The 144,179-nt window shown below is 40.5% G+C and overlaps 1 long non-coding RNA gene across 1 annotated transcript; it reads right to left on the bottom strand.

Moving 5' to 3' along the window:
- Positions 1-40,618: 40,618 nt before the first annotated feature.
- Positions 40,619-128,522, bottom strand: LOC145547130 (uncharacterized). Its single transcript, XR_014083553.1, has 2 exons — positions 128,391-128,522; positions 40,619-41,090 (listed from the first exon to the last, which is right to left on the bottom strand). It is a non-coding gene; the product is annotated as an uncharacterized LOC145547130 (long non-coding RNA).
- Between the last annotated feature and the right edge of the window lie 15,657 nt (positions 128,523-144,179).

Below are 144,179 nucleotides of genomic sequence, written 5' to 3'. Positions count from 1 at the left end.
TCATAGCTTTCCTTCCAAGGAACAAGTGTCTTAGGGACCACCTAATTCACCTCCTCATCAGGTCTATTTTGTTGATAAGAAAACTGAGTCTCAGTGAGGCCAAATGTCTTGTCCCCAGTTATGTAGCACTTAGTAGCAATTTAGAACTGAAATCCAGGGTTTCGACTCCCATTCCATTACCAAAATGTGTGTGCTTCATTTGATGAAGTGGAATTTAAAATGCTGGGAGTGAAAGGGAAAGAATTTCAAAAGGTTAACCAAAGAAAGGAAAAATTTTCCCAACTGGGCTCCAAGCCCTTTTATGCAGGCGAAGCCTTGGAAGTGAAACTTGGTTAAGTTTCCTTGTGTAGCTCTACAGACTTACCCTCCTCTTTGTACCTGGGAAGACAGTGCATTATTCATGCAAACAGAATTTGTTCGTTCTGAGACTCTACAGGGAAAGGGAAAAACAAGTTAATGGCAGAATTAAGAGAAGGAGTGATTGTGGCTGTGCTTTGGCAGAACAACCCTGAACAGCCACCTGCAGTGAGAGGTAGAAGGCCTCCTTGGAAAAGGAGCCCAGATGAAGACTTTAATGTGAGCAGTTCTGTTGATGTGTCTAGAATCCTGCGTACAGTGCTGTGCTGCCTTTGGTGTCCCTGCCTTTCAAGTTTGAAGGCATTTCAGTACTAGACACGGCAGTCAAAATGATGTGAAGTCTATCTGTCCTTATTGTGTGTTTTAAATGTGCAACATAAGTAAATGTTTTCATGCAGTAAGATGTTAGGATGGTACAATGAGGTAGGCTAGAGGGCTTTATAAAGTGGAAATATCTGAATGTGGAAACAAGGACTATTAACCACTTAGTAATTAATAGGTGGCTTCCCTGGTGGCTCAGTGGAAAAGAATACACCTGCAGGCAGCACAGGTTCAATCCCTGGGTCAGGAAAATCCCCTGGAGAAGGAAATGACAACCCATTTCAGTGTTCTTGCCTGAAAAATCCATGGACAAATGAGGCTGGCAGGATACAGTCTATGGGGTCCCAAGAGAGTTGGACACAACTTAGCAACTAAATCGCAACAAAATTAATAGGCACTTGCTTAAAGTCTAGGCACTTGCCAGAAATCATAGGTTATTAAATATGTGAAACAGAATTTCTCAACAGGTGCTTTACAGGTACCTGCAGCTGGCTCATCTGAAGCCCTTGATAAGTGCAAAGGCATAGGCAACCTTCTTGGGCTTCCATAGACAATCCTCTGGTGTTGTATTTGAACATTTGCCTTGTTAACCTGCTTCCTGGGGGCTTCTGATTCGGGAGACTAGAGGATGGAAACTCTTCTTTTCCTTTCCAAGCTACTTTCTCCATTTGATGCACAGCACTGAACGTGAGATTAAATTAGGTCGAAAGATGGTCTGAGGCAAGTTGTGACTGGCCTTGTTTTCCATGCTAGCTAACAGGCTTTACTTAGTAGGAACAGGTAGGTAAAGCAAAATACTAAACTTGACTTCCAGAAAAATAACCCTGAAAGATAGCAGCGAGAAGACTGATTTCCATAATCCGAAATTGGTTCTCAGTGACTATTTCTCATTTTTTCATATTACTGCAAAATCATGTGGTAGAAAAGAAATGTGGGCTTCCCAGATGGCTCAGTGGTGAAGAACCTGCCTGCCAACGCCGGAGGAGAAGCAGGTTCGATGCCTGGGTTGGGAAGATCTCCTAGAGAAGGCAATGGGAACCTACTACAGTATTCTTGCCTAGAAAACCCCAGGGACAGAGGAGCCTGGTGGGCTACAGTCCATGGGGTCTCAACGAGTTGGACATTGCTTAGGAATTAAACAGCAACAACAAGGAAGGAAATATATAAATTCCTCTCCACACTACCCGCCCCCCCCCTCACCCCACCCTAGGCATCTCTTTCTCTCTCCACAAAGAGAAAGTCTTGGAGTGGGCTTTTTTTCTTTCTCTTCATGTTTGCCCCTTTCCACGTGTAGAGAAGTAACTATTCTGATTCCTGTAATATACCCTTGTTTATAGTGCAGTGGTTCTGTATTAGGGTGTGCATTAGAATCACCTGGAGGGCCTGTGAAATGGAACTCCTAGGCCCCGCCCCTGGGGATTTCTGATTGGTGGGTCTGGGCCCAATAAGCTTGCGTTTCCAAGTTCTCAGGTGATGCCAATGCTGCTCCACCAAGTCTCAGGCTGGGAACCACTGCGTTAGGCCCACAGTCTCTTTCCCTGGAAGCCTCAGGAAACAGTAAGTATTTTCTTTTTCCCCTTTGAGTTTTAAAAACAATAACCCCATGCAACAGGAAAGAAGAGGGTCAGAGGTTGGGGCTACCACCCCTTTCATCTGTAGCTGGGGAAGGAGGCCTCCACTCAGGGCTGGGGGAGGAAAGACTCAGCTCCAAAACTTGGAAATGGGGGTCCCTCACCCTTTGGCCTGTGCTTGAGGGTGAGGGAGCAAGGCACCCCCAAGGGTTCTAGTCTTTGCTTCTGGGGCCCAAGAAAAGGTGCAGTGGAAGGCCCAGGCTGCCTGGGGGAGGCTGGCTGAAGAAGTATGGCTCTTCCGGGGCTTGTTCTGGAACAAAGGAAAGGAGGCTCAGACCATTCTGTTGGCCCAAATCATGGCCCCTGAGCCCTGCATTCAACTGCCAGGCCAGTGTCTTCCAGGTGGCAGACTCAAGTGGGTGAGCCGTTGTTTTCTTTTTCAGTGAGTTAAACTCATCTCTGCTGGTCGTCATTCCATTTTGAGGAGGCCCCTGCTCCACATTTTCGGTCTAGGATGCCGTGTGTACGTCAACATGGGCCTCTTAGCGGGTTTAGCTGCTTCACTTAGGTCTAGTTAGACTGAGAGGCTTCTGTTGGGGCCTAGGCCCATGTAGAAGCTCTAGTCTGTTTACTGTTTGATATTTCTAGTCACCAGATTTCAGACAGGAAGACAGCATGAGGGGCAAGTCATAGGAATGGAGCGGCAATCATTTCCTCATATTCTGTGCCATGCAGAAAGTTAGTTAACTTTCTGGAGAATCCGAGTCCTTGCTCACGTGAGTCGCTAGGCCAAGCGTTGGCCTAGAAAGCTAGAGCAAGTTGTGTATGGAATTGCTGTAACAGGCTGATATTATATTGCTGAACATATCATCAATGAACAAATAAAAAGGAAGATTTCCCCAACTTGGTGGACAGAGGCAGAAAGGCTATTAGATGAAAAAAAACCTTGAGAACATCCTGAATGTCTGAAGCAGACTGTTTTCAGGCATGAAGTTTGGTCAGTTATATTAGAGCAGAATTGGTTTTTTAAAAAGCATGTTTTCATCTACCAATCCCAAACTCCTATCTCACTCCCTCCCCACACCCTTGGCAACCACAAGTCATGTCTATGAATCTGCCTATGTTTTGTATTATAGACTCATTTGTGCCATATTTTAGATTCCACATGTAAGTGATACCATGTGGTATCTGTCTTTCTCATTCAAAAAAAAAAAAGCAAAAACAAAAATGCATGTTTTTATTGTCAGTTCAGAGACAGACGAGCAGTAGAAAAGTGGAAAAAAAAAAAAAACTGAAGGAGAATGTGCCCATTGAAATGGGGCAAGAGAGGAATTTTCTTAACCAGAGACTGAGAACTCAAAATCTGAGAACACGGATATGAGTGGGAGAAGGAGGTGCACCATATTTAATTGCTTTTAGAGGAAGAACTAAGAATGAAGGGGATGATTTAGTGATTACTAGACTGGAGACTGGATTTCTCCCCTAAGTTTTAGCCACATTAATCAGCACATTCTTAGAGTGAGCCAGGATGTTTCCCAGAGTAAGACTGTCTGCGGAACATTATTGAGAGACCTCCTCTTAGCAGCAGTTGAGGGAGGTGGGGAGAAGTGGCCGGTCAATCCTAAGGGCAAATGGGAACCACCCCACCACGTGGGACAGACACATGAAGAAGGTACATGAGATTCATGCAGATTGCTGAGGGAATATCAGCATAACATATTTACTGAGTTTTTAAGATACAGCGGCTAGTGAGAACAGGTGTGCTACACCCCACGAGAACACAGCTAGGGCATTCAGGGAGTAGAGAGGTGTAGGACAGATAACATCCTCAATTTCAGCTGTAAAGGTCAACATGATTGAAAGCAGATCCCTTGGGTGGCGGGTCACATTTATTTTTGGCCAACCTGGAACTGACTGCATTTTTATCTCTCAGGCTGGAGACAAAATGAAATCCTCTGAAGGTGTTGAGTTCTTAGCCCAAGAGCAAAGTGAAAGGAAGGCAAGCCTGGTTTTCCCGTGAGCAGGGCTAGCCCCGCATCTGGTTTAGAAGAAAGAGAAGCAACTTAAAAAGTAGGTTAGAACATTTTAAATTTCACCTGGCCTGCTGAGAAGGAGGAGGAGGAAAAAGAGAAGAACCGGAACACTCAGAGACCTAGCCTTTGTGATAGAAAAATGAGGAAAGAAATTTCACTGCTAGGGAAATAGAACAGGTGAGCCAAGACCTGGACAATGCAGAGGTTGAGAAAGAGGAAGATTTGCTGGGGAAGCATGTGGTCTAAGGCGTATTGATTCTTACTGGTTCCCAGAGGCACACATGCTTTTGGAAATACATGAATTTGCTGAAGGTAATTTTAAACAGAGACAAACATGGAAAACTGAGGACTATCCTTAAGAGAGAAGCCTCCTAAGCCTTGTAATGCAAGAACAAGAGGTAGAAGCAATAGCCAGTCATACACAGAAATAAATATACCTTAGTGTTTTGCTGGGGTTGGATAACATCACGGGGGAAGCAAGGTGGTGAGGTTGGTTTGGTGAGCTTCCTGTGAGAAACATGGTAAATGTGAGGAAACCTCCTAAAAGCCCGTGCCACTGGTCCATAGAAACTGTATACTGAATGCTGCAGGTGAGATCTGAACCTACCGTTCTGAACAGAGGTGGCATTTCAGAGAGCCGGATAACCTAGGAGAGTGTGTCTCTGTAAGTGCAATTGTCTAAATCTGAGAAGAGGCTGTATGATTGGTGGATTCTCCCCCTGCACACCCCCACCCATAAATCATAAGGTTACAGTTGGCCTCTCAATAGAAGATTGATAATATAAGGATTAGGACGTGGACATTTTACTGGAGTTGGGGAGGGGTGTTATTCTACCTAACACAGGGAGCAAGGATCTTCGAGTTCAGTTCTCTAAACTTTATGAGGCAGAGAGATTTTCAGCTTATTTCTTCTCTCGGAAAGTAATGGGGAATCCACATTCAAATTTGAGGCATTTTTTTTATGCTACTATTCATTGTTTATCCTCTTAGGCAGTATTTGGATGATACAATGCGGAAAGAGAAACGAGAAGAAATGATGGCCTAGGACGCAGCCTGTGATGCTAATTTAACTAATGTCCTGACTCTTCCCGAGGACCTCTGGGGACAAGAGCTGCACTGCCCAGGTTGTAGGAGGGGCTGTTGTCGGCCTGGGCTCACAGTCAGAATCCAGACCCTGCAATGCACTGATGATCGAACACAGCCCTCCTTGCCGCCAGGGTCTTGTCCTTTGGACCCAATGGGTTAAGAGGCAACAAAAGTTAGGGAGAAGAGGAAGAAACAGTTAACCTTTTCTTCCAGTGTCAAGAAAGACTCTTCTCTTCCCCAGGAGGGGGACTATTGCAGTGAGCCATTTCAGATTTTCTCTCCAGCAGTTTTCTTGAGTTTCTACTCATCTGGTTCCTGAGAGTCATGCTTCTCTCTGTCTCCGCTTGCCTCGAGGTTCCATAATTCCTTTTTGCTTCCTGTATCAATGTGATAAAACTCCACTGACCTTTTGTCCCAGTACAGCTTCTTAGCTTGTGACCGGATGGGAGAATCTGATAAAGCCTGCCCGGAGGTCCCATTAGCATGAAGAGGGATGGGGTGAGGGAATCATGTTGGTCCTCAGACCCAAGTAGTAGTCTCCAAACCAGCTCTTTTTAGAAACCTTACATTGGTGGTTCCTATACAATTTCTAAGATTCACAAAGTTGTTACATTGATCCTCACTGACTTTTAATTCTTTAAGACTGCATTCAAAGATTAAACCCAGTGGGATTTGGTGCTGTGCTAAATCACTTCAGTCGTGTCTGACTCTGCAACACCATGGACTATAGCCCACCAGGCTCCTCTGTCCAGGGATTATCCAGGCAAGAATACTAGAGTGGGTAACCATTTCCTTCTCCAGGGGATCTTCCCCACCCAGGGCTTGAAGCTGCGTCTCCTATGTCTCTTGCACTGGCAGGCAGGTGCTTTATCACTAGTGCCACCTGATTGGGGTGGGGGGAATCCTCAAACCTACAACATATCTAGGTTGGAAATAGAGATCCTTGAAAGCAGAAGCAAAAAGAGGTTAAAACACTGCTCTCGTTCTACCAGAGCTGTGATCTAAATTAATACCCACAGCTTTGTAAACACATATGCATGTTCATGGAGTCTTCACCCACAAGGCTGTGATCTTCATCATTATCATCTTCATTAGAAGCAGATGGCAGCAACGTGTTGCCTACACATTTAGATAATGTTTAAATAATTCCTGGAAAAACAGCCCAGCAGCCTAATCTATTCTTTAAGGAGCTTCAGTAGGAGCTGGAGGGAAGGGGTTTTTATTTAGTAGACAGTGGCTCCAAAAAATTAATTTATAGCCTAGGAAGATGAAGAAATATTGAAACTGGAAAAACATAAAACCCCAAAGATACTAAAATCTCATCAATATCATTGGGGTAAATTTTTGAGCTGTACCATTTTTGTTTGATTTTTTTCCCCATTACAAAAGTATTTTGTTTCTTATGGATTTGGAAAACATAGAAAAGCAAATACACATGCATTCAAATGTATACCATTTCTACCCAGGGATCATTGCTATTTAGGATTGTGGTGAATGCGCTTTTGTTATATACAGCCTAGTCCTTCCACTCTGGGGCTATACTTGAACTTCTCCTATGTAAACACTTTGGGACCATCCTTGAACACTCTTATATAAACACTATGTAAAGACTCTGGGATTCCCTGGTGGCTCAGACAGTAAAGAGTCTGCCTGAAATGTGGGAGACCCAGGTTGGGAAGATCCCCTGGAGAAGGAAATAGCAACCCATTCCAGTTCTTGCCTGGAAAATCCCATGGATGGAGGGGCCTGGCAGGCTACAGTTCATGGAGGGTAACAAAGGGTCGGACATGATGAGTGACTTCACTTTCAAATGCTCTGGGCCTCTCAGAACAGCTCCCAGAACTTTCCGTTTTGGTGTCTTTCCCTGGTTATGCTCCCTGCATCAGCCAAGTTTTGTGTTCTGCTTCTCCGGTGAAACAGCAAATCTCAGTTTTCTGGAACGCTTGTTATACTTGGTTTGCATCCCAGCCCCAGTACCTTGAAGGCAGGAACCCTTCTGTGCTCTGCAGGCAGATACTGAGGAGTGGGGAGGATCGACCCTGTTGGTCTGCTGAGAATTTGTTATTTTTTGAATGCAGCATATTTTTCTTTTCTTTTATTTTTTTATTTTTATTTTTTTAATAAATTTATTTATTTTAGTTGGGGGCTAATTACTTTACAATATTGTAATAGTTTTTGCCATACATTGACATGAATCAGCCATGGGTTTACATATGTTCCCCTTCCTGGACCCCCCACCCACCTCCCTCCCCATCCCATCCCTCTGGGTCATCCCATTGCCCTGGCCCTGAGCCCTTGTCTCATGCATCGAACATGGAATGGTGTTCTGTTACACATATCATAATATACATGTTTCAATGCTATTCTCCCAGAACGTCCCACCCTCACCTTCTCCCTCAGAGTCCATAAAATTGTTCTATGCATCTGCGTCTCTTATTCTGTCTCGCATATAGGGTTATCGTTACCATCTTTCAAATTCCATATATATGCATTAGTATACTGTATTGTTGTTTTTCTTTCTGGTTTACTTCACTCTGTATAATGGGCTCCAGTTTCATCCATCTCAGTAGAACCGATTCAAATGTATTTTTTTTAATGGCTGAGTAATATTTCATTGTGTATATGTACCACAGCTTCCTTATCCATTCGTCTGCTGATGGACATCTAGGTTGCTTCCATGTCCTGGCTATTGTAAACAGTGCTTGAATGCAGCATATTTTTCAACTAGTTTTTCCTCTGATAACACAAGATGCCTTGAAATCTATATCATTTATTTTTGCTTTTAGAGACAAAAGATCATTTGAAATAGCCTATGCTTATATCCTCTGTAGACAGATCTCAAAATCAGAATGATCTTCTCCGCATCATTATTTTTCTTCTTTACTATATGTTAAAAAATGAGCAGAAAGTTTTTTTGCATACTATTTTTAGGGCTCAAATACAAAAAAAAAAAAGTTAGCTGCTACAACAACTCAATTCTAAAATGGTATTACAATTCTAAAATGAAATACATCTTTCAAACTTTTGGCCATCTAATAGCCAGTTTTGTTTTTTTTCCAATTGGCTTCTTTACTAGTTGTTCAGTCTCTTCCTTTAGAATAGTTGTAAAAACTATTTGTTATAAGCTGTTGCTATTACTGGGATAAAGTATTTTCCTGGAAAAACAAAAATATTTTTGTGTAGTGATTATTTTCAGGGGCATTTATTTGATCGCTTCAGGAACTCTGTGGTGCAGATGAACCGGGGTGTGTTTCCTATTGTATGAGGAGGAAACCGATTCACAGAATGTTTCACAACTTGATTTTCCTTTCTTGTGGAGTATCTCGGACTTTTAATAACACACATAAGCCCTTGATTTACACCGGTGGGTGGTCACTGCGGTGACCTCAAGGCCACACAGCTCGTGAATGGCAGGCCTGAGACCAACCATCCTGTATTCAGGTCCATCACTCTTGGCGACTCACATCCCTTTCTATCCAACAGAACTACAGTTGTTTCTATTTAGGTGACTTAAGAAACATAAGAGACCCTTGACTGGAGAGCTTTTGCTGTACAGAAAATTCTCTCTCATGTTTGAAAAGCTTTACGCTGGTGTTGGTGCTTCACAACTGTGTCTAAAACCATCAATCCCTCAGCAGAGAGCATGCTGGGAGGATGGAGGGAAAAATGAGCACCATTATGTCTTCCCAGTTCTGGAGGGTCCTCTGGAATGCAGCTTCCTAGAGCTTGTTATTAATTCATCCAACACATATTTATTAAGCAATTGCTCTGGTTCAGAGACTGCTCTAGTTCAGGAGATAAAGCAGTGAATAAAAGAGACAAATAGCCCTTCTTCTGGAGCTCATATTTTTATAATTGTCTTGGGATTTTATTTTTGTTTATATTGCTGTTAAAGCCTACCTTTAGCACCGTGTATCTGAATGTGATCACTATGACTGATAATTTTCATGGCAGGAAAATCCTTACTGTTTACTGGCTGCTTACATGCCAGGCACCACGCTAAGTGAGTCACGCATTATCTCATGTAATCCTTATAACCTCTTGTGTCTCAGGCTGGCATTGTAATTTTCTCTCTATAGAATAAGTACATAGTAGGTCCAGGATTTTCACATAGGTCTGTCGACTCCTAAACCTTCACTCTCCACACTGGCTTCTCTTAAGAATTGTTGTCTTAGATTGCAGGTCCAAGCTACTAGTTCAGAGTGAAAATTGAAATTGCTTTTTGTTTTATCAGATAAATTCAAAATAAATTAGCCTTCAAATCAGATGGAAAGATACATTCATCCTTTAAGTCCTGTTGTGGAAGTGAATTACAAATGTAAACTTCAGGGCAGAGGATGTATGTTTCATCACTTTTCTAGCTTACCAGGTATGTTTCTTTTAAAAATACATTTATTTTTTGGCTGCTGAGTCTTTGTTGCTATGCACTGGCTTTCTCTAGTTGCAGAGAGCAGGGGCTACTCTCCAGTTGCAGCATGTGGGCTTATGGTTGCAGTGGCTTCTCTTGTTATGAAGCAAGGGCTCCATGGCGCACGGGCTTCAGTTGTTGCGGCACATGAGCTTAGTAGCTGTGCCGTACGGGGTTAGTTGCTCCGTTGGCATGTGGGATCGTCCCTGGACCAGGGATCGAAATGGTGTCCCCTGCATTGCAAGGCAGATTCCTAACCACTGGGCCACCAGGGAAGCCCTTATGTAAGTTTCTGCTACTGTTGAAAATGAAACAAGATAACCATGGTTAGCAATTGTCTTCCGTTCTTTGTGGTCTATCAAGAATACATAGTAGACCATATTGCATAAGTTAAAATTATTGCCCATAATTATTTTTGACTTTATCTTTGTTGGAAAATACACACTGTGAAAGTTAAAGTGAAGTCATTCAGTCGTGTCCGACTCTTTGCAACCCCGTGGACCGTAGTCCGGAGAAGGCAATGGCACCCCACTCCAGTACTCTTGCCTGGAAAATCCCATGGATGGAGGAGCCTGGTAGGCTGCAGTCCATGGGGTCGCTAAGAGTCGGATACGACTGAGCGACTTCACTTTCACTTTTCCCTTTCATGCACTGGAGAAGGAAATGGCAACCCACTCCAGTATTCTTGCCTGGAGAATCCCAGGGACAGCGGAGCCTGGTGGCTGCCGTCTATGGGGTCGCACAGAGTCGGACACGACTGAAGCGACTTAGCAGCAGTAGCAGTAGCAGGACCGTAGTCTATCAGGCTCCTCCGGCCATAGGATTTTTCAGGCAAGTGTACTGGGGTGGGTTGCCATTTCCTTCTCCACTTACTTACTTACACATAGTAACTTAAGCTTATATTAAAAACACTAATTTATGCTGAGGCAAGTGAATTAGTAGAGGCTGACATATCTGTGTATGACATTTTGCAGCTTTTCCTCAACCCAGGTTTTTGATCATCTGTATAACCCCTGACTCAAATTTTTCTTACGAAATGTTTGCCTGCTTTAATATCTGTTACTATTAACTGTTAACTGGGTCCTGTCGTCGTGATTTCAACCATGAATTCAGCATAGCTCTGTGTTCTAGGATTAGAGGCAGTTTAGATCGCCACAGATGTATAAACAAGCATAATGTAGTGAGGGGAAATTAATGAAGAGTATCAAGTGATATTAATAGTGCTATTTATCGTGAGAGCATCATATAGCAGGTACTCCTGGATAGTAGTTTACATGCATTATCTCATTCAATCTTCTCAGTGGCCCAATCTAAGACATAATTGATGCTGAGAAGTTAAAACTTGCACGGGGTTGTACTGCTTATAGGTATTCAGTCAGGATTGCTGCTGCTGCTGCTAAGTTGCTTCGGTTGTATCCGACTCTGTGTGACTCCATAGACAGCAGCCCACCAGGCTCCTCTGTCCCTGGGATTCTTCAGGCAAGAATACTGGAATGGGTTGCAATTTCCTTCTCCAACGCATGGATGCATGTTAAGTTGCTTCAGTCGTGTCTGACTCTGTGCTACCCTATGGACATCAGCCCACCAGGCTCCTCTGTCTCTGGGATTCTCCAGGCAAGAATACTGGAGTGGGTTGCCATTTCCTTTTCCATCAGTCAGGATTGGACTCCAGGTAATTTTAACTCTTCTCCACTATGTGATGGTGTCATGAGAATTCAGAAGTAGGAGAAATTAAGGCAGACTAGAGATACAGACAGGAAGGCTTCATGGAGGCAATTTCTCTACACTTAAGTAAAACTTGCAACTAACATCTGAATCCCACTTGCATCCCTTGAGCATTGCAGGTGTAACTGGACAGTTTTAATATCTACTTCCTTAATTATACTAAGATTAGATAAGCCATGTAGAGCATTACTATTGATAATTAGTTATCTAATCAAACAGTTGTAATGATCACACTTCTCTGTATCTCTTATGTCTTATCCATATTTAAATCTGTGCACATTTTATTATGGTCATCTTCATTTTTTTTTTTGGTCACAGCCACAGCATGCTGAGGTTTGATTTCAAAGTTGTCTTCTTGTATTTTGTCTCAGATTCTAAGATTGCACCAAAAGGAAATTATATAAGATTTCATGATATTCTTAATCAGAAAAAAAAATTGTCACAGTGTACAATTATTTAAAAAAAATCACTAGGTACCTTGACCTTTATCATGACAAGTTTTATTATGAAGTCAGTTGAAACAATGCTCTCCTCGGCTTTACAATGCACCTGTTCTGTGCCCAGAGCCATGACTGATCTTTACTGCTTTGTTGCATGAATTGGAAAAATTTCCCCTCTAGATTTTTTACATTGCTTGGCAGGGGAATGTGCCTTGCTAAGGAAAGGTAGGCATCCCTTCCTTGGGTGAACGCAGCCTAGAACCAGCACACAAGCTTGGCAGGTGAGAAGGGTAGACAGCAGCCCCTACTTCATGTGAAACACGCGAATGACATAATCATGCACGTTTGTGCCTGTCACACTAGAAGGGATACTTGGAAGAACGCTGAGTATGTTGCATTCAGTTCTCATAGATCTACAGTCATCTGTTAGCACGTAGTGAGGAAACTGACTCAGGCAAGCGGAGAACACACAGCTATCGCGTGTGGGAGCCAGGATTCAGACCAAGGTCTGATTAATTCTAAAGTCTGCCTCATTCTTGCTGATCAACTCACACCTTATCTCTGCTCTGCAAAAATTTTCAAATTTGTTGGTGTCACAAACAACATTCATGGAAAAAAAACAGCAAACAAAACCTTCTGTTCCTTGTGCACCTTAAATGCATCTCCATTTCTTTGCTTTTGTTCAATCTCTTCCTTCTACAGGGAGCCCCCATTTCTTACTTGTGTTTGAATCCTACTTATTCTTCTAGATAGTGATCTTATGCTACTCTCTCCGTAAAGCTTCTCTTGATTCACTTTAAGGGGGAAATAATCTTTCTCCTACAAATCACAAAAGCACATCCTTCTACCACTCTTCTGGATCTGATTTTGCTTGAACTTGCACTAGAGCTGTGTGTTTATGCGCTTTTCCCCCTCCCCATGGTCAATTACAAACTTTTGAATGTTACTTGTAAAGAACTATTCTTTTTATCGCCACTGCCCGGCACAGTGTAGGAGCCCAAGTTATTTGACTCAATGAATAAATGTTTGAATGAATGAGTTAATCAACACTAAACAATGTTTCCTTTGAATAAAATGGTACTCAAGCATCCTATACCCCTGGAAATGACAAAATTTAGATAAGATCCTTTAGAAAAATCTTTGAATATCTTGGAATCTTTAAAGGGCTAACATTGCAAATGTTATGGGTTGAATTATACTCCCTCCCCAAATTCATATGTTGAAGTCTTAACCCCCTTCAGACTGTGACTTTATTTGGAAATAGGATCACTTAACATGTAATTCATTGTTAGAAAGTGAGAGAGAAGCAATGCATCATCTATAGAGGAATAATTTAAACAACAGGGACTTCCTTATCTGAAATCATGGAAGCCAGAGAGAAGTAGCACAAAATATTTCAAAGACTGAAGGAAAAGAACTGTCCACTCTGGATTTTATAGGTGGCAAAAATATTCTGCAGGAATGAAGGAAAACAAAATATGATGAAGGAAAATGAAGAGAATTTGTTGCTAGAAGAACAACCATTAAAGCATGGCTAAAAGAACTTTTCTAAACAGGAAAGAAATAGTAAAAGAAGGAAGGTGGCTTAGAGAAGAAAGGAAAAATTATGAAGCACGTAAATCTGGAGATAAAAGGTTTCCTTTTGAGAATGAGTTTTTTAAAATTATGTTTGGTTGAAGCAAAAAATATATCTGATGTGCTTAGTGCATCTATTAATAGAAGAAATGATTAACTTATTTATATATTAAAAATGAGGTGAATAAAGGGACCCGTATGGAATTAAGTGAAGTCACTCAGTTGTGTCCGACTCTTTGAGACCCCATAGACTATAACCTACCACACTCCTCCGTCCATGGGATTTTCCACGCAAGAGTACTGGAATGGGTTGCCATTTCCTTCTCCAGAGGACCTTCCCGACCCAGGGATCGAACCTGGGTGTCCGGCATTATAGGCAGACGCTTTACCGTCTGAGCCACCAGGGAAGTCCGTACAGCATTAAGATTTCTACATTTTACTTGACATGGTAAAATGTCAATATTGGAGAGTCTATGTTATGTGCGTATATTGCAATACACAGAGTAACATTAAAATACTATTTGAAGTGATACATTAAAAAAACTTCATAGATAAATCAATGTGAAAATTTAAAAATATTAAAGTAACCCACAAGGAGGCAAGAAAAAGGGGACAGAAGGATGAAAACCAGAATCACCAAAGTAAAAACAAATAATAAGAGCAGATTTGTGCTCTGCCATATTGATAATTAATTGAAATGTAAGCAGTCTAAATACACCAATTAAAATATTGATGGAGTGGGTGAAAGACAGGACCTAACTATATGCCTCTATGAGAAACTCACTAAAATGAAACAAGATAGGTGGGTTGAAAGTAAAAGGGTGAGGAAAGATTCAGCATGAAGCATTATGTGCTATGTAAGGTGTGCTTACCTAGCACATGGGTCTAGAGGGTTCTTAAATGTCTTTCTGGTCAAGCCAGATGTCCAAGTGGAGTTTTCTAGGGTGGCTCGGCTCACTTGTTCACCCACCCCTGCATGTGACATCAGGCTAAAAAATTATTCTTGCTGAATTCATCAATCACCTTCAGGGAGCAAAGTTGACATGTGTGTTTCTGATTCCTTTTATTATTTGATCACTTAGTAGTAGTTGGCAGAGAAGACTACTTCTTTTGAAACTCAGTTCTTTTGTCCTGAATTGATACTCTTGTTTTCTTCTTTCCTTTGACTTCATTCTCAGTATATTTTTTAAAAAAATTCTAAAGTTATATCTTGGGGACATTTTTCTTTATATTCTACATACTCTTGGGAGTAATCTCATAAATTTCTTCAGCTTATTTTTGGGTTTAGGTTTTGTGTGTGTGGCTTCTATCTGGTAACACTCTCAGACTTTTTTGTCAATATCATCCTATCCTCTGAGCTCCTGATTTATGTATCCAACCAGACACTTGTTAGATATCTTGTTGATGTCTAGTAGACATCATAACCCAGCATATCTAAAATGTAATATTCATAGTAACTTTCAAATCTGCTCTGAGTCCGGTTTCCTGTTTCAGTGAATGGCACCAGCATCCACTCAGCTGCTCTAAATTTAGTTCTAAGTGTTGTTTTGTTTTTTTTTTTTAATTGAAGTATAGTTGATTTACAGACTTCCTAGGTGACTCAGTTGGTAAAGAATCCGTCGCTAATGCAAGTGATATAAGAGACATGGGTTCGATCCCTGGGTTGGGAAGATCCCATGGAGCAGGAAATGGCAAACCACTACAGTATTCTTGCCTGGAAAATCCCATGGACAGAGGAGCCTGGTGGAATCTCAAAGAGTTGGACACAACTGAGCATGCACACTTAATTACTTAATAATAGTTGATTTGCAATGTTGTGTTAATTTCTGCTGTATAGCAAAGTGACTTAGTTTTACACACGTGTATGTATCTGTATACACATTCTTTTTCATACTCTTTGCCATTATGGTTTATTATAGGATATTGAATATAGTTCTCTGTGCTATATGGTAGGACCTTGTTTATCCATTCTATATATAATAGTTTGCATCTACTAATCCCAAACTCCCAATCCATCCCTTCCCAACTCTGCTTCCCGTTGGCAACCACAGTCCACTTTCTGTCTGTGAATCTGTTTCTGTTTCATAGATAATTCATTTGTGTAGTATTTTAGATTTTATATATGTGATATTATATATTTGTCCTTCTCTTCTGATTTATTTCACTTAGTATGATAATCTCTAGGTCCATCCATGTTGCTCCAAATGGCACTATTTCATTCTTTTTTATGGCTGAGTAGTATTCCATTATATATATGTACCACATTTTCCTTATCCATTCATTTTCATCGATGGATATTTATGGAAGGTTGCTTCCATGTCTTAGCTATTGTGAATAGTGCTGCTTTGAACAAGGGGGTACATGTATCTTTTTGAATTAGAGTTTTGTCTCGATATATGACTAGGGATGGGATGGCTGGGTCATATCGCAATTCTGTTTTTAGTGTTTTGAGGAACCTCTATACTGTTTTCCACAGTGGCTGCACCAACTTAAATTCCCACCAACAGTTTAGGAGGGGTCACTTTTTTCCACATTGGGTGTCATTCTTGATTTTTCAGTGGATGCAGATTAAGGTCATATTTCTCTGTTACCTGTCTACTTTTTAACATCTTGACAGCCATCACCCCTCACCCCCAGATTTTGCAGGTGCAATCTTTTATTTGGATGACTGCCTCTAATTTTGCTGCTCCTCCCCATTCTCTGCAATGCTTCCTGCCTAACTCTAGTTTTCCTATAATTTACTCAGAATGGTCACGTTTCTCACATACTACTCTTACTAGCTTCCCAATTCCCACTAAAATTTAGTCCAGACTCTTTACTATGGGAATCACGAGTGCCTGCCATTTGGGAACCCAAGGCATCTAACCTGGAGATTTACTATTTAAAGAACATGCTTAGGTGGGGGGGGGTTCAAAATGGAGAACATATGTACACCCATGGCTGATTCATGTCAATGTATGTCAAAAACCACTACAATATTGTAAAGTAATTCACTTCAGTTCAATTGCTCAGTCGTGTCTGACTCTTTGCGACCCCATGAATCGCAGCACACCAGGCCTCCCTGTCCATCACCAACTCCCGGAGTTTACCCAAATCCATGTCCATTGAGTTGGTGATGCCATCCAACCATATCATCCTCTGTCGTCCCCTTCTCCTCCTGCCCCCAATCCTTCCCAGCATTAGAGTCTTTTCCAGTGAGTCAACTCTTCGCATGAGGTGGCCAAAGTATTGGAGTTTCAGCTTCAACATCAGTCCTTCCAATGAACACCCAGGACTGATCTCCTTTAGGATGGACTGGTTGGATCTTTAGCCTCCAATTAAAATAAATTAAAAAAAAGAAAACTTAGAAGAGGTGATAAGGCAGATGTTATTGTCTCCATTTTATGGATGAAGTTACTAAGCAGGAGGAAGTTTGACAGTAAAGCTAGGAAAAAAGAAAAAGAAAAAAAAACATGCTTAATCCCCCATTCCACAGAAAGCCCATCTTCTGCCTTCTATCTCAGACTTCTAGAGAAGTTTAGAGGTTTTTTTTGGTCATCTGGTTCCTTTTCCCCATTGAATTTCTTGTTGATTTATTTTATATGCCAAACACTTCTTATGTACTGGGCTTCATTTTGGAGGGCTGCCTCCTGATTTTTTTAATTCTTCCAAAATAACTTCAATGCAAGGCTATCACTAACTGAGGGCTTCCTTGGTGGCTGAGTGGTAAAGAATATGCCTGCCAATGCAGGAGACGTGGGTTTGATCCCTGGGTCGGGAAGATCCTCTGGAGAAGGAAATGATAACACACTCTAGTATTCTTGCCTGGAAACCCCCATGGCCTGGGGAGCCTGGTGGGCTACAATCCATAGGGTCACAAAAGGGTCAGACACAGCTTAGCGACTAAACAACAGTAATGACTAACTTAACTGAAGTGACAGTGTGTGACACTGAAGGTTTATAGTACAGTAGTTGGAATAACTTGAAACTGAATAGTAGTTATCACTGTCATAAGAGTTATTTGGCTTCACTCCCCATCCCCCGCCCCCATCCCCTTTCTCTGCTAGAACACTCCCCTCACCTCTCTCTCTTTCTGTGTTTTGATTGCCCTCCTGCTCCTGGGCAGGACATGCCCTCTCTCATGGAGACACTTCTGCTCTTGTTGCATCCCACCTCAGTTCACACCCCTCTTCCTCTCCTTTCTGAAGCAACAGATCCATCATGATGTTCTCCTAAACAAACAATTAATTGCTTCGGAGGTAAGTTGCTTTACTCCTCCAGAATAAAGAACAACAGCTGTAGCAGATACCTTGTTTACTAAAGAGCAGTCTTAATCCCAGCTGTATGCAATGCACACAGCTCTTTGCCACGTGGCCCTGATGCTTTGCCCATCCTCTGCTTTGGGCATTCCTAAGGACAGCATTTTCACTTTGCTGATCATGTCTGCCCTTGTGTATTTTCTTCTCTGCTTCTTGGAACTCCTTACCACCACTCTATTTCCTAGTTAAGACTTTTAAAAGTCAGATTTTAAGTTAATTCCTCCAACCAGGCTTCCCTGATGCTCTGGATTAGGTTGGGTGCTCCTGACGTGTCTTCAAATGGCTCTGGGTTTTTCTTCCCTTGGAAAGTACCTGTGCTTCATTGCAATGATCTGCCTGCTCCCTGAGGGCAGGGGCTGTTTCATGTTCACCACTGAAAACTGTATGTCAGGTATAGTCCCTGGTACATTATCAAAATGAAAAAAAAACAGGGATGGCCAGACGACTTGTTGCCCAGTCCTGCTATATTAATATTGTGTGATTGGAGGTAATTTTCTTCAAAAGTAAAACAAAAGACACTCTGATTTCTTACAGTTGCTAAGAAAAGTGGAACAGATTCAGTCTTTCCTATTAGATTCATCATTTTCCTAGAATATCTTCATTTAAAGCAGACATTCAGAAAAAGCCAGGTTACTAGAGGAGTAATTTGGCTAATCCATGTAGCATGAATTTTCTGTCACATTTGTCTACAATGGGCTTCATTTATTCACTGTTTTATTTTACCTCATTTGAGCTAATTGTTCATGAAATATTCTGTATTCTTCTATTAAGACAAACTTAGTTTTTCAGAGCATTAGCCTCTTGTGAGAAAGCTTTTTGAAACTTTAAGGATAAAAGAATCTCAATCTCATTTTTTTCCATCTCAAAACCTTTGATAATTTTAAAATTATTTAGCTCATGTTTTTTAAATATTACATCATAGTACCATGTGATTTTTTAACCAGTGATTTCAGAATTACCTATGGTTTTAAGCCAGTTTTGCAAAATGGAGATAATTAAAACTCTTTAGAACACAAAAGTGTTTCAGATAACTATGTCAAGGGACCCTCAGACCCCCTCAAGCTACAGGAGAAAGCAGACAATTTTATCCCCAGTTTACAGGGGACAACATGAAAGTATAGAACCTTAATACAAGGAAAACGTTTGTAATTTTCTTTGACTTTGTAAATAAGTAGAATTTCATAGTTTGATATTATATTGTATTTTCATATAAATGTCACATTAAAAAAAACTAAAACAAGTAAACTTTGAGATAATATAATTGTGTTAAACATAGTTTAAAAAGAGAAATGAAACTTCGGAGCAGAGTACTTGGCCGTACAAATGTACTGAAGACTTTTAGTTTTCTTTCCATGAAGTTAATCATTTGACTAAGGTGGTAAAAATATGAACTGACCTTCACATTTAACATCGATACTATTAACCTTCTCTAAATAGAACATTCAGTTAAGGAAAGCCATTTTTTAAGACTCAACTATAACGTGTGTGTAGATATATATGTGTGTGTGTGTGTAAAGGTTTGTAGCATTTCAAATATAAAGTTCCACAGAATTTTAGAGCAAAAAGGGATCTTTCAGATCTGCTAGTCTTATGAAATTTCAAAGAATTACAGTTTTCTGATGATGTCTGGAGATGTAGCCTAGGAGTTCCCAAGTACAGTTTCATGTCTTGATTCTGATATGTGAGGAAATTTTCATCAATCCTTAACCCAATAGGAAAAAAGTACCAAATTTTTAAAAACACTCAATTGCATTTGAAAAGTATTTTTTTCTACTATTTTGATTGTTTCATGGTTTTAGAATGAAAAACATACTTTCTTTACTTGGGGCAATAAAAATTGACAACCACTCTCCCCTTTCTCTGGGCTTGTGTGTGGAATTTTATTAGCTTGTGATATCAAGCAGTTTGACACTAAAGGATATTAGTCACTGCTGGTGCCTTCTAAAGTAGAGACAGGTAAGCTGAGGCCAGAGGTGTGAGATGATTCGCTTTAGATTGAAGTTTGGAACCCAGGTCCCTTGATTCACAGAGCAGGTCTGTTCCTACTCCCTGTGCTGCCTCAGAAAGCATGGGCTACACACACACAGTGGGATATTTTGTGTTGTTTTTGTTCAGTCGCTAAGTCGTGTTTGACTCTTTGAGACCTCATGGGCTGCAGCACACCAAGCTCCTCTGTCTTCTGCTATCTCCTGCAGTTTTCTCGGGTTCATGTTCATTGAGTCAGTGATGCCATCTACCTATCTCAACTGCTGCCATCCCCTTCTCTCTTTTGGAGTATGAAATGGAATATTACACAGCCATAAAAAAGAATGAAGCAATGCCATTTGCAGCAACCCAGATGGACCTAGAGATTATCATACTAAGTGAAGTCAAACAGAGAAAGACAAATATTGTATGATATCACTTACATGTGGAATCTTAAAAAAAATGATATAAATGAACTTATTTACAAAACTGAAAGAGACTCACAGACTTAGAAAAACAAACTTATGGTTACCAAAGGGGATAGGTATGTGTGTGTGGCTGCTGCTGCTGCTGCTAAGTTGCATCAGTTGTGTCCGACTCTGTGAGACCCCATAGACGGCAGCCCACCAGGCTCCTCTGTCCCTGGGATTCTCCAGGCAAGAGTACTGGAGTGGGTTGCCATTGCCTTCTCCTGTGTGTGTGGAGTGGGGGATAAATTTGGAGATTGAGATTAACATATACACACTATTATGTATGAAATAGATAACCAACAAGGACCTACTGTATAGTTGAGGGAACACTTTTCAATACTCTGTAATAACCTATATGGGAAAGAACCTGGAAAATAATAAATATATGCATGTTACTGTTTAGTCACTAAATAGTGTCTGACTTTGTGTGATCCAGTGGACTGTAGTCCACCAGGCTCCTCTGTCCATGGAATCTTCCAGGGAAGAATATTGGAGAGGGTTGTAATTCCCTTCTCCAGGGGATCTTCCTGACCCAGGATCAAACCTGCCTCTCCTGCAATGGCAGGTAGATTCTTTACCACTGAGCCACCAGGGAAGCCCGGATATATGCATATGTATAACTAAATCACTTTGGTGTACATCTGAAACCAACACAACTTTATAAATCAACTATACTCCAATATAAAATAAAAATTGAAAGACAAATACAAAGAAAGCATGGGATAGCTTCTTTCCCCTTTCTGTGCCAAATCCAACAGTGGGAAGCTGAGTAGTACATTAAGATCCTATTCACTAATTCATAAGGCATTAAAAATTAAACCTATCTCTTTTGTCAAGTACCTTTCTTTTATTAATTATCCAATCACAACAGATTCAGTAGACTAATAACCCTTGTTACCTGTATTTCCAGCTTATCGATAAGGGCCATTGGGGTACGGTAGTGTATGTGAAAGAAAGTTTATTTGAAAATTATTAGAGCATTTACAATGAAGGTAAATAAAGCCAGCCTGGTCTCAACAGGAGAATAGTGGGAAATTCATGAGGAGGGAAAATTACTTTCAACAGTAATTTTAAGTAGATTCTTTCTCCAGTATTGAGCCTATGGAAGATAACATCTTAAATACAAATTTCATTCTCTGATGGCAGAAAAACTCTTAAACAGCTGGAGTCCAGGGAAGAAAATAGCCTCGAGTAGGGTACAGTTCTAAAACATACAATAAAACCAAGTGCCTGATCTTTTTATTTAGTAATTTATCTTGAAAGGGAGGCAAGTAAATATTTAAAAAACAAACTCAATAATTTTCTTTTTATTTGTTCAGACAAATAAAAAGGTCAGTCTCTGAACTCCTGAGATGATGAGCTCCCAGGAGACATGACCATTGCAGTGAATTTTTTTTTCTTTTGTAATTTCTGCCAGTTTGCAAAGAGCATGTACATTTACATAATATAAAGCAATGTGTTATCAATACAGCAAGATGCAGGATACAGCAGCTGGAGCTGGCAAAATTAACTGGACCTAAGGGGGAATTAACTCTTTTAGACTACACTAAATGTTCCCAGGATCTCTAGAAAGTAGACATTTTGGAGGTTGATGACAGGAACAGATGTTTCCTGCGATGCCTACCATTTCTGCAGATGGTACATACAAGGTGCAAAAAAAAAATTGAACAGTAAGAAATTAGAAATAATCCCAGTGTTTCTATGAGGCACTAATATTTTATGAAACACATTCAGTCAGAATCTCAAACCATTCCTGTGATAAAGTACAGGTAACACAGGTGGGAGAAGTGAGGTTCAGAAGCTTCCAGGAGCTTTCTCTAGTGGAACCTGGTATCATGTGACTCCAGATTCGGCCTCCCTGCCACACTTCTCCACTCCATATTCAACAAATGTGTTCTTCTTAAAATTATTATTCAATTGTCTTGGGAAATGCTTGCATTCCAAGATTTGCACTCCAAGCACATTCATTTTATCTGGATGATGGCTATTGCTTTCTCCCAAAGCCTGTCATGACCATGTACTCAGAGTCTTGGGATGGGAATCTTGCAGATGAGGGTATGAAGTAAAGAGTTTGCCCAAACTCCAGGCCAGATCCAACCCTGTGATTTTGTAGCCATGTCTCTGGGCTTTCAGTTGAATTCTTTCCAACACAGCCTGTTCCTTCTCAAAGCTTCTTTCTTTTACTTTCTGACTCTTTGCAACTTGTTTCTGACTCTTTGCAACCCTTTGGACTGTAGCCCACCAGGTTTCTCTGTCCATGGGATTCTCCAGGCAAGATTATTGAAGTAGGTTTCCATGCCCTTCTCCAGGGGATCTTCCTGACCCAGGAATGGTCCTAAAACCCTTGTCTAACTCTCAGGGCTGACAAGTCACATGATGTAAAGAGATGAGCATGTGTAGAAAGGTACCAGGAACTAAACTAATACGAAGCAGTATTAGAGTACTTGACTGGTCAAGTGGACTCCCCCAAGCCGTGGATGGCTCCATTTCAGTCTTGCTGGGGTTTTCCTGGCACTGATGCTCTGACCTTCCTCTTCCCTGATCCATCTCCAGCAATATAGGGAAATTTCTTGAGTTCCATTTTGCAGTGATATTTCCTGTTAATTTTGGTGTTTGTAAACTTCTGGGGAGATCTCGTTTAGCTTAATGATGTTGTGACCTTAGTCGTTGACTTGTAGCTTACTTGTATTCATATTTCATTCATATTTTAAAACAAATGAAATTCAGCATATTCCGCCGCATCCCCCCCCCCGCCTTAAGACATTTACCCTTTTGTTCTGCCTTGCAGTTATCCTGGGCTCTGGAGTAATCATGACATGAGTGAGGATTTTGAGAGAGACAAAGATTCAACTACAGATGCTTGATTTAGGATAGATTCAGTTAAAATGCTTTGATTTCAGAGAGCTCAACCCGAATGTTATCAGAAAGAAGCAGAGTATGAGGCTTGGGATGTGGAACTAGAGGCTCTCATCCTGATTTCACCACTAAGTTGCTCTGTAAACCTTGAGCAAGTCACTCTCTGTGGGCCCGATGGATTAGATGGGGTTAAAGCTGCTATCCTCAAGTCACGGGTAACAAAAATGTTTCACTGGAAATTCTTGACAGGTGTCTGCTGCTTCCATATCTCTGGGAAACAGGCTATAAACATATACGTAAAAACACATTCTCCCTTAGGTTTCTGGAAAAGACTGTGAATCAGGTTCTTGAAGCATTTTGACAAGTCTCAGACAAAGTTCCCTAATCCTAACCCTGGAGGTTTGGAAAGGCTCATCAGTTATGTTCTCATTTATTTCTGACTATTGGCTAGTTATGGAGTGGCAGGCATCTTAATTGTACGTTAATTAGGAGTTGATTACATTAACTCCTTTTATAGCAGCAAGTGATTATTAGCTTTCAATGAAAAAGCTGTTTTAGTTTAAGTAGTGCCCACAGTTTTTCAGGTGAAAAAGAATACACTATGAGACCTTAGAGCAGAACTCTCAATGTCTCCAGATGTTCCATCCTTTGAATTTCAGGACAGAATGTGTCTTGGCGAGCAGGTCACTCATGCGACTTAGACCTCTTCTAAGAGGGGGTTATAAACACGTGAGGGCATTGGAGTAGACGCCTGGGGTCTGGAGTCAAGCTTCCTTGTCTTACAATGTCTTTGATCTTGGACAAACACCATGTTTGATTTGAGAATTGCCACTGGGTTGTTGCGAAACTCAGTTGAATGATATGAAAATGCTTAGAAACCACAAATACATGTGCAAGGATTCACTGCTACCTGTCCTGTCCATGCAAAGGTATCTCTCATTATCCTCCAGAGCAAAGACAATTTCCAAACCACTCAAGAGAGAACTGGTTTAGAGGTAACTCTATGATAGATGTGAGATGCACAGGGTGGGGTTCAGGTTTACACAGTGAAATGACAGAGGAGGTTCCAAAAAGAACTGACTCATGCTGACTCCTGGGGAGACCTGGAGGAAATTAGGCTTCCTTCTTGGCACATTTCAGGGAGAGGCAGGCCTAGACTCCCTCCTCCACTGTGATTCTAGGGTTAAGGGTCCTTACCCCCAAGGTGATTGAGAAATCTTCCTTCCATTTTCCTGTATTTTCCGCCTCCTGGTTGGAGGATAGAACACTTGTCATGCTCACAGCCCACATGCACAGAGGATTTGGAGATGGGCTAATGGCACAAGTCCAGGCTGGACAGCTAACTCTCCCTTAAACTCTGGGTCCATATCAATAGCTTCAAGTCCTTCTTAACTTGCCCTCAGTTCAGTTGCTCAGTCATGTCTGAGTCTTTAGGATCCCATGGACTACAGCACAACAGGCCTCCCTGTCCATCACCAACTCCTGGAGCTTGTTCAAACTCAAGTCCATCGAGTCAGTGATGCCATCAAACCATCTTGTCCTCTGTCACCCCCTTCTCCTCCTGCCTTCAGTCTTCCCCAGCATCAGGATCCTTTCCAATAAGTCAGTTCTTTGCATCAGGTGGCCAAAGTATTAGAGCTTCAGCATCTGTCCTTCCACTGAAAATTCAGGCCTGATTTTCTTTAGGATGGACTGGTTGGATCTCCTTGCAGTCCAAGGGACTCTCAAGAGTCTTCTCCAACACCACAGTTCAAATGCATCAATTCTTTGATGCTCAGCTTTCTTTATGGTCCAACTCTCACATCCATACATGACCACTGGAAAAACCATAGCTTTGACTAAATGGACCTTTGATGGCAAAGTAATGTCTCTGCTTTTTAATATGCTATCTAGGTTGGTCATAGCCTTTCTTGCCCTACGTGAAGGCAAAAGATAATTTCTCCTCCAAAGAACAGACGTCTTGAAACCAGACTGTTTAAGGAGCTCTTGTCCCTTGAATCACCATCTATTATCAGGTTGGTAAGGAACCGGCTTGGGTGCCTTTGTTTGTCTCTGACACTGTCTACTAGCTGCTCACCCTCTCTTCTCCCTGCACTTCAGTTCCTGCCATCTTTAGGAGCCAGAGGCATCCCCATCAGTGTTTTCACTTGTGTCTTCTCTTTGCTCTTTTTTTTTTCCTTCTTCATAACAGTAATAATGATTATTAGTACAGCAAGTCTCTTTCATATGGATAGATTCCATTCTGCGAACATGTTCATAAGTCCAATTTGTAAGTCCAACCAAGTTAGCCCAGGTACCTAACGAATACAAGAGACTAAATACTACTATATTGTAGTAGGTTAATAATACTTTTCATACAAATAATACATAAAAAACATAAAACACAATAAAATAAAGAGCATTTTTAGAGTACAGTACCTTGCAAAGTACAGTAGTAGGGCACAACAGCTGGCATACAGGGGCTGGCATCAAATGACCAGGCAAGAAGTGTTATTGACTGGGGGAGCGAGAGGAGGAGGAAGGTGGTGGAGCTGAAACATCATCAGCAATAGGAGACCTCGGGCAGGATGCAATTTCAGCCACACCTGATGCTGATGGCACAGGTTCTGGTTCCTTGCTGGATTCAATTCTATCTACCCTTTTGAGAAAATGACCCAGTGATGTCTGGGTGGTGGCTCTTTGGTTCTCATCATAGATGATGTGGTAGTGCTGGATTGCACCCTGAACAGCTTCTGCAACCATCACGTACCGTTCAACATTCGGGTCGTGTGCCTCACGAACTACGGGATCAAACCACACGCCAATTTAGCCAAAGAGCCCTGTCTGGATTTTCTCTAAGATCCCAAATATAGAGAAATGATGCCATTTCCTGACTCAATGATGTAGTTTTGGAAACCTTCCTAGTGACCTACTCCATTTGGAATGATTGACTTAACTATGTAGGAATTGCCTTCAGTGGTGATGGGGGGTTGTCTTAGGGAGACCTTGGAAGGCTTTGCACTTCTTATCCCCCAACTGTCCACTGTGGCATACAGAGCCCTCCCTTTCAAATGGTGAGATGGAGTTTAGGAAACCAAATGCAGCAGGAGCTGATTCGGTGACTGCTACTGTGGGCTGTGCTCTGTGTGTCAAGGTCCTAGCCCTCCGTTAACTAGCCATCACCATCCGGGCTCTCTGGAGCCTTGTAAAATGAGAATATGAAGCTCTGTGATCACTCCGAATCTTCTGAGATTTCACATGCTGTTTAAATTTGAGGTATAACTGATACAGTTCATCTTCCCAGGGCAACTTTCAGTAGAGAGTTGGGTGGGAGTGTGTATCTCAAGCAGGCCAGGAAGATGTGCCCAGTGGGTGAGAAAAGAGGAAAACAGAAAAACAGCCACAGCTGGCAGGGTGTGCTGGGACAGACACCATCTTTCTGGATGCTCAGTGCTAAGCTCCACCCATCTAAGAAGTCCAGTATCAGGTGTATATGCCCGTGACATGTTAAACTTCCCTCCGTTCCTACACCCTCTGGAGACCATCATTTCCCTGCCTGGCTGTGCTTCCAGAATTCATCAACAGATCAGTCTCCTAGTCTGTATCCTGCCCACATGAGTAAATTCTGTGCTAGGCTTTGGTTTTCTCACTTTCCCTCTCTGACAGTCCACCTGCTTGGTCCTGCTGTGAGTGGGTCAGCCTGCCGTCTGCCCAGGGCTCCAGGTAGGGAAACAGAAGGCATGGTTTGAAAGGAAACCCCCTCATTTACATGTGGTAGAAGCAGTTTCATGGTGGAAGCAATGTGTAGTTTTATTGTCTACAAATCACCAACTCAGATCTCAGTATGAGGTCATGTAAAGGGAAGATGAATTCAATAAAAATCATAACCTTGAAATGTACTGGGAACAGGTAATTTTAGGAGCAGTCATCCTCTGGATTAATTATGGAATTATTATTATTATACTACCAAAGAAATTACCTTTTAATGCTTTGAAGCTATTTTCTCTTCTTGAAACAGAGAATCAAATCCAGAAAGAATATTTATTCCAGGAAGACCACCTACATTTAAAGAAAAATCTTGCCTCTGTTTATGTAAACTTCCCAGTTGAATACCATCCTCTCAGCTTTTGCTAACATGCTTGTACATTATGCAGGAGCCATTTGGTTTGTAAAACCAGTTTACAAATAAAGAGGTTTCAGAGATCTGTTTAACAAGAAGGCAACATTAGTGATCAAAGAATTCAGCTGATTAGAAGGGGAGTAGAAAAACTCGGGAGATAAGAAGAGACAGAAATGAAGGGGAAGATGATGACATGGGTGTTAATGATCAAACCAAAAACCAGACAGCCCTGAGGCCTCAGGAAGACAGACTCCTTCCCTCTCAGTGCTGTTAAGAGCCTGGGGACTGAGAGGGCTGATGGCACAAGGGTTGTACTTTTCTGCTTACAAAGTTCTTTCACTTACATCAACTCCTTTGATCTTTTCAGCAATCTGCAAATAAAGCAGACCCATTTCACAGATGAGATGGATGAGAGAAGTGACTTGCCCAAAGAAACACAGTTTGTTTTTTTAACACAGTCATGATAGTCAGTCCATGTCAGTGAACTCCAGGTAATCTGCTATGCTTTTCATCAAGTTAACCTTCTCCGTCAGTGAAGACATTGTTCTGTTGTAATATAACTGGAGAAGTATCTTGTACACCTTTGGGCAGCCTGTAGTGGTGCCCATTCCTGATAACCAGACTTCCTCAGTGATCTCTTTCCAGAAATTACATTCTTAATTTCTTATGCTTTATTTTTATCTTTTTTCTTATGTTTTCTTTTCATTTTTTATTTTGATTTAATTTTTCATATAATTTTTGTTTTATATTGGAGTATAGTTGCTTTACAATGTTGTTAGTTTCAGGTGCACAGCAAAGTGATTCAGTTATACATATACATGGGCTTCCCTTGTGGCTCATCTGGTAAAGAATCTGCCTGCAATGTGGGAGACCTGGGTTCTCTCTCTGGGTTGGGAAGATCCCCTGGAGAAGGGAAAGGCTACCCACTCCAGTATTCTGGCCTGGAGAATTCCCTGGACTCTACGGGGTCACAAAGAGTCGGGCATGACTGAGCGACTTTCACTTTTTTCATACATATACATATATCCATTCTTTTTCAGATTCTTTTCCATGTAGGTTATTAGAGAATATTGAGTAGACTTCCCTGTGCTATACACTGGGTGTTTGTTGTTTATCTGTTTTATATATAGTAGTGTGTACATGTTCATCTCAAGCTCCTATGCTTTCTTGGAAAAGGCAGATAGCATTCAAAAGATTAATTTCCGAAGGGAAAGGAAAGAAGGTGGGAGAGTGAGAAGATAGAAGCTGTGATGGGCACATATTCTCTGGAATACCCTACAATACTGAGTACAGAACTGCACCCAAACACCTCACCTTGACACCAAAGACCCTTTTGCTTTCCTATCCTTATAATCCCAACCTCAGATGTGGCCTAATCAAGGCACACACCATCACTGGCTGCTTCCCAGCACACCCTGCATTCTCTCTTCACTTCTCCACAGGAATCTCACTCTCAACAAAAATCCACTTCTCTGTTCTGTGTCCTTCCTCCTCTTCTTTGTTTTGGAACTTTATCCTATACTAATTGTAAGAATGGCTAGCATTAAATACAGTGCTTACTGGTTTTTCCATTGCTACTATAATATGTTGGGTTGGCCAAAACTTTCCTTTAGGTTTTTCCATAAGATGGTATGAAAAACCCAAACAAATTTTTAGCCAACCAGATATTCCCATAAAGCGAATGGCTTAAAGCGATGCATATTCGTTATCTAACAGTTCTGTGGGTCAGAAGTCTGCAGTGGTTCTCACTGGACTAAGATTGAGGTTTGAATTAGGGCTGTGTTCCTTCTGGAGGCCTTAGCGAGGAGTCTGTTTCCTTGTCTCTTTCAGCTTTCAGAGGCCATGTGTCTTCCATGACTCACGGTCTTCTTCCTCCATATTCAAAACCAGCAGTGTTGGGCCTTTCCATGCCACCAAGTTTATGTTAGCTCTCTTCTGCTGGGCTTCTCCACATGTAGAGACCTCGAGGCTTCCACACTGGAAGCAGGGCTTTCACCAACTTGTTTACCATTGTAACCTCAGGGGCTGACAATAGTGAATGAAGGCTCTGTGTAAATGTCACTTCCCCAAGCTGCTTTTCCAAATGTCCGCTCCTAGAGTCCATCATGATACGTGATGCTAGGTTGTCGATTCCTGGGAGGGTTGTCTCAGAGCCTCACTTCCCAAGGTGTGCTCACTGCACCCAAAACAGCGTGCACCCAAAACTACAAAGCCTGGGGGCCTTGCAATCTCTAGTATCATTTGAATTACTTTGCCTAATCCCTTGGTAAGGGACAGATCCAGATACTTTAGAATGCTCTTTCCAGCTCTCTCCTCCTCCAAGTCTGATGGGCATTGATAAAAGAGTGAATATTCATAAACTTTTCTAAATCTTTCCCAAGCCCCATCATCCTATTGATCTTTCACCGGAAATGACTCCTGAATTCAGAACTGAGGAATTCCAAGCACAAAGGGCCAACACCCCACTGAAATGCCTGGTCAACTCCCCCTTAAGATCCACAGGCTTGGATGTGCTTTTGGCCAGCCTTCCCACTTGCGAGTCCTGGACTGAATGCAAAATTTCTTCCTGAAAACTCTGAAGACAAACCCCAAGGAAAACCAACTGCCCTCCCCAAACCCCTACTTCCTTTCAGCTATTTAAAAAATCAATTTCTGATGTCTTACAGAGTAATTAATATATGGAATTTGGAGTCAGAAAGACCTGGGTTCAAAGCCCAGGACAGCCATTTCCTAAGTTGATCTAGAGGAAAATATTTCTTCTGAGCAGGGTCACCGGGCATACCTCTAAGGGCTGTTCACTACACAACTTCATGGATGCTGTTCACGTAGACCACCATGAAAACAGCACCCTCTAGAGTGGCATGCTGCAACAGCGCCATCTGAGCTTTACTCTACTGGGGTGAAGGCTTCCCAGGTGGTGCTAGTGGTAAAGAACATGCCTGCCAATGAGAAGATGCAAGAGACTCGAGTTCTATCTCTGGGTCAGGAAGATCTCCTGGAAGAGGGCATGGCAACCCACTGAAGTCTTCTTGCTTGGAGAATCCCATGGACAGAGGAGCCTAAAGGGCTACAGTCCATAGGGTCGCAGAGTCAGGCGTGACTGAAGCAACTTAGCAAGCACACACAGATGCTACTAGGCTGAAGTTTGATCAGCTGCCATATATGTTGGTTATGGAGGTGGACTGACAATATTGTAGTTCAAGTCCTTGGCATCTACTAAGGCCATAATAAATATCAGTGCATTTTTATGGTTTGAAGCTGGTTTGGGAATGTTCTTATCTACACTGGGCTGAGAGCATTTTCCACCACCACTCACAAATGGGTCCTTTAAGCCTTTTCAGTGCACACAAACATATAATTTATCTCATGGTGGATTGAGGCTGATTATTGTTACGATGGAGTGTTGTGCTTTCATCTGAGCCGACTCATTAGACAGAGAATGAGACAGGTGCTGCTCCGTGGAGTGGCGACACCACATACACCCTCTCTGCCTTGTCACTCTGGCTTGGGAACAAGGGAAAGAATCTTCCAGGGCAAATACCACTGCCTGGGTGATCTTTCCACGTCTTGACTCTGAGTACATTGCCTTCCCATTGAGCTCATTTCCCATAGCAAAGAAAGAGTCTCACTCCATTTGTGATGTGTACCCACTGCTGGCTTTCAGGCGCTATGCCTGCCCCTTCCCTCTCACCCCTTTCAGGACACGCTGATAAGAAAGCCTGGCGCGTGCTCCACCTGCAGTTCCTGGGCTGTGTGCACAGTGGTTTCTGCCCCAGCTCCTAACCACTTGCCCCTTTCTTTACTCAAGCTATTCCCCAGCAGTCTGGGTGTCTTTCCTGTTCATCCTAGAAAGTTCTGTTATGTGAATATCAGTCTTATAATTTTGGTCAATATCAGAACTAATTTTTTCCTATTTTTTTATTGGAGGCCAATTGCTTTAAAATATTATGTTGGTTTCTGCCATACATCAATATGAATCATCCACACATCAACATGAATCAGCCACAGGGGTGTGTGTGTGTGTGTGTGTGTGTGTGTGTGTGTGTGTCCCTCCTGAACCCCCTTCCCAGTAGGGAGTTGATCACATCCTCCATTGGGTGACCACACAGCATTAATTTCACCTATTAATGTTTTGGTTTGGAGGCAACCAGGATAGAAGAAAAGAACAGTACACATGAGGCTGAAATATTTGAGTTTGAGTCTTCAGTTACCTGGCTATCAGCTGTGTGGTGGTAGTGAAATGACTTACACACTGTCACTTTTTTGATACGAGCAATGTGATGAGTCAGTGGATGAAGTCTTTAAAGTTCCAAATGCCACGTCCACATATGGTAGTTGCTAGGTTATGCTGATTCAATGGGATAATGACTTCAGAGTGACTAGAATATGGAATAATGACTTTAAAGTGCTTAACACAATGCTTGGCACATAGTAGGTATCCAACAAAAGTGAGCTTGCTTTCTATTCACCCTGAGGTTCCTCTATCATCAGTAAGGAATTCAGTGATAGACCTTTACTGCTTGCTCAGGTAATCTGTGTGTCCTGTCCAAACTTTGCACTGGATCACCCATCTGAAAGTAAACTCATGCCAGGAGAGGGCACCTGATTTCTTGATGCTAAGGGCTCATGAAAGGAGCAAGGATGCATCATTGTCTGGAGTTGCCATCACCTGATCTGGACAATAGGTCTTAAGACTATCATTGACCATTTCCTCAAAGGTCAGGTAAGAAGAGGAAACCAGATATTTGGATGTGAGTGAAAAAAGTGCCCATCTCATGGAAGAACAGAACTGCAGTGGCAGATTTGCTAAAATACAAATTGTGACTCAGACTTTTACAAAAGTGCACTTTGAAAGGAAGGAGTAAGCAGAACATCACACTTTGGGATGGATATAGTGGGGGGGGCTCAGCATCTTAAATGAAAAGGCAATGGTTGAGAAGGGAATCTTCTAATATTTATAGGGGATTATAATTATGAAACCCTGTATAATGCAAGGTCTTGTCATTTTGAAGATAACATTAAGAGTAGTGATAGTTAACATGATCTTCTTTTGCTATATGGCCACAAAGATATGAGTGATTATCTTTCCTTTCTCTTTTTAGCTCAATTTTCCCCTTATGCCCAGTTCTTTGCGGTTTACAAGGAGAGATGTGATAATCCCAAAGCTAGGTTTAATGTTCATTAATACACAGAAAACTCTTCTTTCAAATGAATGGTTCTGTTTTCTGGCCACCCCTCCTTTTATGGAAGAAGAAAATTCTAGATTGTCAGAGCAGAGATTCTCCTGAAGAATCCAACCCTCTCTTCCTAGAGATGAGGAGACCAAGGCCTAATGAGGTGAAATATCTTGCCTAAGGTCATACAACCAGTTAATGATTGTATCACCTGCCCTTCTTCCCCTGTGTGCTACCACATACTACCCAAGAGATCATTTCTCAGTATCAAGAGGAATGTTATTAATCCATCTGTGTATTTAATGTGAACTTGAGTTTTCCTAAACTTCTATCTGGGTCACTGATAACACACCTTTTCATTGATCCTGCTGTACTTTGTGGTCTTTCATCAAGTCTTAAAATTCAAGAAGAACCTAAGTGCTATGCCTGAGCATCTCATACAAGGCGGGAATTCCCTTTGTCACATTTCTGATGAGTAAACATCTAGTTTTCTTTAACAGTTCCAGTGACAAAGAGCCAGTGCTGACTCTAAGTCGTTCTGCTTTTTCTTAGTCACTTTTAATACAATATCCTTGACTCCAGCCAGCCTATCCTTTCATCATCATGTTTATTTTATTCAAAAACTTAAACCTTTTCCTCTTAGGCCAGAAACATTTTTCTCAAGAGAACATTTTCTTGCTTTCTCTCAAGTTTTCTTGACCCTGTTCTGTTGTGTTTGTTTGATCCATCAATGGTTCAAGTCTTAAAAATTGGAGCTTATTGCAGGGCTTGGTGAACTGTTTGCAAAAATGAACAATCCCACCTATTTTTCCTTCTTTCTGATGATTAGTGATTGTGTATTCTTTTCTTCAGTGTCACAACAACCTCATGGAAGAGGCAGCAGGGGGATGCTGCTGCAGATGGTACGTGAGAGAGGAAGAAATTACTTCATTCAGAGACATCCATTCAACCGGTAAGAGACTTCAGACTTGCACATTGATCAGTATCATTCAAGGTCAGTTTTATTTTCTATTGATACAATACTATGTGTGCCATCCTCATGAAAACATTGCTTTGCACCTGTGACTATGTTTGGGAATGGAAGGACATTTTGGGGGAATGTGGGATGGATCCTTGCATCCATAAAATCCATCCAAGACTATAACAACCCCCCTCCATGTCTTGTTGACATGACAAGCGCCACCAGGAAGTACAGGAAATTTTTATTCTATACAGTGTGTCTATTTTGAGTAGTTCACTCCCTCTCTTCTGGCTTCATATCTAGCCTAGATCTCTCAGAACAGAAACACAGTTTTGTTTTGTTTTGTTTTTCCAGATTGTGCACAGCTTCCCAAATTCATAACAGCCACTTGCATTTGATTTCCACACTGGAATCTTGCCTATGAAATGTGTCCAACTGTTCCTAGGTAGTTTCTCAGTTTTAGGTTAATTCCAATCATGTTGAGACAAAACAGACTTGTGAGACATAAGCTCAGCTTTTCGATTGTGAGAACTGACATTTTTTCCTTTAGTTCTAGAAAGAATGAGAAATGAGTTGGGAAGGGGTGGAGGAGAGACAGCAGCTCTTGGCAGTCGGCACAGTGCAGGGCAGTGAACGGGGAAGAAGGTACCTCTCTCTGCTCTCTGGCCCTCAGCATCAACGTTGATGAGACAGGCGTCCTGATATTGACCTGCTCGTCTTCCTGTATGTTGTGAAATAGCACGTGATTTCCCCCCTCATGGTGCTGGAAACACAGGAATCTCTTGGCAAACGGTGATTTCTTGTTTTATGACAAATGAGATCAAACATGAAACATGCTCTGTAAACTTCAAAGGTCTCATTACTATTGTATTGCTGAGAGTTTCACTCCTTAATTAAAGGCCACTCCCTTGATTTTTTTGGAACAACATTAAATCCCCAAAGCTGCCTTTGATCTCCTTGATGAGGTCACACCCAGGTTTTTAAATACAGTTATAATCTTCAACTAATCATAGTATACATGCTGATAGCTTGGTGCCTAGAACCGGGTGAGTGTAAACCAAAAGTCTTACCCACCTCTTCTGTCTCTCCATTCTTGGATTAATCAGATAAGCAGGGAGAAAGAGCTCTGACTTTCCTCTTTTGGAAAGCTTCCTGTGAAACAAGTCATTCTGGTCTAGGAAGCTCTGCTGTCCTACCTAATCCTTCCAGGGGGTGGGTAGGCAGAGAACAGGAGTCAGCACAGTGTTGAAAAGCATGAGTCTTAGAATAAGACAGGTGGCCTGATTCAAGTCCAAGATTAGCCATTCCACTGCTGTAGAGTAAGTGGTAGGTTATTTCATCACACTGAGTCCATTTCCCTCGCCTGTAAAAGGGAACCAAACTACCTACTCCTTGCGTTCCTGGGAGATGGAAAGGGATGATTTGTGTGCTGTACTTGTTACATAGCAAACACTGACTTCATACCAGGGTTTCTTTTCAGACTCTCTATGTACACTGATGACTGCCTCATCAGGGCGCTTTTCTTTCCTGTGCAGAGGAATCTGCCCCCTCCCAGTCCCAGAAAGGGGCTCTTTCCACTCAAATGGCTTCAGTCTGCTTAAAGGGCCAAAAAGAACAAAATCCTCACAGGCTTATTCATTCGTTCACTCATTCAACCTATGGACTCCCATCAAGATCCTCCAATATGAGATACAGGTTAATTGGAAATTATATTCCATGTTAAAATACTAACCAATCTCTTGGACAGTATCAGAAAATAATCATTTAAGCAATGCCTTAATTTTATAGTAGTGCTTCTGAGATGTTTTGTATTTTGGAAGTGATATAAATCCTTCATATGCTTTCAGACATGTTTGAGTGATTCATTCATATTCTCATGTATCTCAGAAACTTGCAAAATTATTTTATTTGAATGCAATAAATATGTATACATGTCTATATCTAATCTATCTCTTATATCCTTGGGAATAATATAGTCATGTCATGTTTCCATCATTCAGACAGATCCCTGGAAATAAAGGGCAGTGTGTTATTTACTAGCAAAATAACTCTAGATTTACCGTATATAAGGATTTTAGCTTTTCTCATCCAAAGTGAAACACAATCAACCCACTCTGGCATTCTTTTGTTGAACAAACTTCTATGCAATAGCAACTTCAAGGTGAGCCTGACCAATTCCTCAACTCTGCCATTCCCGTTGAGCCTTTTCCAAAAGTCTCCTCAGGCAAAGCCAGATGTTGAATATTGTTGGTATGCTGTGGAGGGAATGTTACAGTTAAAAAGCAGATATTAAATCCAAAAGTAGTTGTTGGCCTCACGAGGCACCAAAGCTCCTGATTGGACTTGTAAAGTCAAGTAGAGGATGAGAAAGAAAGGAGGCAGGTATGGAAGGCATGTTACATCTTTGTGTCTCTTTTGCATTCCTATATTGAAACCGTAAACCACCTTCCCCATCCCTGCCAGCTGAAGATAATTAGGTCATGAGGGCGGAGCCCTCATGATGACATTAGTGCCCTTATAAAGAAAAGAAATTAGAGCGCTTACTCTGTCCACTCCATATTCCTTGCCATGTGAAGACAGAACAAGAAGGTGGCTGTCTGCAAACCGAGAGGAGAACTCTCACTAGACCTAGCCATGCTGGCACCCTGATTGCAGACTTCCAGCCTCCAGAGCTGTAAGAAGTTTCTATATAAGGCAGGCAGTCCTTGTTATTTTGTCACAGCAGCCTGGACTGACTGAGATAAAGTAGAAAAAGCATTTTGGGCATTTTGCTGCTTGTAGAAGAATCATATATATAGCAGTGCATATGATTAAAAAGATGATGTAGGTTAAGTGATGCAGATGGATTCAAAGCATGGAAGGCCAATGCCTGAGACATTGTGTTTTATTCCAACAATCAACGAGCCTTTACTGAGTATCACTGCATGGCCAACTGGAGATACAATGTGAAAATATTATTCCCCTCAAGCAGTTTTGTCCACCAGTTGTACCCATCTCAGCACTACCCAGGATACAGGTCAGGGTTCATCTTGTCTGGTGTGTCTCTAATGTAGCTTAACATGCACCAGACAGTTACAGTTTAATGCTACTTGGTGCTTAGCTTTGACACTTACCTCCTCTCTCTGATTCTTCATGAGAAATAAGTATCTGGCTAAAATTTGATTTACCACATAACTCTTCTACAGGGATAAAAAGTGTTTGTCAAAAGAAGAGCTGCTCTCCCTGCTGGTTGTATTTTTCACTGTAAATTAATTAAATGACATGGTGTGGGTTCAGCTTTGAGAGACTGATTGTCTCTTTGCATCCCGGAGGTGGTGGTGGGGGGCGGGGGGGGTAGAATCAGGGTCCAACCCTGGACTGGTGAGGTAAATGCATATGGTGAGTATATAAGACCAAATACTTCTTAACACCTTGGATACTCTTTGAGCAACAGCAGACTTGGGTTTAGTCGGTAAGAGCACAAAAATATGGTAGGCACTGTGGCAAGGAGTGAAATGAGGTCTGGTCAGGACCTAGGAGGTACCCTAGCTTCTGTTCTGCCACAAATGCACAGTGTGGTTCTTGGCAAATGGCTTAAAAACATTATAACTTTTTCTGTTGTACTGAAAAACAATAATATCTAGCCCTACTCCAGAGTCTTCTAAGGATACAAACTAAGAAATAACTATGGTATGAATAATTATAAGAAATGATTATAGTGTAAATAAATGTAAAAAAAGAGGCTCATTTGTGATTATCGTCCCTGGCAATGAGTCAGAATCACCTGTTGTGAATTTTAAAAAATCACAAATAACCAGGCTCTAACTCAGACTTCATGAGTCATCTCACCCTCACCTTCACTATTCCCCACCCACCATACACAGAAAATGGATACAAGTGATATGGAAAAAGAGGCAGAGTTGGAGGAGGCCATCCTGGGTTGCCCATGAGGGTATTTCCAAAGAGATACTGCTAAATTGAGAGTCTCTTTAAGGTAGGAAGCAGGGGTGGCTTTGTGTCTAGTTACGTGCCGTTCAGCCCGAAATGGTGCGTTAGCCACAGTCCAACCCTGAGCACAGGCACCTGACGGAAGGCAGGAGACAGGGTCTGGATATTAGGGTTTTAGTCTTTGCTAGTCATAGCTGTGTGACCTTGGGCAAATCAGTTTTTCTCTCTAATCTCTGATTTCTTGACCTGCAAAGTAAGGTGATATAATACAGTGACCTTAATGTTTTCTGAAGTACGGATTCTCAGGGGACAGATTTGGACTTGAATTCTGGCCCCAGCGCTTTATTTTTGACTCCATGCAAATTAAGTGGCACCTAGCCTCTTCATTTCCTTCTGCTTTCTGCTCCTCTGTTTCAAACTGTGCTGTATGTCTAACAGCAACATTTACTTCTGGTCTACCCTCTGCCTGTTTTGCTCTCAATTAAATATACAGGGTGATAATGACTAAACATGTAATGAAAGGAGAGAAAGCCTGAGCTATGATCACACACTTCTGGTTCTAAAAGATCTGAAACATGCAACTTCTTAAGACAGTGCCTCTAAGGAGATATTGGCACATTAACCACTGTGTCAAACATTATCATTTGCAAAGCACTTTCCAAAACATGTTATCATTTGAGCTTTCCAGCCATTCTGAGAATCAGACAGGCACAGATTGTTTTCCTCTTCTGCTGTGGGTGCATCTCAGGTCCAGAGATTTTAAATGACCAAGTCTACCTTGCTTCTTGTTTATAACAACACTGATCATTATTTGTAGTACAATATATATGGTGTTCTTACACGTTCAAACTCTTTCTGTATAATGTCACAGCATCTATAAATAGCACATTGAAGTAAAATTCAACCTTGCCAGCCCATTTTACAGCCGAAGAGCCCTCATTTCTGACAGATTAACTCATTTTTCCAAGTTCATGAAAATAGATAAGTAGCAGCTTCAAGAATTTTATTCTCTGAACTCTTTCCTTTCCTTCAGTCCTTTGGAAACTATATCGACAGTGTCTTTAATTACCTCTGAGTTTCATCAATTGGTCATCTTTTCTGAAAGAATTATTTGATAGAATCAACAAGTTAGACAACAAAGTAGAGAGGTAGTTCTATTTGTGCTTATTTCATGCCTCTTGGGAATATCAAGACATACCAAGGGAAAGATCATCTCATCAATCCAAAGAATTCTTCACATCAGTTTCATTCGTTGACAGAGAATAGTCCCCAAACCCAGATGTCATCCACTAAAGTGTTTAGATAAAGTCATTTCTGAATTGCACACAGGGATCATCCCATGTGGTTTCAAGTTACTTCAATCTGATATTTTGACTTTCACATGAACTCTATGTGTTGAAGAAATCACTGATCTGAATTTTGTGATGGCTGCTAAATGCTGATATGAGTTACAAAAATAAACCAAACATGCAAATCGGAGATTTCTATCCCAAGTTCAGGGCCTGCCAATACAGGAGATGTGGGTTTGATCCCAGGGTCAGGAAATCCCCTGGAACAAGATCTTTTCCTTTTTTTAGAGACTTTTTTTTTTAACGTGGATCATTTTTAAAGTCTTTACTGAATTTGTTACATTATTGCTTCCATTTTATGTTTTGGTTTTTTGGTCCCAAGGCATATGAGATCTTAGCTCTCCAACCAAGGATCAAAGCCACACTCCCTGTGTTACAAAATCTTAACCATTGGACCTCCAGGGAAGTCCTGGGCTGCTTTCTATAATCAGCAGACTTACCTTCTAACCATTTGAGAGTCGTTAGGCATGTGGCATTTATCCAGAATGCTCAGTGGCATAGAATAACTGTAGCTTTTGGTACAAGTCAAAGATACAATGTCAAAGATTTTTAAATGGTTTAGCAGCTCAGAAAAGAAAAAGCATCTCAATTCAACAGTGTTCCCTCCTGTTTGTGCATTTAATCCAGGTTCCTTTTTATGAGTTTCGGCTCTTGCTCAGAGAATTCTTTCTGCTGCTCTTTGTTCTGTTTATAGATATATTTTGTTGAGTCTCCAAATGAGAAAAAAAAAATTACAAAGAAGAAAAGACCATTTGCGTGTTATGATTTATTGTCAAAATGGTTATGGTGGTGAGTGGGGATTCACTCTAGTTTATGAATAATATATTTACACTATTATGTCTCCTGGTAAATTTATAAGATTGATGTTCAAAAGAAAGAGACTCTAAGCATGATGAATTGCTACCACATAAAGGTAGTCAATCTTTATCAGCTTCCAACCAAAATGAGCTGGAATGGTTGCAGAAATGCCATGAGAGCTTTGCAACTGGTGCTTTCTGCTGTATTCTTCCAGTTCTTTCAGAAAAGAGATATTAAGAATCAGACCCACATTTTGTGATAACATGGGTGGGCTCAGCCACAGTGGATGCTGGGACTTATTAATACAGAAGGAGAGGCAAAATCTACAATTCAGTTAGAAGTAGGGCTTTTGGAATAACTGAAGGGTTGACATTTCAGCAGTTGAACACACATTGTATTCAAATAGGCAGTGAATTTCATTTAGATTCAAGCTGGTGTTAAGGAAATGGATGTAAATGGAGCCAGGCAGCATCTATTTTCTGAACAGTAACTTTTTGTTGCTAGAAGGAGTATAACATTCTGGTTTCTTCATTCAAATTATGTTCCTTTAGTGCCTAAGTGACCCAAGCATGACCACAGGCCTTGGATACATCAAAGTACAAAATGAATAAGTCCTTGCCTTCAGGAAACTTACATGCTACTGGGAGGAAGATAGAAAGAAATTAATAAATAGGTAAGTAGGTAGGAGTCAGATGATGAAACTGTGCTGAAAAGTGAAGCAGGATAATAGGAATGAGGAGAGTTAGGGTGGCTAGAAGGATTTGATTTGCTTTTTTCATTTAATATTTGGAAAGACCTTATTGATTAAAAGGATATTTAAGGAAAAGCATGAAGGAAGTGAAGAAGCAAGCCATGTAGATACCCGCTAGGAACATTCCAGGTAATGGAGCAAGGACCAGAAAGGTATTGGGGGTAGAAGTAAGCTCAGTGTGTGTTTAGATGGTTGGAATGGAAACAGCATCAGAAAAGGATGCAAAGATGGACAGCAGTGCCTGCATCTGTGGGGAGCAGTGGTGACATATGGAAAGAAGGACAGACAGTAGGGAGAAACAGAGGATATCCATGTACTGAGCATTCCAGAGCACATACTGATGACCTTCTACATGCTGGGCTCTAGTGGGATTCAGAGCAACCAGATCCTTATACATATCTGTCTTGCTTCTATTCTATCTGTGCTAAATATCTTAGAAACATCAAAGAAATACCACCAAATATCAGCTTCTTTATTCAGATTCCTGGCCACGTGGCCTCACCAACCACACAGCTCACTCCAGGTCCATCTTCCTAGGACTGCCCTTCTGCTTGGAAAGTGGTTAAGCCTTTGAGCCTTCCTGCAGCTGAAACCAGATCTGCTCGTTTTCAGCTTCTCACTTGGTTCCAACTTCTATCTTCTTTCTTCAGCTTGGTCAGTTGATCAAAGATATTCTTATTAATACCCCTTCCACTCCACCACATCTTCAGAGGCTTCTTCTTTCCACCAGCTCCAGGGTCATCTCTTATTCTGTCTCCTCCTGACCTTGCAGGCTATCACAGGATGTGAGTAATACGGCATCTCTGCCCTTCAGAATCCTTCAGAAAGGGAACACCACTGCCAACTCACTGATATACATTGAGTGAGTCCCAGATGTAGGCTTTTTCACTGAAGTGGAGAAAGTGAGTTTGGAGTAGAACTTCTATCTGCCAAGGGAAGATCATAGAGGGTCATTGACAAAAGTGACTTTTGGTTTGGGCCTTGAAGGATAAGTGATATTGTAGGAGGAAGAAGGGGTAAGGTTAGGAAAATACATGCCATGCAGAAGGAGCCAATCATACAAATATCTTCTTCTGCATTCCTATTCCTGCCATTCCCCTCTTACGACATTGTACTATGGCCCAGTTTACCTATGTGTCTAACCCTGCATGATATTTATTGATAATTTTATGTGAATAACTTAAGCCCATGCCATCCTTTACTTCTGTGGCTATCCTTCCATTTGGTTGGTTGGTTGCTTCCTTGCTTCTTAGCCTGCTATGTCCAAGAATTCTTCCTGAACTGAAGCCAGCACACCTTTATACTGATGTCTTCACTGTTTGGCCCTGGGTAATACACTGTTTTCTCTAACTCTCATCTGTGTGTGCTGCCAAGGAAAGCAAAGGGAGGGCACAGAAATCTGCATTCTGGTTCTCATTCTCTCTCTTACTGACCTACGGCAAGTGCTTCGGTAAGGTAGCTCACCTGCCAAGACATGAGAGATTGGATCAAATGTCCCTTCCAAATCTGAAAAGCAAGAGTCTATGGTTTTGAGAGACAAGTCACCTTTGGGTAGGAGAATGAGTTCCCTCTGTCTTGGAGTCAGTGCCTTTCCAATGAATTAGCGGCAAATATCACTTTTGTCAGAGGTTCCTGTACAGGTTTTGGATCTACTGTTAACTTTCTACATGGCCTTGGCTAAGTCTTTTCCATACATTTATCTTTGGTTTTCCTTATCTACAAATAAGTGATAAGAATAGCCATGTCATATAGAGTGAAGTGAAGTGAAGTGAAAGTCACTCAGTCGTGTCCAACTCTTTGCGATCCCATGGACTATCAGTTCAGTTCAGTTCAGTTCAGTTGCTCAGTCATGTCCGACTCTTTGTGATCCCATGGACTATCAGTTCAGTTCAGTTCAGTTCAGTTGCTCAGTCATGTTTGACTCTTTGCGACCCCATAAATCACAGCACGCCCATGGACTATGGGGAGGATTAAATGAAATAAAGTATAGAGAGGCACCATGTATAACTTTGAGAAATGTTTGAATTACAGCCACACACAGGAAATATTCAGTACTTGTTGTTATGATGGAGCTTTTATCTGGTTGGGTTGGACATAATTGTAACTATCAGCTGACTCTCCATTGTCTGAAATGAGGGATTCTTCTGTTGCAGAGATAAATTTCAACACAGTTCAACTCAGTGGCAAGACTGCTGCTGAGCTTGCAAGCTTAAGGACATTCTGGAGAATCCATAATTAACTCAGTGTTTAGTAGAGTATCATTCATACTTAGGAATATTTAGCACAAGGACACGAAGAGCCAGACTTGCAGTTGCAATATTTAAAAAAAAAATCAATGACTTCATAAACATATCTGTAATCATTACAAGTTTTCAATAAACCATAATAAAATTTATTATTATTTCATCTATAAGACTAAATAGATTTGCAGATGGATAAGGATCAGCTCAGCTCATCTCCCATGAAACTGCCAATTCAGATCTGCCCACTGCAATATATTCAGGAGTGATTTGCTGCAAATTAGGTCAAGTGGCATCACATTACAACTTTCTGCTTAAGACACTTTCCTAATGGGTCCTGTTTCTTCCTGGGTCTTCAAAGTCTTCTTTTGTTTTTGTTCTGAATTTCAAAAGAGCTTAGGACAGTTTAAGGTAATCCAGGGAAATGAAATATAATTGATTACGGAACGTAAAGAAAAAAGAATTTCAAAGCCAGAAAATTAAAACTTGAGTAGCTTATAGTCAGGCAGAAAAAGCAGTGAAGAACATAGTGAAAGATGTATTCATTCAACATTTATTTACGTATGTTTATTTACTAAGTATTTATTGTGTTTTAGAGCTCAGACTATGAGTAAAACCTGGTACTTGCCTCTGAGATATTCCTGGTCCATCCAGAGTGACAGATTTGTGCTGGGAATGTGTATGAAGGATTTGAAGCTTGGGAAGTATTTTAGTTTTATCTGGATGCTCTAAAAAATTACCACTATCTTAGTCACTTAAAATGATGCAGATTCACTATCATGAAGGTCTGTAGGCCATAAGTCCAACATAGGTCTCTCTAGGCTAAAATAATGGAGCAGATTGGGCTACGCTGTTCTCCGGAGGCTCCAGGGGAGAATCCAGTGTCTAGAGGCTGGTCTCCTCCCTCAGCTCACAGTTCATTTCCTCCAATTTTCAAAATTCCAAGGTCAAGATTCCAAGGTTGGTTTCTCCTGAGGGCTATGAGAGATAATCTGTGCCAGGTGTCTCACCTGACTTTGGATGGTTTGTTGGCAATCTTTGGCATTCCTTGCCTTGCAGGAACATGACTCTGACCTCTGCCTCCAACTTCCCACAACTTTCTCTCACTATATGTTTGTGTCCAAATTTCCCCCATTTATAAGGGTACCAGTCATACTGGAGATTGAAGACAAAAGGAGAGGGGGACAGCAGAGGATGAGATGGTTAGATAGCATCACCAACTCAATGGACGTGGGTTTGAGCAAACTCTGGGAGATAGTGGAGGACAGAGGAACCTGGTGCGCTGCAGTGCATGGGGTTGCAAAGAGTCAGACACAACTTAGTGACTGAATAACAACAAAGTCAGACTACATTTGGAGAAGGCGATAGCACCCCACTCTAGTACTCTTGCCTGGAAAATCCCATGGACAGGGGAGCCTGGTAGGCTGCAGTCCATGGGGTCTCGAAGAGTCGGACACGACTGAACGACTTCACTTTCACTTTTCACTTTGATGCATTGGAAAAGGAAATGGCAACCCACTCCAGTGTTCTTGCCTGGAGAATTCCAGGGACAGGGGAGCCTTGTGGGCTGCCGTCTCTGGGGTTGCACAGAGTCGGACACGACTGAAGCGACTTAGCAGCAGCAGCATACTGCGTTAGGGGGCCATCGTACTCAAGTGTGACCTCATCTTAACAAGTTACATCTTCAATTACCCTGTTTTCAAATAAGGTCCTATACTGAGATTCTTGGGGATAGGATTTCAACATGTGAATTCAGAGGGACATTGTTCAAGCTCTTCCAAGACCCCTGTGGTGACACAGGGCACATCCAGGTAATCCAGAATAGTCTCTCCATCACTTAAGTAAGCAGATCCTTACTCTATCATATTTGCAAGGTAACAGGTAAGATATCTACAGGCTCTGTGGATTAGAATGTGGAGCTCTCTGGGGGGCTGTTATTCTGTCTACTATAGAAGAAGGCTTCTGGGGTCAAGTTATTATTGAAGACCAAAAGAAAGGAAAAAAAAGGGGGACTATTGTATGAAATCATGGGTGTGAAACTTCTGAAAATCATAAAGCCCTGTAGAATTTAAAGAATCTTGCATTCATTAAAAGAAAAGTTAAAAAAAGAACAAGCGGGGATTCATCAAATGAAGGAAATTTGGGGCGGAAGACATGCAGGCAGAAGGAGTCACATCCTCAGGATATTGTGGAAAACAATGGTGCATTCCACAAACCATGCAGACCTGTGCAGCCAAAAGCTTTCGTGCGCAGGCTTCATTCTCCTCAATTTCACTTGATAGGCTCCTCTTTCCATCTTAAAGCATCTTCTCCTGGTTTCTATGACACCACAGTCAGCCTATTTGCCTTTAACTGCTGTTTCTGTTCCTTCTCATCTACTCCAGGGGTGGCAAATCCAAGGTGCTGGCCAAATTTGCTTGCAGCCTCCTTTTTGTAAATAAAGTTTTCTTGGAACACAGCCATGCCCATTTGTTTCTGTCAGTGGCTGCTTCCATGACACAATAGCAGAGTTGAGGAGATGGGCAAGACAGCATGGCCTTCCGAGGTGAACGTGAAACCATGTAACTCAGATTGGGACTTGAACCCATGGTCTGGGCTTCAAACCCAGCAAAAACCCAGGCTGGGACTTGAATCTATGGTCTTTAACTGAAATCATGCACTTGGTCTCAGGACCTGATGCAGCTCTTTGATATCTCATCACAGAAAGAGTGCAGTGAGGGACAAAGTGATAGGTGAGAAGTAGATTTATTTAGAGAGAAACACACTCCACAGACAGAATGTAGGCCATCTCAGAAGGTGAGAGCAGCCCCAGGGTATTGGGGCTGTCAGATTTTATAAGGGTGGATAATTTCATAGGCTAATGAGTGGGAGGAATGTTCTAGTTATTTTGGGTAAAGGGTGGGGATGTCCATGAATTGGGCCACTGCCCACTTTTTGACCTTTATGGTCGTCCTTCGAACTGTCATGGCACCTGTGGGTGTGTCATTTAGCTCGCTGATGTGTTACAATAAGTATAAACTGAGGCTCAAGGTCTAGTGGAAGTTGACTCATTGGCCACCTTGGACCTGTTTGATTCTAATCAGTTTATGTTGTGTCCTCAGATTATGTCATCCTTTTAAAAGTTGTGTCCTGCCCCCTTCCCTCCAGTTCGAAAGTATTTATTGCCTGGCCACTTCCCTGGTGGCTCAGAGGTTAAAGCGTCTGCCTGCAATGTGGGAAACCCGGGTTCAATCCCTGGGTCGGGAAGATCCCCTGGAGAAGGAAATGGGAACCCACTCCAGTATTCTTGCCTGGAGAATCCCATGGAGAGAGGAGCCTGGTAGGCTACAGTCCATGGGGTCGCAAAGAGTCGGACACGACTGAGCAACTTCACTTTAGAGAGAAAATTTTCCAATCCCTGATCCACTTGGCAGGATTCTTCTCCTCTTTACTTTAGAGGGTCCAGAATTCAATCTTATCCATCTTCCCTTTTCTACCCACATTCTTTAAGCGAGCTTAGTCAGTTTCCTGTCTTTAACTACCATCTTGCTGACCCACCCCCTGTGAATTTCAGATACAAATATCAGCTGTCTCAACATCTCCACTTGGATAACTAATATAGGTTTTTGTTTGTTGTTCGGTTGCTAAATTGTGTCCAACTCTTTGTGACCCCATGGAATGCAGCGTGTCAGCCTCCTCTGTCCTTCACTATCTCCTGGAGTTTGCTCAGATTCATGTCCATTGAGTCGGTGATGCTATCTGGAATACGTTCACATTTTTTACTTTTACTATCCACATTAAGTAATTTTTTCATTCAATATTGCAGATACTTCTCCATGTTAACAAGTGCATGTTAGTATTTTTAAACCATGTGTAATGGCCACAGACTAGCATATTTTCTGAATATATCACAATTTTCTTAACTATTCCCCTAAAGATGAGAACCTGTTCCCTTGGTATCATCAACACCCTGTGATGATGTCCACTGCATGCATTTTCACCACTTGTATTTTTATAAGGCCAACTTTTGTTCAGTGTTCAAAATAAGGCAAGACTAATTATTGAAATATAGAAAATTTCTACCCAACTGTATACAACTGACCAGTCTGCACTACTCAGCAAGCACCTCTGTGTGCCTTAAGTCTCAGCCACCTTGGCTGTCGTGGCCTCTCTCAGGACCCTTCACTCTTTCCTCACAGCCTGGAACCAAAGATCAATCCTTGCCTTAGCAAGGCCCCACCTAGGCAGACACTGTGGGAGGTCACTTCCATTCCAGGTCACTTCCATGATGTAACAGTTTTGAATGTTTGATTATAAAACCTGTGTTACTAAGGCCTTAAAATAGATGAAAAGTTGAAATGGGTAGCCATTCCCTTCTCCAGGGGATCTTCCCAGCCCAGGGATCGAACCCAGGTCTCCTGCATTGCAGGTGGATTCTTTACCAGCTGAACCACAAGGGAAGCCCACTCATTTGGGTATGTATTGCCAAAAGTCTTCCTAAAAAATGTGTTGCAGTTGAGCATTTATATGTCCTGAGAATGGGAAGGTTATTTAATTATAACTTAACCAACACTGTGGGCTACTCTGATAGATAGCTTAGTTGGTAAAGAATCAGCCTGGAATGCAGGAGACCCTGGTTCAATTCCTGGGTTGGGAAGATCCCCCAGAGAAGGGAAAGGCTACCCACTCCAGTATTCTTGGACTTCCCTTGTGACTTGTAACAGGATGGTGTAACTTGAAACTACATTGAGGATCCAGCTTCAGGCTCATAAAGTCATCTAGCATTTTCCTACCTCACATGGTAATTTCAAAAGATGAAAACTTATGATATCTTATAATATCTACAGGAGCATTTTAAATGTCAGTAAGTATAAGCCAAATGTAAAAGACTGTCACAAAAGATTGCAATTTATAGTTGTTCTATACCAGTTTTAGGTACCGGCATCTCACTTTCAAGACCCTTCAAAATCAGACCCAAATCTACCTATTTGTATTTCCACTCTTTCCCAGCTTAGACTTTAACTCCAATTAAACAAAATGAATCACTCACTCCTACATGTACCGAGTCCATATTCCAAGTTCCGCCCCTGCACCCCACACCTCAGTTTTTACTCTCTGGTATTTTCTTTCATCTTCCCTATACTGGTAGAAGTTTTCTCAATTTTTATCCATTTGTTAAGTTCCAGCTTCAAGTTCCTTTCCTCCCACATATGCTTCTCTTTTATCTATAGTATGAGCATGTGCTGAGTTGCTTCAGTTGTGTCCAACTCTTTGAGACCCTATGGACTTTGTAACCTGCTAGGCTCCTCTGTCCATGGGATTCTCCAGGCAAGAATACTGGAATGAGTCACCATGCCCTCCTCCAGGGGATCTTCCTGAGCCAGGGATTGAACCTGGTTCTCCTGTGCTGCAGCCAGATTTTTTACCACGGAGCCACCAGGGAAGCTAGTGGGTAGTATGGTTATAGTGTAAATATATGTTTTGTTATAAATAATTAAGTTACCAGGATACATGGGGTTAATTCCATTGGGGAAATTTACTACTTTAGAATCTTTGGTCAAACACTTGGCTTACCTCATACAAAATGGAGCTAAGGACTGTCCCTCACTTGGTCTCACCAGACGAATCAGTGAGTCAGTCAACCTTAGGAGCTGTATGAGGAGCTGCAGAACATAAAAATGGACATGACAGAGCTACTGTCCTCAGAAAGATCAGAGTCTCCTAGGAGAGACAATTAAACTAACAATAATGCCATTGAGTCCTGGGTACACCATGTTCTGGGAGTACAAAATAGCCTGCCAGATATTTTCAGCAAAAATATTTATCTTAATAATAAGATGGATCCTCACACCTGCCAGTGAGGAATGTTTGGATACACATGGAAAGTCTGAGTTCACCTGCCATAGATTGAATACCTGCATTAGGAGAAATGCAAACATGCAGGAAAAACTCTTTCAACTCAACATAGTGAGCAGGTATGGCCCCACTTCCCCTGCGTCATTGGTCCAAGGTGGTGTGCTATGGATTCTGAAGGGAGAGGTGGAAAGTGGTCAAGATCACGTGTCTTCTGGATGATAGAGACAGAAATCATGTCCACTTCCCATTTGGAGTAGGTGGAAGCTGAGTGAGTGATTTACCTTGAACTGATATGAGCAGATGGAACACTCATGGGAACTTGTTTAGAACATTAGTGTGCTGTCTCTTCAAATGAAGGACTTCTGAGAATTAAAGTTTCCGAGAAACCCCCATGACTCACAAGATTGTATGTTCTTGCTGAGTGATCAGGCATCTAACCCCCTGAATGTTAAATGACAAGGAGTACATAAGGGCAGGGCTGGTTGCTTTAATGAAATGCAGGTATTCACAGTGAAGGTAACATGTGGTGAGAGCGAGAACCAGAGACAGCAAGAATTTCCCAAAGAGCTGCCCTCCACTTAATGCAATTACAGGCTTTGAAGAATCCCAGCACTATCTGGTAAAAATAGGTTTATGAAGAATCTTTCAAATGTGAATAGGTCTGAATCCTGTTTCAAAGTTTCTTGAGCTTATAATCAGGAGTGAAGCATCCTTGTATATTGAAATGACTGAGAATCTACCCTAAAAACAGTTAAGCTTTAAAAGGAATTAATTCTAAAATCACATGAGCCTGTTCATATATATATAACTTATGAGCCATGATTAAACAAAAAAAATTTTAAAATAAAATGAAAAAATCATGACCTTGTCTGGACTAAGAAATAATTATTTACCTACTTAGGGAAATAGCTTTACATTCTGGTCCTTTTGGGTAACCACAGAAAGATGAGAGATACAAGATATTTGCACTAAATCATTGTGTTTTGCAAGTTTAATACCCAACGTTTTTAGACTGGCAATTTGGAGCTAACATAAAAGAGACTGTGGGACCTGAAAAGGCCATTGACCATGAACTAGTTTAAATCCAGTTTCTTACAGATGAGAAAAATGAAGCCAGATAAGGGACTGACTCTCTTTAAATCTTTAAACTATGCAGAAGTAGCTGATAGAAAATATGCCAGAACTCAGGAACATGGAACAGATGTAATTTCAAATGCACGTCTGATATTATCAAGCTCAAATTACAAAATTTTAACCCTCAATTTCCATGTAAGATAGGCATTTTCTGTGAAGCACATAATCCACTGATTTAAATGAAAAAAAAAAAAAAAAGAGTGACCAAGAAAGGGGAAGAACTCTAAACTTAACTGGTTTTCTTCACTGAATACAACAAACCAAAAACTGGTTCAAATTATTCAGAAGCTAAAGTAATCCTCTACATGAAAAATATCAAAATTAAAGTCTGGTCTAATTCAAATTATTATCATAATCTTAACATCTGGAACCCACGTTCTCTAAAAAATATTTATCATGAAATTGAGAGCTTTGTAGAAAACTCAGTATTTACTTTCTTGTTCTGAATGTTGAGATCAACAGCATAATTTCTTAACATTCTGATGAAGAAATGATCCTCAATCTTAAAATAATTAAACTGGGACCTCCCTGGTGGCTCAGTGGTGAAGAATCCGCCTACAAATGTAAGAGACACAGGTTCGATCCCTGAGCTGGGAAGAGATCACAGGCCATGTGGAGCAACTAAGCCCATGTGCCACAACTACTGAGCCTGTGCTCTGCAACAAGAGAAACCGCTATGAGAAACTATCACACCATAACTAGAGTAGCCCCTAGTCTCCACAACTAGAGAAAAGTCCAGGCAGCAGTGAAGACCCAGCACTGCCCAAAATAAATGTTATTAAAAAAAATAATAAACTCACAGCATAAGTTAAAATATGCCAGATTTTATGACTGATCCATAAAAGAAGTTGGGTGTTTTCTCTTCCTCATGAAAGCTCCCATGAGTAGGACAGAGAACTCCTGAAAGAGAGGGAAAGTATATCCTTCCTCAAAAAGGATCTGTGCCTCAATTACGGGGAGCGGGATGGATGGAAGGATGGAGCCAGAGGAAGAGCTGCTTTTGGTTGGGAGGACATCCAATCCAGAGCAAGTTGTGCAAAACACATGAAGACTTCAAGCATAAATTCAAATGACGATCAAGGGCAATGTTCTATATGGGAACCTAAGTGCCAAAAGGCTATTGGAAGAAATGGGAAGAGTCTTGAGGTTGTGAATTATTTCCTTTGCCTCACAGGTGCAGTAGCTGCTGGGAATGTGGATCAAGTGCTTTGGGAAAACAAGTTGGCTGGAATGCAGGCGGGTGTTTGGCCTCCAGTCACACAGCACTGGGACCAAAGTCAAACACATCTCAATAGGGACAAGGAAACACTTCCCTTGGGAAAAATAGGGCAGTGTTCAAAGAGAATGACTAATGCACTGGGGGAAAAAGAGGCTCAATGTATGAAGGTTCCAGACTTGTTACAGGAAGAGGGAAAGTGTAGGATATAAAGAAAGCCAAAGAAAGAACATGAGAAAGTGAAGGAGAGAAAGGAAGAGGATGTTAGGGAGGGATAAGAGAATAGAAAGAACAGATCTTAGAAATTCAGATTCTCTCAAAGCAGACACTGCAAGATAATGAGACACTTAAGTCCTATGGGTTCTCTCCCCAGATGTGAGCCCAGTACAGTAGGGATACTTGGTATTTGTCATGAGAATGGAGTCTTGCTCAGCCACTTACTAGATAGATACCACTGAGTGAATCACCTTCTCTACGTGTCGGTTTTCTCCTGCATAAAATTAAAATGAAAGAGGTATTCACGGTCTTACTGTGAACATGAAGAAACATTCATGACCCTCTTTTGTAAGGCGTACATCATTCTGCACATGGCCATTATCTTTCTATACTTGTAGATCACACAATGTTCAGTAATATTTTCCTCCAGTCTCCTTCCTTGTAAAGCACAGTTATCAAGAGTGGTTGTAAATGGACAGCTAAGAAATGGGTGAATCATCACAAATCAGAAGCTGGCCTCGGGGTTCAGGGCCAATGCAAGTGTGACCTTCAACCTGTCCTTCCCAGACTTTCCTCCCAGGGGTGGAGCAGGAGCCAGGGCTGTTGCAGAAGACATTCTCCAATCCTTGGTTCTCTTAGTTAAGTGGTACAAGGAAAGTGGCTGATGGTAAATTATAGTAAAACATGCCCCTTCACCTTTCCACGGCTACCTAGTTCAAATTCTGGACTTTGTGTCTCCAAGTACCAATTTTCTTGATATGTGTATGTGCTCAGCTATGTCCAACTCTTTGCAACTCCATGGACTGTAGCTCACCAGGCTCCCAGGCAAGAATACTGGAGTGGGTTGCCACATCCTCCCCCAGGGGATCTTCCTGACACAGGGATCAAAGCCTCATCTTTTGTGTCTCCTGCATTGGCAGGTGGGTTCTTTATCAATAGTGTCATGTTTATAAATACTAACCAGAAAAAAAAAAAAAGTTAAAAAGAATTTCTTTTATTTTAAATGAACAGGTTTTACATGGATTCATTTTTTTTTTTTTTTCCAAAGCAGCTTAGAGATAAAGCTACAACCTGAGGGATTGGTTTTTCCCTCTGTCCTGAGCCTGGAGAGCATAGCATTTGAAGTCCATGAGGCTTATTTGAAATCTGGCCCAGGTGGTACAGTTTGTAAAGGATCTGCCTGTCAATGCAAGTGATGTGGTTTGATCCCTGGGTTGGGAAGATCCCATGGAGAAGGAAATGGCAACCTGCTACTGTTTTCCTCCCTGACAATTCCATGGACATAGGAGCCTAGCAGGGGCTACAGTCCATGGGGTCAGAGTCTGGCATGACTTAGCACACACTGGTTGGCTTCATTCTATCTAAATTGTGAGCTGGGTAGGAAGGGGTCAACTATCAGACTGGGACAAGGATTCCTGTCTCCAGTATTCATGGCAAATGACTGCACCTCCTGTGAGCTCCTCTTCAATAGCAGCTGAGTCTCAAATTTGGCTGCATATTGGACTAACTGGGCTTCCCTGATAGCTCAGTTGGTACAGAATCTGCCTGCAATGCGGGAGACCCAGGTTCGATCCCTGGGTTGGGAAGATCCCCTGGAGAAGGGAAAGGCTATCCACTCCAGTATTCTGGCCTGGAGAATTCCATGGACTATATGAATCAAAAAAAGTTGGACACGACTGAGTGACTTTCACTTTGACTTTAGGACTACCTGGGTACTTTTTAAAATCCCAGTTCCCACCCTCCCCACCCCCATTCAAGTAAAACAGAATCTCTTGGGACCCAGGCATTACTACTTCTTCTAGCTACTCAGCAGATAAATTTGAAAACTCATGTTCTAGAGTCAACCTTTCCCTTGCCTTGGGTAAAATATCTAATTTTGTATTAATGTCAATAATAGGGGCTCAATTGAAGGAGTCCCTGCTCTCCTTCGGGCTGTGGCATCAAACACTTTCCCTGTCTTATTCCACCCTGGTCCTCACTGCAACTTCTAAAGCAAATACTGCTATTATTCCCATTTTATGGCGGAGCAACCTGATGCCTGTCCAAGAGAAACACCTTGGTCAAGGCCAAGAGGCAGGGTCCAGAGTAGAACCTGGAGCTCTCATGGACCAGGCTCTACTACATCCCTAACCTGACAGACAGGCCTTCTGTGGCTCAGAGAGGAGTCACTGAGGTTTGGCTAGTGACTGTCTCTTAATCTCTGCTCATAACTCAATAAAAAATTCATTATAGATCAAGACAGCTGACCTTAAGGTGTGAGTCTTCCATCAATTGTGTAAGTGTATTGGACTTACACATGATACCAATGTGGGGTGCCAAGGGAGAACATTGACTTTTGCAAAGTTTCCCAAAGGGCTGTTTTCAGGAAAACACAGGGCCACTACACATAGTTTTGTTTGAGTATCCAGATGCTAAGACTTCATTATGGCAGAAAGTGAAGAAGAAATAAAGAGCCTCTTGATGAAGGTGAAAGAGGAGGGTGAAACAAGTTGGCTTAAAACTCAGCATTCAGAAAACTAAGATCATGGCATCTCATCACTTAATGGCAAATAGATGGGGAAACAATGGAAACAGTGACAGACTTCATTTTGGGGGACTCCAAAATCACTGCAGATGGTGACTGCAGCCATGAAATTAAAAGACGCTTGCTCCTTGGAAGAAAAGTTATGACCAACCTAGACAGCATATTAAAAAGCAGAGAAATTACTTTGCCAACAAAGGTCCGTCTAGTCAAAGCTATGGTTTTCCCAGTAGTCATGTATGGATGTGAGAGTTGGACTGTAAAGAAAGTTGAGCACCGACGAATTGATGCTTTTAAACTGTGGTGTTGGAGAAGACTCTTAAGAGTCCCTTGGACTGCAAGGAGATCCAACCAGTCCATCCTAAAGGAAATTAGTCCTAATATTCATTGGAAGGACTGATGCTAAAGCTGAAACTCCGATACTTTGGCCACCTGATGTGAAGAACTGACTCATTTGAAAAGACCCTGATGCTGGTAATGATTGAAGGTGGGAGGAGAAGGGGGTGACAGAGGATGAGATGGTTGGATGGCATCACTGACTCAATGGACATGAGTTTGAGTAAGCTCCAGGAGCTGGTGATAGACAGGGAAGTCTGGTGTGCTGCAGTCCATGGGGTCGCAAAGAGTCGGACATGACTGAATGACTGAACTGAACTGAAAACTTCATAGGACGTGTCCATTCATGACATCATGACCTAACTTCCCACAGGAGGACCTGAAATCCAGCCCAAGCTTTCATCTGCTGTCTTCTCCTAAGTAAACCTGAAAGAGGATGGAAACTATGTAGGGTGAGAAATAGTTCTTTATCATATTTATTTTAGGATAGATTTTGATAAATGGATGTCCAAGGACAAGTTTTCAGAGGTTTTGAAGTTCCCTACAAGACTTTAAAAAATTTGTAATGTCATTGATAATCACTGAACAATTTAAAATAGCATATTCTGAACTTTCGGCACAACTGCTTTATTTCCAAATCCTTTCTCACAGTTTCAGCGTCCAAGTTTGCAATTGTATTTACAAATGATTTGTCACCAGTCAGACAGGACTACTTTAACTGTCCCAGGCTAATGAGAAAAAAACAAAAGCAGATTTAGTAGGCAAAGGATGATCTCCTGCCGAATGAACTCTAAATGACATCACTCTGAACTGCAGGATGAAGGCTCTGAAGCAGTCCAAAAATGGTGAAAAAATGGACTTCAGTCCAATAGATTGCAAAAGGCATACTCAAATTAAAGGAATAGTCCACACCACAGCCCTAGTGCAAGCGGCAATTTAGTTTCAGCACAATTAATAACTCTTGACAATTTAGATTATTTTTGCTTTGGTAATTTGTTTGGTTTTAGCTTGTTAATTTGTTTTGACTTCAAAGTAATATGAATTAAAAACGTAACGACTTTAGATCTAGTTTCGTGTGTATGCATATTTAAACAATACGAGGATAAAATAGTTTAATTCCGTGTTTCAGGGTGTGTGAAAACATTTATCTTTAAAAGGATCCATGCACACTGGAGTATGATTCGGACCAGCGTGGAAGCTTAGCTCTCATAGTGTTGGCTAAGTTCCTGGGAGGAACCATGCCCTACCAGAAACAGCTCCCCATGAACCAAGGATGGGAAATCCATGGCATGCAACATTTTGTACAATTTCACTGGCATTTAAGAGATTTTGTTTTAAGCCGTTCACCTAATTTCTCTCTTCTTAGACGCATGTTAATGTTCCAATTAAACAGAAAATGAGGAAATGGAAAAAAAAAAGTAAATGTGTTTTTAATAAATTGAATTTCCATTTGGGTTTTATTAAAATCGCCATGGAAATTGCCATGGGAAAGTTTGTCTCAGAAAATAATGATATCAGTGATCGTTTCTATTCTTGTGATAAAAAAAAGAGGCGCTATTAGGCGTGGACAAAATGTAGGCAACATAGTAGGCAGTGCCATTCACTGGGGAACAGGGTCAGGGCAGGAATGGTCTTGCTCCCTTGTGAATTCCTCACACCCTAAACAGGTCCTAATGTAGGACAGGGAAGTGCTTGCTAGTTAATTGCCATGTCTAACTTGGCACGCTGCCCTCCAGGATTCACAGCTGAAATGTTCCCACAGCCCTGCCCCTGCATTTAGGATCCAGTGAAGCAACCCCAAGACAGACCTCCTACAACGCAGCTCAAGTCAGCCTAGAGGTATATATATCCAATTCTCTGCTCCTGGTATCATGTCTCTCTGATTCTGAACCTCTAGTTCAGGAAAAGGGGCCCTAAACTGATCTTTCTTTTCTCTGAAGACTGGCATGGTTTTTCTGAATTCATCCCCCTAGGTCCTCTGGGTGTCAGTCACCTGCCCGCCTCTACCTCTGCCCACTCAGCTGCAGGTGATGCCATTGCTCATAAAGGAGGTGACAAACACAGAGACTGAGACTCTGGACTGAGCAGACATGTAGTGACTTGTTCAAGGGAGAAAACAGGTATGCAGCTTTCTACGTGTCTGGACCTGGCCAGGTTATTTATTCACCATCTCTGGCTCCTAGTTTTCATGTGTAAAATGAGCTTAAAAATAATTTATAAACCAGTTATGAGGAGCAAATGAGTTAATTTGTATAAAGCATTTGGAATAATGCCTGACTCACATTAGGCATGCAAAAATATGGGCTGTATTTTTTTTAGGTCTCTCATATGCCCACATTCATGCCAAATGGCCCTGGCACTGATCATATGCCACCTCAGAAACCACTCCAGCCACTGAATTCTGGTTTTCTGATCTACTTTCTCCTTCCTCCTCTAGGTTAACTGCTATTCTCTTCCCTACTTGAGGGTCCCTGCATCAGGTCCTTCATTCAGTTCAGTTCAGTCACTCAGTTGTGTCCAACGCTTTGCAACCCCATGGACTGCAGCACGCCAGGCCTCCCTGTCTATCACCAACTCCCGGTGATGCTCAAACTCATGTCCATTGAGTTGGTGATGCCATCCAACCGTCTCTTCCTCTGTCATCCCCTTCTCCTCCCACTTTCAATCTTTCCCAGCATGAGGGTCTTTTCCAATGAGTCAGTTCTTTGCATCAGGTGGCCAAAGTATTGGAGCTTCAGCATCAGTCCTTCCAATGAACACCCAGGACTGATCTCCTTTAGGATGGACTGGTTGGATCTCCTTGCAATCCAAGGGACTCTCAAGAGTCTTCTCCAACACCATAGTTCAAAAGCATCAATTCTTTGGTGCTCAGCTTTCTTTATAGTCCAGCTCTCAGATCCATACATGACTACTGGAAAAACCATAGCTTTGACTAGACAATCCTTCATTAAACAATACCTAACTAGTGTTTCATAGTCTTTAATCCCTGTAGGGTCCTAGGTTGGCTTGACTCTCCCCTGAACAGACTTCATTCTGACTCTTACTTGTTCAGGTATAGACATGAGGGCTTTCCTACAATAGAATGCATCCTTACTTGGTTCTCCAGGCCAATCAAGTGGGTCCTAAATGCTCCTATTTCTTCACTGTCCGGTGAGCAATCCCCTAGGAATAGTCAAGAAAGGGATGCTTATAGAAAGGGGGAAACAATGGGAGCCATCACTGACAGGTCCTCTTTGCCTCTGCACATGCAGAAAACCGTACTCACACAGCACATTATCTACAGAGGAACCTACAAGTTTCCTTTCTGGTTTTTTTTTTTGCAAATATTTTTCATTCTACAGAAAGGAGGACCGGAATTAAGCAAATAAGACCCGGGTTTGATCCCTGTGTTGGGAAGATCCCCTGGAAGAGCAAATAGCAACCCACCCTAGTATTCTTGCCTGGAAAATCCTGTAGACAGAAGAGCCTGGTGGGCCATGGTCCGTAGGGTCACAAAAGAGTCAGACATGACTTAAGGACTAAACAACAAACATGGCACTTTAATAAACACTGTATGTTAGAAATTCTGGGGTTAATTTGTTTTTACAAGGCTAGAATTGAAAACTTAAAGACACATTTACTTTGGGGATCCTCATCACCAGTCACTGTGACACTCCCCTCTGTGCCTCTAGGACAGATGGTGGGAAGTGGCAAAATAGAAGCTGAGTGCTCGTCAGTGGTAGCTATTGCAGAGGGGCTCAGTATATGCCATTACCCACAGATGCAGAATTCAATGTTATGAGGGCTCTTGTGCTCTTTACTCCAGTATTTTATATGGGTCAGGAAAATCTAGCTCAAACATTTTCAGAATCAGTGTCTTGTCTTTAGAATGTTCTTCTTTCTTCTTTGCTTAATCACTTACATTCTAGATCTATCTTTGGGAATGACTTTGAACTATTCTTATCAGCCTCCATGTAGCAGCCCTCCCAATGTGTAAAGACATTGTCCCTGAGTATTTCTCATTGCCTCCTGGAAGTTCAGAGAGGTGGATAGTGGAGTAGGAAAACCATTGCCTGAGATGACAACCTGTAATTTGGCTAATTGTCTCTCAAGTTTCTCCTCCTTTCTCTTCCTGAGACTGACCCTGATGGCCAGTATCTAAGTGCTCCTTCTGGTGGATCAGTCAACCGAAGATAAGACTGAGACCATGTATACTCATACTATGTTCTGAAGAAAAAGTGGAGGGGGGTGTTGGCACAGTGTCTATTCAGAATTCATACAGAGAATTCTGTTCATTCTGTTAATTTTTTGAGAGTTTGATATTGAAATTCCAACTAAAAATCTTAAATTATCTACTTAAAAAATAATTGTAATATACAGTGAAACTATATATAATCTTGTTCTGTATTTTCCAAGCCTCCTATAAATGTTTTTATCATACTTTCATAATCTAAAAATGATAAAAAATTTTAAAAAAGAATTCAGAGAATCTTGGCTTTGATGTGTTTACATACTGAGCTTCTGTGCAAAGTTTCATTTAAAATAAATTATCCAATTTAAAAAAGTTAGAAAACCACCACCCTATCCCATTTATAATTTATCTAATTAGAATAACCTTTTCACAAACTTGACTCAAGACTTTTAGGCCATGAAATTTGCATATCTCGTTAGAATGCGAAGATGTTGATGTGCTATATATTTACAATGAAAGAGTCACACCAAAAATTGTAACAGAGGAATCTTGAAATTAAAACCATGAGCTGTGTTGTTAAAAAGGAAAAAGAAAGATGTAGATTTGAATATAAAGAACTACTCAATAGAATTCCTTTTCACTAAAATCAGAAATATATCTGTCACTTTTATTTTCTATGATTTCATTTATATGATATTCTTAAAAAGCAGAAATTTAGGGACAAAAAATAGATCAGTGATAACCCAAGTGAATTTATTGGGGTAAAGAAACTGTTCTGTATGTCTTGATTATGGTTTGGCTATGTGACAATACGTACTTGCAAAACATAGATTTTTAACAAAAAAGGTAAATTTTCCTTTTTTTTTGTGCAGGAAAATTTCACATCAGAGGATGTAATTTTGCTTACAGAAAATATATAATATTGAGTTCATCAAAATTAAAACTTTTCTACTACAAATAGCACCATTCCATACAGTGAACCATAGGCACAGAATTTTAAAAAAAAAGATAAATCATTTATCTCATAACAGACTGTATCCTGAATACATACAGAGTGCTCTTGAAAGTGAAAGTTGCTAAGTCATATCCCACTCATTGAGACCCCATGGACTGTAGCCCACCAGTCTCCTCTGTCCATGTAATTCTCCAGGCAAGAATACTTGAATGGGTAGTGGTTCCCTTCTCCAGGGGATCTTCCCAACCTAGGAATAGAACCAGGATCTCCTGCATTGCCACTCCAGTACTCTTGCCTGGAAAATCCCATGGTCAGAGGAGCCTGGTAGGCTGCAGGCCATGGGGTCGCTAAGAGTCAGACACAACTGAGCGACTTCACTTTCACTTTTCACTTTCGTGCATTAGAGAAGGAAATGGCAACCCACTCCACTGTTCTTACCTGGAGAATCCCAGGGATGGGGGAGCCTGGTGGGCTGCCGTCTATGGGGTCACACAGAGTCAGACACAACTGAAGCGACTTAGCAGCAGCAGCAGCTCCTGCATTGCAAGCGGATTCTTTACCAGCTGAACTACCAGGGAAGCCAAAGAGTGCTCTTACATCTTAATAATACTATGTTTAAAAGGTCAATAGAAAAAGTACATGACTAGACATTTCTTCAAAGATATGCAAATGACTAATAAGCACATAAAATTGATTACCATTATTAGATATTATCAAAACCAGAATAAGATGGCACCTCATACCCACTATTATGCCTACAAAGAAGAGAAAATAACGTGTTGATGAGGATATGGAGAAACTGTAACCTTCATATTTTGCTGGTAGGAATATAAAATGGTGTAACTGCTACCTTTAAAAAGTTTGACAATTCCTTAAAATTTTAAACACAGTTTTTGTATGACTCACCAGTCCCACTCCTGGTTATATACACCAAAGAAACCGAAATATATGTATACATTGTATACATGTATAAAAATTGTACATGAATTTTCCCTAGTTTTTTACTAAGGTAAAAAACATAGGACATAAAATGTATTATCTTAGCCACTTTTAAGTGTGCAGTTCAGTAGTATAAAAGACATTCATAACGTTGTGTGACCATCACCACCATCCGTCTTCAGATCTCTGTAATTTTGTACAACTAAAACTCGACAGCTATTAAGTAATAATTCCCCATTTCCTCCACTTCACAGCTCCTGGAAACCACCGTTCTATATTTTTGTCTCTATTATTTTGACTATGATACGCATCTCATGTAAATGAAATCAAACAGTATTTGTCTTTTTGTGACTGATGTATTTCACTTAGCATAATGTTCTTTTTTTTTTTTTTAATAAATTTATTTATTTTAGTTGGGGGCTAATTACTTTACAATATTGTAATAGTTTTTGCCATACATTGACATGAATCAGCCATGGGTTTACATGTGTTCCCCTTCGTGGACCCCCCACCCACCTCCCTCCCCATCCCATCCCTCTGGGTCATCCCATTGCCCCGGCCCTGAGCATTTGTCTCATGCATTGAACATGGAATGGTGTTCTGTTTCACATATGATAATATACATGTTTCAATGCTATTCTCCCAGAACATCCCATCCTCACCTTCTCCCTCAGAGTACATAAGACTGTTCTATGCATCTGTGTCTCTTATTCTGTCTCGCATATAGGGTTATCGTTACCATCTTTCAAATTCCATATATATGCATTAGTATACTGTATTGGTGTTTTTCTTTCTGGCTTACGTCACTCTGTATAATGGGCTCCAGTTTCATCCATCTCAATAGAACCGATGTATTTCACTTAGCATAATGTTCTTATGGTTTATTCATGTTGTAGCATATGTCAGAATTTCCTTCTTTTTTAAGGCTAAATAATATTCCTTTATGTTCATTAGAGGGTCTGGTGTTGGGGCTGAAGCTCCAGTGCTTTGACTTGTTGGGAAAGACCCTGGTGCTGGGTGGGATTGGGGGCGGGGGGCGGGGGGGACGGCGGAGGATGGGATGGTTGGATGGCATCGCCGACTCGGTGAACGTGGGTTTGGGTAGACTCCGGGAGTTGGTGGTGGACAGGGAGGCCTGGCGTGCTGCGGTTCATGGGGTCGCGGAGGGTCGGACGCGGCTGAGCGACTGAACTGAACTGAACTGAACTTTAGCCCTCCTGGGGTGACCGATTGGAGAAGGAAATGGCAACCCACTCAGGTGTTCTTGCCTGGTGAATCCTGTGGACGGCGGAGCCTGGTGGGCTGCCGTCTATGGGGTCGCACAGAGTCGGACACGACTGAAGCGACTTAGCAAGCATGCATGCAATATTCCTTTGGATGTGTATGACACATTTTGCTTATCCATTCATTCTTCAGTGGACATCTGGGTTGCTTCCACAACTTAGCTACTGTGAATAATTTTTCTATGAACACAGGTATACAAATCTCTCTTCAGAACCCTGCTTTTAATTCTCTGGGATATATATTCTGAAGTGGGATTACAGGCATGTGTACATGATTGTTTATTGCAATGTTATTCATATTAGTCAAAAGTGGAAACAATCCAAATGTCCATCAGCTGATAAATGGATAAATAAAGTATGGCATATCCATACAATGAAACTATTACCCTACACTATAAAGGAATTACTCATACATGCTACTACATGAATAAACTGAAAGCATTGGGTCACATTAAACTAGCCAACCACAGAAGACCATATATTGTATAATTCAATTCATATAAAATATTCATAGTTGGCAAATTTATAGGGACAGAAATCAGATTAATGCTTACCGGGTAATGGTGTAGGGGAAAATTAATAAGTACTGATTGCTAATGGGTGCATGCATGCTTAGTTGCTCAGTTGTGTCCAACTCTTTGCGATCCCATGGGCCATAATCCGCCAGGCTCCTCTGGCCAATGCGATCCTCCAGGCCAGAATACTGGAATGGGTAGCCGTTCCCTTCTCCAGGGGATTTTCCTAACACCAGGGATTGAATCCAGGTCTCCTGTATTGCAGGTGGATTCTTTATTGTCTGGAGTGATGAAAATGTGCTAAAATTGGATTGTGGTGATGATTGCCTGAAGTCTGTGACTATGAATCTGAATTTGTAAAAGCAATTCAATTGCACACTTGAAATGGTGAGTTATAAGATATTTGACTTATATATCAGTAAAACTCTTACAATAATTATACCCCAATAAACCTGACTCAAAAGAGAAACAACTTTAAACTTCCAATGTTCAAAGAAGGCAAAACACACAAGCAGAAATTTTCTCTTTAAAAGGAATAAAAATAACCAATACCATATAAAAGGATGTTCAATTTATAAATTGTCAAACTAGTGTAAATAAACCAAAAATGAAATCTGTTTTCTCCAATAAGATTCACAATAATGAAAGATTGGCAATAACCAGTGTTGATGAAAGTGAAAGTGTGTGAAAGTTGCTCAGTCGCGTCCAACTCTTTGCAACCACATGGACTATACAGTCCATGGAATTCTCCAGGCCAGAATACTGGAATGTAAATGACACTTGTCCTTTACCTGTTTGTAGAAAGAACTAGAATCTCCTGGAACAGGTTGTATAGTTCTGAGTGTTTTTCCCCCTAAATTTTACATAACTTTACCATGACAGAAAAAGAATCTACAATAAGGAATACACATCTATACACTATAGCACTGTGTTTGTGCTTACTTTTTCATTCCAAAGCTAATTATTAAACGAGGCTCGGTCTGGTTATACCCTCCCCCTTTGAATCAGTCTTTTATGACTGAAATAACTAATAGAATGCCATAGCCCTGACTTCTGAGACTAGGGTCATAAAAGCAATACAGCTTCCAGTTGTCTCAGGACATTTGCCTTGGAAAGTTGACTTGAAGAAGTCTGAGGCTGCCATCTTGTGAGGAAGCCCAAACTAACTCATGAAGAGAAAACATGCAGAGAACTACTCAGAGTAGATGAAAAGAAGAGAAGAGATGACCATTTAGTCCCCAGGGGCTTTAGCCTTCCACTGTTCCAGCTCCAGCCACTCTCTGCCTATAACTACATAAGAAACACCAAGCCAACAATGCCCAACTAAGCACCTCCCCAAATCCTGACACCCCAAAATCATAGAGATAAATGATTGTTATTGTTTTAAGCAATTTGGGGGAGTTTTTATATAGTAACAGATACTGAACAGAGAATACTAACCCAGAACAGAGCACATAGAATACTGCCCTCAGTAAGTTCTAATTTAGTGAGAAAATATCACTCAATAATTTACCTAAATTACCTAAATAATTATAAAGGAGATAGCTATAAGTGCTGCTATAAGTGCTATAAGAGAAAAGCAATTAAAGTATAGGAACTCAGAGAAAGGGAAGATCAGGTCTTCCAGAAGCTAACATCAAAAACCTCAAAGAGGAATCGGTGGGGGAGCTTAAAGTGATGAAATTTGGACATGTCGAGGTGAGGAAATTCCAGGTAAAAGGAACAAGTTACCCACAAATGTATAACCAGTTCAATACATAGCTTGCACATTTCTCAATTATAATGGCCAGTTCAAATCCTATGGGACAAGTTTAGCATTTCTATGACATCTTTTGTCATTTTTCCTTATGGCAAAAGTAACCTTATATTTGTGCATTCAATTTGGAACTCATATCCATTTTATTTGATATATGTTATTTTGAGAGTTGAGATTTATGACATCCTTTGTAGTCATAAAAACCACATTGCCATGAGCCTGCCCCTCTGGCAGGCTTTGGTAAAAAATAGGAAGAATGACACACTGCTATGCGTAAAATGGACAGCCAACGAGGGCCTACTGTATAGCACATGGAACTCTGATCAGTGTCATGGAGTGGCCTGGATGCGAGGGGGCTGGGGGAGGATAGATACATGTATCTGTATGGCTGAGTCCCCTCGCTGTTCACCTGAAACCGTCACAACATTGTTTGTTCATCGTCTATCCGCCAATACAAAATAAAAAGTTTTAAAAAATACTACAGGGTAAATAATAAAGAAGAAAAGCATTTTACCAAAAAAAAAAAAAAAAAAGGAAGGAAGGTTGAGACATTCTCCTGATCTTAATCTCACAGTGGCACTTCAGGGTACCTGGCCTTATTACAAAGGTGAATGAAGAGATGACCGAAGGCAGGAATGAGGGAGTTAACATCTATGCCTGAGGGGGTCTGGGAAAGCAACATTTTAACTGAACCATTAAGGACTCAGTTATGCCAGGCAGGAAGAGAAAGACTTCCAGGCAAAGAAGACAGAAAGAAAAATGGCCCCCGAACATAAAGCATGGTGTGTTTTGGGAACTGCAAATAGTTCAGTAGACCCAAGAGCAATATTTAAGTGGGGAAGAGAAGACTGGAGAAGGCAGCAGGAGCCAGTTTGCTGAGGAGTTTGGACTCCATCCCAAAGGTGACAGGGAGAATCTTTGAAAGGTCACGCGTTATTGAGTCCACACATTCGAATTGTAATTATTTCTCCCACAGCCAATTTCTCTATGTATGGTTTCTGGGACTAGAATGCAATCTTTGATGAAAGCCATCTCACTTTTGCCTACTTTAAAATTCTGTCATCCATCTCCCCAATGGATGGCATTCACCCTAACGATGGGATCTAATGTAGCCTGAAAGAAATGCCACCTTACAGGAATCAGAGGCAATCTATTCCAAAGTGTTTTCCACTGACTGTTCTTGCCAGAAATGTGGTTTCTCATGCCGTGAAACTTTGATGATTACATAAAGACACTAATTGTAATTATTTATGGACTGTGGCTCTGTCAGCCCCATTCTATCTCCTAGAGATGGATTAATTACAAATCAAGGAACCCCCCTCACCCCCACAAAAACCACATTATTAGCCTGTTCCCACTTAGGAAATCTAGTGGTAAATAATTCAAGATAAATATGATCCCAGTGGGGAATTGCAGTTGCCTATATTTCATGACCTGTGACATCCCTTGTGATGTGTGAAGCTGTGCTGAGGGGACCATGGGCTCTGTAATGAGCCCTCACATATTAGCACTGCTTCCATTGGTTTGGCTTTTCTGATTTGCCTGAAGCCTTGTCATTCATCATCCTCAGCAATGAAGGACAACTCTTCCAGAAAACTCATTCCCATATTTCTTCTCTTCTGTAAGACTGATGGTGCTCTAAATACTTTAGAACTTTTTTTTTTTTTCCCCCCGTTCAGGTCCTTTAGAGTGCTGGGAAGACAGTTTACATTCAGCCACCATTGTTGAGTAAAGATATCTGGTTTTATTCTATTGGGGAAAAAACCCTTCCTGAGTAATTAATAATTCTGGCTTTTGCATGGTAAACAGTGCGGTATGGGTCTAGTCACAAGGAGTTTACTGTATAGCTCTGTATTGCTGAGAAAAGAGCAACATTAAAAATTACAGTATGGCAAAGCTGGAAAATGGAGAAAGAAATAGCTACCCACTCCAGGATGCCTGCCTGGGAAATTCCATGGACAGACGAGCTTGGCAGGCTAGTCAATGGGGTTGCAAAAGAGTTGGACAGGTCTGAGAGACTAAACAACAACAACAAAGCTGAAGAAAGCTTTCACACACATGTCCTTTGAACACTTCTGGATATTACCGCTACTTGGGTATACCAGCTGGTGGGAGTATAATTTGTTCTGAGGGTTGATAATTTGGTTTTCCTAAATTTCTCTATCAGTCTTTGCCCTGATGCCTGTCTCTAGGGTGAGTACTTTTAATATATTTGGTTCTGAAGTAAATAATTTACATTCTTATGTCATTTAATTCCTACAACAAACCTGTAGAGAAGTACTGGTAACCTAATTTTACTAATGAGGAGATCAAAGTTTCAAGAGGTTTGGTAACTTCCTCCCGGTTACAGGGTTGGCTCGTGGAATCGTTTAGCTCACAGTCCTGGGTTGTTTGACTTGAAAGGTCTTCCTCTTATTCACTGTTCCAAGTATGTTACCCCAGACAGCTGTGTAAAATAGTTTCTGGAAGTTTCCTCCTGCTTAGGGTTTTAAGAAAAAAGATTGCCTGGTGCTTATGAAGTTTGTTCATCTAGTTCAGTTATTTTAGTGAATGTAATATGGAAGACAGATCTTAGCTATGGTCATCTGTCCTTTGAGATTTGGATAAAATTGACTCAGTTGTCAGCTTGCACTAAACTTTTATGTCCTATGTTTGCTGTTCTCCTTATGCTTCCAGGAGTGGAATTCAATTTGTGCTCTGTGAGATCTCTTAGAAATGACTGTGGTCAATAACAAACTTCATTAAAAATTTGGGGGGCAGTGATTGGGCTTTAATTTGTAGCAGTGAATACCACATAAAATTAAATATTATGCATACCATAAAATTAAATATATAAATTTAATTCTAGGAAAAATCGAGTGGTTAGAGTTTGTTATTCACAGTACAAAGGCAAGGTACAAATCAAAATTGTCTTTCACTTTGTATTGTGTATTTTATCTTTAAAATATCATATCTGAGATGCCAGTCTTGCTGACATTTCACCACTTGAAAATACTCCCTCTTGCTGCCTTTCTCAGGCTTGCCACTTCTCCTCAAAAGCCTCCTTGCAGCTCAGTCCCTCTCACTTTTTTCACATATAGAATTAGTTATCTCTTTGCTAAGTGGCTTATGAATGTGCTCTCCAAAGAAAAAGGCCATTTTACCTCTTTACTCATCTTTTAGTAGCCTGGCAGATCTGTAAGTACTTTGCTGTTGTTCAGTTGCTAGGTCGTGTCTAGCTCTTTGCGACCCCATGGACTGCAGCATGCCGGCTCCCCTGTCCTTCACTCTCTTTCAGAGTCTGCTCAAATTCATGTCCACTGAGTCGGTGATGCCATCTAGCCATCTCATCCTCTGTCGCTCCTTCTCCTCTTGCCCTCAATCTTTTCCCATCATCAGTCTTTTTCAATGCATCAGCTCTTCACATTAGGTGGCCAAAATATTGGAGCTTCAGCTTTGGCATCGGTCCTTCCAATGAATATTCAGGGTTGATTTCCTTTAGGACTGAGGGTTTGTAAGTACTTAAGTTTTATCATTTCTTCTTCCCTTCTAAGTCCTCATCAGGTAAAGACATGAAATTGACCATTTCTTTCCTTACCATATCCATACTGCTGCTGCTGCTAAGTCGCTTCAGTTGTGTTCGACTCTGTGCAACCCCATAGATGGCAGCCCACCAGGCTCCTCTGTCCATGGAATTCTCTAGGCAAGAGTACTGGAGTGGGTTGCCATTTCCTTCTCCAACTATCTATACAGTGCCCCCCCAAATATTCAAAGGGATAAGCTTCTACCATCAGATCTGGTTTCATGTATCTACTTTAAAATATTTTTTCTTGCTGCATATTCACGTACTACACAAATACACCAAGTCTAAGTAATTTTCTGTTACCATTTTTCACACTAACAAGTGGAGGGAAACTCTAAGATGATCTTTTTCACTTGATTTTGGGCATTGTCCAATTCTACTGACTCTCTTGCCTAAGTTCCATCTTCATCCCTGCTGCACATTGGCCTGTGTATACTTACTTGCACTTTTATGGATCATTTGAAGAAACTGTTTAGTCTTTTGAGCTTAGTGGAGGAGATGGCTGAGGTTTTGCATTATAGGATCAGCTGAGCATTAGACTTTATATAGGGTTAGATAACAGAATGCCAACTTGACTTCTGTTAATACAATAGCTGTGCAACACTATTGTATTAGGCATGTGACAAGCATGTGATCTCTCGAAGCTTTATTTTTCTTATGGTAAAATAAGGAAACAAGTAACAAGTACTGTGAAGAGTAAAATTAAAATCATTCTAGGGGGAACATTAGCATGGTACTTGGCATATAGAAAACACTCAACAAATGCAAGTTGCTCATCTCATTATTATTTCTATTCTTTCCAAAAAGAACTGTGGATGTTTGTCTCTATTTCTTTGGGCTTCCCTGGTGGCTCAGTAGTAAAGAATCTGCTTGCTAATACAGGAGACCAGAGTTTGACCCCTGGGGTCGGGAAGATCCCCTGGTGGACGAAATGGCAACCCACACCAGTATTCTTGCCGAAAATCCCATGGACAGAGAAGCCTGACAGGCTACAGTCCACAGTATTGCAGATACTCAGAAATGACTGAGTGAGCGACATTGATGATTTATTTCTTCAGGAATTACTAAGAATTACTAAGAATAAGTCACACCTTAGTAAAGACCCATAGCTCCCTGTTTCTTCATTGAATGTTCTATACTCTAGCCTACTATTTTAATCAAACTTTCTCTTCCAAACTTTACCGTGCCCAGTGTTGAAGCTTTAGGTGTACTTCTGGTAAATCATTTCTTCTTGTCATTACATTTGCTACATTAGTTCATATTATGCTGTTTTACAGAGGATGAACTGGAGATAAGAGAGGTTGAGCCACATGTATGGTGCAACCATGTAACTAGTCAATAGCTCCCCCAGAGTTTCTTTCACAGAAGGGTGCAAAAACATGTTTGCTCCTTGAATAAGTCACTCAACAAATCCTTATTGTGCAATGAGATCGTGATTAAATCTATGGATGTTCAGAGAGATTCTAAAATGGTAGGTTCATAATTAGGCCAAAGGATAAACCTTGTCCTTTTCAGTAAAATCTTTATCCATCTGTGAAGCACTGTCAAGTCATTAGCAAGAAAATGTGAAAATATACTTAGATTGATCTCTGTGCTTTCTCTACCCCTCTCTATATCAGGGAAATCCAATGATGTTTTTCTCCCTGAACAGCCAGACAAAACACTATGAATTGTGTGCAATTCAGTGAGAGAATGAGAACATTAGAGTTTCCATCCTGGACGTGAATTAAAAGCCATAAGAACTTTTACTGACTTCATTTGGAAAATAGAATCTTCTTCCAGAAAGACTGAGCACTGCTGCAAAGGCTAAGGCAGGCTCTCAATTATTCCTCCGAGGAGGAAGTTTGGCACTTCAGAGCAATTCAATTCGAGTCTCAGAGAAAAGGGGACCTCCAAGGTCACGTCAATGTGCCTCACCACAGGTACCAAGCTGCTCACGGAAGTTGTCATTTATCCAGGGAACACAGCATCCCAACTGTCTCAGGAGGAGGCAGCTTGATTCAGCGGCTGAGATACTAAAATCCCCTGGATGATTCTCAGCTTGGTCCCTTCTCTTCATCACTACTAATTAATTTTAGCTCCAGTCTTACCACTTTTCTCTAGGCTCTGGCATCAGGCTAATAGGTCTCTACCCCATTCCACTCAATTGCAAATGCCCAACATTCTTTATTTTTTAATTTATTTTTTAATTGGGAGGTAATTGCTTTACAAGGTTGTGTTAGTCTCTGCCATACAATAGTGCAAATCAGTCACAATTACATATATATAAGCCCACACTCTTGAGCCCCAATATTCTTTTTAACTATAAATCTGGTCATATTTATTCTCTGCTCAGAATGTTTCAACTCTTTGCATGGTCTTCAAAGACATAAATGTTTTGGTCTCTATCTAACTGTCCCGTTGCATTTTCTTTCTTGCATTTTGTGTTCCACTGGTACTGACATCTCTGAGCCTTTACCCATGCTGTTGTCTTTTTGGAAACCTTGTCCTTCCTCTTCCACATAGTTCAGCCATCAACTCTTCCCAAATGCATGCCTCCCCCTACTCTGCTGGGCTCAGGGTCCTGTTTTTCCCTGGGAACATCCTATGCTTACCTTTCCAAAGGATTTTCTCCTTCAGTGAAATCATCATTGAAGGGCTAAACACTGATTCTGATCTGGCTTCAATATGTTGTTTTAAATTTGAATTCAGATCCTTTCAAGTTTTGGTTTTCAGTAGATGCTCTGTGACTGAACATAAGGGAAATGGTTTCTATAATGATTTAATACATACTTTTTTTTTTTTTTTTCAATTGGGCTTCCCTGGTGGCTCAGCTGGTAAAGAATTTGCCTGCGATGTAGGAGACTTGGGTTCAATCCCTGGGTTGGGAAGATCCCTTGGAGAAGGGAACCACTACCCACTCCAATTTTCTGGCCTGGAGAATTCCATGGACTGTACAGTCCGTGGGGTCACAAAGGGTCGGACATGACTGAGCGACTTTCACTTTTTTAAGTTGAGGTATATTGGTCTTAAAATATTAGTTTCAGGTACACAACATAATGATTTAATATTTTCACAGATTACAAACCATACGAAGTTATTATAAAATGTTGACCATATTCCCTGTGCTGTACAACACAGCCTTCTGACTTATTTATTTTGTAGCTGGCATTTTGTATTTTTTAATCCCCTTCGTGTATTTTGCCTCTCTTTTTTTATCTCTTTCCCTTCTGGTGCTAGCTTGTTCTCTGTAAGTTTGCTTCTATTTTGCTATATTTGTTCATTTATTTTGCTTATAGATTCTATATATAAGTGAAAACAGTGTTTATCTTTCTCTGTCTGATTTTTTTCACTAACTATAATAGCCTCCAGGTCTATACGTGTCACAAATAACAATATTTCATTCTTTTATATAGCTGCATAATTTTCCAGTGTGTGTACATCTACCTCATATCTTTTTTATCCATCTGTTTTTTGATGAGCACTTAGGTTGCTTCTGTAATCTTGGCTATTGTAAATATGCTGCAATAAAAATTAAAACTAACTTTTCAAATTAGTGTTTTCATTTTCTTTAAATGTATGCCCAGGAGTAGAAAATGGTAGTTCTATTTTTAATTTTTTTGAGGAACCTGCATAGTGCTTTCCATAGCAGCTGCACAAATTTACATATTTACATTCCTTCCTATCGATTGACAGTATACTAGGAACCCTTGTCTTCATATCTCTCAGATAGTTGTTATTTCTTGTCTTTTTACCTACCGTCATCCTAACAAGTGTGAGGTGATATCTCATGCTGGTTTTGATTTACATTTTCCTGATGATTAGTGGTGCTGAGCATCTTTTCATGTGCCTATTGGCCATCTACATGTCTTTTTGGAAAAATGACTATCTCTTCTTCAATTCTGAATGATAATCTTGCTGGGTCATATCATTAGATGTAGTTTTGTTTTGTTTTTTTCCTCCCCCCTCTTTAAGAACTTTAAATAAATCATGCCACTCCCTTCTGGCCTATAAAATTTTTGAAGAAAAATAAACTTATAGCTTTATGGAGGCTCCCTACTACGTGACTCTCTGTTTTGCTCTTGCTGCCTTTAAAATTTTCTCTTTAAAGTTTTGCTATTTTAATTATGATATGTCTTGCTGTGGGTCGCCTTGGATTCATCTTGTTTGGGACTCTATGTGATTCCTGGACCTGCATTTCTTCTTCAGGTAAGGGGACATTTTCAGGTAAGGGGACACTTTCTCTCTCTCTCCTCTTTCTGGGAATCCTATAATGAAAATGTTAGTATATTATGTGTTGTCCCAATGGGCCCTTAAACTATCCTCATTATTTATTTATTTTTTTTTCTTTTTGCTGTCCTGAGTTCCACTATCCTGTCTTCCAGTCCACTTATGTGTTCTTCTGGGTTGTCTAATTTGCTGTTCCTTCTTTCTAATGTGATTTTCACTTAGGTTATTGTACTCTTCAACTTGGATCCATTCTTTTTTTACATTTTCTAATTCTTTCTTAAAGTTCTCACTGCATTCCTCGATTCTGAGTTCAGTAAAATTCTTATGACTATCATTTTGAATTCTCTGTCAGGTAAATTAGTTATCTCAGTTTCATTAGTCCCCCCTCCCTTAGATTTTATCTTGTTCTTTAGTTTGGAATATATTTCTGTCTTCTTTTGTTTTACCTTCTCTGTTTTTCTCTGTGAAATCAGACAAAGCAGTTACCTGTTCTGCTCTTGAAGGAGTGTCCTTATGTATGCAGTCTGCATATGCCCAGTGGCTCTTCTGGAAGAGTTGCAGCTAAACTGAGTGTAGGCTGAGGCTTTTCCTGGAGTGTTCCAGGCTCCTTGCCTTGGAGGGTGTGACTTGGACCCAGGAAGAGGTGGAAGGAATTAGAGATAGCACCCAGGTCAGGCTGGGGTTTCTCCCAAGGCTTGCTGGTGACCACTGCCTTGGCAGTGGGTGGGGGCAGAGCTGGACCCTGGTGTAAACTACTGCTTCTCCTGGAGCATGCTGGCAGTCACTGCCTTGGGCTGAGGGGCTGGAACAGAAGCCCGATATGGGACAAGTGGAGTGCTGGGGCATCTAGGCTTGCCAGACAGAGCACCAGGCACTTTTCAGTCTGCTACCTCTCCATTGGCACTGAGAGAGAGTAAGTCTGTGTGTGTGCCTTTAAGAGCAGTCTCAACTTCCTACAGGCTTCCAGTAAGCCTCACTGATTTTCAAAGTCAATCAAGGGCACTCTTCTCCCTCATGCGGGACCTCAGCACTGGGGTGCCCATTATGGGGTCTGAATCCCTTGCTTTTTAGAGAAATTTGAGTTTGTGGTTTGCCTGCTGGGGGTGTGGGTATGAATTAAGTCACTGCTCTTCTCCTACCTGTCTCTGTGTGTGTTTTATATCACTGGTTGTAGAAGAGCTGTTCCACTGCTCTTCAGGTCGTTCTCAGGGAAAGTTATTCTCTATGTTATCAGGCATGTTTGTGGGAGGAGGTGAGCTCAGGGTCTTCCTGCTCTGCCACCTTGCTCTCTCTCTGAATGCATTTTCAAGGCCAAATGGATTCAGGGGCTTCCCTGGTGGCTCAGACAGTAAAGAATCTGCCTGTAAAGCAGGAGACCCAGGTCCGATCCCCGGGTCAGGATGATCCCCTAGAGCAGGGAATGGCAACCCACTCCAGCATTATTGCCTGGAAAATTCCATGGACAGAGGAGCCTGGGGGGCTACAGTCCATGGGATCACAGAGAGTCAGACATGACTGAATGACTAACACACACACAAACTGGGTTCAAATTCAGTTCTGTAGACTACCCATATGTGTCTTTGAACAATGTTCCTAACTGTGGAAATTAATTTTTTTTTTCTCTGACACAGATAATACTGTCAATTAGAGTTCTGTTAAGAAATGAAATCATGCATAAAAGTAAAAATGTATTTAGAATGGGAAATATATGTTGATCGATAAATATTAGAAATAATATATCAAATTAAATGTTTTTCAAACTTCTTCGTCACAAACTCCCTCCTGATTTCTGTTCTTTCATAACATTTTCTTTTTTTGTTGGAGTCTCAGAATTTATATGTGTTCTATGAAGGTCCACACTGCTGCTGCTGCTTGCTGCTTAGTCGCGTCAGTCGTGTCCGACTCTGTGCGACCCCACAGACGGCAGCCCACCAGGCTCCCCCGTCCCTGGGATTCTCCAGGCAAGAATACTGGAGTGGGTTGCCATTTCCTCCTCCAGTGCATGACAGTGAAAAGTGAAAGTCAAGTCGCTCAGTCGTGTCCGACTCTCTGCGACCCCATGGGCTGCAGCCTACCAGGCTCCTCCATCCATGTGGTTTCCCAGGCAAGAGTACTGGAGTGGGGTGCCATTGCCTTCTCCGGAAGGTCCACACTAGTGTTAGAGAAATAGGGAGAGAGAAGTAGGCCGGTCCTTCTAGTCCTCGTAAAGGTTCTGTCCTGAGGTTGAATTAACAAATGTAAAGTGACTGGCGTATAATTGACATTTAAATGTATAGACTGTCTTCTCTCTGTGCTTGCGAGGGTAGATGGCAAAACTTGGTTCTTCGTGGTTGTTTCTTTTCTTGGAAAAAGATCTAATGCCAAACTAAGTAGGCAGAATAATGGCTTCCCCCAAAATATCCATATCTTAATACTTAGAACTTATGAGTATGTACGATTACATGGCAAAGGGAAATTAAGGAAGCAGATACAATTAAGTTGCTAATTAGCTGACTTAAAACTGAGAAGTTATCCTGGATCATCTGTGTGAGCTCAACATAATCACAAGGGTTCTTCAACATGGAAGAGGGAGGCAGAAGGGGATTAGAGAAAGAAATATGACAACAGAAGTAGGGTCACAGAGAAGTAATGTTGCTGGTTTTGAAGGTAGAAGAATGGAGCCATGAGCCAAGGGATGTGGGTGGCTTTTAGAGAAATTTAAAAAGGAAGAAAATGGATTTAACCCTAGAACTTCAAGAAGGGATGGAGCCCTGCAAATACTCCAGTTCACTGAGACCTGTGATAGATTTCTGATTGACAGAACTTTATGATAATAAATTTGTGTTACCACTTAGTCAGCAGTCATTTGTTACAGCAGCAATATAAAATTAATATACAATGTTTGAAGGAAAAAAAAATTGGAATTTCTGATGGGCAGGAGTCTCAAGTTTTGATTATAGGGCATTGTATCAGTAGTTAAAACAAAATTGCCTATAAAGTAAGGAAATGGATTTCTTGAGACCATGAATGTTCATAGCACATAAATTCTAACAGCTTATATGTTTCTCATTCTTTATATTTTTGTCAGCAGACTGCAGGGAAAGTCAGAGTGCCTTCAACAGTCATGAGAATGTTAAGGGCCTGCCATGGTCTTGCTCTCCTTGTGTGTAAGAGTAGATTTAATGCTAGTGAGAAAGAGATGTTACGGAAGCAGTTCTGTAAGATGTCGCACATTTGTTAATCATTTCACCGTGACAGTGACAAGAGCAATGACGTCCATTAATTGTTTAGCATATTTCAGGAGCTATACATTATTAGATTTCACCATTACAAGAGAAAAATCATATGAAAGAGACATTATTTGTTGTTGTTCAATTGCTAAGTTGTGTCTGACTCTTCGCAATCCCATGGACTGCAGCACATCAGGCTTCCCTGTCCTTCACTATCTCCTGGAGTTTGCTCAGATTCATGTCTGTTGAGTTGATGATACCATCCAGCCATCTCATCCTCTGCCTCCCTCTTCTCCTTTTGCCTATTTGTAAAATAGGAAACTAAAATACAGAGAAGCTAAGTGACTCACCCAAAGGTGCAGAACTCATAAATCATGGGGCTTTTACCCATGTTGAGGTCTTTGTGACCCAAGACTGTGCTTTGTATACTGTTTTGTACTGTTTTCCTAACAAGCTACATGTCTATTTTTCATATTGGGATAAAAAAGCAGCTGGAATTGTGCTAAAATTTGTATCACACCTTAGGTTATGAAATCTGCCCCCCCGCCATGAAACCAATCCTGTACACAGAGCTATTTGATACATTAGATATTCAATGCTCACTATTTCTGATAGATGTTGCGTGTCAATCTGCTGCTTATGGTACCGAAGAGCTATTATTTCATTACAATGTCATCACACAAAATGTCATTGTATTTTCCCAGGCACAGTGCTGTGATATACACAGTAACACTAAACTCAGAGGCGATTAGGACATTTTCCCAGAACAAAATGTGTCCCAGAAGAAACAATGTGATGTGGCTTATCCTGGTGTGTTATTTTCTCCAGAGCACTTGTCTCCGCCCCCTGAAAGCTCACATATTTTAAGCTTCACAAATAACACTTTGAAGAGGCCTATGAAATGAAAGGCCCACACCGTAATGGAGGACTCTAGGGGGCATGTGTGTGTGTCTGCTTTCCTTAGGCAGATGCTGAAAAGGCGCAGGATGTGGGAGGTGTTATGGTAGGTTTCCTGACGCCTGGGGAGCATGAAAGGATTCCTTCATCAACCTTATTTTTTTGTAGGACTTCAAAGGGAGGCCAAGAAAGAATAGGTTTAGGAGCTGTCAGGCTAGAAATTCACCATCTACTCTGTTTCAATTGTCTTTTGAGTCCAGTGTTCCCATGACCTCACGCTGTGCTGGGAACTGACAAGGGTGCTGAGCACACCCGCTTGTCAAAACTTGGCTAAATTGCCACAAGGGCTTTTTTTGTTTTTGTTTTTCTTTTTCTTCTCCTTCTATGCACACTCACCTGGAAGGGAAGATAGTGACTAAGGAAACAGCAGATAAGAGATTCGATCCTTTTACAACTGATCTATATATTTTATCCCCAAGAAGTTGGAGGTGAGAAAAGTCATGCTTTTATTATGTTAATTATTTTAATTAAATACACTCAGTGTACTCAAAAGCCAAGTGCCTCCTGTTACAAAGAAAATATTGTATTTTTTCTTCTTTTTAGACCATGCCACTTCCACACATCCTGTGGATAACATATGAATAACTGTTACCCTGCCCTTGAGAAACTTATCTAACTGGGGAGAAAAGGCCTCACATGTGGCAAAATCCAGAGGTATTTAAGGCACCTACCACAGGAAGGTGGTACCTAACACCTAAGGAAGGCTTGGGACTTTCCAGGTGGCTCAGTGGTAAAGAATCTGCTTGCAGTGCAGTAGATGCGAGTTTGATCCCTGGGTTGGAAAGATCCTCTGGGAAGGAAATGGCAACCCACTTCAGTATTCTTGCCTGGGAAATCCCATGGACAGAGGAGCCTGTTAGACTACAGTTCATGGAGTCTCAAAAGAGTCAGAGACAACTTAGCAACTAAACCACCACCACAGTGGCTTAACACGTTAAGGAACTGATAATTATTTGGGTTTAAAAGAGAATCTGCTCTATTGATGTCATGGCCAATATATGTCATATTTCCAAAAGAGGACATAGCACTATGAGTCAAAATTACTTGGGAATGTTCCAGAAGGCAGTGAGTGTATAAGCTGAACTTTAGGGAATCAGCAGAGGTTGAAGGGGTAGAGAAGCAAAACAGGGGCATTCTAGGTGGCAAGGTTGCTGCATGCCCATCCATATGTACTCAGGTAGGTCTGGATGAAGTTGAGGCTTTTTAACAAGAGGAATGAGAAAGGGGTGGGAAAGGCAGGTTAGGCAAGGCCTTGAGTGCTCTCACAAAAGTCTACACCTAGTTCTACAGGTAAAGGCCGCACTTGGCAAGTTGTGCGAGGAGCACTGGTGATGGTGAACGTGGTATGCTGGATGACGGAGGGACAGAGGATAGGGATGTCCAGCTGGGAAGGTCATTTAATTGACCCAATAGTGAGAGAAAGGAGCATGAGAACAAATAAATGGCCCACTAAAGGCTAAATGCCTTCCATACATGATTCCATTTTTATCCTTTGGAGATCCTGCACAATGGGTGTGGCTCTCCTTACTTCAAAGATGAAGAAACTGAAGCTTGGGCAAGTATGTTAATGAGCTTCAAGTCAAAAGACTACTATTTTAGTAGAACTTTTCTTGGCTCTAAATCTCTTGTTCTTTCCACTTCGTCAGGCTGCTGGGAACTCATGAGCAAAAAGTGACTGCATGTCCCGATTCAACCCCCACACTACAAGTGCCAATAACAGAGCTCACATCCTCCTCACAGACACACAAACACGTTCCAATCCCCCACCTCCACTCTTCCCAAAAGGCTGGGAAAGGGAATCAGAACGTGGAGGGTAATAAATATCCTCAGTAGGAAGAAGAGGATTCTTCTTTTGTTTATTAACTGAAGTCATCTCTTTACTGAATTCCACCATGGTGATCTCATGATCTAACATGCCTGTGAGCCTTTTTGGGTGCTCTGGGTAAGATATGCTTCTTTATATTTTCCTTCTGGAATTTTGAAAGGCAGGCTGTAATTAAATTCCTTTTTTTCCGCACCTTGATGTCTCCTGTTCTCACGTGCACAACCACAGCTATTCAAATCCTATATACTATATAAGAACACCCTCCCAGGAATGATAGCCGTATCCTGTTTGGAATGATCTGTTTGGCATCTCTCTCTCACACCCAACTGAGAGATGTTTGAGACTAAGATGATTGCTTTTTTTAAAAAATATGCTTTCCTAAGTTCTAGATTTTGATATAACATCTCTATATACTTAACTGAAGTACAGGTTAGGAACTCTGACTACATCCATAGAACAATAAACAGCTAGGCATTTCAAAAATATTTGCAAGAAAAGAAAATCAGTGGATTCAGTTGTTTACAACGGTTAAACAATTTGACACATTTAGATCAATGTGGCTCATTCCCTGTTGTGAAGGCTTAGTATTTGTAGATACTCATCTTTTATAGTAAGTAAAAACAAACAGGAAACCAACATTTCTTACCAGATAATCTCAGTCCTAGGTATTTTATTATATTATCTTTGCAATGCATCTGGTTATTTTTAGCAAATTTACTATTTGTATATTTTATGTATCAATATGCATTTTATGACAAAGTATATACAAATATAGAGCTATCATTTTTTAATTATTAAGTAATTAATTTTTGTTTCTCTCCTGGTGGTATTTTAAAAATTTGTTTCAATTCATCATGTTGCTTCACAGAAACAAATGAGACAGCAAGTGACTTGAGTTTTAGTTTCTCTCTACTATGTACTGACTGTGATACTGAACAAGCCATTTCTCCCCTTATGAATCAAATTCTTCAACTGTAAAGTGAGTTACTCTAAATAAGTGTTATAGTTTGACCAACTCTCAAATTTCCAGGCAAGGAAAAGTGGTGTGGTTATATCTGAGGGCCAGTGTGTATCAACCTTGGAGGTTTCCAGAAGTCATAAACCAGCCCGGCGGGTTTGACCTGATTGATATCTTTCCTGGCCTAGAATCTCAGCTTGGCTGCCTGCTTGGCTCCCACCCAAACTTCCTGGCAGCCCTTCTAATGTTCAAGCATTCTGCCTAGGTGGTCTTGGAAGAGGTAAATATGCTGAAATGGAAGTTTCTGGTTTCCAAATTTTCACCATTAAGAACTTTGTGTTAAGTTGCTCCTCTAAGAATTTCTTTAGCTTTAAAAGTTTTGCTAAGCAAACTTCATTATTCTTGTAATGATTCTTATTCCTATACTTGTGTTAACAGAGGACTATTAAACTGTTCATCTGAGCTCCTGGTAGAACTGTGATTACCAGTGCGACGCTCTAGTTAAAAGCAAAGAAACTTCAGTTGTTATCTCACGGGATCTGTGTGGTGGTAAATGTAAGATTTCCAATTGTGACATGACCTTACATAAGGATAAAGAAAAAAGATCTGGAGGAACATGGGGTGAGGGAAGGATGCTGACACCATAGTCCTTTGTTAGAGATACAGGGGAAGGAGAATTCTCAGGGCCTAGCCAAGCTGTGGTTGGATCAGAGGAGATGCACAGCCAAGTAAGCACATATACAGGGAAGCTTGTTCACCAGAAAAATGCAGACTTGAATGAAACAGCATAGAGAACCCACGAAGGGGAATTGGGGAAGTACAGAAAAATATGAAGAGAGTATTTAGGGACCAACAATATGTGGAATAATCTAAAATGACAGTCATGGGGTAGAGTAACTAATCCCAAGGTTTGAAACAATATTTTGGCATGAAGTTACTTTGATATAATGTTAATTCAGTGTAAGGTGAGAAAATTCCATCTGGTGCAGTGTGTCTGGTCAGCTGGGGCAGTAAATTGATAGGGGTTTTCACACTCTTGGATTGGAAGAATTAATACCATTAAAATGGCCACACCACCCAAAGCACCCTACAGATATAATGTGATGCCTATCAAATTACCCATGACATTTTTCACAGAACTGGAAATAATCCTAAAATGGATATGGAACCACAAAAGACCCAGAATTGTCAAAGCAACCCTAAAGAAAAGAGCAAAGCAGGAGGCATAACCCTCTCAGACTTCAGACAATACTGCAGAGCTATTATAGATACCATCAAAATGGCATAGTATTGTACAAAAACAGATATATGGATCAGCTGTACAGAATAGAGAGCCCAGAAATAAATTCACACACCTATGGTTAATCATTAACATAGGAGGCAAGAATACACAGTGAGAGAAAGACAGTGTCTTCAGCAAGTGGTGTCGGAAAAGTTGGACAACTACATGTCAATTAATGAAGTTAGAACACTCCCTTTCCCTGTACATAAAAATAAACTCAAAATGGTTTAAAGACTTAAACACAAGACATGACACCATAAAACTCTTAGAAGAGATCATAGGCAAAATATTCTAACATATATTGTACCAATGTTTTCTTAGGTCAGTCTCCCAAGGCAAAAGAAATAAAAACAAAAATAAACAAAAGGGACCTAATCAAAATTATAGATGGCCAATAGGTACACGGAAAAATGTTCAACATAATTATTAGAGAAATGCAAATCATAACTGCAATGAGGTACCACATCATACTGGTCAGAATGGCCATCACTAAAAAGTTAACAAATAACAAATGCTGGAGAGAGTGTAGAGAAAAAGGAAGCTTCTACACTGTTGGTGGAAATGTAAGTTGGTGCAACCACTATGGAAATTAGTATAGAGGTTTCTCAGAAAACTAGCAACAGAATTGCTATATGATCCAGTGACCCCACTCCTGGATAAAATTAAAATTCAAGAAGATATATACACTCCTATGTTCATAGCAGCACTAGTCACAATAGCTAAGACAAAGAGCCAACCTAAATGTCCGTCAACAGATAAATGGATAAGGAATATGTGGTGTGTGTGTATATATATATATATATATATATATATATATATATATATATATAATACTGCACAGCCATGAAAATGAATGAAATAATGCCATTTTCAGCAACATGGATGCAACTACAGATTATCATACTAAGTCAGAAAGACAGTATTGTATGGTATAATTTGTATGTGGAATTTAATATATAACATAGATGAACCTTTTGATGAAACAGAAATAGACTCACAGACATAGAGAGTAGACTTGTGGTTGCTTTGGGGGAGGGAGGTTGGGGTTAGCAGATGTAAGTTATTATATACAGAATGGATAAACAAAAAGGTCCAAGGGTATAGTACAGAGGACTATATTCAATATCCTATGATAAACCATAATGGAAAAGAGTATATTAAAAAAAGAATGTGTGTGTATATATATATATATATATATATATATATACGCATATATAATATATATATATAAAACTGAATGACTTTGTTGTGTAACAGAAATTAACACAACACTGTGAGTCAACTATGCGTAAATAAAAAAAACAATGAGAAAAGAAAAGTTGATATGGGTTCTGTTATTCCTTAGATAAGCCTAAGAATGGACCTCAAGTCTTCAGAAGCCTGGTATGTAACTATTGAAACAAAAATCAATGTTGATTAAATTGTTCTGATTATTTGGAATTTCACGACAGATTAGATATGTGAATGACTGCTAATTCGTCAACTGATGATCTAACATCTGTAGAAGGATTCAGGTAAAGTGTGAATAGAGAATGGATGTGGCTGGAGTCGAGTAGAGCAGACAGATACAATTGAGTAGGGCCATGTTATGTAATATTCTCTAGGGTTGATGTGAGGGAGGCCAGCCTGCTAAAGAAATACCACAGCACTGATGTGTAGATAGAATCCTCGATCCCTAATGACACATAGGTACAGCTCAGACCTGGTCTGGAGCCAGAGAAAAACAGGATTCAGGGCCCCAATTACTAGGAGATCCAACGATGGTCTCAGAACACGGCCTTATCCATGCAAGAAGGAACCCAGGAGTAGACATCATGTTAAGTCACTGAGCCTCACCCAACACCCCTCTCAATTTATGTTTAAGGAAACTGAGGCCCAATAAAGTATAGTGGTTTGCTCGAGTTCACATAAGTAGAGAAATGAATCTGAGTTTCCTAATCTTCTTTCCAGTACCTCACACTGGCTTACCCATAAATTGACAAAGACCCCAGAAAAACCCTTGGTTTGTGGCAGCCTCAAAAGTTTCCATGGTGTTCTGCTAGACTGCCTTCTCCTAAAATACCCTCCAAACTGTACCACCAAATGATGTTCTTTTCCCTCTTGAAATTGTTAGGAATCTTCTGGTCTCATCTGACAAGTGGAGCAGAACTCATAGGCTTTGCAAAGGTCTTTCATTAGCCAAATACAAGAAAACCTCATTAATTTGAGTGCATCAGTGAAGGCCTATCAAATAAGGTATTTGAGCCAAGCTAAACCTTGACCCCAAAACCAGGAGTTCAAAGAAACACCAACAGCAATCTATGGAACTAGAACAATGAAGTATTTCCAGATATTTTATTAGGTTCAAATTCCTTGCTAAGTCCTAAATTAGTCTGTATTATGCAATATTTAAATATAAATAAAATTTTATTTTTTTTAGTTGTATATAATAACCAGGAGGAGAAGGGGATGACAGAGGATGAGATGATTGGATAGCATCACCAACTCAATAGACATGAGTTTGAGCAAGCTCTGGGAGTTGGTGATGGATAGGCAAGCCTGGCGTGCTGCAGTCCATGGGATCGCAAAGAGTTGGACATGACTGAGCAGCTGTACTGATCTGAACTAGCCTTGAACATTCTTATCTAATTAAGGTTCTAGTAGGTCTATATCAAAGACTTAGTTTGGTTGTATGCAGATTCCTATTTGTGTAAAGAATGAATGTGTGTGTGCTCAGTTGCTCAATCATGTCCAGCTGTTTACAGACCCATGAAATGTAGCCCATCAGGCTTCCCTGTCCATGGGATTTTTCAGGCAAGACTACTGGAGTGGGTTGCCATTTCTTACTCCAGGATATCTTCCTGACTCGGGTTGAACCTGTGACTCTTGAGTCTCCTGCATTGGCAGGTGGATTCTTTATACCCCTAGCGCCACCTGGGAAGCCCAAAGAATGAATATTCATATTATCTCCTTTCTGTTTTTCAATCTAAGATTCAATGAACTTAATGTTGGGAAAATTCAACTTCAGACAATTCAACTCAGTAATCTTTAATATCATTTGCCAGTCACTCAACTAGTTCAATGGATTTAAAACAAAAAAATTTGCTAAGTTTCATTTTCTGTGGAAAACTGAAGGACAGGCTTGAGATTGTCTACTGAAATTCATCTGCAATTTGGCAGTGTTCTAATTACAGAGGTTGGCAAACTTTTCCTGTAAAGGATCAGAATATATTTTTAAGTTTTGCAGGCTACATATGATCTTTGTCTCATATCTTTTTCTTACTTATCCCTATCACCCAACCCCTGCCCAAACTCTTTAAAAATACTTTTAAAAGTTCTACCTATGGGTCATACAAAAACAAACATGGCCAGGTTTGTCCCATAGGCAATAGGTTGCTCATCCCTATGAGTCTTTGAGTGACATGCCTGTACGTTTGATATCAGATATATTTTGTCTTCTCTTCATACATGAGTCTATAACTAATTTACTCACAATATATCAATCTGAACTTAGAAGTGATCCCAAACACTGGTGCTTAATTTGTTGAAGGGGTCATAGACATGGACATAAAATTTACTATATAACATATGCACTACCTGTAAAAATAGAATTTTGCATAAAATTCAGAAGGCTCATTGAATCTCTAGATCTATTAATAGGTTCTAGGTTAAGCAAAACATGTTCTAGATATGTTTCTTTTTTTAATCCCCTCCAGCCCACCGCCAAACACACAAATAGCGATACAGATATCTTCTTCTAAGAGAACTTTGGGTAAAGTGAATAATATTCTTAGCATATGAAATTTTAAAAGTCTGGCTAATATGCCTTTCATGGAGTGTTTGCCAATTTGTTTATTTTGCTATGTTTAGATGTTTAGCTAACTGAGTTTGTTTGCTATTATAAATAATATGGTGAACATCTTTGTGTATAAAGCTTTCTACTTTGTGACTAAGTATGTTTCTCATCAGCAGAATAACTGGATCTAAGAATCAAAAGAAGAAAGAGTTTTAAAAGTTTGTTAAACAGAATACCAAAGATAGTTATCAAATCGCAAGAGAACAAAAGAGGAAGGGAAGAAATTAGACCTACAGACACAAATCCAAAACAATAGGAACATACATGTTGATAATTACCTTAAATGTAAATGGATTAAATGATCCATCCAAAAAGACAGACTTGCTGTATGGATACAAAACAAGGCCCATATATACGCTGTCTATGAGAGTCCCACTTTAGATCTAGGGACACATACAGACTGAAAGTGATGGGGTGAAAAAGGTTTTCCACGGAAACGGAAACCAAAATAAAGCTGGGATAGCAATATTCATATCAGAACAAATAGACTTTAAAATAAAGACTGTTACAAGAGACAGAGAAGGACACTACATAACAATTGAGGGATCAATCCAGAAGAAGATATAACAATTGTAAATATGTATGCATCCAACATAGGAGCACCTCAATATATAAGGCAAAGACTACAGCCATAAAAGGGGAGATCAACATTAACACAATAATAGTGGGGGGCTTTAACATCCCTACTTATACCAACGGAGGGATCATCTAGACAGAAAATCTATAAGGAAACAGTCTTAAATGACACATTAGATCAGATAGACTTAATTCACAGTTATAGGACATTCCATCCAGAAGCAACAGAATGCATTACTTCTCAAGCACACATGGAACATTATCCAGGATAGATCACATCTTGTGGTCACTGGGGGAAAACGGCGAGGGGCGGGGAGGGATACTATGGGAGACTGGGATTGACATATACACACTACTATATATAAAATAGGCAACTCATAAGGACCTCACTTTCACTTTTCACTTTTCACTTTCATGCACTGGAGGAGGAAATGGCAACCCACTCCAGTGTTCTTGCCTGGAGAATCCCAGGGACAGAGGAGCCCGGTGGGCTGCCATCTATGGGGTCGCACAGAGTTGGACACGACTGACTCAACTTAGCAGCAGCAGCAGCAGCAGCAGGTATTGTAGAGAGTGCAACATTATTTATGGTGCTTACCCCAAACATCACTTTTGGTTTAAGTGCTCTATACACAGTCTGAAGAATATGAATCCTAATCACCTTGTCTCGTGAGTAACAAGAATCCTAATACACTGAATGCTTAGCTTTGTCTCAGTGAACAGTGAATCTTGAGATCTTTATGGTTTGATATTATCTTGATAGAAAGTAAATAAATTTCCAGTAGAAATCACTTTGGTAGAATTTTCATTAATCCATCTATTCACTCAAAAAAGTATCATTTAGTATCTTTTTTGTACAATTGTGTGCTAGGAAGGAGACTACATCATAACATCATTAGTGGCAATAATAATATTAAAACAATAGGAAATTTTTTTTTATTATATAGCACATACTATGCACCACCCATTGTTTTAAGTGCTTTTCTATATATTAACTTATTCTGCTCTATGAGGTAAATGATTTTAACAATTCATTTTACAGATGAGAAAACTGAGGACTAGAGAAGTTTATGAATAAGCCTCAAATCATCTACAAAGTAAACCTGAGAGACATTATTTAAACTCAGGCAATCAAAATCAATAGTTCCTGGTCTCACAATTGTCTCATGTTAATACAATGTGAATATTCTTTATGAGGTGAAGAATTTCCCATTTCAATGTTTCAAGTCATCTACATAGATGAAATTTTGTTTACAACAGAGAAGATTAAGATGTAGAAGAAGTGATACTAGATAATGAGCTTGTATGTTTCTCTTTTCCTAGGCGTAAGTCCAAGTGAACTTCCAACCAGCAGATGCATGAACTCTTCCCTAGACAGACACACTTAGAAGACTCTGTGGCCCAGATTCAAGTAACATCAAATGTTTTTTCAAAGCATTCATGGTGCTAGTCTCCAGGCATGCCATTTCCCAGAAGATTCTTTTGTTTTATCCCCCAAGATTCCCCTGATTTTGGTTCCATATATTTTGCCTGTTATCCTCAGGACCTTGCATAAGTTCCCAGGTCTCAACGTAACCTCACAACAGGATCTGAAGGGAGTGAATCGTCAGCAGCTAACACTGTTGGGAATTCTATTAAAGAAACGCTTTCCTTACGAAGAGAAAATCTGTACCCTGCCTCTATATCATTCTTAGCTCCAGCATTACTTGAGACAGCTGTAATTCTAACTGCTTCAATCTGTTCCAGAAACTCTGAGAGAGCAGAAACACACATTTTGGAGTCTATACACACCGGAGTCAGGCTCTGACCTTTACCCCTTACTAACTGTGTGACTTCGACAAGGAATTTCCTGGTTTCCTTATCTGAACACTAGGGTTATAAGTCCCACATTGAGAGATCACAGATATGAAGAATGAATAATATTTACTGGGTAGTTAGTACTCAATAAATAGTAGTGTATTCTCTTTTCCCCAGACTTTTAAAAAATACATACTTAGTGATCAGTTGGAAGAAAGAACAGGAAATACTGATTGCTGAGAATTTAACTCCTTAGGATAGATGCATTAAAATAAGTTAACAGCCTCATCAAAATTATTTTTAGGTTGTTAAATGCAGATTTTGCTCCAAATTAGCATCAGAACAATCTTCCTGAAACACAGCTCCAAATATTTCCTTCAAGTTCTCAGCATTTCTCAATGGCTCTTCACAGCCTATAGGATCAAGTCCAAGCCTCTTGGCTGGGCATTCAAAACCCTACATAACATTTAATGACGTTAAAAGTCCTAGGCCTAATCACTTCCCCTTGTGTAATTATGGTCCAGCAAACTAGAAACATTCATTATTCCTTCCTATAAGATACTTTCCTGATTCTATGCCTCTGTGCCTCCTGTGTCTTACTCTTGGCACATTCTGTCTGTATTTCTCTGCCTGGTGATTATTCCATTCTTGAAAGCCTCTCTTTAGAAGCAATTACCTTTGGCCTCCACAACTTCATGTTCCAACAAACACAAATTATTCCCCTTTTCACTTCTCCGTGGTATTTTGTGCTGCCTCTATCAGAATGTCTTGTATCCCACCTTGAACTTACTTGAGGGTGTGGTCAGCTACTTCCTTTGAGTTCACGGGCTCAAGAGCAGACCTGAGATTTCATTAACTTTAACTACTGTTAAACTGGGCACAGTGCCTGGCACAATGGTCTGTCCTCAGCAAATGTTTGAATGAAATAGATAAGTGGGACATAAAAACTTTGGCCCCAGAGTTGCTCACCTCGATTCTAATCCTAGCTGGTGTTTATGTGATCTTGGGAAAGTCTTTTGTCTACAATAGAAAATGTGGTCAGCAGCTTTCAAAATTAGGCTTCACCAAGCCAAAGAAGTTCAGTGAAGTCCTTTCGGCTCAAATCTGGGGTGAGAGAAAATTCCAGGCTTCCTCTCCTGTTTCAACTAGCCAAGTTCATTTTTCAATTGTTCATGTCAGGGATACCCAGATGAGCTTTTATTTAAAGAAAATATTTTATACATGAAACAAATTAAACTATGAGATTGGCTAATCTATGAGGATCCTTCCATTTCCCACTGCTTAATCTGCCATAAATACACACACATTGAGAAACATTTTAAAATGCTGCTCCATAATAATTGAGACTGTTTCAAAACTCCTTCAAATTCAGAAATGAAGGGGCAGATCCCTAAAGCTTACTAATTAGTTAATACGTGTTTTGAGTACCTGTGCCGTGTACTGTGCTCAGTCCTGTACAGCTCTTTGCAACCCCATGGACTGTACCCCTCCAGGCTCCTCTGTCCATGGAATTTTCCAGGCAAGAATACTGGAATGGGTTGCCATGCCCTCTTCCAGGGTTATCTTCCCAACCCAACAATTGAAACTGCATCTCTTGCATCTCTTGCATTGGCAGGTGGATTCTTTACTACTGTGCCACCTGGGAAGCCCTTTGAGTACCTACTAAGCTCCAGTTCAGTGCTAGAAATTTTACTTAGGTTATATCTCATTTCAAAATCTACATCATAGGCATAAATTTTTACATTTTATATGTGACAAAGAAGATAGAGTAAAAAATGCATCCTATCAAACAGCCAAGAGGAGGTGAATCCTAACAGAAAGCAGGTATGACCAGCCTAAAAGCACGTGCTCCTTCTCTTGGAGGACACTTAAATCAATATAAGTAGATTCTGTGAATTAAAACACACATACACGAAACAATGGGGCAGTTTTGGAAACAACTCTCTACTCCTCATTTGTAAGATGTATCTGTTATTTGGAGAGTAGCAGTGACTCTGACAGCCTCATTACAATTTCCCATCAGAGGTTCAGTTCAGACCAATGAATGGAATGATTATAAAGCCTGTTTCTGTGCTATGCAACTCACATTTGCTGAACCAGGAGCAATTTTTACCGAGCTGGCTTGCCTATATTGGAATTGTATTCACTGCCCAGAAAACAGGTAGGGGGGCTTTAGCTAAACTACCCAACAGGAAACAAAAGCCCAGTTTGGTCCTGGAGAGAGGGAGATGGTGCAGGCTTAAGGGGGCGGGGGTCTGAGTAGTTGAGTTACTGACACAGAGCTTCATGATGGCTCTGCTGAATTACATTTACAAAGGAAACTTTTGATGCAAAATGCAAAGCAGTAGATGCAAACAGGCAGTAAAGTGGGATTTTGTGGATTTTAGTTCAAGATCATTTGAAGAATGATGTTTTAATACTAATATCTCATCCCAAAAGGAGTGTCATGAGCTACATGCCTGAGGATGGAAAACATAGGAACTTGGACATCATTTAGTGCTGAAGAGTCAACTTGTTTTGATTGTATTTCACTTTGATGAGAAAAATTCCCTGGACATCACACCATCTTTTATTCAGTTGAAAAAGAACCTGAGGGCTTCCCTGTTGGCTCAGTGGTAAAGTGTTTGCCTGCCAATGCAGGAGACACAGATTTGATCCCTGATCCGGGAAGATCCCACATGCCATATGGCAACTAAGCCTGTGTGCCACAACTGCTGGGCCTGTGCTCTAGCTCTCACGAGCCACAACTACGGAAGGTCGAACGTCCCAGAGCCTGTGCCCCACAACAAGAGAAGCCAACACCAGGGGAAGCCCATGCACCACAACTAGAGAGTAGCCCCCACTTGCCACAAGCCTGAGCACAGCAACGAAGACTCAGTACAGCCAAAAATAAAATAAAAAAAAATAGGAACCTGAAACTGACCAGGATCCTGTGGGGCCTTCCCAAGACAGAGCCCTCCCTCAAATCCTATGCTTTAGCTCCTTTCTGAAGTGTTGAGTTGGCCAAAAAGCTTCTTTGGGTTTTTCCTAAGATGTTTTGGAAAAATCTGAATGAACTTTTTGGCCAACCCAGCACCTAGACAATAGGATCTGATGCTTATTTCCTGAGGTTCGGATGCTAAAATTGTAGCTTCCTGGGTAGCTCAGCTGGTAAAGAATCTGCCTGCAATACAGGAGACCCTGGTTTGATTGCTGGATTGGGACGATCCCCTGGAAAAGCCTACCCACTCCAGTATTCATGGGCTTCCCTCTTGGCTCAGATGGTAAAGAATCCATCTGCAGTACGGGAGACCTGGGTTCAATCCCTGGGTTGGGAAGATCACCAAAAAACCACCACCAAATGGTAGAAATGAACTACTTGATGGTAATAAGCAAGTGGCCCCTAGACCTTCTGACACCTAAAGACTGATCATCATCAACCAGTGAGGGAACTGTTCCCGAATTAATAGCATCCCCAGAATGCTACTCCCTCACCTGGCCTTTAAAAAAGCTTTGCTGAAACCCTTCAGGAGTTTGGGGTTTGGGGGAGCATGAGTCACCTGTTCTCCTTGCTCAGCCCTGCAATAAACCTTTTTCTGCCCCCAATTCCAATGTTTCCATTTTTTGGCTTCACTCTGCCTCAGGCAGACAAACTTGCATCTGACAACAAACTCAGGTATCAAAATGAAGTCAAAATAAAAGCAAACCTTAGAAGAGCAATTGTTATACACACGTCTTAACAGTAGGGTACGGATGAGTCGTGTACGAGCCAGAGGACAGTGACCCTGGCCCACTTTCCTCAAGGCTGTGTTCCCACTCAGAACAAGACTGTTCCAAAACTTTTGCTCAGGGAAATCTTTTTTGTGATTGAATGAATCACTGTGAAAATAGTGTTTTACAATCTAGTCATTAGACAAATGGAAAACCACATTATTGTTTTTAAATGTGTACCTCCACACCTCATAGAGTTAATCAAAGCACCTGCAACACTGACAGCAACAGAGGTCAATTAACAGCAGTTTTTAATTTAAAAGCAAGAATAACAGTAATTAAAAAGCACAACTCACTCAGAACAGTCTGATGCTTTGTACATGACACAACAAGCAGGAACTTCAATTATTGGCAAGTATGCTTATGCTACAAGAACTGTCCAACTTTGCCAGGCGCAGGGGCCAGATTTCTTGGTAGAATACTGAATTTAGAGTCCTCATAAAACTCAGATAATAATTTTGATATGGAAATAGCATTTTATCTGCTTAATAGATTATTTAAGGGCTTCCCAGGTGACACAGTGGTAAAGAAACTGCCTGACAATGTAGGAGACACTGGTTCGGGTTCAATTCCTGGGTCAAGAAGATCCCCTGGAGAAGAAAATGGCAACCCACTCCAGTATTCTTTCCTGGAAAATCCCATGGACAGAAGAGCCTGGCAGGTTACAGTCTATCGGGTTGCAAACAACTGGACACGACTAAGTGACTGAGGACACACAGAAACAATAAATTATTTACAATTTACGTGTTTTTAAATGAATGGCCATTGATGTGAATTCTCAATTATTCATAAAAGAGCTTATGTTTTTGGATTGGATAACAACCTGGGGACTTGGGAAGGGTCCCCCCAGTCACGGGTGGTGGCCTCACAACCAAAATATGACAATGTCCATGTTAGTATAGTAGTTTCAGAGAGTGCATTTTGGGAGCAGAGAGCAAGTAAGAAGCCACAAGAGGAGATCTGGGCCTCAGCCAAACTGCTCCATATTTAAAACCTATTCAGTAAAGGTTTTTATTTTATTTTATTTTTGTAGTGGTGCTGTTTTATGGTGCAATTTCTTATGGGAGTCTGTTTATAAAAGAGTGAGTCTGGTTATGTGACCTATGATTTCTAGAGAAGAATGTTTGCTGGTGAGAGTTTATTCTCTTAGGAATAAGTAGGAACAGTTGGATGATGCTGTGGGGAAGGTGGGTGACAGGATCCTCCCATCTCAAGTCCTTCAGTGTATTTTCTTTCCCATTGAGCAGTCACGTTTAGGGTAGACGAGAGGTCAGAACACACAGATGAGGCTGCACAAATACAAGAGATCCTCGATGTGTCCTCGAGGGGCACTGGGTAACACTCTGCTCAAGGGCTGGTTGAGGATGGAAGGATGAGGTATCCTACAACTTCCCCAGGAAGATACTTCCAAAGACCCAAGGGATGTGGGATTTTCACTTAATCAGTATCCACCCAGGTAAACCAGGAACTGTGCGAAGGTGGGTACAGAGCAGAGTAGTGGGGATCAGATCATGTAATTCTTTGATCAGGAATTTGGATTTAATGAAAACAATGGAAAGTCATCCTTTGAAGGTGATTTGCATAGAAATGATGGGATCTGTGTCTAAAGATCCTTCCTACAGTATATGAATATGGGAGGCACAGCTGAGAGTCTACTCAATTTCCACACATACCTTTATATAATACATACCTTTATACACATATTTCAACTTCCATGTAATAGCTCTCACAATTTTATATCTTTTCCTATAAAACTATCCTTCAAAGAAACAAATACACTCTCACCCTCTCCCCGTAATGAGGAGACAAAAATACCAACCATCATTGATTTCCTATTTAAATAACATTCAGAATATCCGCCTCTGGGCAATGATATTTACTCCTCAAACTCAAATCCCACTTGAACATCCTATAATCTAAAAACTAAACTGTAAACCATCACCAAAAGTCTTAATAAAACACACTAGGAGGAAAGGAAGAGAGATGAAAATGATTAATATTTACATGTAATACGTTTACATGTAAGGGAGTTGTATACACAACTATAGTGTACAGTTGTGTATAATTGTATACTATACATACTAACACAACAAACAAGAAAGAAAATATGCAAAGTTGCTACAGTTCTCTTCATTGTAACTGGTCATTAAATCTTAGTTGATGTCTGTAATTTATTTTTTCATTATCTATTCCACATACCCTTTGTCCTCACCTAGTTCCTCAACTGGTTTCCTAAAAGACCTTAAATGGCAATAGTCCTCAACAACAAAACACAAATGGCCCAATACAAAATGGGCAGAAGACCTAAACAGATATTTTTCCAAGAAGAAATACAAATGGCCAATAGGCATATGAGAAGATGCACGACAGTTCTAATTATTAGAGAAATGCAAATCAAAACAACAATGAGGTATCGCCTCACATCAGTCAGAATGGCCATCATCAAAATGTCTACAAATAACAAATGCTGGAGAGGACGTGGAGAGAAGGGAACCCTCCTACACTGCTGTTGGGAATGTAAGCTGGTACAGCCACTATGTACAGTATGGAGATTCCTCAGGAAACTAAAAATAGAATTACCACACGATCCAGCAATCCCACTCCTAGGCATAGATCCAGACAAAACTGTAATTCAAAAGATACATGTATTCCTATATTCATAGCAGCACTATTCACAATAGCCAAGACATGGAAACAACTTAATGGTCCACTGACAGATGAATGCATCAGGAAGATGTGATATATGCACACAATAGAATATTACTTAGCCATAAAATACGAAGTAATGCCATCTGCAGCAATATGGATGCAACTAGAGATTATTATGCTAAGTAAATCAGAAAGAGAAAGACAAATACCATATGATATCCCTTATATGTGGAATCTAAAATATGACACAAATGAACTTATCCCTGAAACATAAGCAGACTCAGACCTAGAAAACAGACTTATGGTTGCTGAGGAGAAAGAGGTTAGGGGAAGGATGGAGTGGGAGGTTGGGGTTAGCAGTTATAGGCTATTATGTACAGAATGGATGAACAACAAAATCATACTGTATAGCACAGAGAACAATATTCACTATCCTGTGATAAACCATAATGGAAAAGAATATTAAAAATTATGTATATATATGTGTAACGGATCACTTTGCTGTACAGAAGAAGTAAACACAACACTGTAAATCCACTATACCTCAATTAAAAAAAAAAATGCAGGTAGCAGAAATGAACCCTCAAAAAAACCCAAAAAACAAAGCACAATGGTCCTGACTTGGAATTATTTGTAATTTTTCATGGATTTTACTGTTATATATGAGAGTACTAAGAGGCATACCTTGCCAACAAAGGTTCGTATAATCAAAGCTATGGTTTTTCCAGTAGTCATGTAAGAGTTGGAGTATAAAGAAGGCTGAATGCCAGAGAATTGATGCTTTTGAACTGTGGTGTTGGAGAAGACTCTTTCGAGTCCCTTGGATTGCAAGATCAAACCAGTCAATCCTAAAGGAAATCAACCCTCAATATTCATGGAAGGACTGATGTTGAAGCTGAAGCTCTAATACTCTGGCCACCTGAGGCAAAGAGCTGATTCATTAGAAAAAGACCCTGATGCTGGGAAAGACAGAAGGCAGGAAGAGAAGAGGGCGGCAGAGGATGAGATGGTTGGATGGCATCCCTGACTCAGTGGACATAAATTTGAACAAGCTCTGGAAGATGGTGATGGACAGGGAACCCTGGCGTGCTTCAGTCCATGGGGTCACAAAGAGTTGGACACAACTGCGACTGAACAACAACAACAACAAAGAGGCATACCAAAGAAGCCTCCCATCTAACCAAAGGCCTTCCTACCCTAAATTAGATCACCCTAAATAATCCCTCTTTGGTAAACCAAATCAATCATTTCCAGCCAATTCTGCAGCCACTTGTTTAGTGACATCTGAAGTTTAAAATGGCCAGGGGGTTAATGAAAAGGAACAGCTAAGCAAACCTCCACCTACTGCATAGGGCCGCTATTTTGATATTGGGTGCCCTATGCCCTCAGAAATCCCCGAGGCTCCAAGGAGAGGAGGTTTAAGACTTCTTTCCTTTCCAGATAGCTAGTACTGCATTCAAGTGATGTTGTCATAAAGTATCACCTAACTTGCATACTTCGAAGCCTATTTTGACCAGCGGGTTAAAAAATGGTCATTTCTGAAGCTCAGAACAGCACTGTAACTTAAACATATGGTTCAATATGGCACTATGTGACATGATATATTTGAGTGACTGGGAGGTTATAAATAAAAGAGCATTTAAGATGGTAAAAAAAAAAAAAAAAAAAAGACCAAAGGGCAATCTTAACTTCCAAACTAGTCCCTTGTTGGAAGCTCAAAACTGTTAAGTGGTACCAAAAATATAGCAAATAATGAAAGGGGTTACTTCTCCTTCTCCCACCTCATTCTGAGGTCCATGTTTCTGGCTGCTAGAGAAGTAAACTCATAGGCTGATGGCTGATTCAAACCATAGACTGCTCCCCCCAAGGAATGCTGTCTCACAATTACAACTGGAACTGAACCTTTAATGGTCCATTCTATACCTGTCAGGCCAGATGATTTGGGGGTGATAGGATATATGGAAAAAGCAGAGAATTTTATAAGTGTGAGCCCACTGAGAGATGTCTTATGCTTTAAGTGAGTACTGTGGTCACAAGCCATGTTGTGTGGAATACCATGTCAGAGAAGAAGGCTTTCTGTGAGTTCAGGATGGTTAGGCTAGCATACCGATAGCAGTCAGGGGAGGTAACTCCATATCCAAAATATATGATTATTCTGGGGATGAAAAATTACAGGCACTCCTTGTTGGATGAAGTCCACTATAATCAAGGTGGCTGGTTGGTCCTCTGAGGGAATGGTATCACTTACTAGGGCTGATTATTGGTCTCTGCTGTTGGAAAGGAAGACAATCAGCACTGGAAGTAGCCATGTCATCCTTGGAGCAGGGAAACACATGTTACTGAGCCCATGCACAGCCTCCATCTCCTGCTCCATGACCCCTGTGTGCACCCAAGGTAAACCTGGTATTGGGCCAAGGTGGGTGTGAAGCAGAGTAGTGGGGATCAGATCATGCATAGCCTTGTGGTCCTTTGGTCAAGCATTTGCATTTACTGAAGAACAATGGAAAGCCCTTGGTGGAAGATGGTTTGCATAGGAATCTATATCAAAAGTAGTTCCTACAGCATATGAATATGAGAGGCAAAGCTGGGAGTCCATTCAATTTCTATACATTCCTTTGTACACATATTTGAACTTCCACTCAATATATATAACAATTTTATACTGTTTCCTTTAGAACTCTCCTTCAAAGAAATAAATACACTCTCGCCCTCTCCCCATAAAGGGCAGACAGAAAATACCAAGAATCATTGATTTCTAGACCCAGTGAGCAAGTACCAAGGTGGCTGGGGCAAGGCACAAAGAGTCACACAAAGTCATTTTGTCCATTTCTTTTGCAGTAGATGCCCTGGGTTAAACAGTAACAGGAAACAAATACCGTCATACTTTGTGCCTATTCTAAGAGTTCATCCTTAGACTACTCATCACCAATAGACATCCTTCTGCACACTTTGACATTTCATCAAACAAGAACATTGCATTCCATAAACCATCTTACAAAGAGTTCTGCAGAATCAGAAAAGAAAGGAAAGCATTGTTTATTGCAGAATATTTTGATAATTTGCACGATAAATCCAGAAACTGGTAAGAGAATTTAGAAGTATTACTGAATTCAAGATCAACATTCAAAAGTAAGTGACAACCCCATACTCTAACATTTTATAGAAGATATTATTCACAACAGCAACTTAAATTGTAAGGCATATGGAAAGAAACCTAAGAGAACCTTATAATATCCATATTAAGAAAGTTGTAAAACTCCACTGAGAGATAAAAGATTTATTTAAATAAGCATATGAGCATGTAGCAATCTAATTTGTTATGGATAGGAAACCTCACTATCCTAGTCAGTTCTCCCTTAAAATAATCCATATATTCAAGGCTATGTAAATCAAAATCTCAACATGGTTTTTCATGTCACTAAGTAATCTACTTCTAAAATTACTGGGCAAAACAATAATTAATATTTTTCAAAATGATTATAAAATATATATTTAAAAAAACCAAGATAACTTGCCCTATTAGACTTAAGACCTTATAAAACTATGGTAATTAAAGCATTAAGGCAGAGGTTTAGAGGTCAACAGGTAAAGGGAATCAATTAGAGAGACAAGAAGATGATTCAGGAACATGTGGAAATTAGTTCCTGGTGTGTATGGCATACAAATCCTGTGTGATGACTGTTCAAGAAAAGGTATAGTGACACAGTTAGCTTGCCTCATAGAAAATACAACCTAAAGCACTACTTCACATCATTCAGAAAATAAACTGCAAATACATAAAATACCTAATTTATAAAATCAAAATGGTAATATACTTAAAAGAAAATGCAGGGCTTCCCTGGTGGCTCAGTGGTAAAGAATCCACCTGCCAACACAGGAGACACGGGTTCGATCCTTGATCAGGGACGATCCCACATGTCGTGGAGCAGCTAAGCCCACACTTAACCACTGAGCTGGCACTCTAGAGCCTGGGATTCACAACTGAGCTCATGTGCCACAAGTACTAAAGCCTGCACACCCTGGAGCCTGTGCTCCGCAACAAGAGAAGCCAGCAGAAAGAGAAGCCACCACAAAGAGTAGTCCGTGCTCGCTGCAACTAGAGAAAGTCCGTAAACAGCAACAAAGGCCTAGCATGGCCAAAAATAAATAAATAAAACGTAGAAGAAATGTCTTTAAGATGTCTAAAAATGTAAATGTTTCTTACCTAAGACAGATTAAAACACAAAGAAAAAGAAAAGATCAATAATTCTGATTATACCAGAATTTTAAATGGCTGTAGGATAAAGATACCATACACAAAGTTTGAAAAAGGCCACGTATTGAGAGGATATTTCCATTAAACATAGCAGAAATCAATATTTAAAAGAAAAATAATCCAACAGGAAAAAAAAAAAAAGAAGAGTTAACTGAACTGCCAATCCCAGGGGTGGAAATAGCCAATAGATATGAAAACACAGGCAACCTCGCAGGAAATCAGGAAAGCAGGAATTGAAACAAGGAGAGGCTTCTGCACTTGCATCAGATGATTGACCAAACTCAGTAAGATATTACACAGTGTTAGTCAAGATGAGGCAAACCAAAGTTTTCATGCTCTCTGTAGTATGAATATTAACTTATAAACCTAATTTAGAGAACAATTAGAACCCTAGTGAAATTGAAATGAACATATCCTGTTATAAAGCCAATCCGATCCTTTGTTTATGCTACAGAAAAACTCACATACTAAGAGAGTAGAACTTTAGCATTCTCACCACCAAAAAAAATTTACTAATAATGGTGTGAGGTGATGGATGTGCTAAAGCAAATAAACTGTGGAGTGACATATACAACATGATAGTATTGAGGCAAATTAAGAGGGGAGAAAAAAAAAACACACCTAAAAAGTGATATGGAAGGATACACCCAAGTCAAAATAGAAGCTTCCTGAAGACAGGGAGACTTAATAATATAATTGGGTAACAAAGGAATTACCCCCTCCCATGCATTGTATAATTGGTGCTTACATGGTAAAATATTTTTATTAATTCTTGTTGTTGGGTATTGGCATTTCCTTCTCAATTTTTTTCAACTTTTCAAAATTAAAACACACACAGAGCTCTAAGTGACTGCTAAAGAATGGAAGAAAAATGGGGAGAATGGCTCTTGAAAAGTCTGATTATTAGCAGAGAATTGAGAAATGGGACAGCTTGTGGAGTATACCTGTGGGAGATACAGTGTCAAGGGATTTTTTTTTTTCCATATGGCAAAGGCTAGAGAATGTTCCTGAGAAGATTCACTAGAAAATAATAGAAACAGAAAGATTCACTAGAGAAGCTAAGATTTTTTTTTAATTGAAATATAGTTGATTTACAATGTTGTGTTAGTTTCAGGTATATAGCAAAGGGATTCAGTTTTATGCACACACACACACACACACACACATACACAAGTGATTCACTTATATACATGTATTTGTTGTCATTTAGTTTTTAAGTCATGTCTGACTCTTTGCTATCGCATGGCCTGAAACCTTCCAGGCCCTTCTGTCCATGGGGTTTCTCAGGCAAGAATATTGGAATGGGTTACCATTTCCTTCTCCAGGAGATCTTCCTGACCCTGGTCTCCTGCATTGGCAGGCAGATTCTTTATCGCTGAGTCACCAAGGAAATCCTATATATACGTATACATATGCGTATACATATATAATGGGCTTCCCTGAAAGCTCATGGGTTTCCTTGGCGGCTCAGTCAGTAAAGAATCCGCCTGCAATTCAGGAGACCTGGGTTTGATCCTGGGTCAGAAAAACCCCTTGGAGAAGGAAATGGCAACCCATTCCAGTATTCTTGCCTAGAAAAATCCCATGGACAGAAGAGTCTGGTACAGTCCATGGGGTTTCAAGAGGTAGACAGGACTTAATGACTAAATCACCACATACATATATTAAAATAATATAAATATATATATTCTTTTAATGATGCAGTAAAGAGTAACTAGCTAAAGACAAAAGCTGTTGAAAAGCAAGAAGGAAAGACATCTCACTGTGGAGTCATTGAAAGGTAGAGAGATGCTTTCTCCATTGAAAACAGAAAGAAACAATGGTGGGAGTTTATATAGGTTTGGTGATGTGAAGAATGTTATAGTCTTCCCCATTCTGGGTGGCTGTTTCTCCTGACAGATTTGGGGAAGTCAGCTGGAATAGTGTCTTGTAATCACCATGGGAAGCCAGAAGTTGCCTAATTCTGCTGTCACTGTGACTGAAGGCCAGTCTTGGTAGAAGATATGAGTCTGCAAAGACAGTGGATTGATATGTAGTATACTGTGGTGGATAGAGAAGGGAACTTCACAGAAAAATTATGCAGACCTAAAGCCATATTGTGCTCCAAGGGTCAGGTTTCATACACGCATGCAGGTGCTTTTTGGCTTCTTGTGTTGTGATTACTCCTGTGTCCATATCTGTTCCTCTGGCAAAAGGTTTCTATCTGCAGCAACCATTGGTACAAGGAAAGTTAAACTTCCTTTCTCTTTTCTTAGAAACTTATTTTAAAAAGAATGTTAATGGGACACATAAGAAGCTTGGAAGTAGTGAATGGAGACATGTCTTCGCTTTAAAATTTATGAATCTAGACTTCTACCCCTGAGAGATAAATGCTAGCTGTCACCTAGTATATATTAAGAGCACACCCATGCCAAACAGATAAAGCAATTCACATCTGATGACTTCAACTTTCAGTCTGAAATATGAAGCCAGGTCATCAGCTGAGAGTGATGAAGAGATGGTTTGAGAAGAGAATTACCTTTGAGATAGTCATCTTGGATCCTGACAAAAAGAGATATCAGAGACCATGCAAGGACTCTTGGCAATTCTCCTTTCAAGTTAATGATCATGTAGGGAAAACAAAACTTGTTAGCATACGTGTGTGACTTTCCTCAGCCAGAGTCAGCTGCTCAGGTGTAGGAGGATATGAATCATAATTTTTATCTAGGATGAGGAAAATAGAGGAATATAAAGATAGAATTAAGAAATTAGTAATAATGATAATAATGGACCAAGCAATTCATGTCCAAACAGCTGAAAAGTGAGTATTTCAATGGCAGTGAGAAAATGATGACATCATCAGCTTGAATACCTGATGAGGTTAAAAAAAAAAAAAGGGCACTGGGATAAATAGGGGTTCTTAAAAGCAAGAAAAATAGGAAATCATGGATGGAAATTAGGATGTTTACTGTTGTAACTTCAGATGTTACCCAGTGTGAGATGATGATAAATTATAGAATACAACTTCTGACTGGGTGCAAATAAATTAGTGGGGTTGAAGAGATAACAAACTGAAAGACTGTTGGATGATTAATTCATGTAGATGTTGAGGTCCCTGATGAGAGGAATTGAGATAGAATGACTATGGCCCTAAAGGTAAAAAGAAATGAAGAGCTTATTTTTACTTCAGTTAAGTAGTAGAAAGAATATTCAGAAAAAGAGGTTCACAGTAAGAATGTTGAGAGATAACAGTTCAGAATCTGCCCAATGGAAGATTTGGAGAAAAGAGTGGACAACTGATTCAGATGAGGGGATGTATATAGGGCAGTAAGGGAGGAAAGCAAAGTTGGTAGTTGCTACCTAGGGGCAAGGACTTCAACACAAACCCAATCAAAACCCCAGTAAGCTACTGTGTGGATACTCACAAACTGATTCCAAAGTTTAAATGGAGAGGCAAAAGACCAAGCAGCCAACACAAGACTGAAGGAGAAGAACGAAGTTGGAGGACTAATGCTATCCAACTACTATAGCCCTGTTATAAAACTACAGTAATCAAGAGTGTGGTACTGGGGAAAGAATAAACAGATCAATGGAATAAAAGAGCCCAGAAATAGACATACACAACTACATTCAATTGATCTTTGCCAGAGGAGCAAAAGCAATTCAATAAGAAAAGGCAGTCTCCAAATGACCTTAGAACTGGACATTCACATGGGAAAAAGGGGATAAAGACAGATCTTGGGGCTTCCCATGTGGCTCAGTGGTAAAGAATCCACCTGTCAATGCAGGAGATGTGGGTTCGATCCCTGGGTTGGGAAGATGCCTTGGAAAAGGAAATGCAACCCACTCCAGTATTCTTGCCTGAGAAATCCCATGGACAGAGGAACCTGGTGGGCTATAGTTCATGGGGTCTCAAAAGAGTCAGACACAACTTAGTGACTAAACAACAACAGACAGATTTTATATCTTCTACAAAAATTTGCTCAAAGTGGATCATAGACTTGCATGTAAAATGCAAACCTGTATGATTCCTGGAAGATAACAGGAGAAAATCTTGATAACAAGGGCTTGGCAAAATACTGTCTGCTGGCCAGATCCAGCTGCAACTGTTTTATGAATAGTTTTCTTAGATCACAGTCATGCCAATTTGTATACACAGTCATGTATGAATGTGAGAGTTGGACTATAAAGAAATCTGAGTGCCGAAGAATTGATGCTTTTGGACTGTGCTGTTGGAGAAGACTCGTGAGAGTCCCTTGGACTGCAAGGAGATCCAACCAGTCCATCCTAAAGGAGATCAGTCCTGAGTGTTCATTGGAAGGACTGATGTTGAAGCTGAAACTCCGATATTTTGGCCACCTGATGCTAAGAGCTGACTCATTAGAAAAGCCCCTGATGCTGGGAAAGATCAAGGGCAGGAGAAGAAGGGGACGACAGAGGATGAGATGGTTGGATGGTATCACCGACTCAAAGGACATGGGTTTGGGTGGACTCTGGGAGTTGGTGATGGACAGAGAGGCCTGGCGTGCTGCGATTCACGGGGTCGCAAAGAGTTGGACACGACTGAGCAACTGAACTGAACTGAACTGTCTATGTATGTATTCATACAGCAGCAGAGTTCCTGGATACAAAAAAAACAGGATAAATAAAAGAAAAAAATGGTAAGTTGGATTTTATCAAAATTCTAAACTTCTGGTCTGCAAAAAAAAGAAAAACATTTTAATAGAATGAAAATGCAAGCTACAGGCTGGAAAGAAACTGATCTAAATAATACACAAATTTATGTGATAGGCAGCCACAATTAGTTAACCACACTAGGTGATATATTGCTAAACAAAGTATCTTAAAAAGTTGGAGGTTGCAATATTATGTGGCAGCCTGAACAGGAGGGGAGTATGGAGTAGAAAGGATAGATGGATATGTATGGCTGAGTCCCTTCACTATTCACCTGAAACTATCACAAGATTGATAATTGGCTATACCGCAATACAAAATAAAAAGTTTAAAGAAACAAACAAAACAAAATGTTAGAGGCTAGGGAAATAAGAACTCAAAAAAAAAAGCAAATATAAACCAAAAAGGAGCAGCAGTTTCAACACTTAATCAGTTCAGTTCAGTCGCTCAGTCATGTCTGACTCTTTGCGACCCGAAGGCAATGGCACCCCACTCCAGTACTCTTTCCTGGAAAATCCCATGGATGGAGGAGCCTGGTAGGCTGCAGTCCATGGGGTCGCTAAGAGTCGGACACGACTGAGCAACTTCACTTTCACTTTTCCCTTTCATGCACTGGAGAAGGAAATGGCAACCCACTCCAGTATTCTTGCCTGGAGAATCCCAGGGACGGAGGAGCCTGGTGGGCTGCCGCCTATGGGGTCGCACAGAGTCGGACATGACTGAAGCGACTTAGCAGCAGCAGGACTTCAGCATGCCAGGCCTCCTTGTCCATCACCAACTCCCAGAGTTAACTCAAACTTATGTCCATTGAGTCAGTGATACCATCCAGCCATCTCATCCTCTGTCGTCCCCTTCTCCTCCTGCCTTCACTCTTTCCAAGCATCAGGTTCTTTTCAAATGAGTCAGTTCTTTGCCTTAGGTGGCCAAAGGATTGGAGTTTCAGCTTCAGCATCAGTCCTTCCAAAGAATATTCAAGACTGATTTCCTTTAGGATGGACTGGTTGGATCTCCTTGCAGTCCAAGGGACTCTTAAGAGTCTTCTCCAACACCACAGTTCAAAAGCACTAATTCTTCGTTTCCCAACTTTCTTTATAGTCCAACTCTCACATCCATAGATGACTACTGGAAAAACCATAGCTTTGACTAGACGGACCTTTGTTGGCAAAGTAATGTCTATGCTTTTTAATATGCTGTCTAGGTTGGTCATAACTTTTCTTCCAAGGAGAAAGGGTCTTTTAATTTCACGGCTGCAGTCACCATCTGCAGTGATTTTGGATCCCCCCAAAATAAAGTCTGTCACTGTTTCAACACTTAATATTAGGAACCATAAAAAGAAAAAATTCCACTTTATAATTATTAATGAGATAATCAGAGAAATTATGACTTCATGTTTGTACATGTTAAACAATAAAGGGTAATATTGTATTACACAGAAATTGAATACTATAAAAACAAATGATAAAAATACAACATGAATGGGAATATTTAACATAATTTTTTTCATTGTTTACAGATTATATAGAGCAATCATGCATAGATACAGAATAGGGGTTGGAAAATATTTTCTGTAAAGGGACAGACTGTAAATACTTTAGACTTTGTGGTTTTATGGTCTTTACTGAAAACCGCTCAACTCTGCTGCTGTTGTATGAAGACGTACATAGACATTGTGTAAACAAATTGGCGTGACTGTGATCTAAGAAAACTTTATAAAACAGTTGCAGCTGGATATGGCCAGCAAGTAGTACTTTGCCAACCCCTAGTATTAAGTATCTGAATAGCAATACTCCCATCTCAAGTATGCCAATTTGTTTTTATACACATTTGCACAAACATAAAACTCTATACCCTTTACATGGAGACTGTATTTTCTTATCAAATGCTACCATTCATATACTGCATTTTAAAGAACAATAATTGTTTAGAAATAGAAATAATCAAATTTGCTCAGCACAACTTAATAACAGCACAAATAGCAAAAGTAGAAAATTTAAAAAGCGACCAATTATTTTTCAAAAGCTTTCTCTTGACTACTCTTGGACCAAGCAAGGTCATGTATCTAGTGCAGAATATCTAGTAAATAATGCCAATGACATCACTGTAGTTCAATTTGTATAGTTCATACCAGCACTGAATAGCTAAGTTATGAAATAAAGTGAAGAATATTCTAGGGTAAAAAAAACCCTGAAGCTTTAAATGGTCCCCTTTTTAATCAATAAAGGGTTAAACTGGAATAATTTCCCCGAGTTCATAACTATATACAAATAACTCGCCTGAGCAGATCCTACTTAACAGTTGCAGAATAGGCAAACCAAGGGAGCAGCACCATGACAAATTTTACTTTGTATGAAGAAATCTATTTCTGTAAGAATCTGCTATGTTTCTCCTGACTGTGCTAAAAAGTGCGAGACTTCACCTCATTACAACAGAACTCCCATCCTGAGACACCTGCTGAGGGATTCAACAATGATTTATGTATGTGCTAAGGGGAATCACAGAAGCTAACTGTCAATATGATCAGAGATTTCTATTTGTAAAAGTGAACAGACAAGCAAAATTACAAGACACATGAAGAAAATAAGCCACTCTAAAGATGCTTACCTGAGAAGCCATAGTAAATGTTGCCTAATAAAAAATAATTTGAGATACAGGAAAATCACAGTGGGAAATAAATTCAATCTATATATACATATAGACACATCTGAGGTGCTAATGAAGTGCTAAAAATACCTGGCTTCTTTTGGCAAAGGAGAAATTAAAAAATATATCAAAAACTAAAATTAAGAGCATTAAGTAGTGAGTATCATAATGGAGAGAATTGCATACTGAATTAACAAAAACATGGTCAAAATTCTCCCTAAATTCAAAGCACACAGATAGAGGAATAAAAATTATGGGGGATGTGTATAATAAGCCAGAAAAAAAATAAAAAATAACTCTGGATTTGGGGGAAGGGAGAGAATTGTGAGTCAAAAGTTTGTTGTAAACTATATTATTATTAAGGAAAAAAATTAAATCCATGTAAAACTTCAGAAGAATACATTCACAAATCTTTCTGGGAAAAAAAGGTTATGTCATGTTAGTACCTGAGTAGAAAAATCAATAATATATATAGTTGTAGTCCAGTTTGGCAGTCTTGGGGAGACTAGAAGGACAGAGGGGAAAGGAAAGGTAAGATACCTCATCAGCTTGATAGCTCCACGGAATTCAAGTCACCCTCGTGGTGACCAGTTTAAGGCAGTAATTGGCAGAGGAGAATGGTAGCGTCTCATGGAACTGAAAAGAGAATGAGGTGTCCCCTAAATGGAAGCTAATTTAAAGAGCTCAAGAGAGATAGCAGAATCAAAACTTTAGTTCATTCCAGGGAAAGATAGGCATACTTTTATAAAGGTGAGAGGGAAAACCAGATGCCTTAAAAATGATGAATGGATAACATTGATGGGTGAGTGGGTAAATGTATAATACATTAGATATACATACATGAACATCAGTAGAAAACATTCTGGATCCAAAAATTAGACATGACTTATGGGGATTTTTTGTTTTTACTTTTAAGTGTTTCAATTGCTGTGAAGTGGTATAATAAGCATCTATTTCTTTCATGAGAGAAAAAGTCATTGTATCTTTAAAACAGAACATTAATACTTCTTTTGTCTAACTTAGCATGTTTTAAAAATTGCATTAGAAGTTCTCATCAAGTTGATAAAGAACATCGATAGAAAACATACAACTAAATCATACCTCATAGTGAGAAACTAGAAGGTTTCCCACCAAGATCAGGAACAAGTAAAGGATATCCCTTTTCACCACTTCTTTTCAACATTATACCAAATTTCCTAGTTAATACAATGAGACAAGAAAAGGAAATAAGAGGTACACATAACTGGGTAGGAAAAAATAAAACTGTCTTTGTTCTTAGATGACATGACTGTCTATGTAGCAAATCCAAAAGAATCATCAGAAAGAAAGCCCTAAAACTAACAAGCAATTATAAAAAGGCTGCAGAATACAAGATTAATATATGAAAATCAACTGCTTTCCTATATACTAGCAATGAGCAAGTGGAATTTGAAATTAAAAACACAATGCCATTTAAATTAGTATACTAAAAAATGAAATATTTAGGTATATCTAAACCTAACAATAAAGGTCTGTCTAGTCAAGGCTATGGTATCTCCAGTAGTCATGTATGGATGTGAGAGTTGGACTATGAAGAAAGCTGAGCACCGAAGAATTGATGTTTTTGAATTGTGGTGTTGGAGAAGACTCTTGAGAGTCCCTTGGACTGCAAGGAGATCCAACCGGTCTATCCTAAAGGATATCAGTCCTGGGTGTTCATTGGAAGGACTGATGTTGAAGCTGAAACTCCAATACTTTGGTTACCTGATGCAAAGAGCTGACTCATTTGAAAAGCCCCTGATGCTGGGAAAGATTGAAGGCAGGAGAAGAAGGGGACAACAGAGGATGAGATAGTTGGGTGGCATGACCGAATCAATGGACATGAGTTTGAGTAAACTCTGGGAGTTGGTGATGGACAGGGAGGCCTGGTGTGCTGCGGTTCATGGGGTTGCAAAGAGTCGGACATGACTGAATGACTGAACTGAACTGAGAAACCTAACAAAATACCTACAATATTTATAATGAGGAATTATATAATATTGGGCTTCCCTGGTGGCTTTATATTATTCTATAATATTATGTATTTATTTATATTATGTTAGATTTGTAATATATTTGATATATTATATAATACTTTATTATAATATATAATATATATTGTAATATATTGAGCTTTCCTGGTGGCTCAGCTGGTAAAGAATCTGTCTGCAACGTGGGAGACCAGGGTTCAATCCCTGGGTTGGGAAGATCCCCTGAAGAAGAGAATGGCTACCCACTCCAGTATTGTGGCCTGGAGAATTCCATGGACTGTACAGTCCATGGGGTCACAATGAGTTGGGCACGACTGAGTGACTTTCACTTCACAAGTCTCTGATTAAAGGAATCAAATAAGAAATGAATGAATAGAGAGAGATTCCATTTTCATGGATAGGCAGACAATATTCTCAAGATATTAGTTTTCCTAGCTTGATCTAATGATTCAACATAAACCTAGTCAAAAAACTCAAGTTTTTTTTCCTTTGTGGACATTGACAAACTGATTTTAAAGTTTATATGTAAAGGCAAAATAAAAAACAGAAAAGCCACACAATACTGAAGAACAAAATTGAAGGACTGACACTACCCAACTTCAAGCCTCATTAAAAGCTACAACAATCAAGAGAGTATAGATTTGGTGAAAAAATAGACAAATTAATGGAAAAGAATAGAAAGTCCAGAAACAGACATCCATACATACAGTTACCTGGTCTTGGACAATAGAGCTGAGACAATACAATAGAGCAAAGGCAATGTTTTCAACAAATAGTGCTGGAACAAGCTGATATCCATGTGTTAAAAAAAAAAAGAATCCAAACATAGACTACACACCCTTCATGAAAATTAAAATTGATCACAGACTAAAACATAAAACTCATAGAATACAACATTGGAGAAAATCTAGATGGCCTTGGATATGACAATGACTTTTTAGATACAACACAAAAGGCAAAATCCATGAAGAAAACGATTGATAATATGGACTTCATTAAAATTAAAATCTTCTGAAATGCAAAAGTACTGTCAAAAGCCTGGGAAGACAAGTGACAGGGTGAAAATATTTCCAAAAGATACCTGATAAAGGATTGCTCTGCACAGTATACAAATAATTCATAAAACTCAACAGTATGAAAACAAACAGCCCAATTAAAAAAGGTCCAAAGCTCTTAACAAGCACCTCGCCAGAAAGACATACAGATGACAAATAAGCCTACAAAAAGATGCCACACATCAACTGTTATCAGGGAAATGCAAATTAAAACAATAAGCTATTACTATGTACCTATTAAAATAGCCAAAATCCAAAATGCTGACATCAAATATGGACAAAGATATGGAGCATCAGGAAATCTATTTTATTACTCATGAAAATGCAAAATGGTACAGCTACTTTGAAGACAGTTTTGCAGTTTTTTACAAAATTAAACATTCTCTTACCATGCTATCCAACAATTGCTCTCCTTGATATTTACCCAAATTGATTATGCTTACATCAGCTTTATTCATATCTGCCAAAACCTGGAAGCAACCAAGATGCTTTTCAGTAGCCTAATGGATAAACCGTGGTACACCCAGACAATGAAGTATTTTATGAATGAAGTATTATTTCTAAAAAGAAATGAGCAATCAAGCTATGAAAAAACATGGAAGAAACTTAGATGCATATTACTAAGAAAATAAGCCAGTCTGAAAAAGATACTCTATCATCCCAACTATATGACATCCTAGAAAACAAAACTACAGAGATAATAAAAGGATCAGAGATTGTCATAGGTTGAGGGGAGAGAGGAATGTACAGGTAGAACATTAAGGACACTTTAGGGCACTGAAACTACTTTGTATGATATTATAATGGTGAACATATGTTGTTAGATATATGTCCAACCCACAGAATCTACAAAAGCAACAGTGAACCCTAACGTAAACTAGGGAATTTGGATGATCATGACACATCATGTAGTTTCATCAATGTACTACTCTGGTGTAGGATGCTGATGATGGAGGGGGCTGTGACTCTGTAGGGACAGTATGTATATGAGAAATCTCTGTACCTTTTACTCAGTTTTGCTCTGAACTGAAAACTGCTTTAAAAAGTAAAGTCTATTAAAAAAAAAAATCCTCCTCATCAGATAACCTAGTCATGACTTGAAAATGAGTTAATCACAAAAAATTATGGTTAAAAAATAAAACTTTTGTTTATGTTCTGATTGAAAAGAGTCCTATACACAGGCCAGTATGTACCAAGTCCTGAAATCCAAAGCATCTGTATTGGGGAAAATATTCTTTTACTTCACGTCTGTTCTCCAACTATTTATCTCACTTTAATTTATTTAATTTCTGCTGAGAACTGGCAAACAAAACTATACTTATCACTTGAAAGATTTACTTACAAGTTTTGCAGCAAGTTACTCCTGGCCAACTCAAGCAAATAAGTACTACAGAACTGGTAAAAAATCCATTTTTTCTGAATGTGACATTTTTCTCTATTTACAAGTTCAAACATTTAGTAAAGCAACTCAGAAGTGAATTAATCAAATTCAAAGTGTAACAAAGTAAATTGAGAATCCTCTGATTTCAGGGTACACCTAGCTTTCTTCATAATTTTAAAAATAAAGTACCACAGTTGCAAAGAGAATGAAAGGACAATCAGTCTCAGTTACAGAGAAAAGTATTATTTTTTAGTAATTTGTTTAATATAATAAACACCATATTGCTTAGAAAATTGTGCTCAGGATACCCAACTGAAGGTCAGATCAATGTCAATGGAAATGAATTTAGTCTTTTTTTCATTTTCTCTCTTCCTAATGATAGTAATTCACATGCACAGCCTTCAAAATAAACACCTGTCTCCCTCATAGCCCTCCTGCCGCTGCTCTGTAGGGACACTCTGGTTGTCAGGCTCTCCTAACACAGCATGAGGTACCTGGTCCATTTGCAAGGCAGTGCATACTTTTCAAAGTTTGGATGGAGGATAAGAAGCCTACTGGAAATAAGATACTTTAAAGCAAACATAAAAGAACAGTGTCTAATGTAACCAATGTAGTGCTCAGTTGCTCAGTCATATCTGACTCTTTGTGACTCTATGAACTGTAGCCCACCAGGCTCTTCTGTCCATGGGATTTTCCAGGCAAGAATATTGGAGTGAGTTGCCATTTCCTTCTCCAGGGGATCTTCCTGACCCAGGGATCGAACTTGCATCTTCTGTCTCTCCTGTACTGGCAGACAGATTCTTTTACTGCTGTGCCACCTGGGAAGCCCAATGTAGGATTTTCCACAAAATGAGAATATAAATAAAGTCATATTTTCCCTGCAAATCACTGGAATCCCATTTCCTTACTAGCAAGACACCCAACACTCCGCTCTAAATTTTAATATGTGTACCCTATCCCTTTAATTTTTCAAGAACCTCGGTTTCATGCTTGACCCAAAGAGCTAAACCCTATGTTAATGTCACACATGGAGTAAACTGGACTCCAGTTAGTCTGTTACTCTCATAGAGCTCTTGGGTCACACTATCTCTTTACTGAAGTTTACCTACCCAATCAGATTGGTGACGTTCATCTACCATAGCAATGATAATTTCTGCTTGTTGAAGCCCAGATTCATCACAGGAGTATGACTCCATTTTTCTGAATGTGGAACCCAGTTGATAGCACATTCAATCTTAGCATGCATGTCCCAGAAGGAAAGCAGTCCAGAAGCTTCATAGCAATAATCTAGCATTATTATGTCTCTTCATTCTTGTCCCACTTAACTTTCCAAAAACAATGGGTCACTACCGTTTCAAATTTTCTGAAAAATAAGAACCTCATTAAACCTTCTTGTTGTTGTTGTTGTTTAGTCACTAAGTTGTTTCTGACTCTTTGTGACCCCATGGACTGTAGTCCACCAGGCTCCTTTGTTCATGGGATTTCCCAGGCAAGAATAGTGGAGTGGGTTACCACTTCCTTCTCCAGGGGATCTTCCCAGACCAGGGATCGAACCCAAGTCTCCTGTGTCTCCTGCATTGGCAGGCGGATTCTTTACCACCAAACCACGTGGAAAGCCCCATTAAACCACATTCCTGGACAATTAAAGATACTTTTTCTCCACCCAAGTTTGTCAGGGGCCCTAACTAAATGATGCAAAGATGATTTGCTATTTTAAGAAGGTATCCTTAGGAACTTCAGGGTGACTCTCCACTTTGGCTTGTACAAAGAAGAAAAGCACTCTGTTGCCAAAGAAAGAAAAATGAAATGCTGATCACCTCCAGGGAAACCCTCTGGTAAAGCATCTGGTTACACTAAGAATAGAAACTTTTGTTTTCCCTGTTTTCTGAAAAGATAGTAATTTATCAAATTGGTACTCTTTACTTGCCGTTGTGTGCTATACTCCCACTCACCACTAATTTTGTCAATCTGTTATATCACTATACAACAGCAGGGAAAACCGATAGCTATTGATGCATCTATTTAGTGCCATTTAACTTACATGATCTCTTTTGATTCTCCCAAATAATACTGTGATGAATCGTTATGAATAAACAATGACTCTTTGGAAGGACTGATGCTGAAGCTGAGGTTCCAATATTTTGGCCGTCTGATGCGAAGAGCCAGTTCATTGGAAAAGATCTTGATGCTGGGAAAGATTGAAGGCAAGAGGAGCAGGGTGTGACAGAGAATGAATGGTTGGATGGCATCACTGACTCAATGGACATGAGTTTGAGCAAACTCTGGGAGATAGTGAAGGACAGAGAAGCCTGGCGTGCTGCAGTTCATGGGGTTTCAAAGAGTCAGGCATGACTTGGCAACTGAGCAGAAACAATGACTCATCAAGCTGAGTTGCCTGCTTTAAACCTCAGCTGTATGGGATTAGGGCAGGATTTGAACCAGTCTTACTCGAGGCTAAGGCCCATATCCTGCCTATTACCCCAAACTGTATAATTACTCTAATTTAAGAGGAAAGGAAAATGAATCTCAGAGATATCAAATAACAGGCCTAAACTATGATTGATTTCGCAGCTTATAAGAATCTGACCTAAGAGTCAAACCCTCCAAAAGCTGGGCCTGTTTTCCACAGCATTTTTCTCCTTTCAAAGAATAAGAACAAAGTCACATCGCATTAGTGGCCACATCCAGCTCTAAGACATTTCCTTTCTTTCCGTCAGCATCAGAATGGAGAGAGACAGGCACTAGTGAAGGCCATCAGTTACTTGGGAGAAACCCTGAATGGGACCCATTAGCCATAAAAACAGGATGTTTGGGGACACCTTTCAGAAATTCTGTCTCAGAGACCTTTTCAATACAATGATGACCTTGTCTCTGTTATCAGAGGACTGTCAGCAAGCATTTAAGGAACTCACCTGCCTGCTAAAATGCCCCATAGACCAATGGAAAATTTCCCTCAATCAGAAGCAGAGAGTCAGAGGCTCTCCCTGATTACCTCAAGAGCTGGAGTAGCCTCCGCAGGTCAGCTAGGGGCCGGCTGCCTGTACCTCTCTGACTTTGTCAGCATGGACGTGACCCATTGAGGATGAAGAATTTAAGAAGAAAAACTCCAAGGTCTTTCCCTCCATTAACCTCTGAGACTATTTAACATTTTCATTTTTAGTTACAAAAACAAGCAAACAGAAACCTCCTTTATTTTAAAGACACGTGGTTTCTCCAAGGGAGACTTAGACCAGGTAGAAAACCTTCAGTCAAATAACCAATGTTGGAATCTACCATAATCAGACACAATCCCATATGCTCTTTATAAATGACTGCATTTAAGCCTTGTGGAAAAGCACAGGTGAGGGTCCTGGGTTTCAGCATGTGAAGTTTCAGAAGTTTGTCTTTAACACTGGTAGCCAGTTGGGGGCAGAGGTCTCCTTTTATGGCACAAAGTTCCATATCGGAAAACCCCTACAGAGAATATAAGAATGAGTCATAGGCAAGTATGGCAGGGGGTGCCAGGGAACCTGAGAACTGTAGGATTTCTCCTAAAGAAGTACAATCCTACACTCACACCCACCTCAGCTGTCCTCTTCCCCTTTCTAAACCCAGAGTGGACACAGGTCTAGTGAGCTGTGAGGCAGAACAGCAGCGTCCTGAGAATCAGTGCCTTCGTTCTTTCAGCAAGAAGCTGGTGACTCCAAGCAACTGGTTACCCTCTCTGGGCCTCAATTTGCACATCCATAAAGGGTGACTCTGAATAAAGAATCTGCAAAACTCTGCAGTTCTAATACTCTGAGTTTGTCATCCTCAAATACAGATGGCTATCACAACTCTATAGGTTGACATAAAATATTACTTTTTAATATTAATAATCAATAATTAATGAATGGAAATGAATTGGCATGATGTGTAATTTTTCTCAATAACCTTAGACCCAGTTCATTGAGCATGAGAGAAGTGTCAAACTCAGAATACGGATTTCCATACCACAAATTGTTCCTGCTGTGGGGAGGGCGAATGCTAAATATTAACTAATATTTTTATAATGTTTTACAGTTTATACAACCCACATATATTATGTTATTAGATCTTCACAAGTCTTTCAAGTCAACTTTAATGTTCCCAGTTAACATCATTAAGACCCAGGAAGTAAAACTGAGTTTGCCCAGAGGGACAGGGCTAGTAGGAGGGGGCAAAGCCAGGGCCAAAATCCTTGCCTTGACTCCAAATCTCATGTTCTTTACACATGTACACTTTCTCTTAAGATTAACGATCAACAGAATCCATTTTTTACCCTACATTGAATTAAAATTCAACATTTACCCTCAAAGGTATCACTAGATCTATTTGGAATATGACAACATTTCTGAATAGTCTGAGGTTAATTATTTATTATGGGGCTCTAAAGTTATAGCTTTTCATTTTATAAATGCAAAGATGAGAAGAAAACGAAATTGGAATAATTCCACATTTCGCCATTGAAAAGTGAATCATTTTTCTTGAACTAAAGTTTCAATGTGTACCCAAATGCAGGCTTGACTCAGTTCTGAACTGTCAAAACATGTTTTCCTGCCCAGAGCTAACATTATTTCTAATATACCTTTCAAACACTGTGACCAAACTGACAAAGTTTCCGAGTCCCTCTGTTGTTTAAATGAAGCAAAATTATTTCTTGAAAAATTAAAAAAAAAACCCATTAAAATCCCATAAACCCACTTCTTCCTTGAGGGAAAGAGAACTAGCCCTTGAGGAGCTTTAAGTGGGCATAATTTCCTTCAAAGGAGAGAAGTCTTAGCTACCATTTACTTTCCCCACCTGTCAAAGTGTTCTCTGTGGGAGAGTCAGAGATGGCAGAGACCCTGTGGGACAGGGAGAAGGGCGTGGGCATTCCCTTGGGCCCTGTAGCTGGCTGGAGATGCTAGTCATGTGAAGTGACAACCCAGGTGAAAGCACCAATTCAAACCTGGAGCTGTGAGTAGGGTCAAACAGAAGCAGATGGAGTCAAGCCTTTAGTGCTCCTAAACTTTCTAACAACATCCTGTGGGTCAGAGCCCTCTCAAGGCCGAGGAGGAAGGGCCTGGATCACCCTTACTGAGCGGCAGGGAGAAGCAGGGCTCACAGGCCCCACCTCAACGCCAGTGTACAAGGAGAGAATTGGCTGACTCAGTCTCTGGCAGGGACAGGGAAGGAGAAGCAGGAAGTGACCTCCAGGCTGGGCATCAGGAGGACGCCTACTCGGAAGGTCCTCTTGTCTCCACTGCAAACCATGTCCCCAACCATGACCATGTCTGTGAGGATTAAGACAACCAGTTTTTGGTCCTAGCTGTCGACATTAGACTCTGGTATTAAGCAAGGAGTGAAACCAAGCAGGACCTCGTGGAGCCCTTCTGGGTACAAAAGCCCCATTATGTCCCCGTTTCTTGTTTGTAGAAAAAGGCTCTCGTTTCCTTGGCCTTTCCTGAATCCCAAGCAGGAGACTCAAGCAGTTACTAATTAGGGAAGGGAGAGAACACAGAAACAAAGAAAAAGCAAATCAAGAAAAAAAAAGTAATAACATCTTAAAAAATATTTCAGTGATAAAAAAGAGTCCTAGTTCCTCCTCAGGGCATACACATAACAATCTGATGTGAATCTCTGAGTTGTTCTGCAAAACCAAAGATCCCCACACCCAGGTGAAGAACAGTGACTACCCATTTGACCACAATCATGGAGTCCCCAGACTGGCTGGAACCAGGAGACTGATGATTAAGATTCCTGAAACATTACCCTGTTACCTCACCAACAACTAACCAGAAGAAAGTCCACGAGCTGCATTCCTCACCTCCAGATCTTGCCTTTAAAAATCCCCTTCCCTGGAAGCCATCGAGGAGTTTGGGTCTTTTAAGCATGAGCTGCCCATTCTCCTTGCTTGGCACCCTGCAGTAAATGCTGTTCCTTCCTCTACCACAACCCAGGGTCAGTAGACTAGCTTTGCTGCACAGCAGATGAGCAGACCCAAGTTCAGTTCAGTAATAGGAAAAACTCCTTTTGAGGGCTTCAGTTTCCTTAATCACATAAAGAAGAGGGGATCCCTTGCTACATCTTCCTGTCTGAATTACTGTGGAAGTGCCCTAGGAATAAACTCCTGAAAATGTAGATCAGAAAGATGTAGATAGTACAGTACCATCAGTCTGAGGCATCGAAGTAAAAATATAACATAGAGTGCAATGATGTACTCAAAGTTTATGTAAATAAAGACACAGATTAAAAAAAAAAACCAGAAATCTTGAAATTTGTGCATCTTCTTCTTCCACTTGGAGATAGAGTTTCTTTTTTTTTTTAGGGTAGAAGATGTTTATTTTTATTTTTATTTTTGATAATATTCCTATCAAACCTTACATTTTTAGTAGTTAACAGTTTTTTCTGTATATGGGGATAGAGTTTCAAAATGCTGGGCTGCACACATCACCGTTATCAATTCAGATCATAAACAGCTTTCATGAAAGGGTCCCTCTGAATGCACCAGGCTCTAAAGCCCCATGAAAAATTCTTTAAAGGTTTAACAGACTGTGAGTAGGTCTCTGAGGGAGGATTAACTGGTCCTCTCTTAACAAAAAAAAATCAAAAACAAGAATGTGCATTTAAAATAGTCTTACATCTATCCCTGATCTCAAGGAACACTTTTGAAATTTCCCTGAGATAATGACCTGAAGAAAAATGTTTAAAAATAAAATTTTGTCATTTCTGTGGGTTAATTTTATTCTCCCTCATTATGTCCCCAGAGTTTTGGGCAACCTAAACTTCTAATCACATTCTTCTGATGACAGAGGTCAGGTATCCTTACAACAATCTAACAAGAGTTGTCTGTGCTACCCTATAGCACGGGGAGCTCTGCTCAATGCTCTGTGGTGACCTAAATGGGAAGAAAATCCAAAAGAGAGAGGATATATGTATACATATAGCTGACTTACTTTTCCATATGGTAGAAACTAACACAACATTGTAAAGCAATTATAAGCAATAAAAATTTTTAAAAATTAAAAACATAAATAAAAAGTTGTCTAAGGCTTGTCTGTGTATGTACATTTTTTCCCAAAAGAAGAGTACCATATATCGGGTTCTTATAATATTACTGTTATTAAATATTACCATTCTTCCATGTTGGTTAATTAATAGCAACTGCACTGGACTCACTAAGCTAAAATGGGAACTGGTTTCCAAACTAAATAACAAAACCATGTTGAATCCCTTACTTGGTCAAAGCCCTTGCCGTGTCTGATCAAGGAGGATCTCTCAAAGCAGTGTGGGCTGGTGTTCTTGGTGCCTGTCCCAAGTCTTCTCCAAATAAAGGGTAGATTTCTCTCTTGAGAAATGCAAGGAGAAGGTCATCACTGATAATCTGTACTATATATAAATTTACATATTTAGTTATGTGTGTGTGTGCATTCAGTTATATTTAGCTCTTTGTAACCCCATAGACTGTAGCCCACCAAGCTCCTCTTTCCATGGAATTCTCTAGACAAGAATATTGGAGTGCATTGCCATTTCCTTCTCTAGGAGATCTTCCTGATCCAGAGATCAAACTCATATCTCTTGTGTCTCCTGCACTGGCATGCAGATTCTTTACCACAGTGCCACATGGGAAGCCCATATTTAGTTATAAATGTATCTTAATAACTATGTATTTATGTGTCATAGCTTTTGATGAAAGGCTTGAAGCCAAGAGAATGAAAAGTTCATTCAGTGTTTTATTTGTCCATAAAATCTTATAGAAAAACTCAAACAAACTCTTTGGCCAACCCAATATAATTTAAGGGTTTCCTAGGTGGTGCTGGTGGTAAAGAATCCGCCTGCCAATGCAGGAGACTTAAAAGACATGGGTTCAATCCCTGGATTGGGAAGATCTCCTTAAGAAGGGCATGGCAACCTACTCCAGTATTCTTGCCTGGAGAATCCCATGGACAGAGGAGCCTGGCAGGCTATGGTCCATAAGGTTGCAAAGAGTTGGACATAATTGAGGAGACTTATCTCTTACAATACAAAGTATTTAAATCTACTTTATCTCATGTGATCTTCATAGCAATCCTTGCCCTTGACCTTCCCTCATTCTAAAGATGAGGAAACTGGGTACTCAGAGATTCAGGGAGGTAACTAATCTTAATGCATCACACACAAGTACTTTTGAACCAGGAAATAAATCAACAAAACTCAATGTTTCCCTAGAATGACCCATCAAGAGCAATCTTGAGAGCTTATTACAATTCACATCCTGGGCCTCATTCCTCACCACCTGAGTCTGACCCTCCTTCCTGTTCCATTATTTCATCTGTAAATAAAGCAAGTATCAATGATCATAGAGACATTGTAAAGACTAAATGACATCATTTAGATAGGCTCCTTGGCTAGGACTTGGCATTAAAAAGAAACTTATCAAATATGTGTTGAATCTGCTGAATACTTTATTTTCATCCACCTGCTTACATTTAGGTGAACACTAATCCTTTTAGCAAGGCTTTCCTGGTCCATCCCCCATATGCTTCCAAGGAAAGATTTTCACTCCTCCCCCTCCTTCTTACCTCATCTCTGCTCAGCTGAACATCTTCAAGAAGCCCTCATGACTCTGCACTCAGGGCTGATCTATCCTGATCTATCCCTTACACACAGTGACCACGGTACACAGGTTTCACAACACATTTAGGGGCACATGAAAATGTTTTAATTTCTTGTAACATCAGAAAAGTTAGTAACATGAGCCTGGATTATATTCATCTTCATACCATCACATTAAAGCAGAAAGACAGAGAGAGAAAAATGAGAGAGAGAAGAGGGGAGGGGGAGGGGGGAGGAGAAAGGAGAGAAACTGATGGAAGAAGGTGCTTGTGAAGACAAAAATGTTTAGGGTCCACAAAAGTCATAATGCAGCCCAGCCCCCAACTTCCCCCATTCCTTTCCCTGGTTATCTTCCACCCACCATTTAAGACTCAGCTGGGGGTGGGGTCAACTTCTACAATAAGACTTCTTTAAAACAAGTGAGATAAACCAAGAGAAACTAAAAAAAAAAAGAAAAAGAAAAAAAGAAAACCTAGTAATCAGAGTCAGTAGAAGACCAAGCTCAAGTCACAGTCCCCTGCGTCAGTACTATGATGAGAGAGTGGGAAGCTTCTGTTCTTGCAAGGCTGTCAGGGGAGAAAAATGCAAAATGAGCAAAGCTGTATATCCAGGCAGGAGTCACACCCAAATTACTTTGCAAGCATAATGAGGAATGAGAGAAATCTATAGAATCTCATTTCCTCCTCTTGGTTATAGAGAACACTTATTTACCAATCAATTCTAATAATTGATTAGCTAATAAGAGGTTGCTTTCACAGCTGAAGGCAACAGTGGGGCCACTACCACTAGGAAAGAGCTTCTCTTTTGGAGGCAGGAAAAAAGGGAGCAAGACGAATGAGCGGGTGAGAACATCTTTCCATCAACAGAATCATCTGACGAGGCAAACACTTCCGATTTCATCATGAAAATGCTTTTGACTTTTTAAGAATTCAGACTGCTCTCTTTGCCAATCACTCACATTTTTATTTTGTTTTTTACATTTTCCTTCAAGTCCAAAAGTAGCCCTACTTTTCACTGAAAGTTCAGAACAGATTAATTACTTCTACAATCAAATTTATTCTCTCATTCTCTCCTTTTGTTAATACTGGATAAGAACAAAAGACAAAGAAATATAAATATTTAAGTTATCAAATCAGATACTATCTAGTGAGAATATCCATGGAATTCTTTAATGAATAAATAAGATTAACTTGTAATTATTACTTTTGTTTACTATAGGAACTTAGAAATAGCTCCTACTAAATTCACTGTCCTATGTATTAGGCTATTAATTTGTTTATAAAAATGAGTCTTCCTAAGTAAAATATGCATGGGTTTTTGACTAAGTGGAGTAGAAACAGAGATGATTTCGTAGTATTTGTGCTTACTTTTAAGGTGTTAAAAGATTTCGAATGGTAGTTTGCTACTACTCATAATCTTGATAAATGGCCATGTCTGCTGAACATCAGAACTACTAGTGGTTAGGAAATCTAAATAATGTAACCACGAATAAGTGGTTAAAATATTTTAAACAGGCAAGTTTCATTTCATTGCTATAATTTTCTGTGGCTGTAAACTCCCGTAACTGGTCTCTCCTCTAATTCCTCTCCTCATGCAGAAAAGGAGGCTGAGAGCTATTCATTCTGGTGGTTGTCACCAGTTGTAAAGAAGTGGCTATTATTCTCAGCAAATGTTTATTAAATTACTGCTATTTCAGGACCAGTTTGATGTATCAAACTCCTATCAGTACTTGGAATATACTAGATAGTGCCATTGCTAATTTTTTATGGGATAGAGACCCATAAAATACTGACATTAAGCCAAGAAGTCATTTTCTCCTACCTAAACCATGAAGTTTGATAAATTTCTTTTCATCAAAATGGAACTGAAAAGTTGGCTCTTTGCAGTCAACACAGAACATCCCCATAGAGAGCTATGCCCAGTTGCTTCCTGTATTTGCAACAATATGAAGAGGATGATGATCGACTAGCCAAAGCAGTCAACAGCATGCAGTTGAAGAAAACCCTATTTTATTTTTGTCTGTTTTTCCTCTGCTTCATTAAGATATAATTGACATGAAACACTGTGTAAGTTTAAGGATTTCAGTTAAAAAAAAAATCCACATTCTATAGGATTACCAGTTCTTGGTTGTCCAAAATGAGTTTACCAATAAGAAATCGCTCAAAATTTTTTTAAAAAACTGAAGAATAAGGCTATCCTTGTTTGCTCTGTTTGGAACATCCCTAAAACATATATGTCATGAGTTTAAACACTGAATATTAAAGGAGGAAAACTTTCAGGCATGCTCTTCTCTGTTGGTGATTTGTTTTTGTTTTCTTTACATGTGACTCATTGAAGAATACATTTTATCTACCTAGTCTGCTTTTTCTTTTCATCTTTTTTTTTCTTTGTTTTCAATAAGTCTTTTATATTCCAGAGATGATATGTCCCACCCAAAATCCAATAGTGCTTATAACAGGCTACAAACTTGATTTGGTAATTGCTTTGCTTCTGATAATTTTGTTTTGTATAAGTTCTAAAACTTTTTACTCCTCATCATCAAGTTAGTTAAGCTGGTTTTAGAAAACATTTTGATACCCATACCTTAATTTTTGCTAGACTTATACTCCATCAGATTGTAGTTTAATTCATTTCCTTAAAGATTACTACTAATTTAAACTGTTTCACTGGAGGAGTGCTTTAGAAATGTTGTTTTTAGATCAGTTTTCTTTCTTTTTTTTTTAAATCAAGGTTTTGTGTAATTTCAAAGAAGTAGGTAGGCTTACATTTATTTTTTGTACACAGTTCAGTTTGATTCTCATGGCTATTTCTCAAAGAAGAACCATTCAATAGAGCTCTCAAATCAATGCCGTTCACTCCGAGGAATGCTTTGTGTTCATGCTCTATCGTTTGCATCCAGTTACCAAGAACAGCTCCATATTTCTCCAGTAATCACACTACTACTGAGCAATTACATCAATAGTACCATAGATATAATTGGGTAGTTTCAATTGCAAACTGAAAATTACAATTTTCACAAAAAACTAATAAAGACTAAAAGAACGATAGCTCCAAAAAATGAAACCATGGTGTTTAACTGAAATAGTATCTTTTAAGCTATTATGTTCCCTGGGACTACCAAACAAGGGAAGCTCCTGTTGGAACAAGTGAGGCAGAAAAAGGCACTATGGCTTGCTCAGAAGAGTAGTAGCCAAACTCAGCTCTACCTCTTGCTGTGCAGCCTTGTGTAAAGAATAGACCTCTCTGAGCCTTATCTGTGTGACGGCTTTACTCCAGAAGATGCTCCAGATTTCTCCTTGTTTGTAGCATTTTGGGCAACTAATTGACATTTTACAATTTTTAATCTTTAAGATAAAATTAAACCCATTTCAACAGATTTAGCTAGCCCAGGGAGGAACTGTCTTTGACACATACATACCCATTGCTAGGCATAAATATGATGCTACCTTCTGTATTCTGAGTTTGCGACTAAGATCTTGATGAAAATTTAGAATAGATTAGGAGGTTGATTAAATGAAATATATCAGCTTTTTATGTCAACCCTGTCTCAAAAGAAAAAAAAAACAACAAAAAACTAGGGCACATATAATTGTTTGATAGCACACTCTCTATCTGCATGAAGGATCAAGCTTCCAGAGTACCTGTCTACAGGGGGGGGACCACTGAGTTCCATTACCAGAGCACTGAGAACAGATTTTACTTTCTTGGGCTCCAAAATCACTGTTGATGGTGACAGCAGCTATGAAATTAAAAGACACTTGCTCTTTGGAAGAAAAGCTATGACAAGCCTGGACAGCATATTAAAAAGCAGAGACATCATTTTGCCAACAAAAGTCCATATTGTCAAAGCTACGTGTCTTCCAGCAGTCATGTATGGATAAGAGAGCTGGACCATAAAGGCGACTGAGTACCGAAGAACTGATGCTTGCAAATCATGGTGCTGGAGAAGACTGTTGAGAGTCCCTTGGACTGCAAGAGGAACAAGCTAGTCCATCCTAAAGGAAATCAACCCTGAATATTCATTGGAAGGACTGACACTGGAGCTCAAGTTCCAATACTTTGGCCACCTGATGCGAAGAGCCAACTCATTGGAAAAGACTCTGGTGCTGGGAAAGTTTGAAGGCAAAAGGAGAAGGGGATGACAGAGGATGAAATGGTTAGACAGCATCACTGACTCAATGGACATGAATTTGAGCAAACTCTGGGAAATAGCGGAGGACAGAGGAGTCTGGTGTGCTGCAGTTTATGGGGTTGCAAGTTGTTGGACACAACTTAGTGACTGAAGAACAAACAGAATGGGAAAGGTACTGCCTGTCAATATCTTCACTCTGACCTCCATCAGCTGGATACCAACAGATGCAAGAACTCCATTTCCTTGTAGTTTATAATCTCTTCTTCCTATTGGCAGTTCCTCCCAAGCATCTTATCTTTGTTGCAAGGGTTTTTCATTTAAAAACCATGCACGTGTTACTAAACTAACTAGCAAATATCTAAGCTTGTCTTACCCACTGCCTCATGGTCTCTCTCTTGTTACTCCTAGTTACTGCTGCTGAATGATGCTTGCCTTGTGTTCAACCTGCTCCTCTCCCAGGTGATTTTTCTGAAAGCCAGTGTCCTGAATAGATTCATTTACCCATTGCCAGGTCTGGGCTACCCAAATCCTCCCTTTCCAGCCCTGCATAATCTGTAAATAGTCACCCTCCCTTGCTCTCCTTTGCCCAAAGCTGCATGTAACAGCTGTAATCTCTTCCCCTGTGTCATTCCTCTAATTCTTTGATTAGTCAACTTTGCCTTTGTGGTATTTATTTCTACTGTTATCAACTTCCTGTTTTTTGCATAGAAAATAGCAACAGAAGCCAGATTCAGGCAGTACAGAACTAGCCTCACATGCAAGTGCAGAGAAAGAGACCTAGGTGGAAAGTCAGGAAACCTAGGGTAAGTTCAGAGTTCCCATCAACTTCCTGCAAGATTTTGGGCAAGTCAAAAAGGTGCTACCAACCAAGGTTCACTTAAAATATCCCTATGTCTGGGCAGAAGCATGGAATAGATTTTTCATTCACTAGAGAGCTTCATGCAATGAATTGTTGTTGTTCAGTCTGTAAGTCGTTTCCAACTCTTTTCGACCGCATGAACTACAGCATGCCAGGCTTTCCTGTCTTTCACTATCTCCAGAGTTTGCTCAAACTCAAGTCCATTGAGTCAGTGATGCCATCCAAACATCTCATCCTCTGTCATTCCCTTCTCCTCTTGCCTTCAATCTTTCCTAGCATCACGGTCTTTTCTAATGAGTCAGCTCTTTGCATCAGGTGGCCCAGGCATTGGAACTTCAGTATCACTCCTTCCAATGAATATTCAGGGTTGATTTCCTTTAGGATTGACTGGTTTGATCGCCTTGCTGTCCAAGGGACTCTCAAGAGTCTTCTCCAGCACCACAGTTTGAAAGCATCAATTCTCTAGCGCTCAGCCTTCTTTCTAGTGGGGGAACGCAAATGCATGAAAATCATTCTGGCCATAATTATCTTCAATAAATAATTTTCTTTTCAGAAATGACATACTCATAGATTTCTCCATATCAGAGATTGCTTATTTACCTTATCATTAATTTACATTTTGTCATCATATCAGTGTGTTGCTTCCTCAAGGAATTGAATCAAAGGCACCCCACCAAACGTGGAGTCATTTTCACCATCAAACCGAAGGAGAAAAACCAAAAAGCCAGTCAGCTTCAGTTTCTCAAAACAAACATAGACACAGCAGCAACAACAAAACACCTAAAGAAAAATGAGAGAAGAAAACCATGCCGCCTTATTGATAATTCAAGTTTGTTAACCAAAGCCTTCACACCCACTCCGAGTCTCTGCCTCGCCAACAAGTCCTCTATTTCCCAGGCATCAGAGAAGTGCAAATTAGGTCATATGTTTGAAGTACTTGGTCTCCTTGTAAGAGAGGGGCTATATAAATCCTCAGTGCTGTCACTTTCTATTCCTCCCATGCGTTTGACCTTAGCTGAGTGAAAGTAATTTATAACTGGTTTGTAAGGGCACCTGAAAGCAGCTCCATTCACCGCACAGGTAAAGAGGCCTGAGGCGGGAAGCACTTGGCAGACACACTCCCTTGACTGCAGGACCCCCTGCGTGGCTTGAGTAAATATCATCATAAAGACTGTAGCAGCTGTGACGTGCCATGTGGAAGCGGCTGGCAAGCTACTACCAGGGTTAAGTTGGGAAGTAACACCAGACTGCTGCCTCCCAGTTTACCAGGCATCCTCCCCTCACCTGCCCAGTCCATCAATGTGAAAGAAGACAGCTATGTTGGAGGGTAGAAGTCCTGCCCTTCATGTATATAGCAGGATCCATTGGAAAGTGTGACTGCAATTTTTTTTCCCCCCAGCCACTGGTTTCAAGGATTTAAGGGAAAACAGATGAGAACAATTCCCCTGAGAAGGCTGATGCAGTACAAACAACTAAGAATAAACCAGGTGTATTAACTCCCTGTTTTAGTGTCATCATTTTCACCCAGGCATTGTTGCTGCTGTTTAGTCACTAAGTCGTGTTAGACTCTTTGTGAACCCTTGGACTACAGCCCTCCAGGCTCCTCTGTCTATGGGATTTCCCAGGAAAGAATACTGGAGTATGTTGCGATTCCCTTCTCCAGGGATATTCCTGACTCAGGGATCAAACGTGGATCTCCTGCATCAGCAGGTAGATTGTTTACCACTGAGCCGCTGGAAAGCCCTTCACCTGGGCATGCAACTCATATATTTCCATCTTCCTTATCACCCACATCCAATGACAATTTTATATCAGTTGTGTCTCCTGAATTCCCCCAATTCACCCCTTTATCTATTTCCTACTATTGTTGCCATCATTAGGACCTCAGGAGCCTGTTTCCTACGGTCTTTCAGAGAAACTCTATGTATTGTGTTGGCCACAACGTTCATTTGAGTTTTTCTGCAAGATGTTACAAAAATCAGAATGAACTTCTTGGCCAGTCCAATAGTAGGATTTCTTCCAGTACATCACTCTGATCAGCCCCTTGTGCACTTCAGGAACCAGAGAACCTCAAAAAGGTGAGGTTCAGCAAATAAGTCAGGGACAGTTATGAAGGGGGTGGGGGAGCAGCCAGAGAGCTTCCTGCTGTCAGGCCTAAGGAGGGGCCTGAGCTTTGGCCTCAGGGCAAGGAAAGGGGCATTAAGGGTTAATCACTAACCCCAGACACCTGCCTAGAGTGTTACCCTGGCCCCCTCTCCCCACCGTGTGTCCCGCCATAAGACATATGCTTACTAAGAATCTAATCCACAATACATTTTCAGCCTCACCATTTATTTCTCCCACAGAATCAGCCAGTAGCCTAAATAAAATTTCAGGCTTGCTGTCTTCAATCCCTTTTTCCCCACATCATAATCATTGCCAGGAATACTGTTTCACTCACTCGACCAGCAAATTCTACTTGGTCTTTACAATGCGTAAAGGACAACTTCCTCTTTTGATTTTGAGGTTCTCTATAAGCCTCTATACATCTACTTGGGTGGCTTTCCATCTAAATACTTTTGCTCACAACTATATTTTATTTATGTTTTTGTTCACTCCACTACATTGAGTTTTCCCTCCAGGAAAAGCCTAGGTTTGTTAATTGTTTTATTCCTACCATCTAGCACCATGACTGAAATACAGCTGCAGTAAGACATACTTTTACTTAAAGCAAATTAAACTACAGGCGATGAAGGATTAGGAGTGAGAAAGAGAAAGAACACACAAACGCTAATAATTAGGAATGATACTCCTCATTCATTCATTCATTCACAGGATAAGCTGTGAGCTTATCCTGCATATAAAGAGATAGACAGTGAAGTTATAAGGGAGCAAAACTTGCCACCAGCAAGTGTCTCTTTGGCATGTAAAAATTTTGAGCTGAAAACAACCAAAGCCCAAAGACTCAGGAAGAAACCTTGACCTTCCCCCTAAGTGCAGATGGGGCACCAGTTCTGGGAGGGAAGCTGTCACCACAGATAGCACACAGACAGTATATACAGTCCATAGGGTCACAAAGAGTTGCACACAACTGAAGTGACTTAGCATCTACGCTAGGTGTGTAGAAAGGGAGGAGCCTAGTAAAGTCTGCTTGCTAAAATTCCTGTCTGTGTCCCATTGTCATTGCCTGGTCCAGCACACGTTCATGCACGTGTGCACTCACGCGCACATGCACACACACACACAAACTGTTTTCTTTTTTTACCAAACATTTGCTTCTCTATTTCCACGTCAGTTGCCTTCCTTCCCTTTGAAACCCCAAACCATTACCCTTGACAACCTATTTTGTCTTTAGCTGAAGATGGTATTTAAGGTGGGAGTTTCGGACATTTTAGAAAGTTACTCAATTTTCCTACATCTTCCCCATGTATATGTGTTATTAAAGTTTTGTTTGATTTTCTCCAGTGAATCTGTCTCATGTCAATTATTAGACTTGCAGAAAGAACCCAGAAGGGTAGAGGAAATTTTCTTCCTCCCCAGCGGTATTATGTGATGTTGGGATCATGTCTTGGGAAGATGCATCAAATACCTTCAATATGCCAAAGCCATACACCAAAATCCCCATGTCCTCCCCATGCCTTTCATCACATCTCACCAAAAGTTATTAGCATACATTGATTCAAAGCAGGCAATGCCAAACCGAAAGTGGTTAGGAGTGCTTCATCGACAGGAGCTAAGGGCAAGGCTTTTATGGAGAAGACACGAAAGTAAAGCAAATAAATGATGTGACTGGTTAGAGCTTAAGTAGTTATCTTATTTGGAAAAACCTAATTGGCTATTTGTGATTGCTTGTTCTTGAATTTATCACATTTGAGTGGATGAACTCTGGCTTAGGTTTTGGTTCACTTATACAAGCTACCAAGACATTAGGGCTACACCAACATAATGGCCCCTTGTTTAAAGACAATAACAGCCTGCATCAAATATTCAATCTAGAATTATCTTTCCCTCATTTAATACATTCACTGCAAGAGTCCTTTATAATTTTCCAGAATTTGAGAGATCAGAGAAATTGAAATTTCCTGATATTTAAGCTGGATGGCTTTAGTTGGTTTTACCATCCAATTAGATTTTTTAAATCCTAATCACCTCTATAGTATCTACATGTTGAAGGTACTATTATAGTTTATATGAAATATTTAATACAAAATTTTTAAATGATGGCAGTCTCAACCTTTACATAAGATGACCAAAGTTCAGGAAAATGAAACCACTTACCCAGTTTTTGCACAACCAGAAGCAAAACCAAAAATCAAATCCAAATTGTTCCCAGCCCAAATCATGTGTTTTTCCCCTTGCCTTCTGCTCTCTTCCTATAACCCAATGTCAATGCCCGCCTTTATGTCTTCACTCTTTCAAAACCACAATCACTAATATGATTCACTTCAACCAAATTGTTTTTTAAAAATGCGGTTTCCATGGAAAAATTTCCCTACTGCCCACTCGAGGATTTATAAACCAGCTTTCAAGACCAAAGCACATTTTTCTTCTTAAGCAGTTTAATTATAAGCTTTGATTAAAAGCACCTGAACATTTCCTGCTCCAATCTGCTTAGGAGGAGTCTGATATGTGGAAGACCAGACCAAGTCAAGAGTACAAAGATTGTGAACCATTTATCCATTAGTTGAAGTCACTAAAAAGATGGACATATTAGTACATAGGCATGTTTCTAAGTACTTTCCAGGTCTGCATGTATTTCACTAATTCTACATATATTTTGAGCAGTATGAAAATATTTTCACTGACAGTGTCAGTGAAATTACCTTTTCCCTATCTCCATCACTGTGGACTTAGTTGAGTTCAGTTCAGTCTCTCAGTCTTGTCTGACCTTTTCTTGTCTGACCTTTTCGACACCATAGCACACCAGGTCTCCCTGTCCATCACCAACTCCCAGAGTTTACTCTAACTCATGTCCATCGAATCAGTTTCAGTGATGCCATCCAACCATCTCATCCTCCGTCATCCTCTAATCCTCCTGCCTTCAATCTTTCCCAGCATCAGGATCTTTACAAATGAGTCAGTTCTTCATATCAGGTGGCCAAAGTATTGGAGTTTCAGCTTCAACATCAGTCATTCCAATGAATATGCAGAACTCATCTCCTTTAGGATGGACTGGTTGGATCTCCTTGCAGTCCAAGGGACTCTCAAGAGTCTTCTCCAATACCACAGTTCAAAAGCATCAATTCTTTGGTGCTCAGATTTCTTTATAGTCCAACTTTCACATCCATACGTGACTACTGAAAAAACCATAGCTTTGACTAGAAGGATCTTTGCTGGCAAAGTAATGTCTCTGCTTTTTACTATGCTGTCTAGGTTGGTCATAACTTTTCTACCAAGGAGCAAGAGTCTTTTAATTTCATGGCTGCAGTCACCATCTGCAGCGATTTTGGAGCCCCCCAAAATAATTGTCTGTCACTGTTTCCACTCTTTCCCCAACTATTTGCCATGAAGTGATGGGACCAGATGCCATGATCTTAGTTTTCTCAATGTTGAGCTTTAAGCCAACTTTTTCACTGTCCTCTTTTACTTTCATCAAGAGGCTCTTTAATTCTTCCTCGCTTTCTGCCATAAGGGTGGTGTCATCTGCTTATCTGAGGTTATTCGTATTTCTCCCGGCAATCTTGATTCCAGCTTGTGCTTCACCCAGTCCAGCATTTCTCATGATGTTCTCTGCATATAAGTTAAATAAGCAGGGTGACAATATACAGCCTTGAGCACTCCTTTCCTGATTTGGAACCAGTCTGTTGTTCCATGTCCAGCTCTAACTTTTTTCTTGACCTGCATTCAGATTTCTCAAGAGGCAGGTCAGGTGGTCTGGTATTCCCACCTCTTTAAGAATTTTCCACAGTTTGTTGTGATCCACACAGTCAAAGACATTGGCATAGACAATAAAGCAGAAATAGATGTTTTTTCTGGAACTCTCTTGCTTTTTCAATGATCCAACGGATGTTGGCAATTTGATCTCTGGCTCCTCTGCCCTTTCTAAGTCCATCTTGAACATCTGGAAGTTCACAGTTCACCACCTGCTGAAGCCTGGCTTGGAGAATTTTGAGCATTACTTTGCTAGCGTGTGAGATGAGTGCAATTTTGTGGTAGTTTGAGCATTCTTTGGCATGGCCTTTCTTTGGGATTGGAATGAAAACTAACCTTTGCCAGTCCTGTGGCCACTGCTGAGTTTTCCAAATTTGCTGGAATATTGACTGCAGCTCTTTCACAGAATCCTCTTTTAGGATTTGAAATAACTCAACTGGAATTCCGTCACCTCCACTAACTTTGTTCATAGTGATGCTTCCTAAGGCCCACTTGACTTCCCATTCCAGTATGTCTGGCTCTAGGTGAGTGATCACACCATTGTGAATATCTGGGTCAAGAAGATCTTTTTTGTACAGTTCTTCTGTGTATTCTTGCCACCTCTTCTTAATATCTTCTGCTTCTGTTAGGTCCATACCATTTCTGTCCTTTATTGGGCCCATGTTTGCATGAAATGTTCCCTTGGTATCTCTAATTTTCTTAAAGAGATCTCTAGTCTTTCCTATTCTATTGTTTTCCTCTATTTCTTTGCATTGATCGCTGAGGAAGGCTTTCTTATTTCTCCTTGTTGTTCTTTGGAACTCTGCATTCAAATAGGTATATCTTTCCTTTTCTCCTTTGCCTTTCATTTCTCTTTTCTCAGCTATTTGCAAGACCTCCTCAGACAACCATTTAGTGCCCATTTTTTTTTTTACATGGGCAACAGCATTTATGAATCGTTGACACACATAGCACCCTCTATTGAAAGCCTGCTTCCTGGGAAGCATTTTTACACATGCTCTCCCATTTAGGTCTTCAGACCACTCTGAAGGATGCCCCTGCTCCCACCTCTACTTTATAAATAAGTATATTGAAGCCAGAATGTTAACTTACCCATTATTGCTGGACCTGGTAGAAGCAAAGCCAGATTTGAAAAGGAACGTTGTCCTGTTTTTCCTCCAAGTATCGCAGCCAGGGAACACTGAGCTCCTGACTGATGAAGTGTCCACACGGGATCTACCCAAGGTCAGCTGTGAGTCATTATCTATAGTTGTGAGATGGGCGGGGTCTCAGCTAAACGCTCTGATAGTCCCCAAGTGCTTCCACGTTGCCGCCGTGGCTTTCAACGTGGGTCCAGCCTAATTTGAATATCTTACAAATGTATAGCCTCAGGCCCTGCTTTGACTGAGTCTGAAACTCTGGGAGCAGATCTCCCACAGTTTACCCTCAAGGTCATTTGGAGGACTTTAAATTTGGAGAAGCACTGAATTATAGGATCTTATCCTAGGGTCTCTCAGATCCCATTTCTCCCTGGATTCAATTTCCTTCTCATGTAGCTCTTTTAAAGAAGGAAGTCTGAGACCTTGACCTTTAAGACAAGGCAAGAGAGTAGAGGAAAGGAAATGTCACTGTAATATTGAGTATATTCACTGTTTGTGAATTTCTGAATTTCCTCTGTAACAAATATTGTTATAGAATTCAATAAGATTTAAGAGGCTATACTTTGTGGGCAAGAGGGTATGAACTTATTTTGTTTAGCCTAAAAAAAAACAGAATGAAGGTGAGGAGATAAAACGTAGGCTTTATATAAGAAAGACTTTAAAAATGGATGCAACTGGTGTAATAAAATCATTGAAGCTATCATTTATTGATCAGTTACTTTGTGTCACGCACTTAAATCAGATGACCACATAGAAATTAATGCCTTGATGGATCAGAGAAAGGGATGAATTCGTCTATTTTTAAAGTAGGTGTCAGACTGGTATGGAATTAAAAAACAACAACAACAAAAACCCCTAGATTTGAATGAGCAGAGAAATTTGTGAAAAGTATGAGCTATATCGCATTTGGAGTGCAAAAATGTATGTGCATGTCTTCATTCAGACGAAGTCATGAGGTCGAGTAGAATGGCCCTTAATTCAATTGGACTCCTGTCCTTATAAGAAGAGGGAGGACTACAGAAGACAGACACCCAGGGAGAAAACCCCATGAGGACAGAAGCAGAGACTACAGTGGTACAGCTGCAGGCTAAAGCCCTCAAGGATGGGTGGCCACCGGTGGCAGCACCCCCGCAGCAATCCTGATCCAAGGGTGCTGCAGCTGACATTCCAAACTGCATAAAAAATGAGCAGTTTTTCTGCTATAGGAAAGTTTTCAGTCTTCTGGGGGTGTGTGGTAGAAATATACATACACATATATATGTGTATATATATATTCATATAAATATATATGGGCTTCCTTGGTGACTCAGATTGTAAAGAATCCGCCTGCAATGCAGGAGACCTGGTTTCAATCCCTGGATTGAGAAGATCCCCTGGAGAAGAGAATGGCTACCCACTCCAGTATTCTTGCCTGGAAAATTCCATGAACAGAGGAGCCTGGTGGGGTCACAAAGAGTTGGACATGATTGAGTGACTAACACACACACACACACACACACACACACACACACACATGAGTATATATATATATATGTGACATTTTAAAAACACTGCTTCTGAGTAGTGGCTGCCGGTTGGAATGGCTAAATATCAAGGCCAGAAGTCATTTGATGTTACAATATTTGTGTTGCCTGACGGGACTCACTTAAACATTTTAAATCTGGGGTTGAAGCTAATACTGATGGCAGGAGGAAAGGCAAGGCCAAATTCTCACTTCCGTCAGCTCAGAATAAATGTCAGGTGTTTTTTTTTAAGGCATATTTAGAGCCTGAATCCCTGGATGAATCAGACGAAGCGTTCTTATTTAGATAATAGAGAAATCAGGCCTTAGAGAATTGTTAGTCAGCAAAAGTCAATTTTGGTAAGACCATGTTCTGGGAGAGGAAAAGAAAAGATGTGAAAGCCAGAATTAGACCTGCCAGAGACCCCAACTAGCAAGGGACAGAGGAGAAAGGTTTGTGCTGTGCTCTTCTGGCCGGACGCGAATACGAGGGAAGCTGCAGTAAACAGCGTGAAAGGGTTCACTCACTTTGCAAAATTCTGTGAGCTGCTTCCAACTATAAGATCAGCATCAAAATATAGCCTTAGGGTGGTTTCCCTTGGTTACCAGTGTGCTTCCACTTCACTGAAGGACCTTTCTTTTTCTCATGGCTACAGCCCTTCCTGCGTCAAGCCTTCTGGCTCATCTGCTTGGCAATCAGCACCTGGCTCTCTAGGTTTCAGAAGCTGCAGCCCATTGAGTCTTTTATATATAATTTTATAAATTTATTAATATTTTTATATATAACACATATATATAAATTTATGAATTATATATATATAATTTATTTTTGACTGTCCTGGGTCTTCATTGCTGCGCAAGCTTTTCTCTAGTTGCGGCACATGGGGGCTTTTCTGTAGTTGCATTGCACAGGCTTCTCATGGTGGTGGCTTCTCTTGTTGCAGGGCACATTCTCTAGGGCGCACCGACGTCAACAGTTGCGGCTCCCAGGCTCTAGAGCACAGGCTCAGGAGTTATGGCTCTCAGACTTTGTTGCTCCAAGGCACGTGGGATCTTCCTGGATCCAGGATAGAACTCATGTCTCCTGCATTGGCAGGTGGATTCTTTAGCACTGAGCTACCAGGGAAGCCCAGCCCATTGTGTCTTGACTCCTGTCTGGGTCCTTGGATCCTGAGGTGACTTGCCAACAGAGGCCCTGGAAGGTGGGGCTCTTCCTGAAGCTTCTTCAGTATGAGGAAGGATTTCAAATAGACTCTGAAGGGAGAGGCACGGCCATACATCTTGTCCTTGTCAGTCACGCAATGTGGGACAAAAGAGAATCGTGGGCAGAAATCAGTTCTGTTATTCCTCTAACTCTCAGCAGCTCTCTGAGCCCTCCCAGAGCAACTCTAGTAAGGAGCGACAGCTAATAAATAGCCACTAGTTTGGAGAACTGACTTGTATTTTTAAAATTTCTTTATTTAAACTCTTTCTAGCCCTAAGACAGATTTCTTTGGATCTGGCCTCATTTCATCTGGTGCCTTCCTTTGCTTGGAAAGTCTGACAGAACTCATGAAGCAAACAACAGTGGCTCAAAATATTTAAGAACTTCCAAAATGAAGCACATTCATCGTAGAGGGATATAGAACATCCTCATTCTTTTAAGTAATTATGGTGGGCTAGAGTCTGCTTTGTTAACAGTATTTGAAGAAAAGATAGGAACTGTAAAAGAACTAGAAGTAAGCGTTAGTTGCTCAGTCGTGCCTGACTCTTTGCGATTCTGTGGACTGTAGCCCGTCAGGCCCCTCTGTCCTAGAAATTCTCCAGGCAAGAATACTGGAGTGGGTTGCCTTTTCCTTCTCTGGTAAAAGAACTAAAGCTGCCTTCATTCTGTCACTCTCCCGTCAGTGGTGCCTCCACTATCTTCCTGACATCGTGCCAGACTGTGAGAATAAAGTCATGAAGAAGGCCCTGCATTTGCCCTTTATGTGCAAATACTAGTGCAAGAGAAATACATGAAGAGATAAAGCTATTAGAGAGAGCACTGTGGCAGAAATAAGGAGAAAATGCAGGGGCAGGAGGAAAAACAAGCCAGCTTAAAGATTTGCAAAGGTGTAGGCTTGAAGAAGGACTGAAATCCCTGCCAGATATTAACATTCAAGAGGAGGAAAGTGGTGGGGGTGACTTGTGTTTTGGGGTTGGGTGTGAAGATAGGGAATGGCAAGGGAGAAAGGTTAGGTCCTTGGTTAAAAAAGGGAACAAAATCTATTCAGAAAAAAATAAAAAGTTCAATATGGATGAGGAAAGATATAAATGAGAATAAAGAGATTAGACATGGGCTTGATTATGAAGACTATTTTAGAATGGACAGCTGAAATTTTATCTTGCAATGGAAAGCCATTGATGGGCTTTAAATGTAAGAATGATCAGATCATTTCTGAAAATTTCTCTGGCAGCAGTATGGGCAATGTTTTAGAGAAAACAAATGTGGGGGGCAGGGCAGGGAGACTTGTTAAAACACTGTTACAGTCATCTAAGGAGCAAAAGATATGTGTCAGGGGTTAGAGGAGTGTCTGAAGGGGCAGGGACATTTACCAGGCTCTTGGCAAGTGCTTTACAAAGTGAAATAATCTGGGATCAGTTTGCTAGTTGGATTAAAAAAGGAAAAGAAAAAGGCCCAAAATGAAGATATCCCAGGAAAAATGAATGTTTTTTTCAACCTCCACTTCTGTCTAAGCAAGTGACAACACTAACGTGAATAGAATGCTAGACTTGAAAGAAAAAAATACTAGCTAGCATCTAGCACAATTTTCCTATTTAGAGGAAAAATAGTTTTAAATATTAACTGATTTTTTTTTTATGCCTTGTAATTTGCCCTTACTTGCCACCATTCCACCATTAAATTGTTTGTGAAGCTCAGACTTATGATTATAAAAATGGGAGGTCAGAGAGACCTTCTAGTTAAATCCTTGTCTTGACTTCCTAAATAGGTCTTCAAAGCCTGTGGAACAGAGACAGCAATTAACCCATTATTGCCCAGTCTGTAGGGAAAAGTGTTATTCTTTCCCAAGTATATTTGCAACTCTTTAATAACAATTCAAGTATATCTGTGAGTTTATGGCCAACCTTAGTTTTAAGAGAAAGTCTTGTTTTAATAATTAAGACTCCCTTTTAGGTACTGCAAGTGTCCACCTGAGAATAAATCAAAAGATCCTTTCTTTCATTCAAATGCAAGCTTTGTATTCTGTCCATCCCTAACCTGGCTCAGGGGCGTAGAGTGGTGGTAGGAGGAATGCCTCCCCCTCCCCTTCAAGGTTCTTACTAAAAAGGAGGGTAGAGATATATGAAAGGGACAGAAATTCTTCTATGCCACTTCTTAGGTCCTGCTCTCATGGTCTTCTTTGGCTAATGCCATCTAGCCAGTGAAGTTTCCTGCATGGCAGATATCTCATCCATGTTGTTCCAAGGAGCCCCTGTGTGAGTTTCCCAGAATCCCTTGTGAGAAACTCATTGTTGCACAAACTGCTGACCTCAACAACTGGACCAGTAGCTGATTGTTCCCACCTCAATTTCTGCCCTTGAGAATGCGTCCCATAGACTGGTGGCTTTCCCTTGTCTCTGAGAGACACCCTATTAAATATCTAAAAGGTGATTCAAGTCTAGCTGCCTTTTACAGTACCCACTGGAGGCCATTCTCAAATATCCCGATGAGCCAAATAGCAGGAGGGTTGTCTGCCAAAGCTATGGTTTTCCCATTATTCATGTGCAGATGTGAGAGTTGGACCATAAAGAAGGCTGAGTGCCAAAGAATTGATGCTTTTGAACTGTGGTGTTGGAGAAGACTCTTGAGAGTCCCTTGGACAGAAAGGAGATCAAACCAGTCAATCCTAAAGGAAATCAACCCTGAATATTCATTGGAAGGACTGATGCTGAAGCTGAAGCTCCAATACTTTGGCCACCTGATACAAAGAGCTGATTCACTGGAAAAGACCCTGATGCTGGGAAGGTTTGAGCGCAAGAGGAGAAAGGGGATGACAAAGGATTAGATGGTTGGATGGCATCACTGACTCAATGGACATGAGTTTGAGCAAACTCCAGGAGATAGTGAAGGACAGGGAAGCCTGGCATCCTGCAATCCATGGGGTCACAAAGAGTAGGATGTGACTTAGCAACTGAACAACAGCAATAAAGTCTACCCTTGGCTTCCTCTTTCCTTGCCCTCTTTTGAGATATCTTCAACTGCTTTCTGCTTCTTGACTAGAAGCAGACACCCATTTCTATGGTCAACAATCCACCCGTATTTCCCTCCCTCAAGAATAACTTCAGAGCACTAAGCTCTGATGGGCTGCCCAGCAGTGACTTGTGAGTTTTGTAGCTCAGCAACGTCCCGATCCCTTTCTTGCTGACCCCATAAAACTCTCTGGATAGTTCTCTTGGAGAACCCTTCCCTGGGTGAAGCAAGGAAAAAGTCTCAGGTGTGCCTACTACTGAAAAGTTTTCTTGTCCTCTAACCAATCCCCCTGGAATTTCTAGTCTCCTATTTTCAAAGGTTGTTTAAGAAGGGAGGATGGGAGATCACAAGACTGTTTCAGCAACATCCTCACAAGCACTGGAAGAGCATACTGGCAACAACTTGGTGTTCTATTTAGAATGTCACCATACTTACTTTTCCAGGTTTGGGGCTTCAACCAAAATGGGTTGAAAAATGGGCTTTCAAGACAATAGGAAAAGCCTCATTCAATATCCTATGTTAACAGTTTTGAAAACTGAAAAGGACTTACTGTCATTGTTGACTTTAGCTTTTCAAGAAATCTGGCTCTCAGAATGTAGAGTTCAGCTACCCACCATGGAGTAGGGAACATGAAATGCTGACCTAAGTATTATGTAGCTGCTGCACATGGAAATGATAAGATAACATTGTACATTGGACCTCGGTAATGGGGAAAGCTTAGGGAAGAGATGTAAGTGTGTCTCTGTGTGTGAGGTTGGGCAAGGGGAATACGTTATGCTCTACTTCTGAGGTCAAAACCTTGGGAGGAAAGGATGATGGAGAGCCTCAAATAACTCTGAAGGATCTCAAAGCTGAGAAGGTGAACCTCTTGCCCTGTTGTGTATCCATTTATGGAATCCCTGTGCTTTGCAAAGAGCCAGTGGGTAGGGCAGCAAAGGCCCTAAGCAGACCCAAAGAAAGCTCCTTGGAGTCTCCTGCAGCCCTGATGGTCACAGGGGAGCTTTTCCAGGTGTTGAAAGTGCTAGGAAAGCCAAAGAATCCTCCATCCAGGACAAGAAGGAGACAATGTGTACAACTGGAGGCCATGATGAATGGCAAGCAGAGGACACAGACCCAGGAGAGACAGGGTTGTGACCAAGACCTGGAAGGATGAAATACACCTTGGTGGTTGCCCATAAGAGCAAATAATGGGCTGGGACACCATGCTCACCTCCCCCTACATCCCACTGTGCCTGAGCCAGAAGCCAGTGTAGATCCCAGCACCCTGATTCTGTCTCAGGGGAAGAGAAGGAAAGAAGAGCTACTGGGAGAAATGGAATTGCTGTAGTAGTTACCTAAATGAGATTAAATTTTAAATTAAAGTGACTAACTTACCTTAATTTGCAAGATTTAGATTGTTGTGTCAGAAAATATACATGCCTCATAAGTTAAGAGGAATTTGGACATTGAGAAATGTGAAGGTGTGCTTTGTCCACTCCAGGCTGTGTAACTAGGCATCCTACTTCATGCCTGAGGTTAAAATTGAATACATTGAAAACTGAGGCCAGAGGGTGGGGTGGTGTTGGGGAGAAGGGCAAAGAGGCAGAGTTGCCTTAAAATCTGAATAGACTTTGTGATGAAGCTAGATCTGTATCTTTATCCTATTCATTGCCTTACATCAAAAAAGGATAATTTCCAGAACCACCAGGGGTTGATTTAGAGCATTTAAAGAGGGAAGCATTTTTGCCAACACATCTCCTCTGGGAGTGATGAATCCTGCCCTGCCGACAGCCGAGCCCTGCCAAGAAAGCCAAAACCTAAATCTCTAAATAATGTTTTCCCTTCCTTAATCCTCATCTATTTGGACACATATCCATGGGCATTAAAGTTGGCATCCAAATACTTGGAAGATTTATAACCCTCATTTGCAGCAATGGAGATACACTGTTTAGGTATGGCAGGCAGAGGCAGCATGCGCGCTCAGTCATTTCTGACTCTGTGGCCCCATGGAATGGCGCCTGCCAGGCTCCTCTGTCCATGGAATTCCCCAGGCAAGAATACTGGGGTGGGTTACATTTCCCTCTCCAACGGGTCTTCTGGACCCAGGGATGGAACCCACATCTCCTGCATTGGCAGGCGGATTCTTTACCACTAGCGCTACCTGGGAGGATATTTTAGGTATAGAGGCTGCGTAATACATCATTTAGCAAGATGACTCTAGAGTCAGTCTGAAAAGTGAAAGTGAAGTCACACAGTCCTGTCTGACTCTTTGCGACCCCATTGACTGTAGGCTGCCAGGCTCCCCTGTCCCGGGATTTTCCAGGCAAGAATTCTGGAGTAGGTTGCTATGCCCTCCTCCAGGGGATCTTCCCAACCCAGGGATTGAACTCACATCTCCGGTGTCTCCTGCACTGGCAGGTGGATTCTTTACCACTAGCGCCACCTGGGAAGTCCAGAGTCAGCCTGCTGGGGGTCACATCTGGAGTCTATAATTTACTAGATATGTAACTTTGAGCACATTGCCTAAGTTTTACATGCCTCAGCTCCTCCTCTTATAAAGTAATGAGGATTACAACTAGTCATTTTGTAGTTGTCATAAATGTTAAGCCAACATATCCATGTATAGGAGTGAGTTCTCTGTCACCTAAGATATTCAAGTTTAGTTTGAGCAGCCACATGGTGGGGATGTTGCATTGGACTGAATAACTGCTGAGATCCTTTCCAACTCTGATTATCCTTTGAAAAAGAAGGCTCAGAGCCAAAGACAAGAATCCACTTTGAGATAAACCCAACTGACTCTCATTTGGAAAATGAGGCCAAAGACATACAATCTATGTAAAACCAAGACAGAAATAGGCCGTGCCACCCTTGCTGTTGACTCAGCAGCTAGAGAGCTGTGGCAAATGCACTGGATTTAAAGTCTCGAGGCTTGGGTTGCAGTCCCAAAACCATTCTCAGTTGTACAGTCTTGGGCTGGTCAAGTAATGGATACAGTTTTCAGTTTCTTCACTTGCAAATGGGTGCTTTTTTTTTTTTTTTAATCCAAAGGTACTCATGAGGATTAAATGAGCCAACATGAAATTGCTTTGAAAATGGTAAAGCGTGGAATGAATATAGGTGTTATCATTTCCAGAACTCAAACTACATTATACATCATTAGTTCTGAAAATCACATATGTAACCTCAGACCCTGGCAGAGACTAGGCTATTATTTTAAACATCATGATGGGTGTAGAAGCTGGAAAAACTTCCATTTCAAAGGTTTTTGCATATTTTTCCTTCTGCTCAAGAGGGAGGACTCCAATTTACCTTTAAGGCAGTCAGTGGCTTTGTTATGAAAAAAAAATCAAAGCAAAATGAAAAACACAGCAATGGGCCATATATATTTATGTAAATTAAACCATACAGCAGACAAGTAATGGATACAGTTTGGATGCAGCAGACCTGGTTGTGGCATAAGCCCTCTTGGAGGAGGTTGCCATTAACCCCACTATAGAGCTGTCAGAACTTACACAGGACTGGGGAAACAGACTCTTAGAGGGGACAAACAAAACTGTATGGGCACCAGGACCCAGGAGAAAGGAGCAGTGACCCCACAAGAGACTGACCCAGACTTGCCTGGGAGTGTCCAGGAGTCTCCGGCAGAGGTGTGGGTCAGCAGTGGCCTGCTGCAGGGTTGGTGGCACTGAGTGCAGCAGTGCTGGCATGGGACATTTGAAGGAGGTTGCCATTTATCTTCATTATCTCCACTATAGTTTGGCCTCTGGTCAAACAACAGGGAGAGAACAGAGCCTCACCCATCAAGAGAAAATTGGATTAAAGATTTACTGAGCATGGCCCTGCCCATCAGAACAAGACCCAGTTTCCCCCTCAGTCAGCCTCTCCCATCAGGAAGCTTTCATAAGCCTCTTATCCTTATCCATCAAAGAGCAGACAGAATGAAAACTACCATCACAGAAAACTAATCAAACTGATCACATGGACCACAGCCTTCTCTAACTCAATGAAACTATAAGGCATGCCATGTAAAGCCACCCAAGACGGAAGGGTCATGGTGGAGAGTTCTGACAAAATGTGGTTCACTGGAGAAGGGAATGGCAAACCACTTCAGCATTCTTGCCTTGAGAATCCTATGAACAGTATGAAAAGGCAGAAAGTTAGGACACTGAAAGTTGAACTCCTCAGGTCGGTAACTGCCCAATATACTACTGGAGAACAATGGAGAAATAACTCCAGAAAGAATGAGGATATGGAGCCAAAGCAAAAACAACATCCAGTTGTGGATGGGACTGGTGATGGAGGTAAAGTCAGATACTGTAAGAACAATATTGCATTGGAACTTGGAATGTTAGGTCCATGAATCAAGGTAAATTGGAAGTAGTCAAACAGGAGACGGCAAGAGAGAACATTGACATTTTAGGAATCAGTGAACTAAAATGGACTGTAATGAGTGAGTTTAACAGATGACCATTATATCTACTACTGTGGGCAAGAATCCCTTAGAAGAAATGGGGTATCCATCAAACTCAACAAAAGAATCTGAAATGGAGTACTTGGATGCAATCTCAAAAAGGACAGAATGATCTCTGTTCATTTCCAAGGCAAGCCATTCAATATCACAGTAATCCAAGTCTATGCCCTGACCAGTAACTCTGAAGAAGCTGAAGTTGAATGGTTCTATGAAGACCTACAAGACCTTTTAGAACTAACACCCCCCAAAAGATGTCCTTTTCATTAGAGGGGACTGAAATGCAAAAGTAGGAAGTCAAGAAATACCTGGATTAACAGGCAAGTTTGGCCTTCAAGTACAAAATGAAGCAGGGCAAAGGCTAACAGAGTTTTGCAGAGAACACACTGCTCATAGCAAACACCCTCTTCCAAAAACATAAGAGAAGACTCTATACATGGACATCACCAGATAGTCAATACTGAAATCAGATTGATTATATTCTTTGCAGCCAAAGATGGAGAAGCTCTATACAGTCAGCAAAAACAAGACTGAGAGCTGATTGTGGCTCAGATCATGAACTCCTTATTGACAAATTCAGACTTGAATTGAAAAAAGTAGGAAAAACCACTAGACCATTTAGGTATGACCTAAATCAAATCCCTTATGATTATACAGTAGAAGTGACAGCCAGATTCAAGGAATTAGATCTGATGGACAGAGAGCCTGAAGAACTATGGACAGACATTCGTGACATTGAACAGGAGGCAGGGATCAAGACCATCCCCAAGAAAAAGAAATGCAAAAAGCAAAATGGCTGTCTGAGGAGGCCTTACAAATAGCTGTGAAAAGAAGGGAAGCGAAAGGCAGAGAAGAAAAGGAAAGACATAGCCATTTGAATGCAAAGTTCTGAAGAATAGCAAGGAGAGATAAGAAAGACTTCATTAACAATCAAGGCAAAGAAATAGAGGAAAACAATAGAATGGGAAAGACGAAAGATCTCTTCAAGAAAATTAGAGATACCAAGGGAACATTTCATGCACAGATGGGCACAATAAAAGACAGAAATGGTATGGACCTAACAGAAGCAGAAAATATTAAGAAAAAGTGGCAAGAATACACAGAACTGTACAAAAAAGATCTTCATGGCCCAGATAATCACAATGGTGTGATCACTGGCCTAGAGCCAGATATCCTGGAATGCAAAGTCAAGTGGTCCTTAGGAAGCATCACTACAAACAAAGCTAGTGGAGGTGACAGAATTCCAGTTGAGATATTTCAAATCCTAAAAGATGATTCTGTGAAAGAGCTGCGCTCAATATGCCAGCAAATCTGGAAAACTCAGTAGTGGCCACAGGACTAGAAAAGGTCAGTTTTCATTCCAATCCCAAAGAAAGGCAATGCCAAAGAATGTTCAAACTACTGCACAATTGAACTCATCTCATATGCTAGCAAAACAATTCTCAAAATTCTCCAAGCCAGGCTTCAACAATACATGAACTGTGAAATTCCAGATGTTCACGTTAGATTTAGAAAAGGCAGAGGAACCAGAGATCAAATTGCCAACGTCCGTTGGATCATCAAAAAAGCAAGAGAGTTCCAGAAAAACATCTACTTCTGCTTTATTGACTATGCCAATGTTTTTGACTGTGTGGATCAAAACAAATTGTGGTAAATTCTTAAAGAGATGGGAATGCCAGACCACCTGACCTGCCTCCTGAGAAATCTGTATGCAGGTCAAGAAGCAACAGTTAAAACTGGGCATGGAACAACAGACTGGTTCCAAATCAGGAAAGGAGTACGTCAAGGGTATATATTGTCACCCTGCTTATTTAACTCACATGCAGAGTACATTATGAGAAATTCCAGGCTGAATGAATCACAAGTTGGAATCAAGATTGCCAGGAGAATTATCAATAACCTCAGATATGCAGATGACACCACCCTTATGGCAGAAAGTGAAGAAGAACTATAGAGCCTCTTGATGAAAGTGAAAGAGGAGAGTGAAAAAGTTGGCTTAAAACTCAACATTCAGAAAACTAAGATCATGGCATCCTGTCCCATCACTTTTGCAAATATTAGGGGAAACAATGAAAACAGTGAGAGGCTTTATTTTCTTGGGCTCTAAAATCACTGCAGATGGTGACTGCAACCATGAAATTAAAAGACGCTTACTCCTTGGAAGGAAAGTTATGACTAATCTAGATAGCATATTAAACAGCAGAGACATTACTTTGCCAACAGAGGTCTATCTAGTCAAAGCTACTAGATTTTCCAGTAGTCATGTATGGATGTGAGAGTTGGACTATAAAGAAAGCTGAGTGCTGAAGAATTGATGCTTTTGAACTGTGGTATTGGAGAAGACTCTTGAGAGTGCCTTGGACTGCAAGGAGGTCAAACCAGTCAATCCCAAAGGAAATCAGTCCTGCATATTCATTGAAAGGACTTATGTCAAAGCTGAAACTCCAACAATTTGGCCATCTGATGTGAAGAACTGACTCATTTGAAAAGACCCTGATGCTGGGAAAGATTGAAGGCAGGAAGAGAAGGGGATGACAGAGGATGAGATGATTGGATGGCATCACTGACTTGATGGACATGAGCTTGAGTTAGCTTCATGAGTTGGTGATGGACAGGGAAGCCTGGCATGCTGCAGTCCAAGGGGTCACAGGGAGTCGGTCATGATTGTGCGATTGAAATGAACTGAACTGAACTGAAATTAAACCAGGTTTTACCTACTGTTTTTAGGAACAGGGAAGTCAGCCTCAGTTGAATGTTGATGTCTCAGACCCAGTATTTCACTGTTTTTCTCCTAAATGAATCAGTTGTATATTCTCTCAGAATTTTTCCTCTAGAAATTATCATTCAAATACTTATTGACAGTAAAGAAAGTGTTAGTCACTCAGTTTTGTCTGACTCCTTGCAGTGGATTGTAGCCCACCATGCTCCTCTGTCCATGGGATTCTTCAGACAAGAATACTGGAGTGGGTTGCCATTCCCTTCTTCAAGATATGTGCCCAACCCAGGAATGGAACCAGGGTCTCATGCATTGCAGGCAGATTCTTTAATCTGAGACACCACAGAAGCCCCTATTGACAGTAACTCTATTCCAGATAAGTTAAAGTGTTGACAAGTCCTATGTACTCCTAATAGTGTTCACAGGGTATACTGCATAATTGTTCAGTCACTCAGTTGTTTCTGACCTTTTGCAACCCCATGGACTGTAGCCCATCAGGCTCCTCTGTCCATGGAATTTTCCAGGCAAGAATACTGAAAAGGATTGCCATTTCCTTCTCCAGGGGATCTTCCCCACCTAGGGATCAAACCCAAGTCTCCCGTGTTTCCTCCATTGGCAAGTGGATTATCATTGAGCCATCAGGAAAGTCCCTCACAGGCTATATTAAGTGACAGAAAAAAAATAAGCAATAATTACATGAATAACTTTTAAACATAAATGTCCTAAAGACAATGAGGAAGTAAAAAGCATTATGAGAATCTATAAGCAGAGGCCCACTAAAAGTGGAGTTGTGGATATTTTCATAGGAAAGGAATATTTAACCTGAACTTTGAAAGATGAAAGGTGAACAAGAGTTACCCGAGTGGGAGATGCCAGGTGAGGGCAGAAAGTTTCAGTAAATGTTTCTTTGTAGTTTCTTTGAAGATAAATGTGTTTCTGTCCCCCCTCTGGGTGAATTTAGATTATTGTGTCTATAAATAATTGCTTATTCTTAGCAATTTCTGTGTGTTCTTCTCTGGATAGATGTTATCAACAGAAGCAAGCTGAGATGAAAAGAGCTCTGTAAAGGCAAAGATAGACAGCATATTTTATGTCTCATCCTGGAGGAGGTGATGTGCAAAGAAGACTGGGCTCAGTACTGACTGGACAACAGATATTGGAAGTTATGGAATGTGGTCTTTTGGTTTGATTATCTTATGCTGTCCTGAGTTGCTCAGTCGTGTCTGACTCTTTGCAACACCATGGACTGTAGCCCTCCATGATCCTTTGTCCATGGGGATTCTCCAGGCAAGAATACTGGAGTAGATTGCCATGCCTTCCTCCAGGGGATCTTCCCGACCCAGGAATCAAACTGTGATCTCCTGCTTTGGAGGCGGATTCTTTACCAGCCAAGCTACCAGGGAAGCCCTTGAATATCTTACTAGCTTCCTTCAATGCCCAAAGGCAAGATCACTCTAAGTGAGGCTGGTTTTGCACTTTTTATTTCAGTGGAAAATCCCACTGCATCATCCTGTGCAGCAGTTCCTCCTGGGACAGGAATTGAAGGCTCACATTTTGCACCTCTAATTGAAGGGCACTTTGGACTTGAACCTGAACCTAAAAATAGCCATGATCAGAGACAGGGGTTATCTTCCCTGTGATGTGCTTTCCTTCTTCCTTTCCCCATCTTTTAGTCCCTTTTTACTGGAATCCAAATCCTGGTCTCAGCTGTGCTAGATTGAATCAGTAGAACATTTTCATACTTGGGAAGGTGTAACCAAGGGAAGAGTTCCCTTCTGGAGCCCAGAGGAGTGAAGCAACTTCTTCATGTATAGAAGATGATTGTACAGCAACATGGTGATCTCACAGCAGTTGGAAATGTGGCGACAATGTCACTCTAGCACTTTGATCCTGCAAAACAACCAGGGCTTAGGAACTTCCCACCCGTTCTTTTGTGTTCTGGAAAACAGCTGGCTACAAAGAAACATCCTTCCCCAAATGACATAAATAAGATACAGACCTAAGACTCTGGTATACACAGGATAAGAGCAGACACAGACCTCCCAAGTTTCACTCTTTGTCACATAAATGATTGACTATGACACGTTCTCCATCAACCAGAACAAAATGCTTGTTAACCTGATTTTGATTGTTTCTTTCCTCCCCCATGAACCCCTAGATTCTGACCTTGGCCTGAATCAGCACATAGCCTCTTTTTAAACCCACCCCCTCAAGGATAGGCTGACCTCAGAGCAAAACATTCTATGATCTGCTATCTGATCCAGCCACTCTTTTATCCTACTTCTACACACTGGTTATATCTAGCCTTGTTCATTTCCCATAAAAGTGAAAAATCTTTTTGCCCAACCTTGATCATAAACCTTGCTGATCATATGATCGGAGAGTTCTATTTATTGTAATAGTATAACTCTGGACACAAAATCAGAGAAACAATCTTTGAAATAATCCTTTCCAATAAAGACTCTCTTTACTAACCCTGGATTTGTATTTTGTTTGACAGGGCTTTCTTGGTGGCTCAGCTGGTAAAGAATCTTCCTACAATGCGAGAGACCTGGGTTTGATCCCTGAGTTGGGAAGATCCCCTGGGGAAGGGAACGGCTACCCACTCCAGTATTCTGGCCTGGCGGATTCCATGGACTATATAGTCTGTGGGGTCTATAGTCTGTGGGGTCGAAAAGAGTCGGAGTCGACTGAGTGACTTTCACACTTTGATAGTTAGAGCTAGTTGCTCAGTCGTGTCTGACTCTGCAACCCCATGGACTGTAGCCTGCTAGACTCCTCTGTTAGTGGAATTCTCCAGGCAAGAATACCAGGGTAGGTAGCCATTCCATTCCAGGGGCTTCCCAACCTAGGGATTGAACCTGAGTC

The sequence above is a fragment of the Giraffa tippelskirchi genome, chromosome 4 (genome assembly GCF_054371585.1).
Source record: "Giraffa tippelskirchi isolate mGirTip1 chromosome 4, T2T-mGirTip1v1.2.pri, whole genome shotgun sequence".
Taxonomy (NCBI): domain Eukaryota; kingdom Metazoa; phylum Chordata; class Mammalia; order Artiodactyla; family Giraffidae; genus Giraffa; species Giraffa tippelskirchi.
The sequence above is the reverse complement of the archived record's forward strand: the minus strand, read 5'-3'. Positions and strand labels throughout refer to the sequence as shown.